This window comes from Salvelinus namaycush, chromosome 30 (assembly GCF_016432855.1).
Source record: "Salvelinus namaycush isolate Seneca chromosome 30, SaNama_1.0, whole genome shotgun sequence".
Lineage (NCBI taxonomy): Eukaryota > Metazoa > Chordata > Actinopteri > Salmoniformes > Salmonidae > Salvelinus > Salvelinus namaycush.
In genome coordinates this window covers 7,796,214-7,913,713 of record NC_052336.1, presented here as the reverse complement: position 1 = coordinate 7,913,713, position 117,500 = coordinate 7,796,214, and the positions used below count along the sequence as shown (strand labels likewise).

Sequence of the window (117,500 nt, the reverse complement as noted above, 5' to 3'; positions counted from 1 at the left end):
GTTTGGCCGGGCTGCCAGCTCTAGGAAGAGTCTTGGTAGTTCCAAACTTCTTCCATTTAAGAATGATAGAGGCCACTGTGTTGTTGGGGACCTTCAATGCTGCAGACATTTTTTGGTACCCTTCCCCAGATCTGTGCCTCGACACAATCCTGTCTCGGAGCTCTGTGGACAATTCCTTCAACCTCATGGCTTGGTTTTTGCTCTGACATGCACTGTCAACTGAGGGACCTTATATAGACAGGTGTGTCCCTTTCCAATTCATGTCCAATCAATTAACTTTATCACAGGTGGACTACAATGAAGTTGTAGAAACTTCTCAAGGAGGATCAGTGGAAACAGGATATAGCTGAGCTAAATTTCGAGTCTCATAGCAAAAGGTCTGAATACTTATGTAAATAAGGTTTTCATTTGTCATTATGAGGTATTGTGTGTAGATTGTTGATGAAAAAAGTGTTGAATACATTTTAGAATAAGGCTGTAAGGTAGCAAAATGTGGAAAAAGTCAAGGGGTCTGAATACTTTCCAAATGCCATGCTGACATATACTGACATATACTGTATACAATCAATTCATATAAGCTGGACAAAACAGTCAAAATAAGTAATAGAGGAGAGAACAGGGACAGTGTTGAGTCAGTGTTGAGAGTCAGTATTGAGTCAGTGTTGGATCAGTGTTGAGAGTCAGTGTTGGATCAGTGTTGAGAGTCAGTGTTGAGTCAGTGTTGAGTCAGTTTTGCGTCAGTGTTGAGTCAGTGTTGAGAGTCAGTGTTGAGAGTCAGCGTTGATAGCCAGTGTTTATAGCCATTATAGAGAGTCAATGTTGAGAGTCAGTGTTGATAGCCAGTGTTGAGAGCCAATGTTGAGAGTCAGTGTTGATAGCCAGTGTTTTATAGCCAGTACTAAGAGTCAGTGTTGATAGCCAATGTTTTATAGCCAGTATTGAGAGTCAGTGTTGATAGCCAGTGTTTTATAGCCAGTATTGAGAGCCAGTATTGAGAGTCAGTGTTGAGAGTCAGTGTTTTATAGCCAGTATTGAGAGTCAGTGCTGAGAGTCAGTGTTTTATAGCCAGTATTGGTTAGTCAGTGTTGAGAGTCAGTGTTGATAGCCAGTGTTGAGAGTCAGTGTTGATAGCCAGTATTTTTTCCCCAAGATGGCGTAGCAGTGCAGACGTGATTTGTCGTCCTCTTGTGTACTTCTGTATTTTTCGTCTTTTTTTGTATATATTTCAATTTATTTTCAATCTCTTTTTCATTTTTAAATGAAATATTCTTTCCGGTAACCCGCCTCATCCAATGTGACACGGATCCGCAATTTTATAGACCTTATAGCCAGAACCTCCATCAGAAGCTAGCCATCAGAAGCTAACCAGCTAATTAGCTACTAGCTATTTAGCCATTGTTAGCCACTGCTAGCGGCCTTTCCTTCTGCACAGACACCAGACGTTTTTTTTACCCTGGATAATACTTGCCAGCATCTGACTGTTTTCTCCACTACAACGTCGGATTCCTGCCGTAAACCCTGGACCATTACTCCTAATCATCACAGCTAGCTAGCTGCCACCGAGTGACCCAGCACCGAAGCTAGCCCTGAGCCAGGCCCACCTCTTGGCCTACTCTGTGATCACCCGGCTACTCGGCCGATGCCTTCCCGGACTCTACCCCAACACGGTTAGAATCCACCACTCCACCGGATCCTTGCCGTAAGCTCTGGAACTGTGCATCGGATCATCGCTGCTACCGAGTGGCTATAGTGGCTAACGCCCCTGCCCCGAAGCTAGCACCAGTTAGCCGCGAGCCAGGCGCATCTCCCGGCTAGCAAACGAAATTACTACAACTACAATTACCTTTTTCGCCATCTGGACCCTTTGTCGACACGGCGCCGCGCCGTACCACCACGACTGGTCCGCCGACTTAACTCCATCCGCTGTGGCCTCAACCGGCCTTTGCCGGATGTCAGAGCAGACGCTTCTACTTACCCCGACCTGCTAACTTTAAACGCTGTGTCTCCCGCGTGCTAGCGTAGTAACGACTTCCCCGCGGCTTCCCTGTTCCATCTATTGCTGTTCACTTGGCTACATAGCTGATGCCTGCTGGACTGTTCATTAATCACGGTACTCCATTTTGTTTACTTTTTGTTTATCTGTCGGCCCCAACTCAGGCCCTGTGTGTAGTTAACCGACCCTCTTTGCCCATTCATCGCCATTTTACCTGTTGTTGTTGTCTTAGCTGATTAGCTGTTGTTGTTTTACCCGGTGTTGCCTTAGCTAGCTCTCCCAATCAACACCTGTGATTGCTTTATGCCTCGCTTTATGTCTCTCTCAAATGTCAATATGCCATGTACACTGTTGTTTAGGATAGTTATTATTGTCTTAGTATACTGCGGAGCCTCAAGTCCCACTCAACATGCCTCAGATACCTCCTTTGTCCCACCTCCCACACATGTGGTGACCTCACCCAGCATAACTAGCCCGTCCAGAGATGCAACCTCTCTTATCATCACTCGGTGCCTGGGTTTACCTCCACTGTACCCGCACCCCACTATACCCCTGTCTGTACAATATGCTCTGAATCTATTCTACTACGCCCAGAAATCTGCTCTTTTTATTCTCTGTCCCCAACGCACTAGACGACCAGTTTTGATAGCCTAACCCTCATCCTACTCCTCCTCTGTTCCTCGGTGATGTGGAGGTTAACCCAGGCCCTGCGTGTCCCCAGGCACTCTCATTTGTTGACTTCTGTAACCGAAAAAGCCTTGGTTTCATACATGTTAACATCAGAAGCCTCCTCCCAAAGTTTGTTTTACTCACTGCTTTAGCACACTCCACCAACCCTGATGTCCTTGCCGTGTCTGAATCCTGGCTAAGGAAGGCCACCAAAAATTCTTAGATTTCCATCCCCAACTACAACATTTTCCGTCAAGATAGAACTTCCAAAGGGGGAGGAGTTGCAATCTACTGCAGAGATAGCCTGCAAAGCTCTGTCATACTTTCCAGGTCTATGCCCAAACAGTTCAAGCTTCTAAATTTAAAAATGTATCTTTCCAGTAATAAGTCTCTCACTGTTGCCGCCTATTATAGAACCCCCTCAGCTCCCAGCTGTGCCCTGGACACCATATGTGAATTGATTGCCCCCCATCTATCTTCAGAGCTCGTTCTGTTAGGTGACCTAAACTGGGATATGCTTAACACCCCGGCAGTCCAACAATCTAAGGTAGATGCCCTCAATCTCACACAATTTATCAAGGAACCCACCAGGTACAACCCTAAATCCATAAACAGGGGCACCCTCATAGATATTATCCTGACAAACTTGCCCTCCAAATATACCTCTGCTGTTTTCAATCAGGATCTCAGCGATTACTGCCTCATTGCCTGCATCCGCTATGGGTCCGCGGTCAAACGACCACCCCTCATCACTGTCAAACGCTCCCTAAAACACTTCTACGAGCAGGCCTTTCTAATCGACCTGTCCCGGGTATCCTGGAAGGATATTGACCTCATCCCATCAGTCGAGGATGCCTGGTCGTTCTTTAAAAGTAATTTCCTCACCATCTTAAATAAGCATGCCCCTTTCAAAAAATGTAGAACTAAGAACAGATATAGCCCTTGGTTCACTCCAGACCTGACTGCCCTCGACCAGCACAAAAACATCCTGTGGCGAACTGCACTAGCATCGAACAGTCCCCGCGATATGCAACTTTTTAAGGAAGTCAGGAACCAATACACACAGTCAGTCAGGAAAGCAAAGGCTAGCTTTTTCAAACAGAAATTTGCATCCTGTAGCTCTAACTCCAAAAGGTTTTGGAACACTGTAAAGTCCATGGAGAATAGGAGCACCTCCTCCCAGCTGCCCACTGCACTGAGGCTAGGTAACACTGTCACCACCAATAAATCCACGATAATCGAGAATTTCAATAAGCATTTCTCTACGGCTGGCCATGCTTTCCTCCTGGCTGCCCCAACCCCGCCAACAGCTCCGCACCCCCCACAGCTACTTGCCCAAGCCTCCCCAGCTTCTCCTTCACCCAAATCCAGATAGCAGATTTTCTGAAAGAGCTGCAAAACCCGTACAAATCAGCTGGGCTAGACCATCTGGACCCTCTCTCTCTAAAATTATCCGCCGCCATTGTTGCAACCCCTATTAACAGTCTGTTCAATCTCTCTTTCGTATCCTCCAAGATCCCTAAAGATTGGAAAGCTGCCGCGGCCATCCCCCTCTTCAAAGGGGGTGACACTCTAGACCCAAACAGTTATAGACCTAAATCCATCCTGCCCTGCCTTTCTAAAGTCTTTGAAAGCCAAGTTAATAAACAGATCACTGACCATTTCGAATCCCACCGTACCTTCTCCACTGTGCAATCCGGTTTCCGAGCTGGTCACGGGTGCACCTCAGCCACGCTCAAGGTACTAAACGATATCATAACCACCATCGATAAAAGACAGTATTGTGCTGCCGTCTTCATCAACCTGGCCAAGACTTTCGATTCTGTCAATCAACGTATTCTTATCGGCAGACTCAACAGCCTTGGTTTCTCAAATGACTGCCTCGCCTGGTTCACCAACTACTTCTCAGACAGAGTTCAGTGTGTCAAATCGGAGGGCCTGTTGTCCGGACCTCTAGCAGTATCTATGGGGGTACCACAGGGTTAATTTCTCGGGTCGACTCTTTTCTCTGTATATATCAACGATGTCGCTCTTGCTGCAGGTGATTCCCTGATCCACCTCTACGCAGACGACAACATTCTGTATACATCTGGCCCTTTTTTGGACACTGTGTTAACTAACCTCCAAACGAGCTTCAATGCCATACAACACTCCTTCCGTGGCCTCCAACTGCTCTTAAACGCTAGTAAAACCAAATGCATGCTTTTCAACCGTTCGCTGCTCGCACCCGCCCGCCCGACTAGCATCACTACTCTGGACGTTCTGACTTAGAATATGTGGACAACTACAAATACCTAGGTGTCTGGCTAGACTGTAAACTCTCCTTCCAGACTCATATTAAATATATCCAATCCAAAATTAAATCTAGAATTGGTTTCCTATTTCGCAACAAAGCATCCTTCACTCACGCCGCCAAACATACCCTCATAAAACGGACTATCCTACCGATCCTCGACTTCGGCGATGTCATTTACAAAATAGTTTCAAATACTCTACTCAGCAAACTGGATGCAGTCTATCACAGTGCCATCCGTTTTGTCACCAAATCCCCTTATACTACCCACCACTGCGACCTGTATGCTCTAATCGGCTGGCCCTCGCTACATATTCGTCGCCAAACCCACTGGCTCCAGGTCATCTATAAGTCTATGCTAGGTAAAGCTCCGCCTTATCTCAGCTCACTGGTCACGAACACCCACCCGTAGTACGCGCTCCAGCAGGTATATCTCACTGGTCGCCCCCAAAGCCAACACCTACTTTGGCTGCCTTTCCTTCCAGTTCTCTGCTGCTAATGACTGGAACGAACTGCAAAAATCGCTGAAGCTGGAGACTCATATCTCCCTCACTAGATTTAAACATCAGCTATCTGAGCAGCTAACCGATCGCTGCAGCTGTACATAGCCCATCTGTAAATAGCCCACCCAATCTACCTACCTCATCCCCATATTGTTTATATTTACTTTTCTGCTCTTTTGCACACCATTATTTCTACTTGCACATCCTCATCTGCTCATCTATCACTCCAGTGTTAATTTGCTAAACTGTAATTACTTCGCTACTATGGCCTATTTATTGCCTTACCACCTCACGCCATTTGCACACACTGTATATAGACTTTCTTTTTTTTCTATTGTGTTATTGACTGTACGCTTGTTTATTCCATGTGTAACTCTGTGTTGTTGTTTGTGTCGCACTGCTTTGCTTTATCTTGGCCAGGTCACAGTTGTAAATGGGAACTTGTTCTCAACTAGCTTACCTGATTAAATAAAGGTGAAATAAATAAATACTTTTTTTTTAGAGAGTCGGTGTTGAGAGTCAGTGTTGATAGCCGGTCTTGGTTAGTCAGTGTTGATAGTCAGTATTGAGAGTCAGTGTTGATAGCCGGTCTTGGTTAGTCAGTGTTGATAGTCAGTATTGAGAGTCAGTGTTGAGAGCCAGTGTTGATAGCAAGTGTTGATACCAGTGATAAAAAGTCGTACTGACAGAGGAGAGGAAAGAGCTGGAGGAGAGAGGAGAAAATGAAAGAATATACTGTAGAAAGGTAGGAAAAAGGATGAGCAGAGAGAGGAGGGACAAAGAGAGGAGGGGAAGAGAGGGGGGGAAGTGAGAGAGGAGGGGAAGAGAGAGAGGGGGGACAGAAGGAGAGGGCATAGAAAGGTAGGAGAGGGGGACAGAGAGGAGGCTAGGAGAGAGGGAGGAGAGTGGAGGCAGGGTCGGTGAGTGTTGAGGGCCTGTAGTTAGCGTCTGTAGTGATTCTGACTCATTTTGAAGCGAAATGTTTTCCTCTCAGAGCCTCTCTCAGCTAAATGCCCCATCTGGTGCCATCTCACCCTCTACAGGACAGAAATCAATAACAATCATTTCCCTAAGACTCCCTCTCTGACACACACAAGCACACACAGAGAGAGAGAGAGACACACAGTTGTACGAACACACGCACGAATGGATGCACGCACAAGCATACACACACACATACATATACACACGTGTTACATAGTAATTGATTGAGGTTATGGGTCTGGTTAAGTTGAAGTATGAATTAATCTACACATTACTTAGTTAGTTCACTAATAGTTAATAGTGTGTGTGTGTGTGTGTGTGTGTGTGTGTGTGTGTGTGTGTGTGTGTGTGTGTGTGTGTGTGTGTGTGTGTGTGTGTGTGTGTGTGTGTGTGTGTGTGTGTGTGTGTATGTGTGTGTGTGTGTGTGTGTGTGTGTGTGTGTGTTTGTTTGTGTGCGTTGGTCAACGGTTGGAGACCTGGATGTTGACCTTCAGCTCAGAGGTCAGGCAGCAGACGGCCGGCCAGCTGGACATTTCCATCTCAAAGATCACCCCTCAGACACACACACACATACCATACGCACACACCACACACAAACTCAACACACACACACTCCACACACACACATCCACACACTCTCACACAAACACAGGCACACACGCCCCTATCTTCAAGTTTCAGTGTAGCCCTGTAATTTGATGTGTGATTTCATTGTGATTTCATCAGTTTGATCTTGGCCTTTCTATTAAACTAGAGCAGGTGGAGTTCGCTGCTGCTCGTCTATGTTTTATCATATCTGTCACTCAATACCCATTACCGCGTTAGCCCACTGAGCTAAAGCCTAGACATTAACAAGGCTTCAGGTCACCAAATACTGGACTGCAGAGAAACTATGCTAGAAAAATGTGGTATTCTTCTCCTCCCCGAGAGGGATGGATGGAGGGACAGAGAGAGCGATCGACTGAAAGAGAGATGTTGGAGGAAGGGATAGAGAGATGGAGGGAGCGAAGGAGAGATGGTTAGAGGGAGGGAGGGAGGGAGGGAGGGAGGGAGGGAGGGAGGGAGGGAGGGAGGGAGGGAGGGAGGGAGGGAGGGAGGGAGGGAGGGAGGGAGGGAGGGAGGGAGGGTTGCACTGTAAAAAAGCCAACTTAGCCAATTGCTTAATCAGTGTAATTCTACGAGTTGACAAGCATTGAAGGTGATTATACTTAAAATATCAAGGCAACCAACTGCAATAGGATTTCTAGTTCAACAAGGTATCACGGTCTGACTTCCGTATTCAACATTTGTCCGCTGGGGGGGTGGGGGGGTTGGATAAACGTAACATTTTGACGGTTAAGTTTCAGCATTCATTTCGACTGGTTAAGCTAAGGGTTAAGGTTTGCAATAAAGTTATTAATTGAGGGAACGTACAAATCAACTTGAGAATGTTTGCTGGTTCAGCAAATATGCTTAATGTTGAGCAAACTAGAAATTACAGTATATTGCAACTGGTTGCCTTCATATTTTAAGTTTGCTGAACATGTTTTTTTTTCTGGACCCCTTTTCCCAAAAGCTAAAGGTCCCGAAGCTTCTTTGCGGGATTCTCTACTTTACGCACGGTCTCTGATCTACTCGTAGAGGACAGGAGACTCTGGCGAATGGTGTTCGTTTAATCAAGTTAGATCGAAGCTGATTCAATGTCCGCAAGATCACATAATGGTAGTATTCTACATAACAGAACCCAATATAATAGCATAGTGTAATGTTACTGTACAACAAAAACACCACCTTCATTTATTTTTTAGGATAATTGTGCGAATGGTGACATTTTTCTCTCATGTGGCCAAAACTCAAGCCCACCCTCACAGTCTCACTGCAAAATAAGACATTTATCTACATTTCTCCAAACTTCAAATTTCGAAGTTGCTCCCAACGTCAAATTTAGAAGGTTAATTGTTAAGGTTTGGGATATGGTTAAAACCCCCCAAGTGTGTCCACCACTTGGAATGTCATGAGATTACGCCCATCCACAACGCCCTAGCAAAATCCAAGCCTACTTTATGGTAATAGCGCTCACTGTTGCCCCTAGTGGCCAGTATATGGATAGACATCCAATTTCAAAGTCACTCTTGAGGGATCTGCCTGAAATATGTGCTTTGATTGAAATTAAACACAGGTAGGCTAAAGGGGAATTTCACCCTGGCTTTCCCACGGCATATAGTATACTATATTAACAACACTACGTTTTTATCATAAACATTGCAATTATCCAAACCCCAAGCTAGAACTAGCACATTTTAATTTCACTGGTAGAATCGGGAAGTGTTGACTCCCTGTGTATTTGTCTGCTCATAGTGAACCACAAAGTCTGATACCGCCTGCTAGGTAGAGGGGGCGTGCCCACAAACTTGAATAATGGCAATGTTTACTTCGAACAACCAACACACAGTGACCTCAGAACTTCTCTAGGCAAGATGTTTTTGAAAACATTACATTTTCAATAACGTTTGTCACCATGTTCATGAGGTGTTCTGTGCTAATTACAAACAAGCGCGAAAATGCTAGCCTAGCTGGGTAAGTTAGCTAGCTAACGTTACAGGCCTGAAAAGCCATCAGCTAAATCATATAGCTACCTTTTGGTATATACACTATCAATCAATTTCACCTATGCCCTGGTAGTCACTGCTAGCTACCTTCAGCAGAGTAAACATGCTTGTTCTGTCTTTGACTGACATTAGCTAACGTAAACTAGCTAATGTTACCAAATAAGAGTCTCAATTTGGTAACCATTTATTCCACCCTTGTCTGGAAAACACTCAGTTACTTAAAATAGAATTGTCGATATAACTAAGTCACTCTCTGTTTGTGTGTTGATAACAATGATGAATGTGTATATATCGTCTATGGTTGGTTGGTTAGTTGGTTCTCAGCCAGTCTCGGCTGGCTAGCAATCTTGCTTCCAATTTAGTGACTCTAGTTAGCTAACAGCAAGTCGAAAATATTGAAATGTCCATGTTAGGTGTGCTTAGCTAGCCAGTCTAATCAACGCTATTAGTGGGGTGGTTAAATAGTGTATTGTTGTGTATTTTGTTGTAGGTGCTACAGAATCTGATTCCAACATGGACTTCCAACCCCTAGCTCTGCACAAGGTGAAGTTAAGTTGGCCAAAATATTTACAAGCTAACAGCTAAGGTAGTTCAATTCACAGTAAGTACTGTATGGTATAAAATTAATTGGGTAGTGTTTATATGGTTTGTGTTATGGGGTTATGGGTGGATAGTATAAGGGCACAGTGTGAGACCCAGATACAAACACGGGAGGCAGATGGTTTGAGTCTCTGATATTTATTATAATCCAAGGGGCAGGCAAGAGAATGGTCGTGGACAGGCAAAAGATCATAAACAAGGTCAGAGTCCAGGAGGTACAGAGTGGCAGGCAGGCTTGAGGTCAGGGCAGGCAGTATGGTCAGGTAGGCGGGATCAGAGTCAAGGCAGGCAAGGGTCAAAACCGGGATGACTAGCAAAAGAGAGATAAGAAAAAGCAGGAGCTGTCACATTAGAGAGCCTTTTTATTCTCTATTTGGTTAAGTCAGGGTGTGACTAAGGTGGGCAATCTATGTTGTATTTTCTATGTTGGCCTGGTATGGTTCTCAATCAGAGGCAGCTGTCTATCGTTGTCTCTAATTGGGGATCATACTTAGGCAGCCTTTTTTCCACCTTAGTTTGTGGGATCTTGTTTTTGTATTGTTGCTGTTGAGCCCTACAAGGCTGTACGTTTCATTGGTTTCTCTTTCTTGTTTTGTTGCTGGTTATCATGAATAAATATGATTAACCTAATTCCACGCTGCATCTTGGTCCGACCATTCTTACAACGACGAGCGTAACAGGGGCACAGAAAAACACGCTGGTTGACTTGACAAGACGAACTGGCAACAGACAAACAGGGAACACCGGAATCAATACCTAGGGACTAATGGGGAAAACAGGTGACACCTGGAGGTGGGTGGAGACAATCACAAAGACAGGTGAAACAGATCAGGACGTGACAGATAGAGGTAGCCTGAGTACCTTCCAGACCATGTCATCAATTTAGTCTACCCCTCTTCTCTTTTTACCTTTTATTTCTGTTGAACTCAGGTTATCTGGAGTCATTCCACGATACCCTGCTGAAAAATACCTCAAAACGGGGGCATTTTGGGTACACAAGCATGAGTGAGGGGACACACCTTGTGGTTATGCAGCACAAGAAGATTGTGGGACAGAAACCAGCAAGGGACAGCGAAATATATAAAAACAAGCCTACAACAGTAATGACACAACCACCTCTGTAGATTCTCAAAACACAATGCAGAGATATGTCTGTAACATTCCCCTGCAAAGGGCTACTATTGACAAGAATGATCTGTCAAAGTCAATGGGCTGGGGAGGTTTACAGAAAATACTTAGAGATGAGGAAGGATTTTTGGTTGTGCAGGGTTGTGTTTAAACAGTAAATGTATTGTTGTTTATGAGAGCGATTGAGGTGCCATTTCTCCTCAATCTCCCATACACAACAATTCATACTGTGTAGGAATTGCCTTCCTAAGACTTTTCACACCTTCTTTAGCCTCCCAGCCCATTCACTTTGTTGACTGATCTTTCGTCTTAAAAGCAGCTCCCAACATCCCCTCATTGTCCCTAAACAATAGGCTAGCCGGTCCCATTCGGTTGATACCTTTACCAACAAAGGTGTTACCCTACGTCCCTTCCACAAAAAGTGTAAAATGCTAAGACCATAACCATGTCTTTCCAGGAGACGCGCAGTACCAGCAAATCTTCTGCAAGAGACCAAACAGTTAGTGGTTAAGAAGCCCTACACCACTTTCAGCAGAGTCTTATCTAGCTGGCCGTTCACTGCAGACAGGACCATCGCCATAAGCACAAAGGGTCTCAGCTTCCCCAGCCCATCATTGTCAGTGTACCGAAGCCGGATAAAGGACTATGTGTCACGTTCCTGACCTTATTTCCTTTGTTTAGTCTTTGTTTAGTTGGTCAGGACGTGAGCTGGGTGGGTGTAGTCTATGTTGTGTTTCTATGTGTAGGTTTGTCAATTGGCCTGATATGGTTCTCAATCAGAGGCAGGTGTTTTGCATTGTCTCTGATTGGGAACCATATTAAGGTAGCCTGTTTGCACTGTTGGTTTGTGGGTGATTGTTCCTGTTCATGTATTTTGTGTTCCCATGTTCAGGACTGTAGCTTCTTTGGTTTTCGTCTGTTTATTGTTTTTGTTCGTGTTGAAAAGTATTCCAATAAATATGGAAACGTACCACGCTGCGCTTTGGTCCTCCTCTCTTTCCAACGACGAGAGCCGTTACACTATGGCTGCGTTTACACAGGCAACCCAATTCAGAATTTTTTTTCACTAATTGGTCTTTTGACTAATCAGATCAGTTCTGAAAAAGATCTGACATGATTAAGACCAATTAGCGGAAAAAATATCAGAATTGGTATGCCTGTGTAAATGCATTCAGTATGGCTCAGCATATCACAGCATTTCCCAAACTCTGTCCTGGGGACCCCAAGGTGTGCACGTTTTGGTTTTTGCCCTAGCACTACACAGATGATTCAAATAAATCAAAGCTTGATGATTAGTTGATTATTTGAATCAGCTGTGTAGTGCTAGGGCAACAAAACTAAACGTGCACCCCTTTGGGTCCCCAGGACAGAGTTTGGGAAACCCTGGCATAAGACTATGTAGAACAGGAGTCTCCAACCATGTTCCTGGAGAGCTACCCTCCTATAGGTTTTTGCTCCAACCCCAGTTGTAACTAACCTGGTTCAGTTTATCAACCAGCTAATTATTAGAATCAGGTGTGCTATCTCTCCAGGAACAGGGTTGGAGAGCTCTGATGTAGAACCACCATAAAATAAATATGGATATTTTATATCAATCTTCAAAATTTGTCAACCCTTATTGATTCACAGAAGATATTTATATAAGCTGTACATGGCTCTGTAGCATCACACAGATGCTAGACATTCAGACATTCAGATAAACCAACATTCTTTGGATATCTAAAATACAGGAGTGTACACTATTTAATACTAACTCAAGAGAACTGGGTATTCAACAACAATTATATATGGTAAAAGTAACATACAATATTTTTTATGAACAGTGTAGTTCAAGTCAGTGTGTCTCAGGTGTGGAGACACAAGTGCAAAGAACTGTAGCTACAGATTGTTACACCAGATAATGTGATTTACCCAAAGATTTTTGCAGACATCTTGTCTATTTCACGTCTTCTTTCATTGATCTAGACAGGTGGGTGTCCACCACAAATGATGTCATAATGACAGAGACCTGTCTCAATCAATGAGTGAGAAGATTTTAAATAGACACGATGGCGGCCCACATTTGTTGGATTGCTTAATGGAGCAAAAATATATATTTTCATAACAGAGCATTTTCTCAATTCAAACGGACCCCCTGTAACTGTACACAGACATTTTTGAGGCTCCTGTTTACACAAATCAAGGATGAAGAAGTCATCGATAATGTTAGTCAAAACAACACTGTAGGCTACTTCGAAACAACACTTTATAACTCAAGAAAATCTGAATGCGTATCCCCATGAAACTGACTGAGATCAAACGGTTGGGATGCAGAGGCTGCATGGGCTATTCTCCAGTAAAACTTGAAGAATTATCATTCATGATTGACAGTGAGAAATGTGAAGGGAGGTTCTCTATGAGTAGAGCAGAGACCACACGTCAAGTAGAGAATCCTGCACATGTGCAGAAGCTTCGGGACCTTTAGCGCTGTCCAGAAAAGTCAGATCAGCAGCCTCTGCCTCCTCTCTTTATCCCTCCCAGTGTGGAGGGAGGGACAAAGGGAGGAGGGACTGAGAGAGAGAGAGAGGGAGAGCTGGTTAGAGGTGGAGGGATAGATGGGATGGAGGGAGGGGTAGGGAGAAAGAGGGTCTGTTTTCTGGGAGTGAGACAGACACTTATCCTCTCCTCTCTGTGATGTGATTACTGTAGCCTCTATTATTCATCCTGACCAATACTCAGTCTCTCTCTCCCTTTCTTCTTCCCCATTTCCTTACCTCCCTCTGTCTCTCTCTCTTTCTCCCTGTCATTCTCTCTCTCTCCATCCCTCTTCATCCCTGCCTCTCCCTCTCTCTCTCTCTCCTTCCCTCTCAATGTCTGTCTGTCCATCCCTCCAGTGGAACATCCCTACACATAACCTGAATTAGATTTACCACTACATACTCAAGAGAGAGTGTGTGTGTGTGTGTGTGTGTGTGTGTGTGTGTGTGTGTGTGTGTGTGTGTGTGTGTGTGTGTGTGTGTGTGTGTGTGTGTGTGTGTGTGTGCGTGCCTGCCTGCCTGCCTGCCTGCCTGCCTGCCTGCCTGCCTACCTGCCTGCCTGCCTGCCTGCCTGCCTGCCTGCCTGCCTGCCTGCGTGCGTGCGTGCGTGCGTGTGCGTGCGTGTGTGTGCGTGTGTGTGTGTGCGTGTGCGCTATGTAAACATGGTTGAACCTCTTCAGAATGCACATACAGATCTGCTTCCTACACCACCCCCTCTACACACACACACATACACACACACACAGCTGTAATTTATGACAGCAATAGCCACAGCGTGGCTGCACATTAAGAGGGTGTTATCTGTTGCAATTACTAATCACTGGCTTTATGGAACCATTCCACGTATTATATTAAATCGACACATACAAACACACATACACACCTGTACATACACACCTGCCACTCCAGGTATTAAGACATTAACATGTGTGTGTGACATTGTGTATGTGTGTGTGATATTGTGTGTGTGTGTGTGTGATATTGTGTGTGTGTGTGTGTGTGTGTGTGTGTGTGTGTGTGTGTGTGTGTGTGTGTGTGTGTGTGTGTGTGTGTGTGTGTGTGTGTGTGTGTGTGTGATATTGTGTATGTGTGTGTGTGTGTGTGTGTGTGTGTGTGTGTGTGTGTGTGTGTGTGTGTGTGTGTGTGTGTGTGTGTGTGTGTGTGTGTGTGTGTGTGTGTGTGTGTGTGTGTGATATTGTGTGTGTGTGTGTGATACTGTGTATGTGTGTGTGATATTGTGTGTGTGTGTGTGTGTGATATTGTGTACGTGTGTGTGATATTGTGTATGTGTGTGTCAGGTAATCCTGTAAAAGCAGATAGGTGTCATGGCACCATTGTAATCCCCTGTTAACAGACACTAGCGGTGTCCTCGCTAAAACCTCTTCCTACTAATCCCTGTTCCCCCTACCTGCACGCACTGACCCCCTGTATCGGCACACACACTCACACACAGCCACACACACACACTTTTATCTACACACACACACTTTTATCTACACACACACACACATCTAAACACGCACAAACACACACCCACACCTGTACATGCACAACACACTCTCTCATATCGAATAATACAAATCAGACGGCCCCATGTTGCAAAACGTGTTCACCTACTGATATCATTACTGGACCAGGAAAACCGCCTGGCTGTTTTGATTGAATATGACCGTTAATATTAGGGGCCCTCCACCAATGGTTTGTCCAGAGGTCTCTAACCCCTGAGCCTGACCTCTAACCCTGACCCCTCACCCTCTCAGCTGGCCAAACCCTAGCCCAGACAGATGGGGTCTGTCCCATGTGTCCCATACACCAGCCCTACGAGTCAACACACACACTCAACTCTTATTCTCTCTCTCTCCTATCCTCCTCTCTTCTCCTCCTTTCCTTTCCTCTACCCTTCTCTTCTATCCTTTCCTCTTCTCTACTTTCATCTGTTCTCCACCATACCCTCACCTACCTCTCCTCTCTTCTCTCCCCCTCTTCTGTCTTATCTGCTTCTCTTCTCTCCTCTTCTCTCCTCCTCTTCTGTCTTCTCCCCTTCTCTTCTCTCCTTCTCTTCTCTCCTTCTCTTCTCTCCTCTTCTCTCCTCCTCTTCTCTCCCCCTCTTCTGTCTTCTCTCCTTCTCTTCTCTCCTTCTCTTCTCTCCTCTCCTCCTCTTCTCTCCCCCTCTTCTGTCTTCTCTCCCCTCTTCTCTCCTCCTCTTCTCTCCCCCTCTTCTGTCTTCTCTCCTTCTCTTTTCTCCTTCTCTTCTCTCCTCTCCTCCTCTTCTCTCCCCCTCTTCTGTCTTCTCTCCCCTCTTCTCTCCCCTCTTCTCTCCTCTCTTCCTCTCTTGTCAATCACATGATCTAATAAAATCTCTATATCTATTTCTCACTTTTAAAACACATTGATATCAACAGCATTACATATATCATGTTCTTCAAGACAGCAAGAATAAAACAAAACGTGTTCATATAAAATATATGATTTATAGGCCCACAGTATATTATAGGCTACTGTATCTATAATTTATTTATCTGTGTTGTTTCTGTACAATTTTTATGTTTCTTCATTTAAAAAAATATGTGAAGGGCTTTGTATTCTCTGATATGTTAGAAATTGCACTATAGATTATAGGCCTTCTACATTTATAAATCCGTTAGAATTGTCTGAGCTCATTTCAGCAAAGGTCAATTGCTTTCTATGACTGGTTATATTTATAAGAAAACCCCTATAGGCCTGGGCCTAAATGCCCATTCATTGTTTGAATGTTAATTATATAAGGAAGATTTGTTGATAGGCTACGAATGTACCATAACCTTATCCTTCACAATAGCATGGATATCGATCGTGACAAGGATCCAGATCAACATACACTAGATCTCTCTTTAAATACCCTTGTGTTGTAAATGTTTGGTTCTCAATCTATTTCTAACGTCACCAATAATAAACTATGTTTTGGTTAAAACTGCGGATCATTCAAATAAAATATTTCAGGGTCCAGCTGAGATGGGGCTCACGTGCTGAGGGCTGACCGACCCCACTTCCACGTGCCCTCCACCACGGATCGAACCTTTCGATTGAAACTGAAGTAATTTGCATACTGCATACTGATTCCCTCTCTGCCCGGGCCGATCCATAACGGGGCTGCTAGTCAAATGCGCGAGGAGCATTAAAAGCACGGGCAGAGACAGACGGGAACCGCACGAGGAGCACACGGGACGGACTGACAGGCAGAGGGAAACGGCAGGTTTTATTCCACCGACCAGGAACCGGAGAGTTTGAGGTTGAAATGGAGGCACGCCCTGGGCTGTTTCTACAGGACGCACGAGGGCAGCTTGACCTGCCTGCACCGGAGCCTGTCGCAACACGGGAGAGAGCGAGACACTCCAACTCTTGTTGAATGACTAGCCATTAAACCGATGTGGAGCTACAGTGTTCATCATACCTGTGTGTCATGATCAGTTGGGCTCAGCGTGGAACGTTCAGCTATAGAAATATACTGTCTAGAATAGACATGCCTTTCTGACATGTAGGAATCATGTCCGCTATTCCTGGCATTCCGTCTGCATTTCTTAGTATGTAGCACCCTTCTGAACTGGACCATGATGGAGAAAGCTGTGTGACTATGTGTGTGTTCTGCTGTGGTGTGTTCAGATGTGGTGTGTTCTGATGGGGTGTGTATCTGGGGTGTGTTCAGATCTGGTGTGTTCAGATGGGGTGTGTTCTGCTGCAACACTGTGGTGTGTTCAAATGTGGTGTGTTCTGATGGGGTGTGTATCTGGGGTGTGTTCAGATGTGGTGTGTATCTGGGGGGTTTGACAGGAAAATGTGTGTAAACTGGGAGGCTCGTAAAAGATGCATGAGGGCATCAGATTCATGTTGTGGTAGGAGATGACAGCCACCAGTGTGTGTGTGTGTGTGTGTGTGTGTGTGTGTGTGTGTGTGTGTGTGTGTGTGTGTGTGTGTGTGTGTGTGTGTGTGTGTGTGTGTGTGTGTGTGTGTGTGTGTGTGTGTGTGTGTGTGTGTCAGACATTGTTTAGTCATAATCTGTTTGGACCTATTTCATTATCATGTTATTACCAGTTTGGATTGGCACTCATCCACCAGTTGATATCTCACGTTCAGGGTTAAAAGAGCTAGGGGCATTAGCCTTCAATGACAACACATTTTAACCAGACATTAATATGAAGGATTGTGTTACAAATGTAAACTAGATTTATATCAATTGATATTTTAACTCTAGTAAGTGTAGTTGTCATCGCAACAGGCGAGCACACATTGCAGATGTTCTGCTCAGTGCCTTTGGCTCTACCCTTAGACACACGCGCACCTTCACTGCTTACCAAAAATTATCCAACTATCTTCTTCATTTTTTGTAATGTAAATGTAGTCTATTGACTGGGGTTTTAGAAGACCATTGCAAAAGCCAACTTTTACACGAAATAATATTTATTTTTAAATACGTTTATTGAAAAAATGTCTGGTGCTGCAACAAGTTATCACAGTCTCAATTCAGAATTAGACGTTCGTCCACATTCTCCAAATGTCAAATTTCGAAGTTGCTCGTCTCCAAACGTCAAATTGTGTGTTTTTGTTGTTCCTGCTGCTTTGTATAGTTCCATTTATCCTGGGTATATTCAGTGCTCCTTGAAAATGACAAAAAATCTAACCCAAAACCCTTTTTCCTAAACTATTTTGCCAGGCATGAATGCAATAACATAGTAGTCTATACCACCTGAATGATTCAAAACAATTTCAGATGGAGAAATACTGGCCACCTACCACCTTATGAAATGTCTCATTCATCTCTCGATGAACATAACATAACCTCTAGGTAAACCACCCTGCTCCTTATTTTTTATTTTCTATCTGGGTGTTTTCTATTTAAATTCAATATAATATATATTACAATGTTATAATTTGGTGTTGCAGAAAAATGTGTTGACAGCGAGACAACGTAATCAGTGTTTTCTCGTGGATCAGATGATGATGGTGATGATAATGATTTCCACCACACCATGACATTGTTAAGACAACCTGTCTGCGATTCTTAACAAAGTTGTTTTGATTGAAGAATATTCACACGTTGAGACAGTTGGATATACGCCTGGCCTGCATGTCACTCTTTATCCATAAACATGTGTTCCCTCCATCAGTCGTTATAGCCTAGGCCTAGCCTGCTTTATCACAATATGCTATGAATATTATAGGACAATTAATTCCGAGGCGAAGACACGAGAATCTCCCATGATGTCGAAAACCAAATGACCCGGAATAATCTAATGCCGTTTCAACAGGGACGAAGATACAAGCAATCAAATCCAAACATTTCAGATAGTGACCCTAGTGCCGTCACTAATCTTCTCTCAATATTTGCAGCTCTCGCTCCTCAAATAAATATGTTTAATGTGCCCGTACGAACATTACAGCAACCATCAGATTACGTATGGTCATTACAACCACTTAGAGACAACTTTTAACAACTTGTGTAAGGCTCTAATGCTTTAAAAGCATATTAATTGATATAAGAATCTAGGACATGGGGAGAATGAAGACTATTACCTTATGATAGGCTACAGGGGAATATGTTTTAGTGTAGGCCTAATTACCAATAGGCTATTGAAAAATAATTTGGACAGTTTATTTTCGTTCGAAGTCAATCACTGCATTTCTTACAATGGAGTCGACTGCAGCATAGCATTACACTACAGATTTATGCCAGTTGGCCAGGGATATAAATTATTACAAACGCTATATATTTAATACCATAAATCCCAAGAATTATAATAAGTGAAAGTTGTGTTAGTTGCCGTGCCGCTCAGACGAATGTCCTGTTGTGTGTAACCTACTGCTCAGAAATAGCATCCTTATAAATGTTTTCGTTTTTTTATCAAACAAATTAGGTGTAACAGTATACAGGTATAGGCATATAGCTCATTTTTCTATAGCCTACAAGCAGTAGGCGTAAAGAAAGGGCTTTTATTAGAATACATGTATTATTTTTAAAGTGTCAGTAAAGTGAAATCGTTCTTGGGAGTTCTAGAAGTTTACTGAAGAATGCCACAGTCCTACTCCATTTAGTTGCTGATTCGAGACCTGTTTGCAGATTGACCATTCAACTATTTGAACTAAATTAAACGAATAGTAAACAGTTTTTTTATTCGAGGAAGTAAGATTACCCTTCATAAAAATATTGAAAAAAACAGTGCCTAAGATTCTCATTTTATTTTCAGTTGCTTTTAGCAATCAATAAAACGTTTGGTATTAGGCTATTAATATCCTATACGAATTTAAAACCTCGGTCTGCAATCAAATATTATTGAATTGGTTAGTATAGTCTATGCACAATATTTAGCAATAAGAATAAGGTAGATATTAATAGTGCCGGCCAACATATAATCATGTGTACAGGCATATAGACCACACTTAATTCAATTCAGGCTACTGTAAGTATGGATTTCGATTATATTAGTCTTGTCTAGAAATATAGCGTCTAGACGGTCGCTTTTGCCTAAATCTGGTTTGGGAATTCTAATAGTGTCGTTATGAGCGTTAATAACCCATCTCTGTAGTGGTATGTCACTATCTGTAGAGCTGAGATTATCGATCCATGTGCCTCTGTCTCCACCATAAACCACAGCATATGAATTAAACGATACTAATGTTATGCTGCCCTTTAGTAACGGCCACCGTAAAACCATGGCATGTTGGAAGCTGTGCCCTGTAGGCTACAACCAAATAGTCACTATTCAGGTTAGGATATGTGTAGTAGGCCTAACCTTTGCTCCATAAACATACTCTGTTACGCATACTCATCAGCATTCACATAGAGAGAGGAGAGGCATAGGCCTACTCTATTAATAATTGTATATGCAACATTGGTTATTGGATTCAACACTATAACCTAATGCCGACTGTAGGATATATATGACTGTGAATATGACCCAGAGTCAACAGAATACAACAGCAGTCTGTGGATAATTAATAATTAATACAGACAGTCTCCACGGTGCAGCCTGACCAACCGACCCAATGGGCGAGGGGGTTACCGCTTTGCTCTAATAATGCTGGTGCTCTGGGTTAACTTACCAGACTGACTTTTACCTTCTGACCAGAGCCATGTTTTTATTGTATCTAAATAAATGCTCTGCTTCTGACTATTCAACTACCTATGAATGACTGGTAACCAAGCCAAAAGCATCGTGATGTTCTATTGAATATTACGATACATGCTATTGTGGAGCTGGCTGCTGCAGATCTGTGGTAGAGGCCTATCGTTTAAAATATGACAATATGTTTTCAACGACGTTGTTGCGGGACAGTCATTTGTAAGCTATATGGCCATAATTAAAACGGCCAGACATGTCATAGCCTGTCTACTGTATGTTGCTGCAGTTACGGGGAGGGATGGAGTTTTCTTTTGAGCTTATCTTGGTTGGTACATTTGAAAGGTTTTGTTATGTCAGTTGACTTCTTAGTTAGTTGACACACGTTTTATGAAAAGCAGTGTTTATGTGAATACGTTATATATATATTTCTCTCTCTCTCTCTTTCTACATTCATCAAATACTTGCTATAACAACCACAGACCATTCTCTACAGGGACACGACACACACACTGCGGCTTTGACGCGTGAATAGGCCTCAACACAATGACACTCAAACACATACACGCGCACACCGCCCTTTTGCACGTTGCTGGAAGGAAAAATATCGATCAGCATGAGAATGTGTGCAGATGTGGCTGCTGAAACGTGAATCTTTCTCTTCTTATTTGGCCTGATATAGGCTATAATATTTTTGTCTGTTTGTCTGATAGGAGCAATCTGTTATTCGTGATGATTGATTATTATTTGCCTCACGAATGTTATGTCAATTAATTTAGCAAATTGATAACATATTTAATTTTAAATGTATTACTTTTTAAATGTTAACACATTTTATTTACTTTGTTGACGTTAACTATTTTGTTATTAGGCCTAGGCTGCACGTTTTGTTTGTACGTTATAAATAGGCCTATGTCGAATCTCTGCCCAGTCCTTTATTATGTCCATACCGTTGGAAAGCATCTCGTTGTTCATTAAGTGTCTTTGTTCCTGGGCAAACGTCAAGTCCCCACACGCCACTGACGTTGACTTCCTATTAGAGACCATTTAACTTTTACGTTTCTCTTCTTTAACTTGTTCAATTGAACGGTGTCCTGTTGTTCTTGACCCTGACAGATGCCGTGGTGTGTGTGTGTGTGTGTGTGTGTGTGTGTGTGTGTGTGTGTGTGTGTGTGTGTGTGTGTGTGTGTGTGTGTGTGTGTGTGTGTGTGTGTGTGTGTGTGTGTGTGTGTGTGTGTGTGTGTTAATCTGCACGAGCAGCTGTTAACATTAGGAGTCTTGAAGCGTCACCTTTGACATGTGGCCCGGGCTGGCCACTGGCCGCAGCAAGCTGTCGCCTGCCTGACCGCGTGAAAAGGACGCCTCGACCCCCCCCTCCTCCCAACACACACAAGTCATTTGAAGTTCATCCATTGTGTAGCCAATTTAGGAAATTGTATTGTAATGAGGTAGGCCTACTCAATGTGTCAAGGAAATAAAATCACGCAATAAAACATAAAACATATTTGTCATTCAATTGTTTCTCAATTAATTACTAACGTTAGTATATATTATTATCATGAGAGATGTAATGTTGATGTAATCATAGGCCTATTCGTGAATTAATACTTTTCTTCACCGTGATCAAGTTCATACACACACACACACACACACACACTCCGCGTATCGATGGGGGCACGCGTGGACACGCTTAGCCTATACACACCCACACACTCCCATGCACGGCCGGCCGGTTCGTTAATCTTAATGGTTTAACAATAGACACATCTGTTCATCTTTTTATTTCTAAAGAGAGAGAAGTACAGCTTCATTTGTTACTTCAAACCGACATATGGAATAGTTTTCATTCGGATTGGAGTTCTACAATAATCCTCTATTAGGGAACTTTGTTGGGATACCATTTTTGCTTTATTATATAACAATAGAGAAACAGCATGATGACATTTGGTTCAAGATAGGTGGTGATTATGAAGGACACGTGTGTGAATATAAGGTTTTGAATACTGCATGCACACTGTCTGGTCTAATCACACACGCACACGCGCGCGCACCTCATTGACGAGTGGGGAATGAACCCGGAAGTTCACTTCATTTGTTCTGCATGACATGTTAAGGAGGCTCCAGAACAATATTGGATCAATAGGTTTTTATTTGTGTTTAAATACAATAGGCTCAATAGGCTCCATTGAACGTGTAAATTATAACCTAGTAAATAATATTAATTAATTTGTGATGTAATTATTTTATTCCAGAGGGTGTGTGAGAGGGGGGTTTATAACCAGCAGGTATCTTAATACCTCTGTTGTAACTTCCTTAATAACTGACGTCAGAGCAGTGTGTGTGTGTGCGTGTGTGTGTGTGTGTGTGTGTGTGTGTGTGTGTGTGTGTGTGTGTGTGTGTGTGTGTGTGTGTGTGTGTGTGTGTGTGTGTGTGTGTTTGTGGTGGGAGGGGATGGAAGGTCGCCCGTGCGCATGTGTGTATGTTCGGGATCGGCAGCCGTGAAACGGAGGTGTGGAGAAACCGAGCAGCACGAGAAAAGCCACGGAGAGAGAGATGGCGCAGGACCCAACCGGAGCGCAAGGACAGGTGGGGGGGCTCGAGACAAACCGAGAGGAAGCAAAAAATATAATGTAGTATCAATAAAACGAGTCTAAAAGGGAAAGAAAATATATAATCGGAGGAAAGAAAATAATCAACAAAGACAAGAGGAAGAAAACACCAGCCATAAAAAGGATACAAAAAACGTCCATCAACCAGGATTCAGGAGACAGAACAAACCACCACAACAAACCAACAGACTGGGAGGGAACTTTCCCGCCGTGAGGACTCTGGACTGTTCTGTGGACATCCATCCCTCTCCCAGGTCACATAGATGGTCGCCAAGCATTATGAACGTGCAACTGTCCATGGAGAGCCTCGGCGACCTGAGCCATGAGTCTGTGGCCGGTCCAGGAGAGCTGCTAGTCGGCCACAGCCCACACCCTCGCCCGGGTGGGGGCCGAGGGCTGGCGCACCGCTCCATGGGCATGACGAGCCTGCTAGACGGGGGAGAATACCACTCCCATCACGGACACAACACTGGACACCCCGGTCATCACCTGCACCCCGCCATGAGTATGTGCGAGGCCCCCCCTGGAATGAGCGCAAGCACCTACACCACCCTCACACCTCTCCAGCCTCCCCTACCCCCCATCTCCACTGTAGCAGACAAGTTCTCTCATCATCACCATCATCATCATCATCCACACCACCATCCTCATCATCCTCATAATCATCATCAGCGACTCCCTGGTAATGTCACCGGCAGCTTTACGTTTATGAGGGACGAGAGGGGGCTGGCGCCGATCAACAACCTCTACTCCCCATACCACCACAAAGACGCCCCTGGGATGGGACAGAGCCTCTCCCCACTGTCTGGCTCTGGCCTGGCCGGCCTACACAGCTCCCAGGCCGGCCTGCCTCCCTATGCCCACCCCGGGGTCTCAGCCTCCATGCCGGGGGAGAAGATGCAGTTGACTCCCGGTGGGTTCGAGGCTCATCACCCCACCATGCTGGCCAGACACGCCGACCAGCACCTCACCTCCTCGGGGAACATGCTCCATATAAACGGCCTCCATCACCACCACCCCCATGCCCACCTCGGAGCCTCGGGGCACGTGCTGGGTCACGGGAACCCCCGGGACAACAACACCCAGAGCCACGCCTCAGGGCCCGGGGTTCAAGTCCAGGGGGTTGGTGGTGGTGGCGGTACCGACGGCAATTCGACGGGTCAAATGGAAGAAGTAAACACCAAAGAAGTAGCGCAGAGGATCACCACAGAGCTGAAGCGTTACTCCATCCCCCAGGCTATCTTCGCCCAGAGGGTGTTGTGTCGGTCCCAGGGGACACTGTCAGACCTGCTCCGGAACCCCAAGCCCTGGTCCAAGCTCAAGTCCGGCCGGGAGACCTTCCGCCGGATGTGGAAGTGGCTGCAGGAGCCTGAGTTCACACGCATGAGCACGCTCAGGCTCGCAGGTGAGCGAACCCTCGGTAATACCCACTTCCTTTTATTTATCTTTCTCTCTCCCTTTACTCTTTATCTATAGGGGGTATTTAAGATTGTTTGGTGCTCGTCATTGGAACAGTAGGTCTATTGTCTGCAGCTGTCTTGAATCTGACAGTGGAGTAGCCAGTGGTATGACAGAACTGAAACCTTCCTCTGGAATTCCCTGCAGTTGAATTCATCATTGTCTTTGTTGTAATCTCTGTCTCTTGGCTTTTTCCATTCTATAAGATAAGGGCCCATGTGTCTATGCGCGCGCGCGCGCGTGTGTGTATGTGTGTGTGTTGGTGATCTGGGACCAGAATGAGCTTATTTTGCCCAACTCATCAGCTTTTTGTTGTTCCCAACAGAGTCCACGCGAGTCCATGTAAACAGAGTCCATGCGCGGGAGGATAAGAATCAAGTTCAAAAATATATTTTTACGTCATGAAAATATTAATTTGCTGCCAGCACATGTAGTAACATCCTCAAGCTGTGCATTTCGGGGCTGAGGGATGGAACATCTGCGGAAAATAGTATAACAGAATAACAATATAATATAATAGAAGATAATACAATATTTTCCAGGATCAATATGACCATTATTTTAAATATTGAGGAAAGCTTATGGAAGCTGTGTTTGGCTGCGTTGATGCACTTATTGTGTTTCAGTGAGTGTGTTTTTGTCTTGGAGCTAAACTCGTTAGGAGGCGTGACGCGGGGCTGACTCTGGGTTTGTGGTAATTAACTGATAGATAGCTCTCTATTAATTTGTCCCCGAGGACCCGAGTCAATCCGCCTGAACCGTTCTAGCGGACACACACGGAGCCACGCAGTCGCCAGCATACAAAGGAATTGCTTTATGTCTAATCAATGACGAGCTGAGGCGGATGGGTTTTTGGCTTGTGAAAAGTGTGAGGCGGTACGCTGCTGAAAGTGTGTTAAATCGCCATTGATTATTTGCAGCGTGTGTGTGTCTGTCTGTTTGTGTGTATCTGTGTCTTTGTGTGTGTCATCAACAGTCTTACATAGCAAACCATATATATACCATATCATTTTACATGTTATTGTTTTTGTGACTTAAATAGACGAATAAACATGTTGCATTGCAAACGCAACTCTTGATCTTTCGATGCAGGTGATTCAAAATCAGGGTATTATGTATTATAAGTCTGTTGACGCACGCCAAACACATTTGTATTGATCCATTAGAATTAGAACAAATAATCCCTTCCATCTCGTGAGCTAAGAGAAAACACTATCACTCAGGACAGAAAAAAATATAAATTTTCCCGGAATTGTTTTCTGTGAATTCATGAATGTTAGGCAGTACGCCTGTGCTGTTCTATTTAGCCATGCCATGCGTTTATAAAAGTAAAAAGTAAAATAACATATTTTTCATTAGGCTTACTGTGTTGACTTTTTGAGTGGGGAGATTATTTTGGCAGTGTCTCTCCCTCTTCATTCTATTTGAGCCTAATTTCACTTCCACAAAACCTCAACCATAATATATATAGCTATTGCATCCATGCGCATATATATTTTATTTCTCCCTAATGAAAGTATATACATATTACTTTATATAACTTCGACCTGAATCATAAAGGCTTCGTTGTGAAATACCTCTCCTAATATTAATAGCGTTTCAGATTCTGGAAATGTAGAATGTCTGTAAACAGGAAAAGGAAGCCCGTACACGAACATATATCGATCGGTTCTCGGGTGAAATGTGTGTGTGATCGGCCTACTAAGAACTAAAATAGAAGATTGATATTGATTATTGAAATTTGGCTTTTTCCATTTCCTCATGTTACATCATGTATGCCTGGCGGTTTTCTCATGTCACCGAGGCCTATGCCTGCCGGTAGACTAGGCCTACTCATATCATTAACCTATTTAATCTTGAATTTATAGATTTTTTTCACGAATTGGAAATGCAACTTATTACATGTGAAGTGGGTTTAAAATAATCGAGGATAATGCAGCAAAAAGGCATTTCCGTTGTGGTCCTCTGCTTTTGGCAAGGATGTTTTTGAGAAGTTGCGTGTATAGTTCCCTAAATAATTTCCTAAAAGCTACTTGTAAATTCTAGACCTATACACTCCCTCTCACACTCATCAATTAACCTATATTAATTTTGCAGCAAATACAAATATTGTTAAAGCAATTGTAAAAGTTAAGGCCTGATATTGCACCTGTCGATAATTTATCTCAAGCATTGATTCTGACATTATCATTTTGTTCGTTAGAAATTCGTTCAACTTTAAGCCTATTATATTCCTGTTTGGGAAGTTTGTGCTTTAACCTATATTTAACTAGGAAAGTCAGTTAAGAACAAATTATTATCTTCAATGCCTAGCAGTGGGTTAACTGCCTTGTTCAGGGGCAGAACGTCAGATTTTCACCTTGTCAGCTCAATCATGCAACCTTTCGGTTAGTAGTCCAACGCTCTAACCACTAGGCTACCTGCCACCCCAAAATAGAATGTTATTGAACATATTTGGAATAGGCCTAATTAAAAAACTTGTCAAACTGAGTGAATCAGCTCTTGCATTCGGAAAAGGGGCTATTCATATATTTTATTTATTTTAAACATACACAACACACACATACCCACACCGCTGCTGCTGGTACACGAGTGTGTGTAGTCACGCCATTGCTAGGCTACCTCAGTGTGGAGTTATCTGCTTAATGATTGTCAGACGGGCATAGCTGTGTGTGTGTGTGCGTGTGTGTGTGTGGGACCAGGGTGATAACGAGCCTGGGAAATCTCCCAACCTGTCCGACTACCTGTCTGTCTGCTCCGCGCGGTGGCTGCTGGGGTGTCACTGTGGCCTTCAGCACGTTGATTTATAGCGCAGCAGATAGGATAGAGCTCCACACACACACACACACACACACACACACACACACACACACACACACACACACACACACACACACACACACACACACACACACACACACACACACACACACACACACACACACACACACAGGATGCCAACTCAACTCCACACGGAGCGGTAGCTCTCTGTTAATGGTTGTCTAGGGCTATCACATAACACACACAGACCTTTCTGTGATTAGTTCATTTCATAGACTCGAATATCCCACATCAACAACACGCACCTGGCATGCAGATCCATCTTGCTTGTTTTGCATACATTTGTAAGATGGTAGTGAAATACCCTAGGTCTAAGAAAAGATGGTCTAAGATCTATATTAAATAATCTATCTGGGACAGTGACTGTCAAGCCGATGTCCTCCAGCTAAGTAGAATGAATCGCTTTCGGTCGAATTCAGTGCTGCTACAGCTGTTTGACAGCTCACTACTGCCCTCTATCGGTAAAGTGTCGATATGCAGGGAGAGGCCTACTTACCGTATGCTTCAGCACCACGGTCAGCGGCAATTGTTTTCCGCTGTGAGCTCCGGTGTAGGTTATTATGAGGCTACCCGTGTGTGTGTGTGTGTTATATTCCACGGTATAGATGATTGTGTGCTGTAGCCTATTGTTGTTATACAGTGTTGTATACTGTGTTAATGTTGTTATGATGTAGTTTGTTATAACATCTCTCTTTCTATCCCCACCCTTAGCGTGTAAGCGCAAGGAGCAGGACCAGGGCCACTGTAAAGTTGGTGGTGACCGTGGCGGCAGCGGTGGCAGCAGCGGCGGAAACCACAGCAGCAGCAGCCACAGCGGTAATGGTGGCCACTCCAAGAAGCCTCGGCTGGTGTTTACCGACGTCCAGAGAAGGACCCTCCACGCCATCTTCAAGGAGAACAAGCGTCCATCCAAGGAGCTCCAGATCACCATCAGCCAGCAGCTGGGCCTGGAGCTGACCACCGTCTCAAATTTCTTCATGAACGCACGCCGACGCAGCCTCGACAAGTGGCTCGACGACAACGGAGGCTCCTCCCACTCCGCTAATTCCTCTGTCTCCACCTGCAGCAAAGCCTGAGGAGGAGGGACTGGAGGAGAGAGCGGGCACAGTTTTGAGTTGATTTAACTTGGAAAAAATAAGTTACCACGCTGACTTACAATTTTGAATTATGTCATCTCAGGTAATCAAGTGTTGAGTTGACTACATTTTATATTAGATATGGTGTTAGAAGTTTTTAGTTAGCGTGGAGACTTATTTTTTTCTAGTTTGAAGCAGTCAAGATGTTTTACTGTGTATGGGGAGACAGACTGACAGACTCAACCTCGGTGGAAAAGCTTTACAATGTAGAAACCAGGAGAAACTAAGGAAAATACCTATAAACAGCGTTTTGACCTTAAAGCCTGTACTATAACACTGCTATTTATAGTGTCCAAAGAAAAAACAAACCAAAGACTTGTTTTGACCTGCTTTAAAAACTCTGTTCTGGCATTCTACCCAATCACTGATCTCACAGCTTTAATACCTCCTGCCCACTGTCCTTATCTTTGATCTGACTGGTCGGGTTGAGGGAGGGCCTCTGGATGGACGTTTAATCAGCCTATCAGCTGTGTGGGTTCTGACCAGTGGACGGAGATCCTGTGGGACGGGTCAATCAGCTTTGAGGAGGAATCTTACAGGTGCCACTGGAATGTTCAGTTGCCGTTTGGATTGGTCAGAGTTTCTGTCCGTCAGGACAAACAGACATTTGATTGGTCACAGTTTTCTGTCCGTCAGTAAACCCCAGACACTCCAGGTAGAAGCTGCCATAAACTGATCTAGATTCAGATTACCTTGCCCCCAATCCTATCAGTAACCATTAGAAGGATGAAATAAATATTGTTTCTGACCCATGATCAGTGATTAGGGGTGACTTCTACCTCCTTCACTGGAAGAGCAGACAGGGGAGGGGGGAAATCGCCCCAGTAGGAGCTGCTAACCATGACCCATAACCCCTGACCCATTCCGTAGTGCTTTCTTCCTGTACTGTTGAAACAGTAAAAATGAAAACCAAAGCTTTCTCCACTCCAGGGCAGGTAGCCTAGACTGTATGCAGTTATAATACCAAATCACTTTGACAGAATCACAGCAAGAAGTACAACCAAAGAATAATGTCTTATATTTTGTAGCTGATGTTGTAAAGAGTATTTTTAAAGACATGAGTGTGACTGTTAACACTCTCCTCTCCTCCATCTCTCCTATCTTCCTCTCTCTCCATCTCTCAGTGGTGGAAAAGTACCCAATTGTCATACTTTAAAAAAGTAAAGATCCCTTAATAGAAAAGGAGTTGAGTAAAAATGAGTCACCCAGTAAAATACTACTTGAGTAAAAGTCTAAAAGTATTTGGTTTTAAATATACCTAAGTATCAAAAGTAAATGTAATTGCTAAAATATGTGAAAGTGAAAGTAGAAATAATTTCAAATTCCTTATATTGAGCAAACCGGACGGCATGATTTCCTTTTATTTTTTATGTATGGATAGCCAGGGGCACGCTGCAACACTCAGACATCATTTACGAAGCATGTGTGTTTTATGAGTCCACTAAATCAGAGGGAGTAGGGATGACCGGGGATATTCTTATTATAAGTGCGTGAATTGAACCATTTTCCTGTCCTGATAAGCATTCAAAATGTAATGAGTACTTGTGGGTGTCAGGGAAGATATATGGAGTAAAAAGTACATTATTTTCTTTAGGAATGTATTGAAGTAAAAGTAAAAGTTGTCAAAAATATAAATAGTAAGGTAAAGTACAGATACCCAAAAAACGACTTTAGTAGTACTTTAAAGTATTTTTACTTAAGCACTTTACACCACTACCATTTCTCCTCCTCTTATCCTCATCCAGTATCTCTCCTCTCCCTCCATTTCTCTACTCTATCATTCCTCCTCTCCTCTCCTCCTCTCCATCCATCTCACCTCAGTGGGTATAGATGGATGCTATGCATGTCAGCACCAGGAAGAAAGCACTACAGTGGCTTGCTTTCCCAAAGTATGAGTCAAATAGTGTGGAGTTTACTGTCTAAGGGCTTGGTTCACTCCTTTGCTCCTCTCCATGTCTGGGGTACCAGTCTCTGGGCTGGGAGTGGGGGTATCTCTGCCTCTGTCTGTGGGTTACTGTAGCTCCTCTCCATGTTAATGAGTATTATATTAAATGAAGCAAAAGCAAGCGAGAGCTGCTTCCTCACGTCGAAAAGAAAACAACAAAGAAGAGGATAAAGAAATGTCTAAATGTGTTAAGACCTACTGATATTTTATAGTGTGAACCAAAGATGCTACCTCACTCAATTTCCATTTGTGATTTCTATCACTTTGATGATACCAAAGATAACCAAAGATTTCGTCATTGCACGGCCGACATGAGTGATGTGGATAGAAGGTTTACTGTATTTCCTTATCCTTACCCCCTCCTCTCCTCTCGTACTCCTCCCCTCCCCCTGCTCTGCTTGGTCTCTCAACATCTCTGCTCTCTACTTATAAAGCTACAGGTAGACATGATACTGAAGCTGTAGACTATGTTACCAAAACAACAAAGATGTTGACAACACTCTAGACATACATATTAACAATGTTCTAGAATGAAATGTTGACAACGTTCGAGAATGATATGTTGACAAAATTCTAGAATGATGTTGACAACGTTTTAGACAGAGGTTGACAACGTTCGAGAATGACATGTTGACAAGGTTCTAGAATGTTGACAACATTGTAGACAGACATGTCGAAAACGTTCTTGAATTATGTTTACAACATTCTAGAATGATATGTTGACAACATTGAACGTTCTAAAATGACATGTTGACAACATTCTATACAGACATGTTGACAACCTCTCTAAAACTCCCAGGACGAGTGCCTTGCTTGAACCAAAGTGTTAAACCACTGTTGACCTCTCTATGACCTTTGACCTTTTACTCTTTGAATACCTCAGCCTGTAGAGACGGGCCACTACTGAAGACTAAAGGAATATCTCTCACTCTCTCCGTCCTTATCGCTCTCTCTCTTTCTCTCGCTCTCTCTCTTTCTCTCGCTCTCTCTCACAAGTGGTGCTTTCGCCAGCTCAACCATGCAATGAAAACATACCAAAGGAATTTCTGATCTCCACTCCTGCTGATATACCAAAGCTCTTCTTCTTCTGTCTCCCCTGCCCCCCTCCCTCCCACTCTCCTCCAATCCTCTCTCCTCCCCTTTGAAGGAAGGCCCAGCACTCTGGCCGTGTTTGTCTCTGAATACCTCATAGTGAGAACTCTGTGGTTCTGTGGAGAGAGATTGTCAAAGTGGATCAGGCAGAACTCAACTAGTTTGGTAACTAATGTTGTTATTGTTACTTCTTTCAAAAAGCTTTATGGTTCTTATTTATTTTGTATGTTTTTTTGGGCAGAAGTGTTCTGTTCAAGGTCGCGGAGGACAAGTTTCAGGGTCTTGAGGTTTGAAACTTGTCTGGATGGAGAGATGAAGTGTACTATTTTGTTATCAGACGTTGGGTACTTATTCCGATATTATAATGATGGTAGACTATTGTTTTTTACAGGGTAAAACCAACAACTGCTGTGATAATGTGTTCATATGTTTTCCTTTTCTCGTCTTCTGTTGTGGTGATTTGATTTGAATGGAATTGTGTTTTTGTATTATTGCTTAACCACTGCTTTAATTTATGCCTTTGTAGAACATCTAGATTTGTATATAGTAGGTTTTTTGAGAGAAAACAAACAAAAAAAACAACAAATGAACATTCAGTTTTGTCTTAGACTTATAACATTCTCCTGCTTAGATCAGATGAAGGAGTGGGTTTGTGTTCTTCTCGTATATCACAGCTCTGTCACTTCAACATGTGTTCTGAACACTGCCAGAGACCACACCATTGCCCTGACAACGGGCCGACACACATCTGACACTACATCCTATTTCCTATGTAGTGCATTACTTCTGACCAGAACCCTATGGCTAATCCAGGATGTGATCAGGACAATATTGAAAATCAGGATTTTGACTAGGGGATATGTTCGTTTCATATCTTTACTAACCCAAACCCTATGGCTCTGTTCAAAACCAGTGCACTATATAAGGTGTCATTTCAGATACAGACATTCTACAGTTGGTACGTACTTCGCTCAACAGCTGTCAAAAAAGCAGCAGTGTGTAATGTGTTTTCTATTCTTTTGACTTTTTAAATTTTTTATTTTATTTTATGGGTATTAATAATAATAATGAGCATCCAAAGATTTCTAAAACAAACCAAAAAGTGGAGAAAAAAAGGAAAAATAAGTGAATTAAAACGTTTGAAAAAGCACTGGCATTTGTGAGTTTAAGAGATGTTGAGTTTTGATTTGCCATTCGCAGCACGGGTATAGATGTTAGTAGAAGGCTGTAGGCCGGGGGCTTCTGTAGTCAAGGTTACTCAGCCGTGTAGGGAATCTCCTGTTTAAATGTACAATCTGAAGTGATGTTTTAAACTAAACCAGGGCTGCAAGTCCTCTCAGTGTTGCTCAACCCAGTCCTCTGGTGCCTGATTCATACTATAGGGCCAAGCCCAGCTGTACTGTGGTGGCCTGGTTACAAATGTGGGAATCAGGTATCGGACCACCAACCATTTCACATATTAGGTCTATTCCAACACTTGCACTCCTCTTTCAACTAAGTCAATTAATCATGAAGCCCGTGACTAGTTGAATCAGGTGAGTTAGAGCTGGAATACATCAGATATATAAAACAGTTGGTCCCTAAGGACTGTTCTGAGTCACTTTGCTGTCTGACACACAGAGTGAGGTGGGTGGAGTTGGGGGGGTTAGCGGTGGGATGGATGGAGTCTGGCGGTGCAGCAGGCCTGCCAGGGGCGGGGTCAGAGAGCTTGTTCTGAACTGCATCTCAAACTAAATCCTATTCCAAATATGTGGTGTAGTGCATTAGGGAGGGAATATGGTGTGATGAAGTGCACTATATAGAGATTAGGGTGTGATTTGAAACACATGCCTCTTGTTCATAATAATGTGTCCCTGCCGCCTAGCTCCACACAGTGTCTGTTGTTTGGTGCAAACTCGTGTAATGACAATGAGCAAAGTCTAATAAACCTACAAAGAAACGTGTGTGTGTATATGGGTGGGACAGCACTTATCTGGTCTCTGTGTGTGTGTGTGTGTGTGTGTGTGTGTGTGTGTGTGTGTGTGTGTGTGTGTGTGTGTGTGTGTGTGTGTGTGTGTGTGTGTGTGTGTGTGTGTGGTCAGTGAACTCAGTTTAGCAGCTTGAAGCTGTTTAGTGCTCATCTCATTTCTCAGTAGTACCATTCTTACAATAGGCCCTGTTACAGTGGATCCTGACACAGTTAAGTGGAGTCTAGATGTTTTAGCTTTCAGCCCTCTGTTACTTTCTCTTCCATTCAATCTCCACAGGCCATACAGTTCAATGGGAATAGCCATGCAGACGACAGTAGTTACATTGTAGAACTAGACAGGCTGTGTGTGTGTGGGTGTGGGTGTGTGTGTATGCTTGTGTGCGTACATTTGTCTGTCTGTGTGTCTCTGTGTGCTACCGTATATGTGTGTTACTGTGTCCCTAATCAGGCTGAGTCTCATCACAGTACTGCAGCGCCTGAGACAATCAGACGTTTGGGCAAATCTGAGGTGGTACCCTATTCCCTGAAGAAGTAGTGTGCTAAAGGTGGTCATTTTGAATGTGAAAACACTAAAACAATAAAGGGGGGTGAGGACCTCACTGGGGGCAGGTTTGCAAAAAATTCCCTGGTTTACCTGAAATCACACGGAATCTGGAGGAAATAAAGCAGAAAATCCAGAATCCTCCAACCAGGACTTCTGGAAAAACAGGGAATTTATTTAAAGTTCCTGGAATTATGCAACCTTACTTGGGGCCTCTTCCAGAGATTATTCATATATTATAAAGAGTTCTGGAAGGTTTTGTTGAACAACAAAAAATACCGAAACCAACTCGTTGACATTTATTTCCAAAGAGAACCCAGTAGTTGTTTCTGCATTTTCCAGTTCACACTGAGTTGTTCTGGTGTAAACCAGCCAGTGACAGGCGTCCATTGTTATTTTTCCCGTCAATCCTTCCTCTGAAGCCGTCTGTCCTTCATATCAATCATCATAGTGTCTAGTTGTGTTTCTGTGTGTGATGGGCTAGAAGGATGTTGGGCTAGGTGTAGAGATGCACAGTTCTTGGCCCATATTCATAAAGTGTCTCAGAGTAGGAGTGCTGATCTAGGGTCATTTGTTCCCTTTGAATCCTAGTAAATAAGTGGGGTCACCTTCTCCTAGATCAGCACTCCTACTCCAAGACACTGTCCTCATGGGCCACGGTATCTCATAGCTTGGTTGGTTGAATCATTTAGGTTCTAATATTCTTGGCTTTGCTACTGCTCGCTCAGTTCTGTGCAACATCATCTGCTGTGTTTGCTAAACAAAACAAAAATTGGAATAAAAATAATAAAGAGAAGCAAGTGATGATGTCATCCAGCCTTTGATTTTCAGTGTTAAAATGTAACATTTTCTGTAGTCACTAAAAAGTAGAAAATAAACAGTTGGAATTCCAGCACCTGAATCCAGACTCGTGTCATTTCCTTCAATACTGATGTTAGACTCAAAAGTGTATTTCATATGTACAGTACCAGTCAAAAGTTTGGACACACTTACTCATTCAAGGGATTTTATAATTTTTATATATTTTCTACATTGTAAAATAATAGTGAAGACATGACAACTATGAAATAACACCTATGGAATCATGTAGTAACTAAAAAAGTGTTAAACAAATCAAAATATATTTTAGATTCTTCAAAGTAGCCAGCCACCCTTTGCCTTGATGACAGCTTTGCACACTCTTGGCATTCTCTCAACCAAATTCATGAGGTACTCACCTGGAATGCATTTAAATTAACAGGTATGCCTTATTAAAAGTTAATTTGTGGAATTTCTTTCCTTCTTAATGCGTTTGAGCCAATCCGTTGTGTTGTGACAAGGTAGGGTTGGTATACAGAAGATAGCCCTATTTGGTAAAATACCATATTATGGCAAGAAAAGCCCAAATAAGCAAAGAGAAATGACAGTCCACCATTACTTTAACATGAAGGTCAGTCAATCTGGAAAATTTCAAGAACTTTTAAAGTTTCTTCAAGTGCAGTCGCAAAAACCATCAAGCATTATGATGAAAGGACAACAATAATAAGAAGAGACTTGCTTGGGCCAAGAAACACAAGTAATGGACATTAGACCAGTGGAAATCTGTCCTTTGGTCTGATGAGTCCAAATTTTAGATTTTTGGTTCCAACCGCCATGTCTTTGTGAAACGCAGAGTAGGTAAACAGATGATGCATGTGTGGTTCCCACCATGAAGCATGGACGAGGAGGTGTGATGGTGTGGGGTGCTTTGCTGGTGACACTGTCAGTGATTTGTTTAGAATTCAAGGCACACTTAACCAGCATGGCTACCACAGCATTCTGCAGCGATATGCAATCCCATCTGATTTGCGCTTAGTGGGACTATAATTTGTTTTTCAACAGGACAATGGCCCAAAACACACTTCCAGGCTGTGTAAGGGCTATTTGACCAAGGAGAGTGATGGAGTGCTGCATCAGATGACCTGGCCTCCACAATCACCCAACCTCAAACCAATTGAGACGGTTTTGGATGAGTTGGACCTCAGAGTGAAGGAAAAGCAGCCAACAAATGCTTAGCATATGTGGGAACTCCTTCAAGACTGTTGGAAAAGCATTCCACGTGACTACCTCATGAAGCTGGTTGAGAGAATGCCAAGAGTGTGCAAAGCTGTCATCAAGGCAAAGGGTGGTTACTTTGAAGAATCTCAAATATAAAATATATTTTGATTTGTTTAAAACTATTTTGGTTACTACATGATTCCATATGTGTTATTTCATAGTTTTGATGTCTTCACTATTATTCTACAATGTAGAAAATAGTACAAATAAAGGAAGACCCTTGAATGAGTGGGTGTATCCAAACTTTTGACTGGTACTGTATGTAGTAGATCAAATGTGTTTTGAACTGCAACTGGCACCTACCCCCCTAGGCACTTCACCTCTGTTATTTTACTGCTGCTCTTTAATTATTTGTTACTTTTAGGTATTTTTCTTAAAACTGCATTGTTGGTTAAGGGCTTGTAAGTAAGCATTTCACTGTAAGATCTACACCTGTTGTATTTGGCGCATCTGACAAATAAAATTTGATTTGATTTGATTGACTATTGACATGTCTCACCTGTTCTTTTAAATGCCCACTGATACACTGCACTTCTATTCTTCCACCACTAGATTGCAACATTACACAGTGTAACTCAGTCACCTGCAGAGGGATTCCTCCAGCTGATACAGTATGCTGTTCTACTGAGGTCTCTGTGTTGTCATCACCACAGATCATACAGGGTTTCCTTTGTCCCAAGCATGTCAAATGAGTCAAATTTTACCCTTTAAAACCTGTTTTATGTTTATTTAATGGAATGTCCCACCCATCCAGACACTGTAGGACAGGTTAAATATAGAGAATGTATCAGGGACCAGAGTGGAGACAGACATGCCATAGTTGCATAACAGGTTATCTGTCAGTAGCATTTTATCTGTCCCTTATTTTGGAATCACACATGCGTGCGCACACACACACGCACAACCATGAATATAGTTTAAATTATGAACTTCAGGAGCAAGCGGCTTATAGGTCAACAAGTTTGAGTGCAGTAATGAAATACATTACATGACCAAAAGTATGTGGACATCTCCTTCCAATATTATGGGTATTAATATGGAGTTGGTCCCCCCTTTTCTGCTATAACAGCCTCCACTCTTCTGGGAAGGCTTTCCACTAGCAGTTGGAACATTGCTGCAGGGACTTGCTTCCATTCAGCCTCAAGACCATTAGTGTGGTCGGGCACTGTCATTGGGCGATTAGGCCTTGCTCGCAGTAGACATTCCAACTCATCCCAAAGGTGTTCGATGGGGTTGAGGTCAGTGGTCTGTGCAGGCCAGTCAAGTTCTTCCACATCGATCTCGACAAACCATTTCTGTATGGACCTCGCTTTGTGCACGGGGGCATTGTCATGCTGAAACCTGAAAGGGCCTTCCCCAAACTGTTGCCACAAAGTTGGAAACACAGAATCATCTAGAATGCCATTGTATGCTGTAGCGTCAAGATTTCCCTTCACTGGAACTAAGGGGCCTAGCCCAAACCATGAAAAACAGCCCCAGACCATTATTCCTCCTCCACCAAACTTTACAGTTGGCACTATGCATTGGGGCAGGTAGCGTTCTCCTGGCATCCGCCAAACCCAGATTAGTCTGTCGGACTGCCAGATGCTCCAGAGTCCAATGGTGGCAAGCGTTACACCACTCCAGCTGACGCTTGGCATTGCACATGGTGACCTTAGGCTTGTATGCGGCTGCTCGGCCATGCAAACCCATTTCGTGAAGGTCCCGACGAACAGTTATTGTGCTGACGTTGCTTCCAGAGGCAGTTTGGAACTCGGTAGTGAGTGTTGCTTCAGCACTCGGCAGTCCTGTTCTGTGAGCTTGTGTGGCCTACCACTTCACGGCTGAGCCGTTGTTGCTCCTAAACATTTCAATTTCACAATAACAGCACTTACAGTTGACCTGGGCAGCTCTAGCAGGGAATAAATTTGAGGACCTGACTTGTTGGAAAGGTGGCATCCTATGACAGTGCCACGTTGAAAGTCACCAAGCTCTTCAGTAAGGCCATGTTTGGTGGGATTTATTGTCGTTCTGAATGTATTGTTGCTCTGAGTGGATCTATGACAATTTTTCCTCTGTGAGCAATACATGGTTAACAATATTACTCAAAATTATCAATAGTGAGCACTGAGTAACGAATACAACATCCCTAATCTTATTATAGGCCTTGTGAGAGCTGGTGGCCTGGATTCGTGTTGTCGTTATTGACCGATTCACTGTATTCACTTTCAAAGACAATCAAAGCGCTGGCTACTATGCACAGTTCAAACAAAGAAAATCTCAAATTTGAATTGTCAAAGTGCAACGATATTAACACTCTTTTAATCTGCCTATGTTGCGTTCTCGTGCAATTAGAGTTGCCAGGAGACCCAACAAATCAGAGTATAAATGGGAAACTCTGAGAAAATTGTTTCCTGAGTTTACGACGTTGAGACGTTTCACCACTGACCTTTTGCCTTGCCAACCAAAAGATGACAACTCCAATATTGGTAATGTTCAACAATTTAAACAAGCCAACTAACTTTATTATAAACAACGTTAGCTAGTTTATCAGGCTAGCTAAAATGTGCTAATCATATAGGTTGAAGAACTGTTCAGACCAAAAAGCACATGAATAAAACGAAGTCGTATTTCACAACTACGAAATATAACACCCAGAGGAGCACATCAACGCAGCACTAATCTGTATCTGAACATGTCAAGCACCGAGAACAAAATGTTCACATACAAAATACACGTGCCACGTGCAGACGTGAACGCGCATCCAATCCACCAATCAAATCAGAGCAGTGGCCGTCCCGCTACAATGTATCAATCATGGCCTGGACAGAGGTACACTTACACAGAGTTATAATGTTAATTTGAACCATGTTTAGTGTATGGTATTTGTTGTCATCTTGACACATTGTTAAACTGTAACCAAAAAGTTTCTAGATCACGGTTGCTATCGCAGCAGGTTCACTCGAGGACTGGTACAGGAAAGTGGTCTAGCTGTTGTTGGGACACGTGACTGAGAAAAGACTGCGCTGATCTGTTTTGACACGGGGACATTGCTAGAGAGAGGGGAAGAGAGCACACCAACGAGTTTATGGATAAGAAAGAGCATACAAAATAATTTTGTTGCCAACGGTATGCGCCCGTACTGTGTTATTGAGTTGGACGAAGTTCGCTAGCTAGCGAACCGTTGTTTTGGAAGAAGGAAAAAAGCTCGCTAGCCACTGCGACAAGTTGGGAAATAAATGGTCAGCTTGTTTTCTGACAAACTTTTGAAATGAGAGAAAGCTAGTCAACAATAACTAGGTAACTGACACGGGACGTGGCTACTTTACCTCACTATGTTTCAAGACGACAAGTGGAACTTATGCTTCTGGACAACACGGCGTTTAGCTAACGTTGGCTGTTTTTCAGAATGATCGGTTGAACGAGGTCTGTCCTTTCCTCGAGCCCATTGTTATCGGAGGTGGATCACTCTACCTGCGCGTGGGGGTTGGGGTGTTTTGTTTGAGAAGGTCGTCATCAGATCAGATGCCTGCGTGTTGTTTGTTTGGTCAGCTAGCTAAAGCCACGTTAGCTAAGCCAAATAGGTGAGGTTACAGTAGCTGAAAGAGAGAGAGAGAGAGAGATGCTTCGTGACGGGACTACTGTCGTGGTTTTGGTGGTGGAATTTGAGACGTTTATTTTTGGGGGGTGGACAGTCAGATTGTCAGCTCAATGCCTTGTTGGCTAGCTAGGTGGTTGATGAAGCAATAACTCGGAGCTAATCTAATGTTTGACGGTCAGATTTAGCTAGCTAGCTCAACTGTTCGTTGGCCAGTTAACAGTGGATCTGACTCGATGGACCTGTACAGTAGCAGTTTGGTAACAAAGCGTTGCTTTGTTGGGTAAATTAGGGGGCGATTGGCAGCATACAGGCTACCCAGCTGGTATTGTTGCTTAATGCAATAAGTCAGCAATCCTTTGGAAGATTTGGATCCACACAGTCAGACACACAGCAGTATATTGCTGTCAGGGCTGTGTGGACGGGAGTCTTCAGACCGAAGACAGACAGACAGAGGCTGCCAGATTCCCAGAGAGATCCAGATGACACTGGCTAACATGAAACCAGAGCGAGGTAAGCTGATCTACATGGATTTATTCCATGCCAACAGAAGCTATACTGTTCATGGTATTCGTCTGTGTGAGCCTTCACTACGGTGCCCATCATTGCAGTACTAATAGGGTCATGAGGATCATATTGACATGATCCATCGTTGGCCTGTGTGTGTTGTGGATCAGCAGAATGTAGCCAGCCAGGCAGTCCCCCGGAAGAGGGAGAGGTATCGGGCAGAGAGGGAGAATCATGTAACAGCTGGTTAACTTGCTTGCCTGCCTGTGTTGATAACAAAGTAAACCTGACCCAGGCAGGCCAGTGAGGCCACGGAAATTAGGACATTCTGACTGCCAAATTACACAATGGATAGGTAAACAAGATGGATACAGATATCTGAGCAATGGTAGAATTATAACAACACAATGTCATCTTGTAATTTCTGTCAAAAAGCTGTTTTTGGGGAACAAAACGCAGCAGGTCACGCTGACACGGCGGAACAACTCACTGCATGATAGAACAGCTCTAGCTTCTTTTGTGTGCCTGAGAGCTCTGCGTTATTCTGTCAGTCTCTGGTATGGGTATGCTGCAATGCTCAAAGCCCTTTGTTCGAACTGAACATCTTCACTGTGACTCTGAATCATCACTATGAACAGAGACTTCGATCTGCTCTCTGCCTTCTGTACTGTCTGTGTGTTTACATGATGTAAGATTAACATGAAGTCTGCAGGGCAGCCAGCTTTCTCTGTTTTCATATCAGGTTTATTCAACCGCAGCAGCAGTGGTCTGTAATGCTAGCTCTATTAGTAATACATGGACTGTATTGTATGCCAGTCTGCCTGCTTGGACATAGTCTAGTAATGTAGTGCTTCAACATGCTTGTCATTAATCCAAGGTTGGTTATGATTCTTGTAGGGGCAACAACATAACAGCAGCTAGTTGGAGCTCCGAGCAGCTAGCTGATACTCTTTGGCCTTAGCACATTACCTTCAATCAGAAGACATTCAGCTTATGTTTGTTTTAGTTACCACCAAACATGGAGTCAATCAATAGGCCTGTCTCTATCTACTGTTCTGAGGCCTGTATTAAGACAATATGGCTGTCTGTATCTACTGTTCTGAGTTCTGTAGTAAGAAAATAGGCCTGTTTCTTCTGTACTAGCTTGGTCTCTGTCTACTGTACTGGGACCTGTTGTCACTAGTCAGACAATAGGCAGGGCCTGCAACTACTGCACAGAGGTTTGATGTGGTCACACAGCAACCACTGTCAGACAAAGGAAGCCCAATCAGAGATTGCTTTTCCTACTACACAACAAACCCCACACCATCATTGTCCTACACCCCCATCCTACTGACACTACTGTAACATGACTCTCTACCCAATGTCAGGGTGTAAACATGTCATCCAACACCAAAAGGCTGAGATTTCACCCCTGCACACTGACTCTGGCTTTACCTTTAAAAAGAACCCAGGGTTCATGGCTCTGACATATGGATGTGGTAAACACACACACTGTACATATAGTAATTAAATCACACATTTACTGTACTACACACTGCAGTTTATATTTTGATTGGTCAGTTGTAAACAACAACACACATTTTTACTGAGCTAAAGAGACAGATCTGGCTTTTCCTGCTGGATCTCAAGTTACTGTAGTTGGACTACATTTACATTTTTGTCATTTAAGCAGACGCTCTTATCCAGAGCGACATACAGTAGTGAGTGCATACATTTTCATATGTTTTTCTACTGGTCCCCCATGGGAATCGAACACACAACCCTGGCGTTGCAAGTGCCATGCTCTACCAACTGAGCCTTTCTTTCCCTTCCCCCTCATATAGATTCTGTGTTCTGCTGTGCTGTTGGCTCCCTGTCGGTCTGTCACGGTGGTTCTATTAATAATGTCTAATTGCAATAGAAGCTGCTCTGGAGCAGTTCCCATATGACAGGCCAGCCGATGGTCCCACTGTTCTATTGTTATTATGGGACATACTGTTCCTCTGGTTGAAAATGCAGACAGACAGACTGCCCTCCCTGTACTCCTCTGACACTATCTCTCTCCTCCGTTTGTCCTGATCCCGTTCTTCTCTCCTTTCCTGTCTTATCCTCTCCTCCTCCTCCCAGACCCCCTCTCACCTCCTCATCTCCCTGGCGAGGAAGGTGTTTACGGAGCATTCTAGCCTCTACGCTGAACTAGTGACAGGAGTTAGTTTCTCTAGGCTTTACCCCAGTGGGCTTACTATGTCTTGATTCACACACCCACAACGTAGCAGAGAGAATGTTTAGAGAACTCGTTCTTGTTTTTTTTAATGATTTTACTTGTTATACAAATTCTGATTCACAAGCGCTTTTTCAACTTTAGATTGCAACCATGTGTGTGAGAAAGGGAAAGGGAGCCATCGCAGTGCAGTGTTTAGCTCAGTGCTAAGTGAAGTCATCTGACTGACTTGTTGTTCATGTAGGCTAGTGCTGTGGATGTGGCCCCTGTGCTGGCTGAGAGAGACAAACACAATCTGATGATTATTTGAATCAGCTGTGTAGTGTTAGGGCAAAAACCAAAACGTGCACCCCTTGGGGTCCAGAGGACCGAGTTTGGGAAACCCTGCCCTAATTCTAATCCTAATTGTAACCCTAAACCTAACCCCTAAGTTTAAAATAGCCTTTGTCCTCCCACGAGGGAGAGTTTTCCCCCCCTTGTTTTACTATCCTTGTGGGGACAACGATAGGAGAACCAACACACATATTGCACACAGACACGTGTGTGTGCACACACAGCTGTAACAGATCTCATAAAGAGCCATGGCAGAACAGTCACAAAAGAGCAAGGAAATGGTCGGATGTCACACACACACTAAGTACATAGGCTACAACACACACATGATCTCACAATGAGTCATGGTTCTGGAGAGGAACGAATAAGGGAGGAGAGACAAGACGGGGTTAAGAAGAATAGATGGGAAGGGGAAGAGAAGAACAAACAGAAATTTCCTGATCACTGAAGGCATATCGAAGCTTTCTTTACATAAATGTCTACTGGAACGTGCCTTTGAATCAGTTTGTTTGGAGGTGTTTCCTGTTGGAGATCTAATAAGGCATCTCGGGGGATGTCCACACCCCTCAGACAGATTACCCCCCCCTTATAAACTGGGTGGTTCGAGCCCTGAATGCTAATTGGCTGAAAGCCGTGGTATATCAGACCGTATACCATGCGTATGACAAGACATTTATTTTTTACTGCTCAAAATGTTATTTGATAATTAATTTGTCACATGCGCTGAATACAACAGGTGTAGTAGATCTTACAGTGAAATGCTTACTTATAAGCCCTTAACCAACAATGCTTTAAGAAGTTAAGAAAAAATAAGTGTTAAGTAAAAAAAAATAATAATAAAAGTAACAAATAATTAAACAGCAGCAGTAAAATAACAATAGCGAGGCTATATTTTTTTATTTTATTTAACCTTTTATTTAACGGGGCAGTTAAGTACAAATTCATATTTACAATGACAACCTGCTGTTCCCCAGTAGGCCAACTGCCTTGATCAGGGGCAGAATGACAGATTTTTACCTTGTCAGCTCAGGGATTCGATCTAGCAACCTTTCTGTTACTGGCTCAATGCTCTACCCACTAGGCTACCTGCCGACCCATATACAGGGAGTACCGGTACAGAGTCAATGTGCGGGGGCACCGGTTAGTCGAGGTAATTGAGGTAATATGAACATGTAGGTAGAGTTAAAGTGACTATGCATAGATAATAAACAGAGAGTAGCAGCAGCGTAAAGAGGGGTGTGGGTAGCCCTTTGATTAGCTGATCAGGAGTCTTATGGCTTGGGGGTAGAAGCTGTTAATACCAATTACGTTGGTAACCAGTTTATAATAGCAATAAGGCACCTCGGGGGTTTGTGATATATGTCCAATATGCAACGGCTATGGGTTGTGTCCTAACACTCCGCGTTGCGGCGCGCATAAGAACAGCCCATAGGAGCAGCCCTATTGTCCATATACCACACCCCCTCTGGCCTTATTGCTTAATTAGCCCATCCCCCAAGGCCCCGAACAGCCAGTAGAGCACAGAGTTGAGGGAACTCTCACCGACAGCCAGGCACGACAGAACAATCAGACAGTCAATCTGACTATTATGCCAACCTTCTTGCAGTGATTCACCTACAACAGGTGTTTTGTTATTCACCATACACACAGGCGGGGTACAAAAGGACAGGCGTAATGTTATTTCACTAACCAGACAGAATGACAGGCAGGTACAGTGACAGGTGTTTTTGTTCTCACAGACAGGGTCAGTCACGTCTGATCACTGGGATGTAGGACTATGTTGTGTTTTGACGTGCTGGATGTGTTACGCTGACTGTCTTTGTAGACCTCTGGGCTCCAAAACATGCCTATTGTTATTCTTTTGTCAGCAATAATAAACCTGTTATTATTAAAGGTGCGGTATGTAACTTGAACATAAAAGTGCTCTGACAGGTTCCTGTGTTAGCCGGTACTGTAGTTCCAGTTCAGCGTGTGATTCGGCTCCAACCAGTCCTCCCAGTAATGCTCTTATGTAACTGTGAGGGTCTTATCTGGCTCACGCTGGCCTGACACACACACACGTGTGTACACACACACAGGCTCACGCTCACACACACAAGCTTAGTGGTTGCTCGGGCTCATGCCTGACACACACACACACACACACACACACACTCAGGCTCAGTGGTTGCTCTTGCTCAGAACCAGCACGGGACGTAAGTGTGTTGACCCGACCGGTTCTGTGTTAGTGACATCATCAGCTCCTGTGTGCCGGTCACCTCCTGTGCCCCTGTGGCTCCTCCCCCATGGTTGCGCTCAGCCAACCGGCAGCCAGCTCAGCAGGAACAGTAGGAACCCTCTGGCCCGCTCAGTTTCCTCCTGGCAGGGGGAAGGATTAGCAGAGCGCACCACTCTCTATGCCTTCCCTGGCCCATATATGATGCTCTGTGATATGGGCTGCATGTCAAAATTCTATATTGGCTTCCTCTCCTCTCCTGTGATATGGGCTGCATGTCAATAGTTTACATTGGCTTCCTCTCATCTTCTGACCTGTGTTCAGAATCAGATCAGTGCAGATCAAGAAGAGGGGACAATATGAGGAAACTACTTTAGAGGAGACGACTAGAGGAAAGTAACAGACTATTGACAATTTCACACACATCCCATAGTTGGAGCTGAGTAGAGTCCCCTTGCTGGGTCAGAATCCTCTTGGCCAACAACAACACACCTCCCTCCAAAAGTCAGCCAACAGCTTTACTGTTCTAAACATGGCCGCCCACCACCATGCATGGTTGCCTTCTCTCACTCACATGCTGTTGCTATATCTGAGATAAACTTCCACATGGTTAGTCAGCTTGCTGCTTGTTCTGTTGCTTTATTTTAGCAACAAGGTCAACATAGTCCTAACCAGATTATTGGTCTGTCTGTGCTGTGCCTGTGCTGTTAAAGGCATCTGGAAAGAGAGCTGTCTATTGACACAATATGTAGGTTTGAATACATTGTGGAGCATAGACGACTATCAGTAGCCTCTGGCCTGTATCTAACGCTGGTCTCTACACGATAACCAGCAACAGAGGAATTGGTTAAAGCACAACTAGTTTGGCAAGTGGCCGCCAGTCTAGATAGATATCAATCAACTGTTTTTATAGAGCCCTTTTTACAACAGCAGTTGTCACAAAGTGCTTATACAGAAACCGAGCCGAATACCCCAGAGAGCAAGCAATGAGGATGTAGTTTTTCCTAGCCACCGGCCTCTATCTAGAAAGGCAGGAACCAGGCTCTGAGGGGTGGCCAGTCCTCTTCTGGCTGTGCCGGGTGGAGATTCTAAGAGTACATGGCCATTAAGGCGAGCTCGTTCTTCAAGATGTTTCCAACGTTCATAGAAGACCAGTAGGGTCAAATAATAATCACAATGGTTATAGAGGGTGCAAGAGGTCAACACCTCGGGAGTTAATGTCAGTTGGCTTTTCATAGCCAGATAGATAGATCAACATGTCAGAGTCGTCAGTCGTCTGACCTCTATCTATTGCAGAGAAGAACCACCCATGACCTGGCTAGATCAGTCAGTCATACAGAGATATATTAGGCCATGGCTGGCCAGCTCCAGTTCAGTTCAGCACTTTAAAAAGTCTGACTGCCACACTTTCCATGGCCTTTGGAGCGTTGTTGACGTTGCTCAATTTGTCCTCTGTGTCAGAAATGTAATCTCCTGAGAGCTGTAGGTCAGAGGGGTGTGTTTGTGGGTTCGCATATGCATTCGCACGTTCAACCAAGGCCAGATAGACCCGGCTCAGCCAGCAGGAGAGACCAGCTGAGTGTGCAAAACACACACCCACAATCAGAATTCTCTAACATGTGGCTGATTGGGGGGGCTGTAAACTCCTCAACCTAGGTTAAAGGGCAGAGCACAGACTATCAGTCTACAGAGTATAGAGTAAAGTGTAGTTGTGCTCAGAGTCCGCTGTTGAGGCCATAGTGGGTACACAGAGGAGAGTACTACCCGGCTGTCCTACCCTGTGCTGTGCCGGGCACTCTGCCAGTTACGTAATCAGTATTAGTGGGACAAAGAGTGGGCTTCTGCAGAGAGAGAGCACTGGCTCTGGAGGCCTTTACACCCAGGCTAGTGAGGGCATGATCAGGGCTAGTCTGATCAGTGTCACCTGTAATGGTAAACATTACAGGTGACAGGCCTTCAGAGCTGAGCCCAGTCCACACAGGACCGTGATTAAAAGCTTTAGCCAGGCTGAATGCTCTCGTTAGACTCGTCCCTAGTGGTAGTGTTTTAAATTAGCAGTTGGGCTCAAGTAAAAGCTTAATCTGGTGTGTGTGGGAAAGCCCTTCTGTTGCAGCAGCTAGTAATGAGGGTTTGATATGTGTGTGTCCGTTGGGCCTGGTGTGTTTGAGAGGTCCAGACAATAGCAGCCGGAGCAGCTGAGTTCACAGTAGCAGAAAGAGAAAACTGTACCCAACCCTCTAAGCCAATCAGAAGGCATCTGTGTGTTGCTATGTGTGCTGTGAATCTGCCCCTTTGTGTAAAGAGAGGGGGGGTAGATAAAGGGAACAAAGAGAGAGCTCTCAGGAAACTGTAAATTGAACATGGCTAAACTTCAAACTCTATTCTCTTTATTGTTCCTACATGTGATTTCAGGGCAGGCCAACATCACATGGAACAGGAAACTGCATCTTTGTATTGACAACACTTTTCTGTTTGCTTGCCGCTACAGTGTAGGCTAGTTAGTGTTTTTGTATCTTAAATCAGAGCTCCTGTAGAGTGAGCTGGACTGCTGTCTGTTTCAGTCACTGAGGCACAGATTAGGCCTCATGGAGAACAAAGAGTCTGTAAGAACACACACACACACACACACACACACACACACACAGTGACAGACACACACGTGTAGATGAGTCACACACACGTGACTCACGTGCCACTGGAAACACACACACAGATTCACACACAGACCCAACTCATTCCAGCACACACAGAATCCCCGTGACGGGACATTAACATGATCTGTGTGTTGCCAGGGCAACCCTTTGTCCCCATGCAAAATAGATGTGCACTATGACCAGAGGAGAGGAACCTCAAGGCTGTATGTGTTCGCTGGTGTGTGTTGAGGTGTGTTAGCTGGTGGTGTGTGTGTTTTCATTGCGTGCCGCCGCTGCTAATCGTTGCCAACCACTCCCAAAAAATATGAATGCTTATTATTTTATGCATTTTTTTATGCTAAAACGTTTTCAGTGAACTTAAAAGACTAAAGATATAACGTTTGTAGAAAATATAATGAAGTTATATATTTTCAAATGAGATCATCTTTGAGAACTATCAACAAAATACAAATTATTTATGTCATGGCATGGGGCTCCCTCATTTTTGAGTCACTCAGATGGCACAAGCCATGGCAAAATTTGTAGAATTGCAGGAAATTACATTTAAAACAGAAGAATTTGGTCTCTTCTGCCGAGAGGAGGGCCTTTAAAGATGTTGGTAGGAGGCTGCACAATTGGCAACGCCCACTACGACGCCCCCATCCCCCCGCTAACTTGAAAACAATCCTAGAGGAAACCTGTAGGTAGTGATATTTGTGTTACGGTGTTCGCATGCTTCCCAGACGAACAGTTCGGAAAAGTTTGTGCATATAATATGACAACATTTTGTGCTGTTTTTGTTCATTTTTGACTTTTTTTCGGTTGTTCGGGCACATTTTTTTCTAGAGGCAAGCTGAAGTTCGGCGCCGAAGTCTACGCCCCTTCGTCAGGGATTGGTCAACAGTAGGGATTCTTCAATAAAGTCTTTGTTGATATTTCAATGAGACTCGTTTTCATTGAGAATACTACACCAAACATTTTAGTTAGATGTAAAATCATCACAATGAATGACAGATTTCTAGAGTTATTTTAGATTCATTCTAACTATTTTGAGGATTTGGGGGTATGGTTAATGCTGGTTGGTGTTAGTGGGGGTATGGTTAGTGCTGGTTGGTGTTAGTGGGGGTATGGTTAATGCTGGTTGGTGTTAGTGGAGGTATGGTTAATGCTGGTTGGTGTTAGTGGAGGTATGGTTAATGCTGGTTGGTGTTAGTGGGGGGTATGGTTAATGCTGGTTGGTGTTAGTGGGGGGTATGGTTAATGCTGGTTGGTGTTAGTGGGGGTATGGTTCATGCTGGTTGGTGTTAGTGGGGGGTATGGTTAATGCTGGTTGGTGTTAGTGGGGGTATGGTTAATGCTGGTTGGTGTTAGTGGGGGTTATGGTTAATGCTGGTTGGTGTTAGTGGGGGTATGGTTAATGCTGGTTGGTGTTAGTGGGGGTTATGGTTAATGCTGGTTGGTGTTAGTGGGGGTATGGTTAATGCTGGTTGGTGTTAGTGGGGGTATGGTTCATGCTGGTTGGTGTTAGTGGGGGTATGGTTAATGCTGGTTGGTGTTAGTGGGGGTATGGTTAATGCTGGTTGGTGTTAGTGGGGGGTATGGTTAGTGTTGGGTAGTTGTAGTGTAGTTATATTTATCCTAGAGGGGCCTGCCCTGCTGTAACAGTAATCAGATTTACCATGGAGAAGCTGTCTAATCTCACACTACTGCCTACCACAACTAATATATCCACTCACTGTGTGTGTTTAATACAGACTCTGTGTTTCATGAATTGAATCTGAAAGTGTGTGTGTGTGTGTGTGTGTGTGTGTGTGTGTGTGTGTGTGGAGATGCAGGGGCTCGAGGGAGGGTGTGAATTGTATGCCCCATCAGACCACAGATGGCACATTACTAGGTAGTAGCCACACACCACCTCTCCTCCAGGTTAGATACTGTCCCTACTAGACTATCCAGGGGTCAACAATGTCAACCAGGTATTGATGACCAGGAGAGGGTTCATAATGATCTGGCCTTGGTTTGGAACAGAGGAAAATTGTATTACAACTGAACTGATAGCAGCCTCGATTAGAGGTCGACCGATTAATCGGAATGGCCGTTTTCAAGTTTTCATAACAATCGGAAATCGGTATTTTCGGTATTTTTTTTTTACACCTTTATTTAATCTTTATTTAACTAGGAAAGTCAGTTAAGAACACATTCTTATTTTCAATGACGGCCTAGGAACGGTGGGTTAACTGCCTTGTTCAGAGGCAGAACGACAGATTTTTACCTTGTCAGCTCTGGGATTCAATCTTGCAACCTTACAGTTAACTAGTCCAACGCTCTAACCACCTGCCTCTCATTGCACTCCACGAGGAGCCTGCCTGTTACGCGAATTCAGTAAGCCAAGGTAAGTTGCTAGCAAGCATTAAACGTATCTTTATAAAAAAACAATCAATCATAATCACTAGTTAACCACACATGGTTGATGATATTAATAGTTTATCTAGCGTGTCCTGCGTTGCATATAATCGATGCGGTGCGTATTCGCGAAAAAGGACTGTCCTTGCTCCAATGTGTACCTAACCATAAACATCAATGCCTTTCTTAAAATCAATACACAGAAGTATATATTTTTAAACCTGCATATTTAGCTAAAAGAAATCCAGGTTAGCAGGCAATATTAACCAGGTGAAATTGTGTCACTTCTCTTGCGTTCATTGCACGCAGAGTCAGGGTATATGCAACAGTTTGTGCCATCTAATTTGCCAGAATTTTACATAATTATGACATAACATTGAAGGTTGTGCAATGTAACAGGAATATTTAGACTTATGGATGCCACCCGTTAGATAAAATACGGAACGGTTCCGTATTTCACTGAAAGAATAAAAGTCTTGTTTTCGAGATGATAGTTTCCGGATTCGACCATATTAATGACCTAAGGCTCGTATTTCTGTGTTATTATGTTATAATTAAGTCTATGATTTGATAGAGCAGTCTGACTGAGCGATGGTAGGCACCAGCAGGCTCGTAAGCATTCATTCAAACAGCACTTTCATGTGTTTTGCCAGGAGCTCTTTGCTGTGCTTCACTATTGTGCTGTTTATGACTTCAAGCCCATCAACTCCCGAGATTAGGCTGGTGTAACCGATGTGAAATGGCTAGCTAGTTAGCGGGGTGCGCGCTAATAGCGTTTCAAACGTCACTCGCTCTGAGACTTGGAGTAGTTATTCCCCTTGCTCTGCATGGGTAACGCTGCTTCGAGGGTGGCTGTTGTTGATGTGTTCCTGGTTCAAGCCCAGGTAGGGGCGAGGAGAGGGACGAAAGCTATACTGTTACACTGGCAAACTAAAGTGCCTATAAGAACATCCAATAGTCAAGGGTATATGAAATACAAATGGTATAGAGAGAAATAGTCCTATAATTCCTATAATAACTACAACCTAAAACTTCTTACCTGGGAATATTGAAGGCTCATGTTAAAAGGAACCACCAGCTTTCATATGTTCTCATGTTCTGAGCAAGGAACTTAAACATTAGCTTTCTTACATGGCACATATTGCACTTTTACTTTCTTCTCCAACACTTTGTTTTTGCATTATTTAAACCAAATTGAACATGTTTCATTATTTATTTGAGGCTAAATTTATTTTATTGATGTTATTATATTAAGTTAAAAATAAGTGTTCATTCAGTATTGTTGTAATTGTCATTATTACAAATACATTTTAAAAATCGGCCGATTAATCGGTATCAGCATTTTTGGTCCTCCAATAATCGGTCGGTATCGGCGTTGAAAAATCATAATCGGTCGACCTCTAGCCTTGATGATACACACATGATCTCCCCTCTCAGTGCTTATGTCTCATCAGTTATACTTGTGACATCTGTTTCTCTGGACTAGTGTGGGAACCTGGAGATTCAGCAAAGAGGGAGAGAAAGTGTGTGTGTCCAGAAGGAGAGAGAAAGTGTGTGTGTCCAGAAGGAGAAAGTGTGTGTTAGCCCATGAGTTAATCAGCTTGTCTTCTAGCTGAGGCCTAAAAAAACAACAGCAGTATTTTTTGTACTATAGCACTATACAGCAGACCTAAACATGACTACATTATCTATTAACTACACACACACCCTCTCCCCTCCCCTGTACGAATCCAGCACCCTGGGGGACGTTTTCCACACCCTGTGACGTGTGTGTGTACTAGGCCAGCTGATCAGTGGGCTCCGTTCCAGCTCCTCTCCAGGACAGCAGCAGTAGTTCTATTAATAAGACCTGCGTGCTGCTCTGCAGTCAGTCCGCTCTTTATAAACCTCTCCTCTTACATAATACACACTCGCTGTACACATGCACACATGATACACACATACTTACACGATACACACATACTTACACGATACACACATACTCACACGATACACACATACTCACACGATACACACATACTTACACGATACACACATACTCACACTAAAAACAGAAAGCTGACACCAGAGCCGCCATGTCCCATATTTCTCTGGCCGATCCCACTGGAACGGAGGATCTCTCTCTTTCCCTCCTTATTCTCCCTCCTTTGTTTCCCTCTCTCTTTCCCTCCTGCCAGAGCTTTACATTTAGCCTACTCCACTGGGAGGGGGCAGAGGGTTAGCAGAGCAGATCACTGTATAGGAAGTCCTAAAGGCTGCTCCTCTCCCTTCCCCCTCTCACTCTCACCTGTCCTATAGCCATTAGCCAGTCAGAGCTGGGTTTCTCTCCCCGAACCCCTCTCCAACTCCCTAAGTCTCAGCCTACAGCTGGCTGCAGCCCCCTCCCCTGATCCATGTTCTCTGTGCTGTTTTTGTCTCGCTCCCACTCTGTGTCTGTGTTGACTCTCTCCATGTGCAGAGAGCAGCTCTGAGCACGTGGGAGGAGTTCCCTGGAAGAATGTGTGTAACTGCCTGACACACACACAAACAAATAGACACACACACACACACACACACACACACACACACGGAGACAAACTAGACACACAGCGACCCCCAGAGCCAGCTGAGAGGCTCTTTGTTAGAGCTGGGTTGTAGGGAGGACAGAGCTCTGTTTGAACATAACCTCTCTGACTGTCAAGCTTGTGTTTCTGTTGCTCCACCCTAACCCAACCCTGACCGGACAGACACTACAGCAGAACACACTGTTCTTTTTCTGTCTGAGTGTTATTCTGTGACACAGCGCCTGTGCTCAGCTGACGTGGAGATTCTAAAATGATCCCCAGAACAGGAATAGTGTTGTCCTTCCTCCCTTCCTGTCTGTGTTTAGTGGTTAGTCTGGGCCAGGGTGTTGTAGCATGTTGTCTCCTACTCTACAAGAGAACAGGAGCCTGCTGCCATTTGATTTGTCTTGAGTTCCATGCCTTATCCCATTCTACACTGTCAATGATCTCTGAATGCGTGTTCTTGCTTGAATTGCGTAAATGTAAATGTTTCCCCGTCAGAATGTAACTGACCAGTGTTTTTCTTTTCCCCTTCTTCCAGACGTGGTGGTGGAGGAGTTCTTTGAGTACGATGCTGAGGACTTCCTGGTGTTCCTGACCCTGTTGATCACTGAGGGACGGACCCCAGAATGTTCTGTGAAGGGTCGCACAGAGGGGCTGCACTGCCCCCCTGCAAAGTCCGCCCTGCCGCCCCTACACAGGCACGAGTGCAGCGACAAACTGCCACAGGTAACGTCCACAAACATACACACACAGATGACACACACTTCCCCAGGGAACACACACACACACACACCCACACACACACTGCCCCACCCAAGTAACACACTGCCTCAGCTAACACACACACACACACTTACCCTCCCCTGTCTGTGTGTGTTCAAGTGTGTGCAGGCGCGGCGTGTGCGCTCGGAGGTGTGTGTGTTGTGGAGGAACAGTATTCCCATCATGGTGGAGGTGATGCTGCTGCCAGACTGTTGCTATGGAGACGAGAGTCCCCCTAGTGACCCCATCAGTGACCCAGCGATCAAACAAGACGCTCTGCTACTGGAGCGATGGACTCTGCAGCCTGTACCACGACAGTATGTACACACACACATACACACCCTGCAGCCTGTACCATGACAGTATGTAAACACACACTGCAGCCTGTACCACGACAGTATGTACACACACACACACTCTGCAGCCTGTACCACGACAGTATGTACACACACACACTCTGCAGCCTGTACCACGACAGTATGTACACACACACACCCTGCAGCCTGTACCACGACAGTATGTACACACACACACCCTGCAGCCTGTACCACGACAGTATGTACACACACACCCTGCAGCCTGTACCACGACAGTATGTACACACACACACCCTGCTGCCTGTACCACGACAGTATGTACACACACACCCTGCAGCCTGTACCACGACAGTATGTACACACACACTCTGCAGCCTGTACCACGACAGTATGTACACACACACACCCTGCAGCCTGTACCACGACAGTATGTACACACACACACCCTGCTGCCTGTACCACGACAGTATGTACACACACACACCCTGCTGCCTGTACCACGACAGTATGTACACACACACTCTGCAGCCTGTACCACGACAGTATGTACACACACACACCCTGCTGCCTGTACCACGACAGTATGTACACACACACACCCTGCTGCCTGTACCACGACAGTATGTACACACACACCCTGCAGCCTGTACCACGACAGTATGTACACACACACACCCTGCTGCCTGTACCACGACAGTATGTACACACACACCCTGCTGCCTGTACCACGACAGTATGTACACACACACCCTGCTGCCTGTACCACGACAGTATGTACACACACACCCTGCTGCCTGTACCACGACAGTATGTACACACACACCCTGCTGCCTGTACCACGACAGTATGTACACACACACCCTGCTGCCTGTACCACGACAGTATGTACACACACACCCTGCTGCCTGTACCACGACAGTATGTACACACACACCCTGCTGCCTGTACCACGACAGTATGTACACACACACACACACACACACACACACACACACACACACACACTGCAGCCTGTACCACAACAATATGTACACACACACACACACACACACACACACACACACACACACACACACACACACACACACACACACACACACACACACTGCAGCCTGTACCACGACAGCATGTACACACACACACACTGCAGCCTGTACCACAACAGAATGTACACACACCCTGCAGCCTCTACCACGACAGTATGTACACACACACTGTAGTACTGTACACACACACTGTACTATTGTACACACACACACATACACACTGCAGCCTGTACCACGACAGTATGTACACACACAATGCAGCCTGTACCACGACAGTATGTACACACACACACACACACACACACACACACACACACACACACACTGCAGCCTGTACCACAACAGAATGTACACACACCCTGCAGCCTCTACCACGACAGTATGTACACACACACTGTAGTATGTACACACACACACATACACACTGCAGCCTGTACCACGACAGTATGTACACACACAATGCAGCCTGTACCACGACAGTATGTACACACACACACACACACACACACACACACACACACACACACACACACACACACACACACACACACACACCCTGCAGCCTGTACCACGACAGTATGTACACACACACACACACACACACACACACACACACACACACACACACACACACACACCCTGCAGCCTGTACCACAACAGTATGTACACACACACACACACCCTGCAGCCTGTACCACGACAGTATGTACACACACACACACACCCTGCAGCCTGTACCACGACAGTATGTACACACACACACACACACCCTGCAGCCTGTACCACGACAGTATGTACACACACCCTGCAGCCTGTACCACGACAGTATGTACACACACACACACACTGCAGTATGTACACACACACACACACATACACACTGCAGCCTGTACCACGACAGTATGTACACACACACACACACTGCAGTATGTACACACACACACACACATACACACTGCAGCCTGTACCACGACAGTATGTACACACACACACACACTGCAGTATGTACACACACACACACACATACACACTGCAGCCTGTACCACGACAGTATGTACACACACACACACACACACACTGCAGTATGTACACACACACACACACATACACCCTGCAGCCTGTACCACGACAGTATGTACACGCGACACACACTTTCTGTCAGGACTAGGTTGAGCTAGTGGCACATGCAAAAACTGGAATATTCCACTTTGCCGCCGTATCAAACAGAAAACATGTATATACACTACCGTTCAAAAGTTTGGGGTCACTTAGAAATGTCCTTGTTTTTGAAAGAAAAGCACTTTTTTTGTGCATTAAAATAACACCAAATTGATCAGAAATACAGTGTAGACATTGTTAATGTTGTAAATGACTATTGTAACTGGAAACAACAGATTTTTTAATGGAATATCTACATAGGCGTACAGAGGCCCATTATCAGCAACCATCACTCCTGTGTTCCAATGGCACGTTGTGTTAGCTAATCCAAGTTTATCATTTTAAAAGGCTAATTGATCATTAGAAAACCCTTTTGCAATTATGTTAGCACAGCTGAAAACTGTGCTGATTTAAAGAAGCAATAAAACTGGCCTTCTTAAGACTAGTTGAGTATCTGGAGCATCAGCATTTGTGGGTTCGATTACAGGCTCAAAATGTCCAGAAATAAGATGTTTCTACTGAAACTCGGCAGTCTATTCTTATTTTTGGGGGGGTTTTACCCCCTTTATCTCCCCAATTTCGTGGTATCCAATTGTTAGTATCTTGTCTCATCGCTACAACTCCCGTACGGGCTCGGGAGAGACGAAGGCCGAAAGCCATGCGTCCTCCGAAACACAACCCAACCAAGCCGCACTGCTTCTTAACACAGCGCGCATCCAACCCGGAAGCCAGCCGTACCAATGTGTCGGAGGAAACACCGTGCACCTGGCGACCTTGGTTAGCGCGCACTGCGCCCGGCCCGCCACAGGAGTCGCTAGTGCGTGATGAGACAAGGATATCCCTACCGGCCAAACCCTCCCTAACCCGGACGACGCTAGGCCAATTGTGCGTCGCCCCACGGACCTCCCGGTCGCGGCCGGCTGCAACAGAGCCTGGCATTGGCATCGTTGCTAATGCTAGTTCCCTTAGCCATTGCTAGCTAAAGCAAAGGTCTGATTCTCTCTCCTCCCCCCTGTCTCTCTCTAGGAGCGGTGATAGGTTTATAGAGGAGAAGACTCTGCTGTTGGCTGTTCGTTCCTACGTCTTCTTCTCCCAGCTCAGTGCCTGGCTCAGTGCTTCTCACGGCATTGTACCCCGAAACATCCTGTATAGGTAATACACACACACACACACCTTCCTCTACAGGTAACACACACAAGAATACACTAAGAACCTCTTAACGACTTCCCCATTATTTTTCTATATCGCTACTGAATGTTGATCATAAAATACTTTCCAAAATGAACTAAATAATTTGATGTGATCACAAGTTATAAGCCTGTGTGTTTCTGTCCCACAGGATCAGTGCAGCAGATGAGGAGTGTGTCTGTCAGTTCTCCCAGCCCCCAGCGGAGCACCTGTTCCCTGTCCCTAACGTGTCCCAGAGTGTTGCCCTGAGGCTCAGGGTCCAGTCACTCCCCCGTCAGCCCACCTACCCCACCCTGGCCTGTAGCATACACACCGTCTTGACCCTGGCCCCACTCTACAGCAAGACCCCCAGCCTTAAGCCCAACCTCAGCCCTAACCTCTACAGCAAGACACCTAGCCTTAACCCAGGCCTGAACCCTAACCTCTACAGCAAGACACCTAGCCTTAACCCAGGCCTGAACCCTAACCCGCCTCTGTACGAGAGGAGCCACAACTCTAAAGAGAGCCACAACAGAGCGTCTCTGCCTTTCTCTGGCCTCCCCTTCCCCAGTCCTCCCAGTCTCGTTCTGCCCAGTAAGAGAGGCCCGGACCCCACAGACAGCCATAGTCATTCTAGCCAGAATGGATCAGACCTCCTCCGGGTCAATAAGGGGCAGACATCATCCCCCTACCACCTCCCCCTCTCCCCCCGGCCCTCCCCCCGCCCCCACAGGAAGCTGTCCTCCACCCTGCCCCTCCCCCCCGGGGGAAAGACTGTCAGGTGGCTCTATGCCCTCACCTCAGACCCCTCCGATGACATCACACACACCACCGAGGATTATGGGAAGGCCGTCAACGGGGCCGAGAGCACCAAGGGACGTGGCTCCGAAGCCCTCCGGGCCTTTAAGACTTATTCTTTGGCAGAGCCCCCGCGGTGCCCCTCCCCCAGACCCTCCTCTGAGACCAATCCTCTGATTGGCTCGCTGCTCCAGGAGAGACAGGAAGTCATCGCCCGCATCGCTCAGCGCCTCAACTTCTGTGACCCGACCGCCCCCCATCTCCCCCCTGCCCTCTTCACCCCCGACACCCACACCAAGACCCCTGTCCGGGGCAGTTACCTTGACAACACCACGCTCAGCAAGACCAAAGAGCCAGAGGGAGCTCCGCCTACTGAGGACACCCCGCCCTCCCCTTTCGACACGCCTATTGGCGACGCAGCGGCTATTATCAGGGAGACGCTGTCTCCGAAGCCTGTTGCCTGCCGCAGACTGAGACTCCCAGAGGACAGAGATGGAGAGACACGGAGAGACAGAGACAGAGTCAGGGAGACACTGAGAGACCTGGAGACACAAAGAGGCAGAGAGGCATTGAGAGACCGACAGCGAGAGAGAGACAGTAGTCTCTTGTCCCATGCTGTTCAGGACATTACCAGACTGATTCAGGACAGACTGTCTGTCCCCTCTCTGTCCCCAACACACAGCCGCAGCAGCAGCCCGCTACACAAACCACATACACACAGCACACACACGCTGTGCACCGACACACACACCACACACAGAGGCGGCTACAGTCATAGCAGTGGCCACTGCAACGGCTACACACCCAGCCATGACACACACACTCTCTCACACACACCTGCTAGCACAGACAGAGCTGGTGTTCCTCCAGAGACAGACGGTCCAATCAGAGCCCAGAACGGCTGTTCATCACTTGAAGACCCTCAGGTCAGCCCCCGACTCCAAATCCTGTCCCGGTCTTCTCCTCTAGTCATCCCACGGCCTCTACCCCAGCCCCAGTCCTCTCCACTACTCAGCCCCAAGAGTCCCAGGGCCAAGACCTCAAAGAGTTTACACCCCACCCGCCCCCAAGAGGAGCCCAGACCCTCCTCACCTAAAGACAACATTCTGAGGACCATCCAGACCCTAACAGTGACCCAGACCACCACCCTGACCCAGACCACTGCACAGACCTTGACCACCAAGCTCACCCACACCCAGACCACTGCTCTCATCCAGAACCACATGAAACCTCTGACTCAGTCTCACAACCAGACCCAGACAGAGTCTCGAACTCCGCCCTCACGGACTCAGGGCAGCCCTCGAACCCAGCCCTCTAGTCTCCAGGATGAGAACCAGGCCCCCCCAGGTTCCAAGTCCTCCAGCCCCCCCAGTCCTGCTACCTCACCCCCTGGCACAGAGCCCAACACTGTCCTGGTGAGTGTCCCTATAGATGAGCACACCTGATTAGAAAATCACCACACACTGCAGTAAACGTTGAATATCATCCGTGTGGCTTGTTTTGTCCAACACAAAGACACTTCAATTAAATAGCCGGCCTATGTGAAAGAGGATATTACCGCTTTTGGAAAATGTTGATTAACAGTACAAAGAGATTTTGAGAAAGGATCTTTGACATAGTGTATTTGGCATTTGTCTAAAATGGTTGTTGAAAATTGCTGTATTAAAGCCAGTGTGTGTTTTTTTTCCGTAGCGTTCTCCCTCGCCCCTGAGACCGTGTAACAGTTGGAGGAAACACAACCGTCACTCTCTGGACTCCACCCTCACCAAGGCCTTCCACCCCTGTACCGGCCTGCCCCTGCTCTCCAGCCCTGTAAGACACACACACACACACACACACACACACACACACACACACACACACACACACACACACACACACACACACACACACACACACACACACACACACACACACTGTCAGTCAGGGTGTGGAGCCACATGACTCATCTTCTCCTCAATAGTATGAATACTCTGACTAAACTCCTGTTGATGCTGACTAGGTTGTTCATAACAATGGAATCATTTTAAAGTTGTTTGTGTTTTTCATGTGGTGCTTGTTGTTGTTATTATTATTATATAATTGTGTGTGCTGTCATGCTATAGTGTTTAAATTGGGTGTTTTGTGTTATGTTGTCAATAAAGTTTTGTGTACAGTTGTGTGTGTTATGTTGTATTATTAAATGTGTGTGTTGTCTCTCTCAGGTTCCTCAGAGGAGAACTCAGACTGGTTACTTTGACCTGGACTCTTCTCTGACCAGCTGTAAAGGACTGCCTTGGACCGCAGGGAAGAGGTACTGATCTCTAACTCACACACACACACACACACACACACACACACACACACACACACACACACACACACATACATCATACACACATTTAGACTGGGATATGTTCTGGGTAGCCTCAAACAATAACATTGACGTACGTATACGCTGACTCGGTGAGCGAGTTTATTAGCAAGTGCATCAGTGATGTTGTACCCACTGTGACTATTAAAACCTTCCCTAACCAGAAACCGTGGATTGATGGCAGCATTCGCGCAAAACTGAAAGCGCTAACCACCGCTTTTAATCAGGGCAAGGCGACTGGAAATATGACCGAATACAAACAGTGTAGCTATTCCCTCCGCAAGGCAATCAAACAAACAAGCAAAGTGTCAGTATAGAGACAAAGTGGAGTCGCAATTCAACGGCTCAAACACAAGACGTATGTGGCAGGGTCGACAGTCAATCACGGATTTCAAAAAGAAAACCAGCCCCGTCGCGGACATCAACGTCTTGCGCCCAGACAAATTAAACAACTTGTTTTCTCGCTTTGAGGACAATGCAGTGCCACTGACACGGCCCGCTACCAAAGTCTGTGGGCTCTCCTTCACCGTGGCCAATGTGAGTAAAACATTTAAACGTGTTAACCCTCGCAAGGCTGCCGGCCCAGACGGCATCCCTAGCCGCGTCCACCGAGCATGCACAGACCAGCTGGCTGGGGTGTTTACGGACATATTCAATCAATCCCTATCCCAGTCTGCTGTCCCCACATGCTTCAAGATGGCCACCATTGTTCCTGTTCCCAAGAAAGCCAAGGTACCTGAATTAAATGACCATCGCCCCGTAGCACTCACTTCTGTCATCATGAAGCGCTTTGAGAGACTAGTCAAGGATCACCCTACCTGATACCCTAGACCCACTCCAATTTGCTTACCGCCCCAATAGGTCCTCAGACGACGCAATCGCCATCACACTGCACAATGCCCTATCCCATCTGGACAAGAAGAATACCTATGTAAGAATGCTGTTCATTGACTATAGCTCAGCATTCAACACCATAGTACCCTCCAAACTCGTCATTAAGCTCGAGACCTTTGGTCTCGACCCCGCCCTGTGCAACTGGGTCCTGGACTTTCTGACGGGCAGCCCCCAGGGGTGAGGGTAGGAAACAACATCTCCACCCCGCTGATCCTCAACACTGGGGCCCCACGAGGGTGCGTTCTCATCCCTCTCCTGTACTCCCTGTTCACCCATGACTGCGTGGCAATGCACATCTCCAACTCAATCATCAAGTTTGCAGACGACACTACAGTGGTAGGCTTGATTACCAACAACAACGAGACGGCCTACAGGGAGGAGGTGAGTGAGACAATAACCTCTCACTCAACGTCAACAAAACAAAAGAGATTATCGTGGACTTCAGGAAAGAGCAGAGGGAGCACCCCCCTATCCATACATCGACGGGACAGCAGTGGAGAAGGTGGAAAGTTTCAAGTTCCTCGGCGTACACATCACGGACAAACTGAAATGGTTCAGCCACACAAGACAGCGTGGTGAAGAAGGTTCAACAACGCCTCTTCAACCTCAGGAGGTTGAAGAAATTTGGCTTGTCACCTAAAACATTCATAAACTTTTACAGATGCACAATCTGCATCAATCTGCACAATCTGTATCACCGCCTGGTATGGCAATTGCAGAGGGTAGTGCGGTCTGCACAACGCAGCACCGGGAGCAAACTACCTGCCCTCCAGGACACCTACAGCACCTGATGTCACAGGAAGGCCAAAAAGATCATCAAGGACATAAACCACCCGAGCCACTGCCTGTTCACCCCGCTATCATCCACAAGTCAGTACAGGTGCATTAAAGTTGGAACCGAGAGACTGAAAAACAGATTCTATCTCAAGGCCATCAGACTGTTAAACAGCCGTCACTAACATAGAGGCTGCTGTCAACATAGACTCAAATCTCTGGCCACTTTAATAAATGGATTTAATAAAGGTATCACTAGTTACTTTAAATAACGCCATTTTAATAATGTTTACATATCCTACATTACTCATCTCATATGTATATACTGTATTTTATACCATCTATTGCATTTTGCCTATGCCGCATGGCAATCGCTCATCCATATATTTATATGTACATATTCTTATTCATCCCTTTACATTTGTGTGTATAAGGTAGTCATTGTGAGTTTGTTAGATTACTTGTTAGATATTACTGCACTGTCTAGACTAGAAGCACAAGCATTTCACTACACTCGCATTAACATCTGCTAACCATGTGTATGTGACCAATAAAATCTGATTTGATTTAGACTTATCATGTACACACCATAGATCCATGGTCAGATTTAGGTCCTTAATAACCTTGTCCTCAAACTCAATTGCTACCACTTAGAGGTTCAATAGAGAGCGAGCCGACTGGTAGGTGAGATGATGTTCTTACTAGACATCAGTGTTCAGTCAGTCCAGGCCTGTATTGTACTGTAGCCCTGTCCTGTCCTCTCACACTGCCACCTGCTGTTCTGGTGGCTGTATTGCGAGTACTGTTGCTACTGGCCTGACACTGAGGCTCAACTTAAAATGGCAGCTGTACACAGCTCCTACAGTCAGAGGCCCTGCTCTGCTCTGATCTGGCCGCTGGGTTACTGTGTGGATTAGGGATTAGAGGTCAGTTTGAGCTGGGGATGATGCTTCTACATACATAGCTGATTAAGGTTTGATAGTGTTTGAATATACAGTATTAGTCATGTTGAATCATAAATTCAGATTTAGACCGCATGACAGCAATCCATGCTTTGGTTTAGCTTCCCTGACACTGTTTCCAAATAGTAATATTTTAGCATTTGTGGCACAAATCCCATTCAATTCATGGGAATGATATTAGCATATTTCGTGCATGTCCAAATCATCCGAGGGTTGCAGGGTCTGCAAGCCATCTCTAATTCTCATGATTCAACAAATGAATCAATCGACCAGTGTGTGTGTGTGTGTGAACCCGTTTTTAACCCTCTACTGTGTGTTCTGTTGTGAAGAGTGTGTGTGAAGAGAGTGGAGGAGTCAGAGGAACCTCAGCCGCTGTTCAGTGCCAGCGCTCCACCTGCCAGCCTCAGTCTACTGGGCAACTTTGAGGTACCACACTCTCTCACACACACACACACACACACACACACACACACACACACACACACACGCCACATCAGTGTACATGCATTGTATGACCTAAAGCATGTGTGTGTTACAGGAGTGTGTGTTGAACTACCGCCTGGAGCCGTTGGGGTCGGTGGAGGGTTTCACGGCCGAGGTGGGTGCTTCCGGAACCTTCTGCCCCAGTCACATGACCTTCCCCGTCGACGTCTCCTTCTACAGCGTCTCTGACGACAACGCACCCTCGCCATACATGGTGAGACACACCTACAGTACATACACAGACATATTATATATGTCCCCCCACACACTTTATATACACTGAACAAAAATCTAAATGCAACAATTTCAAAGATTTTACTGAGTTACTGAGTTCATATAAGGTAATCAGTCAATTGAAATAAATGAATTAGGCCCTACACTATGGATTTCACATGACTGAAAGAGCAGTCAGTATCTGGTGTGACCACCATTTGCATCATGCAGCGCGGCACATCTCCTTCACATCGAGTTGATCAGGCTGTTGATTGTGGCCTGTGGAATGTTGTCCCACTCCTCTTCATTGGCTGTGCAAAGTTGCTGGATATTGGCAGGAACTGGAATACGCTTTTGTACACGTCGATCCAGAGCCTCCCAAACATGCTCAATGGGTGACATGTCTGGTGAGTATGCAGGCCATGGAAGAACTGTGACATTTTCAGCTTCCAGGAGTTGTGTACAGATCCTTGCGACACGGGGCCGTGCATTATCATGCTGAAACATGAAGTGATGGCTGCAGATGAATGGCACAACAATAGGTCTCAGGATCTCGTCATGATATCTCTGTGCATTCAAATTTGCTATCGATAAAATGCAATTGTGTTCGTTGTCGGTCGTTTATGCCTGTCCATACCATAAGCCCACCACCACCATGGGGCACTCTGTTCACAACGTTGACAGCAGCAAACCGCTCGCCTACACAACGCCATCCATACACATAGTCTGTGGTTTGTGAGGCCGGTTGGACTTACTGCCAAATTGTCTAAAATGACGTTGGAGGAGGCTTATGGTAGAGAAATTAATGTTTAATTCTCTGGCAGCAGCTCTGGTGGACATTCCTGCAGTCAGACATCTGTGGCATTGTGTTGTGTGACAAAACTGCACATTTTAGAGTGGCCTTTTATTGTCCCCAGCACAAGGTGCACCTGTGTAATAATCATGCTTTTTAATCAGCTTCTTGATATGCCACACATGTCAGGTAAATGGATTATCGTGGAAAAGGAGAAATGCTCACTAACAGGGATGTACACAAATTTGAGAGAAATTAGCTTTTTGTGTCAGGAAAATTTCGGAATTATTTTATTTCAGCTCATGAAACATGGGGTAAAACACTTTACATGTTGCGTTTTATATTTCTGTTATATATATATATATATATATATATATATACGCATACACACACACACACACACACTTACTGCTCACAGTGCAGATCAATATTAATAGTGTGTGTGTTGTTTTTGTTACAGGGAGTCATCAACCTGGAGACTCTGGGTAAACGGGGCTACCGCGTCCCTCCATCAGGAACCATTCAAGTGGTGAGGACAGATTTACACTCTGTGGATTATACACATTGAAGACTTTTATTTAAATGTGTGTGCATGTGTGTCACTGTTGCTGACATAATAACTCCAGACAGAGAGAACAAAGGAAAGATGGGCCAGCTCCCGTTCCAGCAGAGAGTTAGGAGAGGGAGACCTTAAGTGGGGACAGAGAGAAATACATTACTGTAGTGTGTTACCCCCTTCTCTTTTCCTCTCTCCCGCCCACTTTCTCTCTCTCTCTCCTGCCCTCTCTCTCTCTCCTGCCCTCGCTCTCTCTCTCTCTCCTGCCCTCTCTCTCTCTCTCTCTCTCCTGCCCTCTCTCTCTCCCTCCTTCTCTCCCAGACCTTATTTAACCCCAATAAGACGGTGGTGAAGATGTTTGTGGTGGTGTATGACCTGAGAGCCATGCCTGCCGGCCACCAGACCTTCCTCCGTCAGAGGACCTTTTCTGTCCCCGTTCGACGGGACAGCACACACTTACACTCACACAAACACGGCAGCCCAGACAACACACACACACACGGCAGCAGCAGGAAAGCCCTCTCCCTCGGCCAGGAACGCATCCTGCGCTACCTCATTCACCTGAGGTAAGAAAGACGCCTGGCTCAGCTGACCTGTCAATCACATCTCACCTGTCAATCAAATAAATGACCTGTTAGTCAAGACTGGACAGAAGACCAAACTGAACAGGAAAACATTGTACTGGCACTAATCTAGCTCTTTCTTCATTCCCCCCCCTCATCCAGGTTCCAGACCTCTAGGTCAGGTAAAGTGTACCTCCACAGGGATATCAGACTGCTGTTCAGTAGGAAGTCTATGGAGGTAGACAGTGGAGCGGCCTACGAACTCAAGTCCTACACAGAGTCCCCAGCTGACCCAGCCTTCTCCCCGCGCTGCTGACACACACACACACACACACCTCTATCTGCTCTGACACACACAAACACACACACACACACACACACACACACCTCTATCTGCACTGACACACACACACACACACCTCTATCTGCACTGACACACACACACACACACCTCTATCTGCACTGACACACACCTCTATCTGCACTGACACACACACTCTATCTGCACTGACGCACACACTCCTCTAACTGCATCTACGCATACACACACACCCACAGAGCTGTCAGAGAGCTGGGCTCAGAGCGTTCTCGTGTGGAACAGTCCAGACAGGCTCGGTCCCAGATACCTAAGGCCTGGAGATTTTGCAGACCATGAACAACTCCTGGCCCTACAGAACCCTGCTGTTTTCTGTGATGCTCAAACACATCTTTATAAATGTATTAAAGACATGCTAAAACACACATCAAATACACGTTAGCGACCATGGACCACTGACTGACCAGAACAAGCAATCAAGCGACTGAGAAAATTACAAGACGACATTGAAAAAGCGCACTGTGTATTTCCACGACTGGAAATCAAAAGGAGTAATATTCTAATATTTTTTTGTACTGTTACAAAAACAAATCTCTGAAGTGTTGCAATAGAGAGTAACATGTAGCTTTAGTGTTTACATAATTTTCTTTGTTTATCGTCAGTTATTTAATATTTAAATTAATATTTCAGTTACTGCTTATGTGACATCTATCATCCTCAGCATTATGATCTAGTGCAAAACTCTGTAAATCATAATGTGTATTTTTGACATTAACTCAGATCTGAAAATATATCTATATCTTAAAGCAATCTTGAAAGCTGCATTGTCTGCGTGTCTTATTTTGAGTGTCTTGGACAACTGAGGTCCATGTCATGTCGACTGATGTAAAACATATAATGTTCTTATACATATGATAAAGATGATATGAAAATTAGTCAGTATTTCTACAGTGGTATAAAATTACTGTTTAAGTCCTCATTGGTCATAGCAGGTTGGTCCTCGGGTCAGATGTACATGACAAGTGGCCTGTGGAGAAGACAAAGAATACACACTGGGGAGCTACATTCAAATCCTTGTCAATTAAATAACACTTTTCTTCTGTCTGTAAACCACTAATATATGTAACCTGACCCTTCTTTCTTAGTGTAGGCCTACTGCTGCAGGCTTCAACTGCCAAGAGGTCATGGCACAGGTGGTGGCCACACTCCATAACCACAGAGTCACTGGCTCAGCTCTGGCAGTTCCCCCACAATCCCTGGCCTTCAATATAACATATGGATCATGGTCCATTAAAGGAAGAATGTGTATAATTTAGCTTATTTCGTGACATTGGACTTGATGACCAAAGCCTTCTGATGCAGTCCATTATCATTACAGCAAAAAACGACATTTACCATCATGCAATATACTGGGAAACACCACTTCAAATTTGATGTCAAAAACGTTTGTAGTGAATGTCGGTTGCATGAATTAAGTCGAGTAAAGTTGATGCTCAATAAAAGGCTCTACGTTTGTCTTGCTCAAATATCAAGCGACAGTTTTTAGAGGAAGATGGATGAGCGCGCCTCTGCTAAAGAATGACGTCAGATCGGGCAGACATATTTGTGCGGGCTAATAGTTAACGGTCGTACGAATTCGTATGGGGAGAGGAAGCCAGGGCAAGGATTTAGTTCAGATTGTGTTTACTTCTCGACTTTGCCAGGGATCGCGGTTGCACAGAAATGTCGGAGGAAATTGAGGGGACAAAGACGACGGAGGAGACGGTGGTGAATGACCAGAATGTACGTTTATTTATCTTAAACACAACCACTTGCTAACCAACGACAGTCAAGCTGCACTGCAATGCACACTATCATATGATATGGCAGGTTTTTAGCTAACGTTAGCTACTGTAACGTCGTTAGCGTTAATCCTTTCTAACTAGTTGTCGTGATTATCAACAACAATATCAGTTTGCTTAATAAATGCCAGATGGTATCTAATCAAGCTGTTTTACATAACTATTTGCAGTCGTAGCTAGCAGGGCTTTTCGATATTAAGCTAACGTTAACTAAGGTCGGATTTCATCTAGCTAACGCGGTAGCTAGCTTCGACAGTTAACGTTAGCTGCCCACAATGCTAACGTTAACTAATCAAGTCGTGATTATTTGTTAAGTAGAAGCAGAACAAATACCCCAATTATTGATTTTCCTGAAGTAATAACCAACGTTAGTTAATTGACTTGCTTGTTGGATAATGACCTAACAAGTTAACGTTAAATATGTCGGTTTGTGTCTATTTTAGCCAGCTTGCTAACAAACCACTATCATTGGCACATTAGCCAGCTAGTTCTAACCACATTAACCAACAAGTGATCTAACTAGCTACCTATCACCAGCAAAGCCATCTAACGTTAGCGAAGTGATGTTGCGTTCAGTGGCTTGACTACTGTTGTCGACTCTAAAGGCAGTCTGGCTGTCTGTCAAGTGACTCGCCCCTCGCAGTACTGAAGGCCAGTATTTGTTGTGTCCTTAGCTAGGTAGCTAGCTAAACTCAGCAAAAAAAGGAACGTCCTCTCACTGTCAACTGCGTTTATTTTCAGCAAACTTAACATGTGTAAATATTTGTATTAACATAAGATTCAACAACTGAGACATAAACGGAACAAGTTCCACAGACATGTGACTAACATAAATGGAATAATGTGTCCCTGAACAAAGGGGGAGTCAAAATCAAAAGTAACACTCAGTATCTGGTGTGGCCACCAGCTGCATTAAGTACTGCAGTGCATCTCCTCCTCATGGACTGCACCAGATTTGCCAGTTCTTGCTGTGAGATGTTACCCCACTCTTCCACCAAGGCACCTGCAAGTTCCCGGACATTTCTGGGGGGGAATGGCCCTCGCCCTCACCCTCCGATCCAACAGGTCCCAGACTTGCTCAATGGGATTGAGATCTGGGCTCTTCGCTGGCCATGGTAGAACACTGACATTCATGTCTTGAAGGAAACCATGCACAGAACAAGCAGTATGGCTGGTGGCATTGTCATGCTGGAGGGTCAAGTCAGGATGAGCCTGCAGGAAGGGTACCACATGAGGGAGGAGGATGTCTTCCCTGTAACGCACAGCGTTGAGATTGCCTGCAATGACAACAAGCTCAGTCCGATGATGCTGTGACACACCGCCCCAGACCATGACGGACCCTCCACCTCCAAATCGCTCCAGAGTACAGGCCTCAGTGTAACGCTCATTCCTTCGATGATAAACCCAAATCCGACCATCACCCTTGCTGAGACAAAACCGCGACTCGTCAGTGAAGAGCACTTTTTGCCAGTCCTGTCTGGTCCAGCGACGGTGGGTTTGTGCCCATAAGCGATGTTGTTGACAGTGATGTCTGGTGAGGACCTGCTATACAACAGGCCTACAAGCCCTCAGTCCAGCCTCTCTCAGCCTATTGCGGACAGTCTGAACACTGATGGAGGGATTGTGCGTTCCTGGTGTAACTCAGGCAGTTGTTGTTGCCATCCTATACCTGTCCCGCAGGTGTGGTGATCGGATGTACCGATCCTGTGCAGGTGGTGTTACACGTGGTCTGCCACTGTGAGGACGATCAGCTGTCCGTCCTGTCTCCCAGTAGCGCTGTCTTAGGCGTCTCATAGTATGGACATTGCAATTTATTGCCCTGGCCACATCTGCAGTCCTCATGCCTCCTTGCAGCATGCCTAAGGTACATTCACGCAGATGAGCAGGGACCCTGGGCATCTTTCTTTTGGTGTTTTTCATGGTCAGTAAAAAGGCCTCTTTTTAGTCTCCTAAGTTTTCATAACTGTGACCTTAATTGCCTGTAAGCTGTTAGTGTCTTAACCACCGTTCCACAGCTCCATGTTCATTAATTGTTTATGGTTCATTGAACAAGCATGGGAACCGTGTTTAAACCCTTTATAATGAAGATCTGTGAAGTTATTTGGATTTTTACGAATTATCTTTGAAAGACAGGGTCCTGAAAAAGGGACGTTTCTTTTTTTGCGGAGTTTGTTGATTAGATGACAACCTGCCGTCTCTGTGACAATATATGTGAGAGAACATTAGGAACACCTTACAAATATTGAGTCGCACCCCCTTTTGCCCTCAGAACAGGCTCAATTCGCCAGGGTATGGACTACAAGGTGTCGAAAGCATTCCACAGGGATGCTGGCCCATGTTCACTCCAATGCTTCCCTCCCACAGTTGTCAAGTTGGCTGGATGTCCTTTGGGTGGTGGACCATTCTTAATACACATGGGCAAACTGTTGAGCGTGAAAAACCAGCAGCGTTGCAGTTCTTAGCACAATTTAACCAGGCGCTCTAGACTAGACCGTCCATAGGGTCTGTGCAGCAGGCTGAAAGCTTGACTTCCCTACCAGTAGTAACAGTCCTGCTCCCTCCGCATGTGGGTGGTCCATGAGTTTGCATGTGTTGTCCATGTGGGTGGTCCATGAGTTTGCATGTGTTGTCCATGTGGGTGGCATATGTGTTGTGCAGGTGTTTTCAGGAGCTGATGTGACAGACCACAGTGTGCTTGCTTAGCATAGCTTTGGGTACGCTGTCCGTACAACGGCTCAAACCCTGGGCACAATGCCTCGCAAACACGTGACCGCCCGCTTGACAATGCCTTTAAGCCAGCTAGGCCACAGAAGAGCATTCAATTGTTGTTTGTGTTTCAGGAGATGGACGACAAGGTGATCAGTCCAGAGAAGGTTGAGGAGGCCAAGTTGAAGGCTCGCTACCCAAACCTGGGGCACAAACCTGGAGGCTCCGACCTGCTACGCAAACGCCTGACCAAGGGGGTGAGTCCACAGCCCTACCTACTGCCCTACCTACTGCCCTACCTACTGCCCTACCTACTGCCCTACCTACAGCCCTACCTACAGCCCTACCTACAGCCCTACCTACAGCCCTACCTACAGCCCTACCTACTGCCCTACCTACTGCCCTACCTTCTCTCCTAACCTATCCCCACAAGCCCACAGTTGTCTCTCTCTCTCAGCATCAATTAGACTGTCTTTTTTTTTTTTTAGGTTGCAGCTTGTTTTAAGTTTAACATTCTCTCTCTGCAGCAAAAGTATTTTGACTCTGGGGACTACAACATGGCCAAGGCCAAGGTGAAGAACAAGCAGCTTCCTGCAGCCACGTCAGAGAAGAGCGGAGGAGGAGAGATCACAGGAGACCATATCCCTACACCTCAGGACCTGCCGCAGAGGAAACCTTCCCTGGTGGCCAGCAAACTGGCCGGCTGATACACACACTGTCCTGTCTCTAACCCTGTCAATACTCCTAACAATCACCCTACTACACCTGTTCCTGTCTCACTACCTCCCCCCATCTACTTCTGCCCCAGAGAGACCCTTCCCTGGTGGCCAGCAAACTGGCACACACCCCTAACTGCCTGTCCCTGGTTCTGTCCCTCATCCTCTTCACCCAGTCCTCTCTGCTTCCCCTCACCTTCCACTCTGTTATGGCTCCTTCTTCTTCCTGCTCTTCCTCTCCTCTCTGTTCTTGTTTATTTTCTATTCTCATGTAAAAATACACTGAAAGCAAGGATGAGGATGTGTAGAAGGGAGAGAGAGGGAGGACTGAGATGACTCCACTACAGGAGGAGACTTTAAAGATGACCAGAACTCTGTGTCCCAGATGACACCCTATCCTATAGATGACACCCTATATAGCCCTGTGGGCCCTGGTCAAAAGTACAGTGTACAAAACATTAGGAACACCATTCCTAATATTGAGTTGCACCCCCTTTTGCCCTCAGAACAGCCTCAATTCGTTGGGGCATGGACTCTACAAGGTGTCGAAAGCATTCCACAGGGATGCTGGCTCATGTTGACTCCAATGCTTCTCACAGTTGTCAAGTGGGCTGGATATCTTTTGGGTGGTGGACCATTATTGCGACACACAGGAAACTGTTGAACGTGACAAATCCAGCAGTGTTGCAGTTCTTGACGCACTCAAACTGGCACCTACTACCATATCCCGATCAAAGGCACCTAAATATGTCACCCTCTGAATGGCACACATACACAATCTGTCTCAAGGCTTCACAATCCTTCTATAACCTGTCTCCTCCCCTTCATCTACACTGATTGAATTGGATTTAACAAGTGACATCAATAAGGGATCATAGCTTTCACCTGATCAGGCTATCATGGAAAGAGCAGGTGTTCATAATGTTTTGTACACTCAGTGTATTTAGGGAATAGAGTGCCATTTTGGATGTACACCTGGAGAGTCTGTAACATAGAAGGGAGGAGGGCCCAGACTGGAGCCACAGAGATTCTGAAATGGCACACTATTCCCTATGCAGTACACTACTATCAACCAGAGCCCTATGTGGCTGCCCTATGAGCATCTGGCCCAAAACGGTTACACTACATAGGGCATAGTGATCCATTTGGGACAGGCAGACGGTCTCTGGTCTAGAGGGTTGAATGTCGTCTCCAGTCCTGTTAGCTGATTGTGTAAATATTTCTAGTTGTGTTGGAGAGGAGTGAGGCTGAAATCAGCCTTTTAGAATGTTTTAACGTAGAATATTATGATTTACCAAACACGTTGTTGGTGTTATGTTGTCGTCTAAATGATGCTGTAATGTGCTTGAGTGATTGAATATAACCTTGATAATGACTGACCAGAACCTCTCACTGCTGTTGTTCTGTTTAAAGGCAAAATGTATGTCCCAAATGACAACCTATTCATTACATAGTGCACCACTTTTGAACAGGGTCCAAGGGGCTCTGGTGGTGAGAAGTAGTGCATTATATAGGGAATCTCCAATCATACCCTTCTTTCTGTGTAGTGCACTACATTACTGCCACATAGGGCTCTAGTCAAAAGTAGTGCACTATTGGGGAGTTTCCAATGAGGATTTACCTCAGTGTTTTACAAAAATACTCAGACTTTTCTGTTTCCGTCTACCCGTGTCGGCACTCGTGTCTCACTGGGCCATGGCACCAGTGGACCTGTTCTGACTTGGAGCCAAGCCCAGGCCCTGGGTACTTATCAACCTCATTTTCATAATAATGGCTAACTATGAACTTGAACACCTTCTCACAAAGCTACTGTCTTGAATGATGTAGAGGTTGTTGATTCTGCCTGCCCCAAGTCTTTATCATCAACCTCCTGATAACACTAGAGCTTACATTAAAACACTGAAGACCCACTAGTGTGAGTAAGTCTCAATGGAAAAGCACCAACATGTATGTCCCCATAAAACCTCCTGACCAGGAAAAACTCTGGACCCTATTTGTAACCTCTGGTTTCAGACCAAAGGGAGGGGTGAATGTCACAGGTTGTTGGTGGACCCTTTAATTGGGGAGGATGTGCTCGTGGTAAGGGCTGGAGTGGAATGGTATCAAACACATGGTTTTCATGTGTTTGATGCCATTCCATCTACTCTGTTCCATCCATTATGAGCCGTCCTCCCCTTAGCAGCCTCCACTGGTGAATGTAGATGTAACAGCTGGATGATGTGACGGGGGTTCTAAAGACATCTTCATTTAGCTCCAAATTCTTTGGCCTCACACACCCTCATTCATCTCTCACACACAGACACACTCCTCTACACCCCAACTCTCTCACATACACACACTCACTCCCACTCTCCTTCTTTCTCTCTCACACACACACTCTCCCTCATACACACCTACCCTCTTTGGCCAGCATATCTTTACAGATCTCAATCACACCCTATTCCCTATATAGTGCTCTACTGTATATATGCACAGGCCAGTCCACTAGTGGGTGTGGTCATCAAGGGTCTGAAGCTGAAGGACTGAATAGTTAAGGTGTGTGTGTATATGACTGCCCCCATCCACAACCCCCCCCCCCCCTGTCACTTTGTGCCATTTTGTTTTGTAAATAAAATAGTTTTGCACAAATGGCTGTTGGGTGTTTGATGACTGACTCCATGCATTGACAGATCATACAATCATCTATGAAGGATTGTATACAAAGGAATTATGTATGCAAATGTGGAGGCCAGTTAGTATTAGATGAGGGATAACACCAGCAGAGCCGAAGCACCACCAAGATAAATCTTGATCAAAATGTATATAAATAATCTGGATTTATCTCCCACTTAAGACACACAAGCTCTGGCCAAAGACTGACAGACCCTAGTGGAATAGGATTGTTGCATCTTTATGTCCCATCTGGGATAAAGAGGGCTAAATTATCAGGCCTATGGCACATGGCAACCAGGGCTGTATTCATTAGTCGTATTCTGTTGCAAAACGTTTAGTCTGTTGCAATCCAAACGGAAAACGTTTGGCATCGAACATGAGTTTCTGTTGTACAAATTCAGGTAGATTCCTCCCCGTTTCGTTCTGTTTGCTTCCGTTTGGCTCCTATAGTAAACAGACTAAACGTTTTGCAACGGAATCTGACTAATATCTGACTAGCAGGCTTCTAAACCATGGTTCTAACCAGCAGAACTAAAGCGATGTCGCCTCTTGGCCACAGCGGAGCGCTGTTTAGCCATGTTTCCGAGCCCATGGCAACAACCGCGTTTCACTGAATCATTTTATCCATCATCAATTCCCATAATGCTCCGAGAGATGCCAAAATATTGAGGTTTTCTAGGTATGATGGCGCTAGGTGTTGTACACTAAAAAGAGAGTAACCTAAAACCTGGAGGGACTTTTATTAACTGCGAGGAAAAAACGGAGCGGCGAACTACTGATGTTCAAATCTAGCTGCTGAGATTCATGGAAAAAGGACACGACAGCTCCACCAGTATGGCAGCGTCAGAGCTGTACACAAAGGTAATATAACCAACGTAATCGGTATTTGCCTTGTGCGTTTATAGCGTTTCTGCAGCGCTTTCTTCAATGAGAACAAAGCAAAGAGCTTGTTTATAATCATTCATTCGTTGATGGCGGGAATGAATGAGAAGGAAGTCTTTAAACCAAACATCGAGATTGACAGGTCACAAAGCCTCGAACAACGCACCGGAGGTGGTTATCAAACCAGTGCGTGGTTTTTGGAACGTATGAAAAGCGTTTAAAGCAGCGTCCTACAGCCTGGGGCAATACACAGTACATATAGGTTGACATGCAGTAGCCTATGACTGAGTGAAGGCGTCTTCTATATTTAGCTCTCTGCTGTGTTAAAATGGGTGCAGCAGAAGCAGCTCAGCTGACAAAGCGCCGAGGCTATGGGTTCTGCGATTCGGCCTCTGTCTCTGCCCTTCATAGCCCCCCGCTCAGAATGACCGTCAATTTAAATATTTTATTATTCGGCTTAATGTCAGGTCTGGGTTGATGCACTTTTAAAAATACGATTTTTATTTTGGTATACATTTAGTATCGCACTGGCTAAGATGGAGAATGGTGTTTTTTGACCTACATAAATCATGTTATTTTGTCAACCGGCAGTCGCACAGTGATGTTTGTTATTGTGTTTTATAAAGGCCGTTTATTTGATCTCGAGGCTGGGATTCGGTTTGGTTACGGAGGAGAGAGGAATGATGCTGATACCAGTGGTGACGTCACGGGCCCCGCTTACGTCACCGCGATTTGTTTAGAGATTTTTGTCCCCCTTTTTGACCATGACCATGTTCAGTATGCAAAGGTAGATAAAAATATCACAAATAGAGCTGACGTTATTCCGTATTCTACAAGTCAGCCATGCATGTTTGTTTTACATCGGATATTCCTAGCTGAACGTTCCAAACTTTGCATCCAGCTGAACGAAGGTTACTTATGTACATTTATATGGATCACTCCAATATATTGGTATCACGCCGCGGCGGAGGGATACATTTGAGGTGAGGATTTACAGATTTACTCCTGTGTACACCTGTGTCACGGCTGGGGTCCGCCCCTATATATAGACCCCATGGCACACGTTCTCTACATCATTTTTGAGGCGCCTCTAGCACCGTAGAGGATTGGAGTGATCCATGTAGCTCACATAACCGTGGTTACATACGTAACCTTCGTTATGTTTCACTATATTGGATCACTCCAATATATTGGTATACCCGTACCAGATTAGACGGTGCTAGAGGGACCTGGTCAGCCAGCGGCAAAGTCCCAGCGCGGGACTGAAACACAGGGGCCGTCAATATGGAAGGGGGTCCCGGCACAGTCCCAGAACGGGGAGGCGACGCCCAGGTCCGCTGAACCAACCGCAGAGGGAGGTGCCACATTTAACCGATAGTACCTAACAACGGTGCAAGAGGAAGCCCAGCTGGCCGCAGCACAGATATCAGCGAGGGGCACTCCTGTCAGTAGAGCCAAGGACGCAGCCACACCTCGTGTTGAATGTGCCACCACAGATCCCAGCACTGGCCTGCCAGCCAGGCGGTATGCTGTCGTAATCGTGAGACAAAGAGCTGGTCTGTTGTTCTCACTGACTGTGTCCGCTCCACATAGGTAGCCAGTGTCCTCACAGTGCACAGCATGCCGGAGGGAGGTCCAGACCCGCCACTGCCGGGAGGGTTGTAAGGAGACAGGATAAAAAGGGATGTTCACATGCCTGTCTGACAGAACCTTCGGGAGGAATGCAGAACTGGGGTGGAGAGATATACTGGGTCCAGGGTCCATCCGGTAGCACTCAGAACTTACCGAAAGAGCATGGAGCTCACCCACCCTCTTCATGGAAGTAATCGGTACAAAAAAAAACACCTTCATATAGAGCTGTTTCAGGGAGGCAGACTCCAACTGTTCGGAAGGTGGCTTTGCCAAAGCTGCCAAGACCACATCCAGATCCCAGCTTGCTGTTGAGCGGGTCCTAGCTGGACGCAGGCAACGAACCCCCTACATAAACCTGGAGACCAAGGGATGGCGCCCCACCCCGCATGGCAGGCAGATATAGCGGCCAAAGACCCTCTCAGTGTAGAGGCCGCCAAGCCCTCATCCAAGCGAGACTGCAGGTATTGGAGGACATACTGCACCCCGCATGACTCGGGCACAACCTCAATACCAGTGCACCAAGAGCAGGACAACCGCCAGCGCAACTGGTATGCCGCGGTTGTAACCAGCGCCCTTGTGCTCTGTATGGTGTTCATTACACCCTCCTGTAGTCCTAACATAGTCCATTGGTGCCGTTCAGTGGCCAAGCCCACAGACTGAGGCGGTGCGGCCTCGTATGCCACAGAGTTCCCCCAACCTCAAACAGCAGGTCCGGTCTCAGGGGAAGTTGCCAAGGTGTCCCAGACAACAGGGACAGGAGAAGGCTGAACTAGGGTCGTCTGGGCCAGTATGGGGCCACCAGAAGCAGACGATGCTCTGCCATCCTGGTCCTGTCCAGCACAGCCTGGATCAGGGGAAAAGGGGGGAATGCATAAGCTCAAGGCCTGGCCAATCGTGAGCCAGAGCTTTCAAGCCCAGAGGCCCTGGTGGCTCCGACATGGAGTACCACAGGGGGCAGTGTGCATTGTCCAGAGAGGCTAACAGGTCCACCTGCACCCTCCCGAACTTGTCCCACAGGTGCTGCACCACCTGGGGATGTAGGCTCCAGTCCCAAGGTGGCGGGCCCTCCTTCGAGAGGATCACTGACACATTTAGGATGCCAGGTACGTGTGCTACGCGTAGAGACACTAGACGTCCCTGAGCCCAGAGAAGGAGATTCCGTGTCATAATATGGAGGCGGTGGGACCTTAGTCCACCCTGATGGTTGATGGAAGCCACCACTGTGGTGTTGTCCATTCTCAACAGGACATGTCTTCCATTCAGATGTGGAAGGAAAGACTGCTGGACCAGCAGTACAGCTCGGAGCTGTAGTGTATTGATGTGCCCGCCGCTCCAAGGGGTAGCCAACAGCCGCTGGCCAACCTGCCCTTGATCACCCCCCCCCCCACAGCCAATCTGGGAGGCGTCTGTGCTGACCAGCTCCCGGCGGCACATCCTTAGCATCTCCACCCCATCTGAGAGAAAGGAGTGACAGCGCCACCTCAACAATACCCTGAGGCACTGTGCGGTCACCCGCAGCTGGCGGTGACGGTGACGCTTTGGGTGCAGCTGGTGGGAGTTGAACCACTGTTGAAGAGGCCGGAGATGGAGCAGGCCCAGGGGAATCAACAACAAGGCCGCCGTCAGCAAGCCCAACAGGCGTTGGCAGGTTAGGGCGGATACCACCCGCCCCTGCCGAAAGTAATCAAGGCAAGTTAAGATCGCCTGAACCCTTCTGGTGGGCAGGCTTGCTCTCATGAGGACTGAGTCCAGTTCCATACCAATGAAGGCCATCCTCTGGGTGGGCATCGGACGACTCTTGTTGTTTACAGTAATGCCCAGCCCACCGATGTGGGTCAAGAGCACGTCTCTGTCTGGCAGGACCTGGGTCCTGGTCGGGGCACAATCAGCCAATCGTCCAGGTAATTAAGGATTAACAATCTTCGGTACGTGAGAAGTTGTGAAAGTGTGGGGTGCCAAGGAGAGGCCAAAGGGGAGAACCATGAATTCGTAAGCCCTCCCTTCGAAAGCGAATCGGAGGTACTTCCAATGAGCTGGGTAAACAGGAACATGGAAGTACGCATCCATCAGGTCCAGCGTCACAAACCACTGGTCCCTGGACACGGCCTGCAACATGCAGGCTGGGGACCTCATGTGGAATCTCAGTACCTTCAAGTACCCATTGAGGTTGCAGAGGTCCAGAATCGGTCAAAACCCTCCATCTCTTTTTGGGACCACAAAATAGTGGTGTAGAACCCGCCTAGCCATTCTGATGTCTCAATCCTGCGGACAACACCCTTGTCCAGGAGTGAGGAAATCTCCAGCCGCAGGGTTTTCTTTAGAGGGTCGGCCACCGCGGTGACACGAAGGCCCCTAAAGAATGGAGGCCGGCACCGGGATTGGAGTCAGTACCCCTCGAGCATTGAGGACAACCCCCATGGGGACTCCAAACACTCCTCCCACTTTGCCCTTTGAGACCGGGAGAAGCGGCCGAGGCCGGGTAAGTGTATGTCTCGTCCAAGTGCCGATGCGTTTGTGGCATGATGTGAACAGTACAAATTTGTGTCACTACCAAAGTCTAATGGTTTTAAATGACTGTTTTGTATTGTCTGGAAACTCACTTGTAGAATTCGCTTGCAGTAGGTCTCTTAAAAAAGAGAAGCCGTGCAAGGTTATTAAACAGAGGTGCTTAGTTATTCTTCTGTTGTTGATATCAGGTAACGTGCAACCTAACCCTGGCCCTGATATGCAATGTCTCCAAACCCCCTCTGATTTTAAATCAAGATCTGGTTTTGGTATTTTTCATTTAAATGTACGCAGCCTGTTGTCAAAAATTGATGGGGTTAGGATTTGGGCTAAATCAACTGATGCTGATGTAATTGTGTTTTCTGAAACCTGGCTCAGCAAGTCTATTTTTGATAAGGATATTTGTATAAGTGGTTACAATGTTTATCGCACAGATCGGGTTAAGAAAGGTGGGGGTGTGGCTATATATGTAAAATCTAAATTCCATTTAAGTGTGGCAAAGTCTGAAACTATTTGTAAACAGTTGGAATTTCTTGCTTTGAATATTGAGGTTTCAAAGGGCCTCTCTATAACTGTGATTGGCTGTTATAGACCCCCCTCTGCTCTTGGTGATGCATTTTCTTCTTTGACGCACCTTATGTCTAAACTTCTTTACAGTGAAATGATCTTGATTGGTGATCTCAACTGGTGTTGGTTAAAGCCGGTGTCTGATGATTTAAAAATGTTTTGTAATTCTATGAATCTTACCCAGTTGATTAATTCACCCACTCACCCAAATCTTAAATGCCCAGATAAATCTACCCTGATTGATTTGATATTGACAAATGTTCCACATAAATATTCTGCGGTTGGTGTTTTTTGTAATGATTTAAGTGACCATTGTGCTGTTGTTGCTGTTAGAAATACTAAGGTTCCAAAGACAAATCCACGTTTTATTCGTAAGAGAAATTTGAAGTGTTTTAATGAGCAGGCTTTCTTTCATGATTTGTTTTATTTTGACTGGAGCAAGATTGAGCTTATCCCTGATGTGGAAACTGCCTGGAAATTCTTTCATGATGGGTTTTTTCCAAATAGTAAACAAACATGCACCATTCCGCAGGTTCAGGGTTAAAGGGCGGGATAATCCATGGTTTTCTTCTGAGCTGTCTTGTATTATTCACGACCGTAATCTAGCCTGGGCTAAAGCAAGGAAATCTTGTTCTGATGCTGATTGGCTTATTTTTAGGCAGTTAAGAAACAAGTGTTCTTTTCTTCTCAGGAAGGCCAAGTCTGAATATTTTATGTCTGTTACCACTGATAACCTGAATGACCCTAGAAAGTTTTGGAATGCTATTAAGTCTATGTCTGGTAACAGTAATGTTAATGAATTACCATCATGTGTTTTGAAGGACTCTGTTGCTATATATGACAAAACTGAAATGCTGAATTGTTTCAATGAGCACTTTGTATCATCTGGTAGGCTGTTTGATTCAGTGCCCTCTGTCTCTGTACAACCCTGTGTGGATGAACCAGTGTCCTCTGTCTCTGTACAACCCTGTGTGGATGAACCAGTGAGAGCTGGTCAAACTTTTAGCTTTCTGCCATTCTCAGTGCAGGTGGTACATAAAGCCCTGAAATCCTTAGATCAAAGAAAGCCTGCAGGTCCTGATGTTTTGGATCCCTGCTTTTTAAATCTGGCAGCTGATTTCATAGCTGAACCACTTACATATCTGTTCAATCTAACCCTGGAATGTAATGAAATTCCAAAGATCTGGAAATCAGCATTTGTCCTACCACTTTTAAAAGGGGGAGATCCAACTCTTTTAAATAATTATAGGCCAATCTCAAAGCTGTCACCCCTGGTGAAAATACTTGAAACCCTTGTAAGTGAACAGCTAAAAGAGTTTTTATTTACTAACTCTATTTTATCAATGTACCAATCGGGCTTCAGGAAGAAGCATAGCACAATTACAGCAGCCATGAAGGTTTTAAATGATATCACTGAAGCCCTTGACAAAAAACAGCACTGTGTCTCACTTTTTATTGATCTCTCTAAGGCTTTTGATACAGTTGATCATGCTATACTGAGGCAGAGATTGTTGAGTGTAGGTCTTTCGGAGCATGCAGTTGCATGGTTTGCTAACTATCTGTCTGATAGAACTCAGTGCACTCAATTTGATGGGCTTATGTCTGTTAAATTGTCTGTCCTGAATGGTGTGCCCCAGGGCTCTGTACTTGGTCCTCTCTTATTCACTATTTATATAAATGATTTAGACAGAAATGTCCAAAATGCACAACTTCATTTTTATGCTGATGATACTGTTATTTACTGTTGTGCCTCATCTCTTACAAAAGCTTTCCAGAACTTGCAAACTGCTTTTTATACTGTTCAACATACCTTGTGTCAATTGAAGCTTATCCTCAATACTGACAAAACTAAACTAATGGTGTTTTCTAATGCAAGAAATAGACCTCTGAACCTTTCACCTGTTACTACCTGTCAGGGCAAGGAGATTGAGGTTGTAACCTCATACAAATATCTTGGAATTCTAATTGATGACGGCCTCTCTTTTAAATTGCATATTCAACAACTTACAAAAAAATTGAAGCTGAAATTGGGATTTTATTTTAGGAATAAGGCCTGTTTTTCTTTTGAAGCCAGAAGGAGGCTAGTATCAGCTACATTTATGCCTTTACTAGACTATGGGGATATTTTATATATGAATGCTTCCGCTCAGTGTTTGAGATCAATTGACACTCTTTACCATGGCACTTTGAGATTTATTTTAAACTGCAAAACCCTTACGCACCACTGCACTTTGTATACCAGGGTTGGCTGGCCTTCTCTAGTTACTCGTAGGCTCAGTCACTGGTATACTTTTATTTACAAAGCCATTTTGGGTTTACTACCTTTTTATTTGGGCATTTTTATTGTTCAGAAATGTGGTGGGTACTCTCTTCGTTCACTGGACTTTATCCTGCTAACTGTTCCAAATGTCCGAACTGAATTTGGTAAAAGGTCTTTTATGTACTCTGCGCCATCGTCTTGGAACACCTTACAAAATCATTTTAAACTGGAAGAACTTGTCCCGATTGGTGTTTTTAAATCACTGATGAAGGATTTTGAGGCTGATTCCCTGACCTGTCAATGTTTTTAATTTGCTGTTTTTGATATTGTTATACTCTTGTGAATTCATGAATGGTTTTTACTAGATTACTTGTAGTTTTTCATGTTGTCTGTCTGTAATTTTTTGTAATGACTTGGTGCTGCCTATCTTGGCCAGGACGCTCTTGAAAAAGAGATTTTAAATCTCAATGAGCCCTTCCTGGTTAAATAAAGGTTAAATAAAAAATAAATAAATAAATGTCAGGGGACCTGCCAGGGCCCGCCTCTCCTCTTTTTTTAAATGTATTTTAATTTGATTTCACTTTTTATTTAACCAGGTAGGCCAGTTGAGAACAAGTTCTCATTTACAACTGCGACCTGGCCAAGATAAAGCAAAGCAGTGCGACATAACCACAGTTACACATGGAATAAACAAACGTACAGTCAATAACACAATAGAAAAGTCTATATACAGTGTGTGCAAATGAAGTAAGATTAGGGAGGTAAGGCAGTAAATAGGCCATAGTGGCGAAATAATTACAATTTAGCAATTAAACACTGGAGTGATAGATGTGCAGAAGATGAATGTGCAAGTAGAGATACTGGGGTGCAAAGGAGCAAAAATAATAATCATATGGGGATGAGGTAGTTGGGTGGGCTATTTACAGATGGGTTATGTACAGGTGCAATGATCTGTAAGCTGTTCTGACAGCTGATGCTTGAAGTTAATGAGGGAGATATGAGTCTCATGCTTCAGTGGTTTTTGCAATTTGTTCCAGTCATTGGCAGCAGAGAACTGTAAGGAAAGGTGGCCAAAGTAGGAATTGGCTTTGGGGGTGTCCAGTGAAATATACCTGCTGGAGCGTGTGCTACGGGTGGGTGCTGCTATGGTGACCAGTGAGCTGAGATAAGGCGGGGCTTTACCTAGCAAAGACTTATAGATGACCTGGAGCCAGTAGGTTTGGCGACGAATATGAAGCGAGGGCCAGCCAACGAGAGCATACAGGTCACAGTGGTGGGTAGTATATGGGGTTTTGGTGACAAAACGGATGGCACTGTGATAGACTGCATCCAGTTTGCTGAGTAGAGTGTTGGAGGCTATTTTGTAAATGACATCGCCGAAGTCAAGGATCGGTAGGATAGTCAGTTTTACAAGGGTATGTTGCAAAATAGGAAGCAGATTCTAGATTTAATTTTGGATTGCAGATGCTTAATGTGAGTCTGGAAGGAGAGTTTACAGTCTAACCAGACACCAAGGTATTTGTAGTTGTCCACATATTCTAAGTCCGAACCATCCAGAGTAGTGATGCTAGACGGGCGGGCAGGTGCGGGTTGCGATCGGTTGAAGAGCATGCATTATGTTTTACTTGCATTTAAGAGCAGTTGGAGGCCACGGAAGGAGAGTTGTATGGCATTGAAGCTCGTCTGGAGGTTAGTTAACACAGTGTCCAAAGAAGGGCCTCGAGCGCATGGGTCCCCCAGGCACGTCCCTATGGTGGTGACGGTTGACACCATCACACCTGTCACAAAGGGAAGCCATAAGCTCAGCCAAGCAAACAAGGCCACGGAGCAGGGGTCCAAAGCCCTGGGAGAGCTTATGTTGTGACCCGCTTAGAGGAATAGGATAAATTACCCAGTACCTCTGCAAAAACCGAGGAAGACTCATGTGGGAAAACAGGCTGTTGCTTCACCTCACGCTGTGCCCCTCCCCGCTGTCGTCCCTTAGCACGAGGCAATGCGTCAGGAGAAGGACCCCACCGTCGTTCGGGTGCAGGTGGGTGGGGACGGCCTTGGACCCGGGGCGTGAGGAGGCGGCATGAACCGTCTCAGGGTGTCCCGGTCCCTACGAACCTTATCGGTCTGCTCTAGAATGTCATCAACCCTTGGGCCAACATCAGCCCTGGGGTGATGGGGTGAGTGGCAAATGTGCTCTGGAGAGCAGCTGGCAGACTGGATTGGGCCAGCCTAGACATGGTTCCAGGAGGTAACCACCTGCACCATGGCCCGTCCGTTGGCACGGGCCACATCCCTCTGGAGCAGGGAAAGCAGACGAGACACCTCCCATCACTTTCCGGAGGAGCTCCAACGTCCTACGTGTCCTGCTGCTGCAGGTAGGCCTGCAGGTAGGCCTGCAGCAGCATGGCCGCATTGTACCTCTGGGGGGGAGGAGTCCCGCCTTCAGTCGCGAGTTCCACCCTGGCAGAGGCCCAGCTCTCCTGCAAGGCCTCGCGGAACTCAGCAGAGGTAGGGACAGATGGAGAGTCCTCACTGTTCACCAGTTGATGTCCAGTGCAGTGGCTACCCAAGTGAGTAGGCCTCTCGAGCCGCTGGGGGTGATGAAGCCCCGCTGGCGGCTTGTGATGGCCTGTCAGCCTGGTAGCCCCGCTCACGTGGTGAACAGTGCCAGCATCGTCCCCCAGGAACAGCCTATCACTGGCCAACAGGGAACAGCTGTCATTGCCATCGAAGCTATCAACCTCCTGACGCAGGGCATGCGCCCTCCGTTCAAGGTGGTCCCAGCGGTCTGGCTCATGCCCCATTCCAGGACTGGCAGGAGATGGGCTCTGCCTGCGGTGGCCCTGGCCACGCTTCTTTGGAGGGGTACTGGGCCCAGTAGAGGGGACTAACAGCTCGCTGCCGCACCACTCCTGAGGGAGGGAGCTCATCCCCAGCCTAAGCCCCAGCCTGACCGACCCACTTGCGCATGGCCTCCAATCGCGCCAGGTGCAGGCGTCCAAACACCACACAAAACAGGCATCCAGTATGGCTCAAACTCAGGCAGTGCATGCACAAGGTATGCGGATCCCCAGGGGGGATGGCACCATCACACCTGTCACAAAGGGAAGCCATAAGCTCAGCCAAGCCAACAAGGCCACGGAGCAGGCGTCCGACTCCCTGGGAGAGCCATGTCGTGACCAGCTTGGAGGAACAGGAACCCGGTGAGGGATAAATTACCCAGTACCTCTGCAAACACAGGGGAAGACCCCTGTGGGAAAAACAGGCAGACAAAAAAACAGCAACCAGGTAATGGATTTGATTTATGTGTTTTTTTGTTTTTGTGTTTTGCCAACTGCGATTTTTACCTAGATGGTTTAATATCCAAGCAGAAAACAAAAAATGATGGACTAACTCCGTTAAGGAACTCCAAAGTTAATCTCTCAACGTAGTGGCAGCCCACCACCATACTCTTACATTCTGCAGGAGAAAGAACAAGAAAACCGTGTAGGGTAATTAGCAGAGAACCCGTGTAGGGTAGTTAGCAGAGAACCTGCGCCTATAGCGCGGGGACAGCATGTTAAAGCAATTCACAACACACACAAAACAAGCCAGTCGGCAAGTTGTGTAAGGTAAATACAGTTTGTGGCAGCAAGAGCCACCAATATATTAATGGATGCACACAGAGTCGTAGTGTAGAGCTAACAAAACACAAGCACGACAAACCACGGGCGGAAGATACAGATCAACCGCACGCAGCGGGTGGAGCACTCTAGGGGCTGGCCATGTGGCCAGCTGCTCCAGGCTGCAAACAGCCAGTGAGTATACTTCCACGCAAGATATTACACTTACCAAGCGAACTTCAGAAAGTTTGTACCTCAAACCATACGGACGTCTGCCGAGAAAATGAAAGAGAACGTGTGTCGCGGCCATGGGGTCTATATATAGGGGCAGACCCCAGCCGTGACACAGGTGTAAACGGGGAGTAAATCTGTAAATCCTCACCTCGGATGTATCCCTCCGCCGCGGAGTGATACCAATGTATTGGAATGATCCAATATAGTGAAACAACGCAGCCCAAGCTCGAGACAGCTAGGCCAGGGGAATGGTGAGAGCTGAGAGATAAAGACGTATCACTGCCTGATCAAAACAGCCCAAATAGAGGGATGCAATTTGAGTTTAGCATAATTATAATAAAGAAATGAATGACAACAGCCTAGAATAACAAGACCCTACCCAACAAAGAAAATAATACTAATTTGTTGTTGATGTTATTGTATTTGACCAACAATGTGAGGAGGATAATTCAGATGAGGGCAGAGAGTCTGGGTGTGTGAGAAAGAGAGATGAGTTGCCCATCCCCCCACTAGGCCAGCTGCTGTATTCAGAATGAACAGAGAGTGGTGTGTGTCGGTGTGGTGTGAATGACTGATACCCTGAAGTGTCCGAGTCCTCAGGGTTACTACTATCACATCCATCCACACACCAGAAGAAGGAGTGTGTGGATATATTAGAAACATATAGAAAGATTGTGTTAGACATACCGGCAGTGTATTTCCATCTGTCTGCAGACATGACTATCCATACTTAGGATGCATTCACCGCTGCACAAATTAAGTCTTTCCATAAAAACTGAAATGTCTGTGTGCATTGCTAATGCCTTTTAGTCTTAAGTGTCAAAGGGTGTGTCAAATCAGAGGTTTTCCCTGAGGGTGTGTGTGCTTTATTTATGTGTACAGAGGTCTAGGGAACACTCTTCTTTTTGTGTCTCTAACCAATAAACGGTTAGTTCAGAAGGTCCTCCGCTGCATAAGCAACACACACACACCAGTGTTTCCCACAAGTACATAGATTAGCCAGCCAAATAGAAAAGGTAGCCAGCCAGGCGCCCCTGGTTCGGGGGTGCTTACATTTTTTATTTTTTTTTGCCTAATGAGCTCTATTCTGGTGGCCTCTCGTACATTCTAATACCATGAATCCATCTGAAATGCACAGCGAAATTATGAAATACTTTATCGAGTTTACCTCCTAGATTGGAAACATTTGTTGTGATATTGTGTAGAGAGAAATGTAGATTTTTGGGTGTAGTTACCCTTTAATTTAAGTGCACACCTAGGAAGAGGCTGTTGTTTAGCTGTACATGTAATGGGAGTTTGCGAAACAAATACCCACTGGATTGATGCAAATAATCATGTCATCATTCTGCCAGGTAGGCATAGGCTACTTTGTAGTTAACATTTAATTGAGAAGGTTTTTGGAAAAGCCTTTCCATCTACCAGAAGACTGTTCTCATTAACAGCATCACTAAAGGCTATGCAAAGTTGCAGATGCACACTCACAGACCGGAGCATTCTCTTTCCCTCTTCAGAAAGTTGCAGGAAATAGGAATCACTGATGCCTTCTGTTCATGTCTTAAGATAAACTTGGGCATATTATGAATTTAATATTTATTTAGTTGATTCCCTACTAAGGTCAATAAATTTTTTAATATTGTTGAATTCTGTTTTAATGCCTGGATTCCATGAGGGCCCTAATTATCATATGTGGATCAGAATGAGGCTCACCACTACCTGTTGTTCCTGCAGTGATTCACCATCTTCATTGAATGTTTTCATCATTTATCTGAAGATAATCAAACAGCTTAGGCCTACTGTAGCCTATACAGTGTCTTCAGAAAGTATTCATACCCCTAGACTTATTCCACAATAGTTTGTGTTACAGCCTGAATTCAAAATGGATTAAACAGATTTTTTTCTCTCACGCATCTACACATAATACCCCATAATGACAAAGTGAAAACAGATTATTTTTTTGTTGACATTTTTGCTAATTTATTGAAAATGAAATATAGAAATATCTCATTTACATAAGTATTCACACCCCTGCGTCAATACTTTGTTGAAGCAGCTTTGGCAGCGATTGCATCTGAGTCTTTCTGGGTAAATCTCTAAGAGCTTTCCACACCTGGATTGTGAAACATTTGCACAATATTCTTTCCAAAATTCTTCAAGCTCTGTGAAATTGGTTGTTGATCAACCATTTTCAGGTCTTGCCATAGATTTTCAAGTAGCTTTATGTCAAAACTGTAACTCGACCACTCAGGAACATTCACTGTCTTCTAAGCAACTCCAGTGTATATTTGGCCTTGTGTTTTAGGTTATTGTCCTGCTGAAGGGTGAATTCACCCCCCAGTGTCTAGTGGAAAGCAGACTGAATCAGGTTTTCCTTTAGGATTTTTCCTGTGCTTAGCTCCATTTACGTTTATTTTTTATTCTGAAAAAGTTCCCAGTCGTTAACAATTACATGTATACCCATAACATGATGCAGCCAAGACTGTGCAAGAAAATATGGAGAATGGTACTCGGTAATGTGTTGTAATGTTTGGGGCAAATCCAATACACTTTGTATTCAGGACAAAAAGTGAATAGCTTTATTTTCAGTATTACTTTAGTGCCTTGTTACAAACAGGATGCATGTTTTGAAATATGTTTTATTCTGTACAGGCTTCCTTTTTTCACTCTGTCAATTAGGTTAGTATTGTGGAGTAACTACAATGTTGTTGATCCATCCTAATTTTTCTGCTATCACAGCCATTAAACTCTGTATCTGCTTTAAAGTCACCATTGGCCTCATTGTGAAATCCCTGAGCGGTTTCCTTCCTCTCCGACAACTGAGTTAGGAAGGACGTCTGTATCTTTTTAGTGAGTGGGTGTATTGATACACCATCCAAAGTGTAATTATTAACTTCACCATGCTCAAAGGGATATTCAATGTCTGCTTTTTTAAACTTTTACCCATCTACAGTTGAAGTCGGAAGTTTGCATACACTTAGGTTGGAGTCATTAAAGCTCGTTTTTCAACCACTCCACAAATTTCTTGTTAACAAACTATAGTTTTGGCAAGTCGGTTAGGACATCTACTTTGTGCATGACACAAGTAATTTTTCCAACAATTGTTTACAGACGGATTATTTCACTTATAATTCACTGTATCACAATTCCAGTGGGTCAAAAGTTTACATACACTAAGTTGACTGTGCCTTTAAACAGCTTGGAAAATTCCAGAGAATGATGTCATGGCTTTAAAAGCTTCTGATAGGCTAATTGACATCATTTGAGTCAATTGAGGTGTACCTGTGGATGTATTTCAAGGCCTACCTTCAAACTCAGTGCATCTTTGCTTGACATCATGGGAAAATCAAAAGAAATCAGCCAAGACCTCAGAAAAGCAATTGTAGACCTCCACAAGTCTGGTTCATCCTTGGGAGCAATTTCCAAACGCCTGAATGTAACATTGTAGCTTCTGTCCCTCTCCTCGCCCTTACCTGGACTTGAACCAGGGACCCTCTGCACACATCGACAACAGCCACCCTCGAAGCATCGTTACCCATTGCAGAGCAAGGGAAACAACTACTTCAAGGTCTCAGAGCGAGTGACGTCACCGATTGAACCGCTATTAGCGCACACCCTGCTAACGAGCTAGCCATTTCACACCGGTTACATTCACCCCCCTTTTGACCTCCTTTTCCGCAGTAACCAGTAATCCGGGTCAACAGCATCAATGTAACAGTATAGCTTCCGTCCCTCTCCTCGCCCCTACCTGGGCTCGAACCAGGGACCCTCTGCACACATCGACAACAGCCACCCTCGAAGCATCGTTACCCATCGCTCCACAAAAGCCGCGGCCCTTGCAGAGCAAGGGAAACAACTACTTCAAGGTCTCAGAGCAAGTGACGTCACCAATTGAAACGCTATTAGCACGCACCCCGCTAACTAGCTAGCCATTTCACACCGGTTACATGAAGGTACCACGTTCATCTGTACAAACAATAGTACGCAAGTATAAACACCATGGGACCACGCAGCCGTCATACCGCTCAGGAAGGAGACGCGTTCTGTCTCCTAGAGATGAACGTACTTTGGTGCGATAAGTGAAAATCAATACCAGAACAACAGCAAAGGACTTTGAAGATTCTGGAGGAAATCGGTACAAAATATCTACATCCACAGTAAAACGAGTCCTATATCGACACAACCTGAAAGGCCGCTCAGCAAGGAAGAAGCCACTGCTCCAAAACCGCCATAAAAAAGCCAGACTACGGTTTGCAACTGCACATGGGGACAAAGATCATACTTTTTGGAGAAATGTCCTCTGGTCAAACAAAAATAGAACTGTTTGGCCATAATAACCATCGTTATGTTTGGAGGAAAAAGGGGGCGGCTTGCAAGCCGAAGAACACCATCCCAACCGTGAAGCACGGGGATGGCAGCATCATGCTGTGGGGGTGCTTTGCTGCAGGAGAGACTGGCGCACTTCCAAAATAGATAGCATCATGGGGAAAGGAAAATTTTGTGGATATATTTAAGCAACATCTCAAGACATTAGTCAGGAAGTTAAAGCTTGGTTGCAAATGGATCTTCCAAATGGACAATGACCCCAAGCATACTTCCAAAGTTGTGGCAAAATGGCTTAAGGACAACAAAGTCAAGGTATTGGAGTGGCCATCACAAAGCCCTGACCTCAATCCCATTGAAGATTTGTGGGCAGAACTGAAAAAGTGTGTGTGAGCAAGGAGGCCTACAAACCTGACTCAGTTACACCAGCTCTGTCAGGAGGAATGGGCCAAAATTCACCCAACTTATTGTGGGAAGCTTGTGGAAGGCTACCCAAAACGTTTGACCCAAGTTAAACAATTTAAAGGCAATGCTACCAAATACTAATTGAGTGTATGTAAACTTCTGACCCACTGGGAATGTGATAAAAGAAATAAAAGCTGAAATAAATCATTCTCTCTACTATTATTCTGACATTTCACATTCTTAAATTAAAGTGGTGATCCTAACTGACCTAAAACAGGTAATCATTACTAGGATTAAATGTCAGGAATTGTGAAAAACTGAGTTTAAATGTATTTGGCTAAGGTGTATGTAAACTTCTGACTTCAACTGTATCAATAGGTGCCCTTCTAGGTGAGGCATTGGAAAACCTCCCTGGTCTTTGTGGTTGAATCTGTGTTTTGAAATTCACTGCTCAACTGAGGGACCTTACAGATAATTGTGTATGTGGGGTACAGATATGAGGTAGTCATTCAAAAATCATGTTAAACACTTATTGCACAGAGTGAGTCCATGCAACTTATTATGTGACAAGTTAAGCACTTTTTTTTTTGTCCTGAACTTTTATATAGGCTAGCCATAACAAAGTGGTTGAATACTTATTGACAGCTGTTTCATTTTTAATTCATTAGTAAAAATCTCCCCCAAAAATACTCCACTTTGACATTATGGGGCATTGTGTGTAGGCCAGTGGAAAACATCTAAACTTAATCCATTTTAAATTGAGGCTGTAACACAAAAATATGTGGGAAAAGTCCAGGGGTGTGAATACTTTCCCGAAGGCACTGTACAAGTTAGGGAGCCAAATGAACGGCTCTCTCACCGATGCGATTCGGTATACTACACTGACTGATGAGAGTCACTCTCTTTAGCGTCACTGTCTGGTATCGTTACCATTTACATTACATGGGACGTGCGAATTCACTAGCGTCATGCTTTCTCCCTCCTCCATATAAAGAAATCTGACTGCAACCAACCACAGCACTCATACACTGTACCGGCAGGCGGGACAGACAGCAGACTGCGTTTCCTTGTCATCATTCGCTTTGAGACTGACAGGCACATCAGGCTAGCAAATGGAAACTTTTAAATGAAAAGTAGCCTAGTTAATATGAAGTGCAAAAAGTAGCCGGCAGAAAATGAGTCTGTAATCGGCTGATTAGCCGACTGCTGGCGCGAATGGAAAACACTGCGCGCACACACACAGAGGGTGGTATTGTAAACTAGGTTTGTCTCCTGTCTGCTCCGGCCGTGTGAGGGTCAGAGGACCCAATATTCTAGAGAGGAGAAAGAAGGCAGGTAAAGGTACAATGAAGAAACGCATAGCTCAGTAATTGGGACATGTAGGGATCAAATCCACAACCCAGCTGTTGCCAGTACCAATAACTATAATTCTGCTGTTGCCAGCACCAATAACTATAATTCTGCTGTTGCCAGTACCAATAACTATAATTCTGCTGTTGCCAGTACCAATAACTATAATTCTGCTGTTGCCAGTACCAATAACTATAATTCTGCTGTTGCCAGTACCAATAACTATAATTCTGCTGTTGCCAGCACCAATAACTATAATTCTGCTGTTGCCAGTACCAATAACTATAATTCTGCTGTTGCCAGCACCAATAACTATAATTCTGCTGTTGCCAGTACCAATAACTATAATTCTGCTGTTGCCAGCACCAATAACTATAATTCTGCTGTTGCCAGCACCAATAACTATAATTCTGCTGTTGCCAGTACCAATAACTATAATTCTGCTGTTGCCAGCACCAATAACTATAATTCTGCTGTTGCCAGTACCAATAACTATAATTCTGCTGTTGCCAGTACCAATAACTATAATTCTGCTGTTGCCAGTACCAATAACTATAATTCTGCTGTTGCCAGTACCAATAACTATAATTCTGCTGTTGCCAGCACCAATAACTATAATTCTGCTGTTGCCAGTACCAATAACTATAATTCTGCTGTTGCCAGTACCAATAACTATAATTCTGCTGTTGCCAGCACCAATAACTATAATTCTGCTGTTGCCAGTACCAATAACTATAATTCTGCTGTTGCCAGTACCAATAACTATAATTCTGCTGTTGCCAGCACCAATAACTATAATTCTGCTGTTGCCAGTACCAATAACTATAATTCTGCTGTTGCCAGCACCAATAACTATAATTCTGCTGTTGCCAGTACCAATAACTATAATTCTGCTGTTGCCAGCACCAATAACTATAATTCTGCTGTTGCCAGTACCAAACCCACAACTCAAAGGGTTAAGTTTAGGTCTAGCATACAGCGTGACGTTACTCTGTTGGAATGAATGTCAGCTCATTCTTTCTCACTATAGAAAAATGTCTTGTCATTTTAATGCTGTCAAAATGACGTCTCTGCTGTCACAGGTTAGTGAACAGAGTGTATCTAATCAGTCAGGTCTAGCCTAAAGGGCATTAGGGAGAGCACAGTCATTTAGTAGCTCAGAGAAGAATACAGCATCTCTCGGCTCAAAGCTAAACACACTTTCCTCATGCTACTGATCAGGTCAGCTAGTAAGACAAACTGCTGGACCATTTCATAATTGTGTGTCTGTGTTTTGCTCAGACACTGATACGGGACATGTGCATTAGATTACCACGGTAACTCTGTTATGGTAATTGAGCGGAGAAGTCGTGTCCACAGTGCTATCTACATGACATCCTGCTGCTCCACACACACACATATACATACACACACACACACACACACACACACACACACACACACACACACACACACACACACACACACACACACCCACACACACACTCAAATACACACAGACACAGACAGGTAAACACGCCTTGTTCTGTAGTGTGTGTGTGTAACTTTCTGGGCACAGTGTTTGGAGCAGTAGTAAGGGGCCAAAGGCTTAGTAAGGGGCCAAAGACTTAGTAAGGAGCCAAAGGCTTAGGTAGTTTTGTGGTTGAGGAGACTCTTATAGCTTTAGTTAGCTTGAGTGTGTTTGCTCCTGTGTGTGTGTGAGAGAGAGAGGGAGTGTGTGTGTGTGTAGAGCTGGGCTTTATGGACCAAAATCCATATCATGATAAATTGACTAAATTATCAACAGAACGATAAGTTTATAACATTATGTGCACCACAGTTATTTAAAAAAATATTTCCCTTAACTACTATTAGCAAATTTATTTAATTTCAAACTTCACACTTCTCTAGTAGGGTGCTATAGGTTATTTATCATAATGAACAATATCAGCCAAATGTCCACGATAAGTGGTTGGTTTGGTCGGTGTGGATAATTTTTGGTTCTTCGTCCCAGCTCGTGTGTGTGTTTGAGCGAGTTTTTGTCTGCCTCCGTTCTCATGTGACTGAGGGGTGGTAGTCTGGGCTGGAAGGGCGGGAGCTGGGCTGTTTGACTGAAATCTGGGTCGTGCAATGATAGGGTTGGACCAGAGAATAGTAGAAGCCGGTGGGAGAGAGACAGAGTCCTGATCGCTGTCAGACACAATGGGAATATTTCATCTGTCCGCAACACTATAACCATCACTCTAATCGATTCACCTCCCTCCGCTGGCCAGGAGTGTGTGTGTGGGGCCGGGAGGTGAAGAGGAGGGGGCAAAGTTTAAGATAAGGCTCTGGGATCTGCTGAGGCGTGAAGATGAACGAGAATCAGGAGTTGGATTATATGTTTGTCAAAGTAAGTTCACTTCCTTTCACTTGGCTTGGCTTTGGTTGTTTTATTTCTCTATTGTGTTGTAGTAGAACGTTTCAGGCCTGTGTGTGAGAGCGTGGCCTGTCCAGTAGCTGTGTGAGTTGGAGACAACATGGAGGTCAGACACACCCTGGTCTGCACTGATCTGGTGTCCTAACTAGTGTCCTAACTCCCCTGTCTCTCCTGTATCAGGAAGGGTTGTTTGTCTGTTGAAGGCTGCATCCTAAATGGAACCCTGTATGGCACCCAAAGGGCTCTGGTCAAAAGTAGTGTACTTTATAAGGAATAGGGTGCCATTTGGGATGCTCCCACCGTGAGTGTTCCAGTAGGCCTTGGTACTTCAGCCAACACAGGAACAACAGAGGGCTGCCCAACAAGACTGTTTCACACAGTTAGGAGCACTATCTAGATTATCATACCTACATACCTTCCTTCTGTCATACCCCGTTATACGCTATTATACAATGGGAATTCTCTACTGTACTGTCGTAGTCAGGGCTACTGTACTGTTGTAGTCAGGGCTACTGTGCTGTTGTAGTCAGGGCTACTGTGCTGTTGTAGTCAGGGCTACTGTGCTGTTGTAGTCAGGGCTACTGTGCTGTTGTAGTCAGGGCTACTGTGCTGTTGTAGTCAGGGCTACTGTGCTGTTGTAGTCAGGGCTACTGTGCTGTTGTAGTCAGGGCTACTGTGCTGTTGTAGTCAGGGCTACTGTACTGTTGTAGTCAGGGCTACTGTACTGTTGTAGTCAGGGCTACTGTGCTGTTGTAGTCAGGGCTACTGTGCTGTTGTAGTCAGGGCTACTGTGCTGTTGTAGTCAGGGCTACTGTGCTGTTGTAGTCAGGGCTACTGTACTGTTGTAGTCAGGGCTACTGTGCTGTCGTAGTCAGGGCTACTGTGCTGTCGTAGTCAGGGCTACTGTGCTGTCGTAGTCAGGGCTACTGTACTGTCGTAGTCAGGGCTACTGTGCTGTCGTAGTCAGGGCTACTGTGCTGTCGTAGTCAGGGCTACTGTGCTGTCGTAGTCAGGGCTACTGTGCTGTCGTAGTCAGGGCTACTGTGCTGTCGTAGTCAGGGCTACTGTGCTGTCGTAGTCAGGGCTACTGTGCTGTCGTAGTCAGGGCTACTGTGCTGTCGTAGTCAGGGCTACTGTACTGTCGTAGTCAGGGCTACTGTGCTGTTGTAGTCAGGGCTACTGTGCTGTTGTAGTCAGGGCTACTGTGCTGTTGTAGTCAGGGCTACTGTACTGTTGTAGTCAGGGCTACTGTGCTGTTGTAGTCAGGGCTACTGTGCTGTTGTAGTCAGGGCTACTGTGCTGTTGTAGTCAGGGCTACTGTACTGTCGTAGTCAGGGCTACTGTACTGTCGTAGTCAGGGCTACTGTGCTGTTGTAGTCAGGGCTACTGTACTGTCGTAGTCAGGGCTACTGTGCTGTCGTAGTCAGGGCTACTGTGCTGTCGTAGTCAGGGCTACTGTGCTGTTGTAGTCAGGGCTACTGTGCTGTTGTAGTCAGGGCTACTGTGCTGTTGTAGTCAGGGCTACTGTGCTGTCGTAGTCAGGGCTACTGTGCTGTTGTAGTCAGGGCTACTGTACTGTTGTAGTCAGGGCTACTGTGCTGTTGTAGTCAGGGCTACTGTGCTGTTGTAGTCAGGGCTACTGTGCTGTCGTAGTCAGGGCTACTGTACTATCATACTGTACTCCTGTTTGCTAAATGTCTGCATGGTAACTAATGGGATTAGACAGAAGTTACTGTAAGACACTCTGATATGGGTTGACACTGTTGGTATGGAGAGGAGAGAGGCCGGGGGGATGGAGAGAGGCCGGGGGGATGGAGAGAGGAAGGGGGGATGGAGAGGCCGGGGGGATGGAGAGAGCGAGGGAGGGGGTAATGAGATGGGGAGGGAAAGAGGGCGAACGAGCGCTCAAGGTAGTGTTTCCCAGGAAGTCAAGGATTTTCATCAACATCGGTTTTCCCCAAGTTTCCTACATCTGCCCCTCTCCTCCTCTTCCTCCTGTATCTCTGATGAGGTGTGTACTGGGGAGCGTTAAACCAAAGATTTTTTAGCAACTCTGTGGTTAAACAGAAAAGCAGCAGTTTCTCACATGAGGCTCTGTCATGTGATGCACCGGGTCATGTGATGAGGGGGCCGCAGTTACCGCGAGATTAGTTCTACTGCTCACACAGTGTTGACTAGACTACACACACACACACACACACACACACACACAGAGAGAGGGCAGGGCTCTATTCAGGATGAAGAAATTATAGTTTAATTGAGCAGAAACTGTTTCTGTGGAAGAATGAAGAGATTGAAGAACATTATGAACTGGGTGGTTTGAGCCCTGAATTCTGATTGGCTGACAACTGTGGTATATCAGACCCTATTCCATGTGTATGACAAAACCATTTATTTTTACTGCTCTAATTACGTTGGTAACCAGTTTATAATGTCAATAAGGCACCTCGGGGGTTTGTGGTATATGGCCAATATACCACGGCTAAGGGCTGTGTCCTGGCACTCTGCGTTGTGTCTTGCTTAAAAACAGTCCTGAGCCGTGGTATATTGGCCATATACCACAACTCCTCGGGCCTTATAGCTTAATTATAATTGGGTTGGCTCAAAGCGCCATTGATGCTCTCCATTTTAGCAGAGAGAGGCCTGGCCAGGGGGTGTAGGCTGTATTTACTGCTGCTCTACAGCCCTTCAGTGTTTCATCCTCCCCCTCAGCAGCAGTGAAGACACCAGGCCTGCAGGGTGAGGGCCGGCTGCAGTTCAACTCTCCTCATCCTCTCCTCCATCTGCAGTCACAGTCAGTGATCTGTAATGCTGAGTTGTGAAAGCTACATGGTGGATGTCTGGCCTGTCCTGCTTTGTCAGTTCAGGAGAAATGAAGGATAGAGGAAGAGTGAACAAGAGGGGAGAAGGAGAGGAGGTGAAAGAGAGGGAGAGATCTGACTGATGAAGTGAAAGTTCAGACTTTAACAGAATCTGCTTCTAATAATCCTGTTGGCTGTGAACAAATGTATTAACACTTCTGCTGTTACTTTCCCCCCTCCTGTCCTCCCCCCCCCCCCCCAGTCCTCTTTCCCCCCCTCCTGTCCTCTCTTTTCCCCCCTCCTGTCCTCTTTCCCCCCTCCTGTCCTCTCTTTACCCCCTCCTGTTCTCTCTTTACCCCCTCCTGTTCTCTCTTTACCCCCTCCTGTTCTCTCTTTACCCCCTCCTGTTCTCTCTTTACCCCCTCCTGTTCTCTCTTTACCCCCTCCTGTCCTCTCTTTACCCCCTCCTGTCCTCTCTTTACCCCCTCCTGTCCTCTCTTTACCCCCTCCTGTCCTCTCTTTACCCCCTCCTGTTCTCTCTTTACCCCCTCCTGTTCTCTCTTTACCCCCTCCTGTCCTCTCTTTACCCCCTCCTGTTCTCTCTTTACCCCCTCCTGTTCTCTCTTTACCCCCTCCTGTTCTCTCTTTACCCCCTCCTGTTCTCTCTTTACCCCCTCCTGTCCTCTCTTTACCCCCTCCTGTCCTCTCTTTACCCCCTCCTGTCCTCTCTTTACCCCCTCCTGTTCTCTCTTTACCCCCTCCTGTTCTCTCTTTACCCCCTCCTGTCCTCTCTTTACCCCCTCCTGTTCTCTCTTTACCCCCTCCTGTTCTCTCTTTACCCCCTCCTGTTCTCTCTTTACCCCCTCCTGTCCTCTCTTTACCCCCTCCTGTCCTCTCTTTACCCCCTCCTGTTCTCTCTTTACCCCCTCCTGTTCTCTCTTTACCCCCTCCTGTCCTCTCTTTACCCCCTCCTGTCCTCTCTTTACCCCCTCCTGTTCTCTCTTTACCCCCTCCTGTTCTCTCTTTACCCCCTCCTGTCCTCTCTTTACCCCCTCTTGTCCTCTTCCCCCCCCCCCTCCTGTCCTCTCCCCCCCCGTCCTCTCTTCCCCCTCCTCTTCTCTTCCCCCCTCCTCTCTTCCCCCCTCCTGTCCCCCCCCCCCCCCCCGTCCTCTCCTCTTCCCCCCTCCTGTCCTCTCTTCTCTCCCCCTCTTCTGTCCTCCCACTCATCACTGCTTCTTTCTAAACCCACTGACATGACCTCTTGCAACTGAGTTGAAACTTTCACTATCTCGCCTGAGGCCTTACCTCCTAACTCCTAGCCTTTTGTTCCTATATAATATCCTAGTTCCTCCCCTAAATCTCTTCCCCTAATTTCTGGGTCTGCCTCACTAGCTCCTAGCCCCTAGTACACTGTACCAGTAGCATCTCTCAGAGCCTTTCAGTATTCACTGCTGTGTGTGTGTGTGTGTGTGTGTGTGTGTGTGTGTGTGTGTGTGTGTGTGTGTGTGTGTGTGTGTGTGTGTGTGTGTGTGTGTGTGTGTGTGTGTGTGTGTGTGAGAGAGAGAGAGTGGAGGTGTAGTTCTCTGTGTAAGGATTAGATTAGAGGTAAATCCAGAGTTAATCCAGTGTTGATCTTTAGTCTCTTAGTCAGTCCTGGATTAATGGGCCGACCTGAGTCGCTACTGGCCTTTCCCTGCTACCAAACACGTATACACTACTCTAATAGAACTAACCACTGCGGTGGGAGTTAGCCTATAGGTTAGACCTATAGGTTCAACTCCCAGCTCAGAAGGTTGCTGGTTGCTCTGGGCCCCTGAGGAAAGCACTGAAGTACTAAACCTCTCCAGGAGTAGGCCTGCAGTGTGGAACGGTTTGTCAGGTTCATATAGAACGCTTGCCTCAGGGATATGTTAGCTCTACAGTAGCCCACTGAGCTAAAGCCTCAAGCAAAGTTACATCACACTCTGCTGCTTGCTGCGGACCCCTCTGTCCTCTCACTTACATCTCTGCAGCTCCTCCTCTCCCACTCTGATCAGCTGCTCCAGGTCATAAGCCAGGCAAGCAGAGGGTGTGTGACGAGAAACGCCTTCACTCTGAGTCATGAGGGCTGATGTCACAAGGGGGATAATCTCCCCTTCTCTTCCTGCATCTTGCTCCTTATCCCTCTCCTCCCCTGTATAGTTGACCAGTCTAGCTGACCCCCACTAGCACCATGTGGCAGACAGGGTCCCTCTGACTCCTCTCTGTCTGTGTCTGTGTGTGTGTGTGTGCTTGGGGTAGAGTTGTACCCTTCATCTGTCCTTTACTGTAACCCTGGGGATCTGTCTATAAATATGACTCAACCCCCCCCCCCCCCCCCCCCTCTCCTCACAATGTGGACTAGGAAATGGTTTACACGCTTCATTGCTGCAGAAAGTGTGTGTGTGATTAGGAGGATCAGGAAGTGTGCTCAGCGGTCTATGGTGGTGTCACAGTGGGCGTGATGCTACTCAGTGAGGTGTGTGTGTGTGAGGCTATTTTTACCTCCACCCTCCCATCTCTTTCTCACTCTCTCCATCTCTCTCACTCATTCTCTCACTCCCTCACTCCTCCTTTCCATTGCTAGGAGCTGGGCTGTGAACCGCTCTCCTCCAGGGAGGAACATGAGAGAGACAGAATAGCCTCAGTAACCCTGCTATAGGATGACTGGTTCTGTGTTCTGTCGAGTCAGCACTTTTCTCTGCTGACCTCTATACACACACACACACACACACACACACACACACACACACACTCTGCTCTGACCTTTCAGTGTTAAACACTGGTGTGAAAGATTCATTTAAATTGGTTGTGGAGCATCACAAGAATACCTTATCCATTACATAGTGATGAACCATGATGACATGACGACGACGTAGGTCTGAATATGTAACAAACCTACTAGGATGGTGATTATTGTCTGTCTGTGTGAGTCTGTGGCTATGAGCTAGATCATTAGACTTTTCCACAGAATGTTCCTGGAAGGTTGGCTGAGGGTTGCTGGAAGGTTAGGGTGAGTCATGAGGATATGAGAGTATCCGATTCGAGTGCCAACAGTCTTAGTGCCAACACACTCGCACACACACACACACACACACACACACAACACACACTGAAGCTTGGTTTCAGTCTTCATGTAAATCCTTCCTACCAATGAGATTGTGTGTGCCTCTGAAAGGTCTGTGTATACAGGTCTGCTGGTGGTAATAATGGACCAGGATAAACCAGGATAAGCTTCGTGTAGCGCTGATCATCATTGAGCTGCTTAGTGAGATGTAAAGATTACTGATTGGCCATCTGATAGGCCATCTGTTTGACCTTTCTAATGGCAGCTGTTAAAGCTGGGATCTACCAGTCAGCTCCCCTCTGGTGACTGGAATGTGTCTCCACCAATGTCGTGTGTGTTACGGATGTGGTTCTGTGAACTTCACTCTTGTGAGCCTGAGGCCTGAAGACTTCTGTTAGCTGCCCATGCTATAACCTGACGACTTAGCTTCCTGAGCTAATGCCATGGCTTTAGCTCAGCGGACTAGCTTAGTCTAGTGGAAGGCTGAAGACCCGGGATCAAACCCAGTCAGTAACACAGTGTGTCTGTGTCTTTGATGTCTTTAATCAGCTGACAGGCTCTTTCCACAGGGCAGGGCTGGGATCTGAAAGCAGTCCTGTCATGTTGTGATTGGTCACAGAATCATGTGGACTGGGTTTGGGACGTTATGAATGTGCAGCAGTATTGATCATGTTAGATGGTGAAATGATATCCAACCAACCATGGAGATACAACTGTACTGTACTGATCTGATACACCAGCAGGTTCTCTCTGCAGTAGACATTGAGCCTGGGGACAGTACTGTACTGATCTGATACACCAGCAGGTTCTCTCTGCAGTAGACATTGAGCCTGGGGACAGTACTGATCTGATACACCAGCAGGTTCTCTCTGCAGTAGACATTGAGCCTGGGGACAGTACTGTACTGATCGGATACACCAGCAGGTTCTCTCTGCAGTAGACATTGAGCCTGGGGACAGTACTGATCTGATACACCAGCAGGTTCTCTCTGCAGTAGACATTGAGCCTGGGGACAGTACTGATCTGATACACCAGCAGGTTCTCTCTGCAGTAGACATTGAGCCTGGGGACTGTACTGATCTGATACACCAGCAGGTTCTCCCTGCAGTAGACATTGAGCCTGGGGACAGTACTGATCTGATACACCAGCAGGTTCTCTCTGCAGTAGACATTGAGCCTGGGGACAGTACTCAATCAATCAATCAATTTTATTTTATATAGCCCTTCGTACATCAGTTAATATCTCGAAGTGCTGTACAGAAACCCAGCCTAAAACCCCAAACAGCTAGTAATGCAGGTGTAGAAGCACGGTGGCTAGGAAAAACTCCCTAGAAAGGCCAAAACCTAGGAAGAAACCTAGAGAGGAACCAGGCTATGAGGGGTGGCCAGTCCTCTTCTGGCTGTGCCGGGTGGAGATTATAACAGAACTATGCCAAGATGTTCAAAAATGTTCATAAGTGACAAGCATGGTCAAATAATAATCATGAATAATTTTCAGTTGGCTTTTCATAGCTGATCATTAAGAGTTGAAAAACAACAGGTCTGGGACAGGTGGCGGTTCCATAACCGCAGGCAGAACAGCTGAAACTGGAATAGCAGCAAGGCCAGGCGGACTGGGGACAGCAAGGAGTCACCACGGGCGGCAGTCCCGACGCATGGTCCCAGGGCCCAGGTCCTCCGAGAGAAAGAAAGAGAGAAGGAGAAAATTAGAGAGAGCCAAGATTTTCAAAATGTTCATAAATGACAAGCATGGTCAAATAATAATCAGGAATAAATCTCAGTTGGCTTTTCATAGCCGATCATTAAGAGTTGAAAACAGCAGGTCTGGGACAGGTAGGGGTTCCATAACCGCAGGCAGAACAGTTGAAACTGGAATAGCAGCAAGGCCAGGCGGACTGGGGACAGCAAGGAGTCACCACGGCCGGTAGTCCCGACGTATGGTCCTAGGGCTCAGGTCCTCAGAGAGAAAGAAAGAGAGAAGGAGAAAATTAGAGAGAGCCAAGATTTTCAAAATGTTCATAAATGACAAGCATGGTCAAATAATAATCAGGCATAAATCTCAGTTGGCTTTTCATAGCCGATCATTAAGAGTTGAAAACAGCAGGTCTGGGACAGGTAGGGGTTTCGTAACCGCAGGCAGAACAGTTGAAACTGGAATAGCAGCAAGGCCAGGCGGACTGGGGACAGCAAGGTGTCAGCATGCCCGGTAGTCCTGACGTATGGTCCTAGGGCTCAGGTTCTCAGAGAGAAAGAGAGAACGAGAGAATTAGAGAGAGCATACTTAAATTCACACAGGACACTGGATAAGACAGGAGAAGTACTCCAGGTATAACCAACTGACCCTAGCCCCCCGACACATAAACTACTGCAGCATAAATACTGGAGGCTGAGACAGGAGCGGTCAGGAGACACTGTGGCCCCATCCGAAGAAACCCCCGGACAGGGCCAAACAGGAAGGATATAACCCCACCCACTTTGCCAAAGCACAGCCCCCGCACCACTAGAGGGAAATCCCCAACCACCAACTTACAATCCTGAGACAAGGCCGAGTATAGCCCACAAAGGTCTCCACCACAGCACAAACCAAGGGGGGGGCGCCAACCCAGACAGGAAGATCACGTCAGTAACTCAACCCACTCAAGTGACGCACCCCTCCCAGGGACGGCATGAAAGAGCACCAGCAAGCCAGTGACTCAGTACTGATCTGATACACCAGCAGGTTCTCTCTGCAGTAGACATTGAGCCTGAGGACAGTACTGTACTGATCTGATACACCAGCAGGTTCTCTCTGCAGTAGACATTGAGCCTGAGGACAGTACTGTACTGTACTGATCTGATACACCAGCAGGTTCTCTCTGCAGTAGACATTGAGCCTGGGGACAGTACTGATCTGATACACCAGCAGGTTCTCTCTGCAGTAGACATTGAGCCTGGGGACAGTACTGTACTGATCTGATACACCAGCAGGTTCTCTCTGCAGTAGACATTGAGCCTGGGGACAGTACTGTACTGATCTGATACACCAGCAGGTTCTCTCTGCAGTAGACATTGAGCCTGGGGACAGTACTGATCTGATACACCAGCAGGTTCTCTCTGCAGTAGACATTGAGCCTGGGGACAGTACTGATCTGATACACCAACAGGTTCTCTCTGCAGTAGACATTGAGCCTGGGGACAGTACTGATCTGATACACCAGCAGGTTCTCTCTGCAGTAGACATTGAGCCTGGGGACAGTACTGATCTGATACACCAGCAGGTTCTCTCTGCAGTAGACATTGAGCCTGAGGACAGTACTGTACTGATCTGATACACCAACAGGTTCTCTCTGCAGTAGACATTGAGCCTGGGGACAGTACTGATCAGATACACCAGCAGGTTCTCTCTGCAGTAGACATTGAGCCTGGGGACAGTACTGATCTGATACACCAACAGGTTCTCTCTGCAGTAGACATTGAGCCTGGGGACAGTACTGATCTGATACACCAGCAGGTTCTCTCTGCAGTAGACATTGAGCCTGGGGACAGTACTGATCTGATACACCAACAGGTTCTCTCTGCAGTAGACATTGAGCCTGGGGACAGTACTGATCTGATACACCAGCAGGTTCTCTCTGCAGTAGGCATTGAGCCTGAGGACAGTACTGTACTGATCTGATACACCAGCAGGTTCTCTCTGCAGTAGACATTGAGCCTGGGGACAGTACTGATCAGATACACCAGCAGGTTCTCTCTGCAGTAGACATTGAGCCTGGGGACAGTACTGATCTGATACACCAGCAGGTTCTCTCTGCAGTAGACATTGAGCCTGGGGACAGTACTGTACTGATCTGATACACCAGCAGGTTCTCTCTGCAGTAGACATTGAGCCTGAGGACAGTAATGTACTGATCTGATACACCAGCAGGTTCTCTCTGCAGTAGACATTGAGCCTGAGGACAGTACTGTACTGATCTGATACACCAGCAGGTTCTCTCTGCAGTAGACATTGAGCCTGGGGACAGTACTGTACTGATCTGATACACCAGCAGGTTCTCTCTGCAGTAGACATTGAGCCTGGGGACAGGACTGTACTGATGTAGGCCTGATGTAGCTTTCTGACTTGGAGAATACATTCTGTAGTATGTATGTATGTCATGTATAACCTTTCTCTCCCTTCTCACTCTCCTTCTTTCTCCTCTCCTCTCTCTCAGTTTGCTCGGGTGTGGATCCCTGATGCAGATGAGGTGTGGAAGTCAGCAGAGCTCACTAAGAACTACAAACATGGAGATTCCACCCTACACCTCACACTGGAGGATGGAATGGTGAGTACTGGAGGAGAGGAGGAGTAGGGGGGTGTAAGGGTTGGGTGGTTGCATAACATCCTCTCATTTGTCATGAGATGCACAGTACACACACACACACACAGCGAATCTATCTCATTATTGGTTATTGGAGTAGTTGTAAAGGGCTGTTGTCTTCACACTGCAATATATCACCATACATATCATAAAAACATGTCCAAATGTCTATGTAAACTAAGTCAACCAAGGCCAATAAACCTTTCAGAAACCTGCCCCATTTGGTGGCATATTTTGATACATGCGTGAGGCTTATGTTCACCAACTGTCTGTTTTTTATGTCACTGAGTTACATAAAACCAGGTCCCTACTCAGCACACACACCACAGGAGGCTGGTGAGGGGGGGACGAATTACAATAATGGCTGGAATGGACTAAATGAAATGGTATAAAACACAATGAAACCATGTTTGATACCGTTCCATTTATTCTGTTCCAGCCATTACTATGAGCCCGTACTCCCCAATTAAGGTGCCACCAGCCGCCTGTGATACACACATACAGTGGGGCAAAAAAGTATTTAGTCAGCCACCAATTGTGCAAGTTCTCCCACTTAAAAAGATGAGAGAGGCCTGTAATTTTCATCATAGGTACACTTCAACTATGACAGACAAAATGAGGGAAAAAATCCAGAAAATCACATTGTAGGATTTTTTATGAATTTATTTGCAAATTATGGTGGAAAAATAAGTATTTGGTCAATAACAAAAGTTTATCTCAATACTTTGTTATATACCCTTTGTTGGCAATGACAGAGGTCAAACGTTTTCTGTAAGTCTTCACAAGGTTTTCACACACTGTTGCTGGTATTTTGGCCCATTCCTCCATGCAGATCTCCTCTAGAGCAGTGATGTTTTGGGGCTGTTGCTGGGCAACACGGACTTTCAACTCCCTCCAAAGATTTTCTATGGGGTTGAGATCTGGAGACTGGCTAGGCCACTCCTTGACCTTGAAATGCTTCTTACGAAGCCACTCCTTCGTTGCCCGGGCGGTGTGTTTGGGATCATTGTCATGCTGAAAGACCCAGCCACGTTTCATCTTCAATGCCCTTGCTGATGGAAGGAGGTTTTCACTCAAAATCTCACGATACATGGCCCCATTCATTCTTTCCTTTACACGGATCAGTCGTCCTGGTCCCTTTGCAGAAAAACAGCCCCAAAGCATGATGTTTCCACCCCCATGCTTCACAGTAGGTATGGTGTTCTTTGGATGCAACTCAGCATTCTTTGTCCTCCCAAACACGACGAGTTGAGTTTTTACCAAAAAGTTCTATTTTGGTTTCATCTGACCATATGACATTCTCCCAATCTTCTTCTGGATCATCCAAATGCTCTCTAGCAAACTTCAGACTGGCCTGGACATGTACTGGCTTAAGCAGGGGGACACGTCTGGCACTGCAGGATTTGAGTCCCTGGCGGCGTAGTGTGTTACTGATGGTAGGCTTTGTTACTTTGGTCCCAGCTCTCTGCAGGTCATTCACTAGGTCCCCCCGTGTGGTTCTGGGATTTTTGCTCACCGTTCTTGTGATCATTTTGACCCCACGGGGTGAGATCTTGCGTGGAGCTCCAGATCGAGGGAGATTATCAGTGGTCTTGTATGTCTTCCATTTCCTAATAATTGCTCCCACAGTTGATTTCTTCAAACCAAGCTGCTTACCTATTGCAGATTTAGTCTTCCCAGCCTGGTGCAGGTCTACAATTTTGTTTCTGGTGTCCTTTGACAGCTCTTTGGTCTTGGCCATAGTGGAGTTTGGAGTGTGACTGTTTGAGGTTGTGGACAGGTGTCTTTTATACTGATAACAAGTTCAAACAGGTGTCATTAATACAGGTAACGAGTGGAGGACAGAGGAGCCTCTTAAAGAAGGTCTGTGAGAGCCAGAAATCTTGCTTGTTTGTAGGTGACCAAATACTTATTTTCCACCATAATTTGCAAATAAATTCATTAAACATCCTACAATGTGATTTTCTGGATTTTTTTTTCTCATTTTGTCTGTCATAGTTGAAGTGTACATATGATGAAAATTACAGGCCTCTCTCATCTTTTTAAGTGGGAGAACTTGCACAATTGGTGGCTGACTAAATACTTTTTTGCCCCACTGTATATTGTGTGTGATAACTTCTCTGTTTAATCTGTGTTGTCCAGGACATTGAGCACAAGCTGGATGATAAGACAAAGAACCTTCCTCACCTGCGGAACCCTGACATCCTGGTGGGGGAGAATGACCTCACAGCTCTTAGCTACCTGCACGAGCCGGCCGTCCTGCACAACCTTAAAGTCCGCTTCACCGACTCCAAACTCATCTACACATACTGTGGTATGCCCACACAGACACACAAGTGTCACACAGACACACAAGTGTCTCACACACACACACACACACACACACACACACACACACACACACACACACACACACACACACACACACACACACACACACACACACACACACACACACACACACACACACCAACTCCTCTCCTCTCTTCCTGTAGGTATTGTGCTGGTGGCCATTAATCCCTATGAGAACCTTCCCATCTACGGTAGTGACATCATCAATGCGTACAGCGGCCAGAACATGGGAGACATGGACCCTCACATCTTCGCTGTGGCTGAGGAGGCTTACAAACAGATGGCCAGGTGGGTGGGTGTGTGTGTGTGCGTGCGAGTGTTACCTGCTCAAGGTAGTGTATACACAGATTTCCCATGTTTCAAACGATGTCAGACGGACAGTTTGAGACCTTCTAATGGAAGCATAGAACAGTGTGTGTATTTACTGTCTTGTTATTTATTTAACCTTTATTTAACTTGACAAGTCAGTTAAGAACAAATTCTTATTTACAATGATGGCCTACCAAAAGGCAAAAGGCCTCCTGCGGGGACGGGGGCTGGGATTAAAAAATCAAAATCAAATATATATAGAAATATAGGACAAAACCAACATCATGATGAGACAACACTACATAAAGAGAGACCTAAGACGACAACATAGTGTTAGGTTCTAATTATCAGAGGAAGAACATGACGGACACTGAAAGCTTAAACCAAGTTCTTTTGCCCATTGGGTCAATACAGCTGCATCAGACAAAGACATGGTTCCACCAGTGGTGATATATATTACAATTTGGGGTGGAATCTCCTCCTTCTCTCTAACCATTACGTCTCTGTTGCTAGGCAGAAAATTAAGTGACGTGGGCAATAAACTGTTTCTTCTCCCTTAACGTGACCTGACCTGACCTCGACCCCTTCCTCACTAAGCCACAGCTCTCCAACCTTATCAGTGCCTGCCACGTGATAGTCTTCCCTGCCCTCAGTACATTCCAACCTTATCAGTGCCTGCCACATGTGATAGTCTTCCCTGCCCTCAGTACATTCCAACCTTATCAGTGCCTGCCACATGTGATAGTCTTCCCTGCCCCCAGTACATTCCAACCTTATCAGTGCCTGCCATGTGATAGTCTTCCCTGCCCTCAGTACATTCCAACCTTATCAGTGCCTGCCACATGTGATAGTCTTCCCTGCCCTCAGTACATTCCAACCTTATCAGTGCCTGCCACATGTGATAGTCTTCCCTGCCCTCAGTACATTCCAACCTTATCAGTGCCTGCCATGTGATAGTCTTCCCTGCCCTCAGTACATTCCAACCTTATCAGTGCCTGCCACATGTGATAGTCTTCCCTGCCCTCAGTACATTCCAACCTTATCAGTGCCTGCCACATGTGATAGTCTTCCCTGCCCTCAGTACATTCCAACCTTATCAGTGCCTGCCATGTGATAGTCTTCCCTGCCCTCAGTACATTCCAACCTTATCAGTGCCTGCCACATGTGATAGTCTTCCCTGCCCCCAGTACATTCCAACCTTATCAGTGCCTGCCATGTGATAGTCTTCCCTGCCCTCAGTACATTCCAACCTTATCAGTGCCTGCCACATGTGATAGTCTTCCCTGCCCTCAGTACATTCCAACCTTATCAGTGCCTGCCACATGTGATAGTCTTCCCTGCCCTCAGTACATTCCAAGCTTAATTGCATCCACCATATACATTATACATTCCCCTCTGTCCCTCAGTTCATCAATAAGTATATTTCATGATTTCATAAGTCAAGAAATCAGAACCCAACAATAGCAAGGCAGCAACACATGACAACACAGCATGTTAGCAACACAACATGGTAGTAGCACAAAACATGGTACAAACATTATTGGCCACAGACAACAGCACAAAGGGCAAGAAGGTAGAGACAACAATACATCACGTAAAGCAGCCACAACTGTCAGTAAGAGTGTCCATGACTCAGTCTTTGAATGAAGAAATTGAGATAAAACTGTCCAGTTTGAGTGTTTGTTGCAGCTCGTTCCAGTCGCTAGCAGCAGTGAACTGAAAAGAGGAGTGACCCACGGATGTTTGCATTTTGGGGACCTTTAACAGAATGTGACTGGCAGAACGGGTGTTGTATGTGGAGGAGGAGGGCTGCAGTAGATATCTCAGATAGGGGGGAGTGAGGCCTAAGAGGGTTTTATAAATCAGCATCAACCAGTGGGTCTTGCGACGGGTATACAGAGATCAAATCAAATCAACGTTTATTTGTCACATGCGCCGAATACAACAGGTGTAGACCTTCCAGCGAAATGCTTACTTACCAATAGTGCAAAAAAGGTATTAGGTAAACAATAGGTAAGTAAAGAAATAAAACAACAGTAAAAAGACAGGCTATATACAGTAGCGAAGCTATAAAAGTAGCGAGGCTACATACAGACACCAGTTAGTCAGGCTGATTGAGGTAGTATGTACATATGATGGACAGAGAGTAGCAGTAGCGTAAAAGAGGGGTTGGTGGGTGGTGCGTGGCAGGACACAATGCAGATCGCCCGGTTAGCCAATATGCGGGAGCACTGGTTGGTCAGGCCAATTGAGGTAGTATGTACATGAATGTATAGTTAAAGTGACTATGCATATCTGATAAGCAGAGAGTAGCAGCAGCGTAAAAAGAGGGGTTGGGGGGGGCACACAATGCAAATAGTCCGGGTAGCCATTTGATTACCTGTTAAGGAGTCTTATGGCTTGGGGGTAAAAACTGCTGAGAAGTCTTTTTGTCCTTGTTACGAGAATTTTGTTCTCAATGTTCATAAACTGAACTTCAATTAACTACTCAGTCTGTAACCCAGAATTTGTAAGATACTAGTTGAATGAAACAGACGGAGGAGGCCCCAGCTGTGATAGTCAAAATGTTTATTCACGGGCGCGCTAGTTAGTTGTACAAAACCATTCATTTTATACTAGCTCCTTACACACATACTCTTGCACACAAACAGTAGGTATCCTACGCACATAATTTCACACACAAACATTAGGTATCCTACGCACACACTGTCCCACTACCCAGCCGACAAAGATTATGGACCGTGAGAAGCACTCCCTGTCCTTTCCCCAGTCTCTCTGTGGCCCCTAGCCAAGGTCGGCACCGAATCTTGCTCAGACAGTCTGTGTTTAAGATTCTTTAGAGACATATTTTACAGATACAGTGATCCCTCGCCACTTCGCGGTTCACTTATCGCGGATTCGCTATTTCGCGGATTTTCATAATGCATTTTTTTTTTTTTTTTGGTGCATTGTGCTCTGCATTCTGATTCGCTAAAAACTCACTCCCGCTTCTTGTATCAAAACATGCTACGAATTGTGCTATCATTTTGTCGTCTCGTGCAGTTATGTGTACGTACATAAAACAGCTTGGCAAATTTACATTAAGTTGGCCAAATTATCTTGTAATTTCGAACATCTCCTAAACCCATAATGTCGACGAAACGGCCTGGACCGACAAAAGCACCTGCGGATGGGCCCAAACGGCGGAAGATGCTACCTATCTGCTGGAAAAAACTGCTGGAAAAAACTATGGCCAGAGGCAGTGCAAAACGCAACCGGAGGCTCGCTTGACGAGGTCCACCACTCTGCCGTAGAAACAGCTGTGAATCTGGCTAAACAGATTGGAGGAGACGGCTTTAATGACATGAGTCCGGATGACATAAACGCCCTGATTGATGGAGACGCACAGCCGCTGACCGATGCAGAGCTGGCAGAAATGACAAAGCCACAAAGCGACGATGAAAGAGAAGAGGGAGAAGAGGACACGAGAGATGAGGAGGAAGGACTAACGCTTGGTCGCTTAGCAACCATGGTGCGAATGGCCACTGAACTTAAGCGAGTAGCTGAGGAATGGGACCCTTTGATGAGCCGTTCATTACAGTTCTCCAACGTAATCGATGGTGGCATGTCGGTGTACAAGGATCTTTTTGCAAAGAAGAAAAAAGAGCGACAACAGCTGCCTATCACTATGTTCTTCTCCCGAACAAACACACCTGCACCGCGGGCTTCAGAAGAAGAGAACACTGCAGAGCGCAGTCAGGATGCAGCGGCCCAGTCTGAAGAGCAGTGAAACGGCCTACACGTGAGTCACTGTATTTGTATACATGTAATAGTTGCTAATTGTAAAAAAAAAAAAAAAGTTTTCTATTTCGCGGATTTCACTTATCGCGGGTCATTTTCGGAACGTAACCCCCGCGATAAACGAGGGATTACTGTATATTGTTTTACCCTAATTCTGACTAAAACTACACACATCATTTATTATCATTTTACTGACTGACTACACACATCATTAATAATAATTTGATGATTCTAATGTATTTCACTGATTCTAATCAATTACATACAATTATATAGTTTCGGGTGGAATATTCTAATCATTCATTTAAACATATAAATTCCATCCACAGTCCTAGACTTGGCACTCCGGTACCGCTTGCCATGCGGTAGTAGAGAGAATAGTCTATGACTGGGGTGGCTTTGACAATTCTTAGGGCCTTCCTCTGACACCGCCTGATATAGAGGTCCTGGATGGTAGGCAGCTTAGCCCCAGTGATGTACTGGGCCGTACGCACTACCCTCTGTAGTGCCTTGCGGTCAGAGGCCGAGCAATTGCCCTCCCAGGCAGTGATGCAACCAGTCAGGATGCTCTCGATGTTGCAGCTGTAGAACCTTTTGAGGATCTCAGGACCCATGGCAAATCTTTTTAGTTTCCTGAGGGGTAATAGGCTTTGTCGTGCCCTCTTCACGACCGTCTTGGTGTGTTTGGACCATTCTAGTTTGTTGGTGATGTGGACACCAAGGAACTTGAAGCTCTCAACCTGCTCCACTACAGCCCCGTCGATGAGAATGGGGGCGTGCTCGTTCCTGTAGTCCACAATCATCTCCTTAGCCTTGGTTACGTTGAGGGATAGGTTGTTATTCTGGCACCACCCGGCCAGGTCTCTGACCTCCTCCCTATAGGCTGTCTCGTCGTTGACAGTGATCAGGCCTACCACTGTTGTGTCGTCTGCAAACTTAATGATGGTGTTGGAGTCGTGCCTGGCAATGCAGTCGTGGGTGAACAGGGAGTACAGGAGGGGACTGAGCACGCACCACTGGGGGGCTCCAGTATTGAGGATCAGCGTGGCAGATGTGTTGCTACCTTCCCTCACCACCTGGGGGCAGCCTGTCAGGAAGTCCAGGATCCAGTTGCAGAGGGAGGTGTTTAGTCCCAGGATCCTTAGCTTAGTGATGAGCTTTGAGGGTACTATGGTGTTGAACGCTGAGCTGTGGTCAATGAATAGCATTCTCACATAAGTGTTCCTTTTGTCCACGTGGGAAAGGGCAGTGTGGAGTGCAATAGAGATTGCATCATCTGTGGATCTGTTTGGGCGGTATGCAAATTGGAGTGGGTCTAGGGTTTCTGCGATAATGGTGTTGATGTGAGCCATTACCAACCTTTCAAAGCACTTCATGGCTACGGATGTGAGTGCTACGGGCCTGTAGTCATTTAGGCAGGTTGCCTTTGTGTTCTTGGTCGCAGGGACTATGGTGGTCTGCTTGAAGCATGTTGGTATTACAGACTCAATCAGGGACATGTTGAAAATGTCAGTGAAGACACCTGCCAGTTGGTCAGCACATGCCCGGAGCACACGTCCTGGTAATCCGTCTGGCCCCGCAGCCTTGTGTATGTTGACCTGTTTAAAGGTCTTACTCATGTCGGCTACAGGGAGCGTGATCACACCGTCATCCGGAACAGCTGATGCTCTCATACATGCCTCAGTGTTGCTTGCCTCGAAGCAAGCATAGAAGTGATTTAGCTCGCCTGGTAGACTCGTGTCACTAGGCAGCTCGCGGCTGTGCTTCCCTTTGTAGTCTCTAATAGTTTGCAAGCCCTGCCACATTAGATGAGCGTCGGAGCCGGTGTAGTATGATTCAATCTTAGCCCTGTATTGACACTTTGCCTGTTTGATGGTTCGTCGCAGGGCATAGCAGGATTTCTTGTAAGCTTCCGGGTTAGAATCCCGCACCTTGAAAGCGGCAGCTCTACCCTTTAGCTCAGTGCGAATGTTGCCTGTAATCCATGGCTTCTGGTTGGGGTATGTACGTACAGTCACTGTGGGGACGACGTCCTCGATGCACTTATTGATAAAGCCTGATGTGGTGTATTCCTCAATGCCATCGGAAGAATCCCGGAACATGTTCCAGTCTGTGATAGCAAAACAGTCCTGTAGTTTAGCATCTGCTTCATCTGACCACTTTTTTATAGACCGAGTCACTGGTGGTTCCTGCTTTAATTTTTGCTTGTAAGCAGAAATCAGGAGGATAGAGTTGTGGTCGGATTTACCAAATGGAGGGCGAGGGAGAGCTTTGTACTCGTCTCTGTGTGTGGAGAACAGGTGATCTAGATTTTTTTTATCCCTCTGGTTGTACATTTAACATGTTGATAGAAATTTGGTAGAATTGATTTTAGTTTCCCTGCATTAAAGTCTCCGGCCACTAGGAGCGCCACCTCTGGGTGAGTGGTTTCCTGTTTGCTTATTTCCTTATACAGCTGACTGAGTGTGGTCTTAGTGCCAGCATCTGTCTGTGGTGGTAAATAAACAGCCACGAAAAGTATAGCTGAAAACTCTCTAGGCAAGTAGTGTGGCCTGCAATTTATCACAATATGCTCTACTTCAGGCGAGCAAAATCTAGAGACTTCCTTAGATTTCGTGCACCAGCTGTTGTTTACAAATATGCACAGACCGCCCCCCTCGTCTTACCGGAGTAAGTTCTATCTTGCTGGTGCAGTGCTAGCTGAATATCCATGTCGTCATTCAGCCACGATTCCGTGAAACATAGGATATTACAGTTTTTGATGTCCCATTGGTAGGATATTCGTGATCGTACCTCGTCTAATTTATTGCCTAATAATTGCGCGTTGGCGAGTAATATTGACGGTAACGGCAGCTTTCCCACTCACCTCCTGCGGGTCCTCACGAGGTTCCCTGCTCTGTCCTCTATACCTGCGGGTCCTCACGAGGTTCCCTGCTCTGTCCTCTATACCTGCGGGTCCTCACGAGGTTCCCTGCTCTGTCCTCTATACCTGCGGGTCCTCACGAGGCTCCCTGCTCTGTCCTCTATACCTGCGGGTCCTCACGAGGTTCCCTGCTCTGTCCTCTATACCTGCGGGTCCTCACGAGGTTCCCTGCTCTGTCCTCTATACCTGCGGGTCCTCACGAGGTTCCCTGCTCTGTCCTCTATACCTGCGGGTCCTCACGAGGTTCCCTGCTCTGTCCTCTATACCTGCGGGTCCTCACGAGGTTCCCTGCTCTGTCCTCTATACCTGCGGGTCCTCACGAGGTTCCCTGCTCTGTCCTCTATACCTGCGGGTCCTCACGAGGTTCCCTGCTCTGTCCTCTATACCTGCGTCTCCTCCTCTTGCAAATAACGGGGATGTCAGCCCTGTGGGGTGTTTGGAGAATGTCCTGTGCTTCCTGCTTGTTGAAGAAAAGATCTTAGTCTAATCCGAGGTGAGTGATCGCTGTCCTGATATCCAGAAGCTCTTTTTTGCCGTAAGATACGGTTGCAGAAACATTATGTACAAAATAAGTTACAAATAACGCGACAACCCCCAAATAATAGCACAATCGGTTGGGCGCCCGTAAAACTGCTGCCATTTCCTCCGGTGCCATTTTACTCAGTTTACAGATGACCAGTTTACAGAGGAGTATAGAGTGCAGTGATGTGTCCTGTAAGGAGCATTGGTGGCAAATCTGATGGCCGAATGGTAAAGAACATCTAGCCGCTCGAGAGCACCCTTACCTGCCGATCTATAAATTACGTCTCCGTAATCTAGCATGGTAGGATGGTCATCTGAATCAGGGTTAGTTTGGCAGCTGGGGTGAAAGAGGAGCAATTACGATAGAGGAAACCAAGTCTAGATTTAACCTTAACCTGCAGCTTTCATATGTGCTCAGAGAAGGACAGTGTACCGTCTAGTCATACTCCCAAGTACTTGTATGAGGTGACTACCTCAAGCTCGAAACCCTCAGAGGTTTGTGTCTGTGTTACCTGTGTTTCAAGTGTCCCTCTGCTCCTGGCCCCTCCCTCTGCTCCTGGCCCCTCCCTCTGCTCCTGGCCACTCCCTCTGCTCATTCTATATCTTTCTCTCTCTCTTTCTCTCTGTGTCTCTCTCTCTCTCTCTTTGTCTCTCTCTTCTCTCTACTCCAGGGGTGTTAAACTTATTTTAAACTTGTTGAAGGGATTTTTAAAATCTCTTCATCTCTCGCTCTCGCTCTCTCCTGCTCTGTTGGTCTCTAGATTCAAACTCGGTGTGCTTTCTCTCTGCAGGACCCAAGGAGTCAATGTCACATACACACACACACACACCTGAACACTTAGTATGGCGTGGCATTGATCTTTCCTTTTGACGGAATGAGCACACAGAGCACTCTCTCACATACATACACACGCAAAACACACCTATTTTATACACAGAGCACTCTCTCACATACATACACACGCAAAACACACCTATTTTATACACAGAGCACTCTCTCACATACATACACACGCAAAACACACCTATTTTATACACAGAGCACTCTCTCACATACATACACACGCAAAACACACCTATTTTATACACAGAGCACTCTCTCACATACATACACACGCAAAACACACCTATTTTATACACAGAGCACTCTCTCACATACATACACACGCAAAACACACCTATTTTATACACAGAGCACTCTCTCACATACATACACACGCAAAACACACCTATTTTATACACAGAGCACTCTCTCACATACATACACACGCAAAACACACCTATTTTATACACAGAGCACTCTCACATACATACACATGCAAAACACACCTATTTTATACACAGAGCTTTTTCACACACACTTAGTGAACACACATTCACTCTCCTCCCTTCCATCTCCTCTATTTCTCTCCTCCCTTCCCTCTCCCCATCTCCTCTATTTCTCTCCTCCCTTCCCTCTCCCCATCTCCTCTATTTCTCTCCTCCCCTCCCTCTCCCCATCTCCTCTATTTCTCTCCTCCCTTCCTTCTCCCCATCTCCTCTATTTCTCTCCTCCCTTCCCTCTCCCCATCTCCTCTATTTCTCTCCTCCCTTCCCTCTCCTCTATTTCTCTCCTCCCTTCCCTCTCCCCATCTCCTCTATTTCTCTCCTCCCTTCCTTCTCCCCATCTCCTCTATTTCTCTCCTCCCTTCCCTCTCCCCATCTCCTCTATTTCTCTCCTCCCTTCCTTCTCCCCATCTCCTCTATTTCTCTCCTCCCTTCCCTCTCCCCATCTCCTCTATTTCTCTCCTCTCCTCCCTTCCCTTTCTCTCTCTCTCTCCTCTCTCTCTCTCTCTCTGTCTCTCTGTCTCTGTGTGTGTGTAGCATAGTGACCTTTGGTCCCAGTTGTCATCTATACTGTACAGCATGTTGTCTGCTACAGTGACCTCACACACCGTTTTGAGAACCATAATGGAACTAAGTAATGACTTTCTGTTTTTTTCCTCTATGATTTTTTTAATGTGTGTATTGTTGTATTGGCATGACTGAGCCAAATAAGCTGCCACATGGCAGACTTGCTTCCCTCACCGTCTCCGTCTTTCCTTCTCTCCTGTATTAGAGATGAGAGGAACCAGTCTATAATCGTAAGCGGTGAGTCAGGAGCAGGGAAGACTGTGTCAGCTAAATATGCCATGCGCTACTTTGCTACGGTCAGTGGAGCAGCCACAGAGGCCAACGTAGAGGAGAAGGTCCTCGCATCCAACCCCATCATGGAGGTATGACTCCTCTCCCTTCCCCTCGCCTCTCTTCTCCCTCTCCTCGCTCCAGTCCTCTGCAAAGCCTGCTTCATGGTGTGTTCATGTGGAGTCTGGGAGGGTTATTTATCTCCCCTGTGTCCATATGGCCTCTCCCCATCTCCTCTATTTCTCTCCTCCCTTCCCTCTCCCCATCTCCTCTATTTCTCTCCTCCCTTCCCTCTCCCCCATCTCGTCTATTTCTCTCCTCCCTTCCTTCTCCCCCATCTCCTCTATTTCTCTCCTCTCCTCCCTCCCTCTCCCCCATCTCGTCTATTTCTCTCCTCTCCTCCCTCCCTCTCCCCCATCTCGTCTATTTCTCTCCTCCCTTCCCTCTCCCCCATCTCCTATATTTCTCTCCTCTCCTCCCTCCCTCTCCCCCATCTCGTCTATTTCTCTCCTCCCTTCCTTCTCCCCCATCTCCTCTATTTCTCTCCTCCCTTCCCTCTCCCCCATCTCCTATATTTCTCTCCTCTCCTCCCTCCCTCTCCCCATCTCCTCTATTTCTCTCCTCCCTTCCTTCTCCCCATCTCCTCTATTTCTCTCCTCCCTTCCCTCTCCCCCATCTCCTATATTTCTCTCCTCTCCTCCCTTCCCTCTCCCCCATCTCCTATATTTCTCTCCTCCCTCCCTCTCCCCCATCTCGTCTATTTCTCTCCTCCCTTCCTTCTCCCCCATCTCCTCTATTTCTCTCCTCCCTTCCCTCTCCCCCATCTCCTATATTTCTCTCCTCTCCTCCCTCCCTCTCCCCATCTCCTCTATTTCTCTCCTCCCTTCCCTCTCCCCCATCTCCTCTATTTCTCTCCTCCCTTCCCTCTCCCCATCTCCTCTATTTCTCTCCTCCCTTCCCTCTCCCCATCTCCTCTATTTCTCTCCTCCCTTCCCTCTCCCCATCTCCTCTATTTCTCTCCTCCCTTCCCTCTCCCCCATCTCCTCTATTTCTCTCCTCCCTTCCCTCTCCCCATCTCCTCTATTTCTCTCCTCCCTTCCCTCTCCCCATCTCCTCTATTTCTCTCCTCCCTTCCCTCTCCCCATCTCCTCTATTTCTCTCCTCCCTTCCCTCTCCCCCATCTCCTCTATTTCTCTCCTCCCTTCCCTCTCCCCATCTCCTCTATTTCTCTCCTCCCTTCCCTCTCCCCATGTCCTCTATTTCTCTCCTCCCTTCCCTCTCCCCATCTCCTCTATTTCTCTCCTCCCTCCCTTTCCCCATCTCCTCTATTTCTCTCCTCCCTTCCCTCTCCCCCATCTCCTCTATTTCTCTCCTCCCTTCCCTCTCCCAATCTCCTCTATTTCTCTCCTCCCTTCCCTCTCCCAATCTCCTCTATTTCTCTCCTCCCTTCCCTCTCCCCATCTCCTCTATTTCTCTCCTCCCTTCCCTCTCCCCCATCTCCTCTATTTCTCTCCTCCCTTCCCTCTCCCCCATCTCCTCTATTTCTCTCCTCCCTTCCCTCTCCCC

General features: G+C 45.7%; 4 protein-coding genes across 5 annotated transcripts in view; all 4 read left to right on the top strand.

The window, feature by feature from the left end:
* The first annotated feature begins 22,840 nt into the window (after positions 1-22,840).
* On the top strand, positions 22,841-29,914 carry LOC120024883 (hepatocyte nuclear factor 6-like). 2 transcript variants are annotated; one of them, XM_038969225.1, is made up of 2 exons: positions 22,841-24,379; positions 27,985-29,914. In XM_038969225.1, exons 1-2 carry the CDS (start codon positions 23,254-23,256, stop codon positions 28,347-28,349), a joined length of 1,491 nt encoding a protein of 496 aa, XP_038825153.1. In that variant the 5' UTR covers positions 22,841-23,253; the 3' UTR covers positions 28,350-29,914. The 2 variants fall into 2 exon arrangements, with proteins under 2 accessions (XP_038825153.1, XP_038825152.1); XM_038969224.1 differs by having other exon boundaries at positions 22,841-24,394.
* An 8,914-nt stretch (positions 29,915-38,828) lies between these two features.
* fam214a (family with sequence similarity 214 member A) lies at positions 38,829-66,423 on the top strand. Its single transcript, XM_038969557.1, has 12 exons — positions 38,829-40,122; positions 52,985-53,172; positions 53,329-53,525; positions 56,756-56,881; positions 57,069-59,109; positions 59,387-59,506; positions 59,899-59,987; positions 63,007-63,103; positions 63,216-63,374; positions 64,627-64,695; positions 65,044-65,288; positions 65,448-66,423. Exons 1-12 carry the CDS (start codon positions 40,092-40,094, stop codon positions 65,599-65,601), a joined length of 3,516 nt encoding a protein of 1,171 aa, XP_038825485.1. The 5' UTR covers positions 38,829-40,091; the 3' UTR covers positions 65,602-66,423.
* Positions 66,424-67,181: 758 nt separating this feature from the next.
* On the top strand, positions 67,182-71,386 carry LOC120025121 (cAMP-regulated phosphoprotein 19-A-like). The gene is made up of 3 exons (XM_038969558.1): positions 67,182-67,383; positions 70,283-70,405; positions 70,676-71,386. Exons 1-3 carry the CDS (start codon positions 67,324-67,326, stop codon positions 70,853-70,855), a joined length of 363 nt encoding a protein of 120 aa, XP_038825486.1. The 5' UTR covers positions 67,182-67,323; the 3' UTR covers positions 70,856-71,386.
* Positions 71,387-93,889: 22,503 nt separating this feature from the next.
* Positions 93,890-117,500, top strand: part of myo5aa (myosin VAa) — a 79,431-nt gene continuing 55,820 nt past the window's right edge. The window contains exons 1-5 of the mRNA XM_038969556.1: positions 93,890-93,916; positions 103,739-103,849; positions 106,028-106,199; positions 106,381-106,525; positions 115,870-116,026. Of these exons, the coding sequence (XP_038825484.1) occupies positions 93,890-93,916; positions 103,739-103,849; positions 106,028-106,199; positions 106,381-106,525; positions 115,870-116,026 (612 nt within the window). The remainder of the gene's footprint in view (positions 93,917-103,738; positions 103,850-106,027; positions 106,200-106,380; positions 106,526-115,869; positions 116,027-117,500) is intronic.

Coding starts and splice junctions, on each gene's coding strand:
- LOC120024883 (XM_038969224.1), top strand. CDS start 23,254: ATGAACGTGCAACTGTCCATGGAGAGCCTCGGCGACCTGAGCCATGAG. Junction 24,395..27,984: donor CGCAGGTGAGCGAACCCTCG/GTAATACCCACT, acceptor CCCCACCCTTAG/CGTGTAAGCGCAAGGAGCAG.
- fam214a (XM_038969557.1), top strand. CDS start 40,092: ATGACACTGGCTAACATGAAACCAGAGCGAG. Junction 53,526..56,755: donor CTGCAGCCTGTACCACGACA/GTATGTACACAC, acceptor GTCTCTCTCTAG/GAGCGGTGATAGGTTTATAG. Junction 56,882..57,068: donor CCCCGAAACATCCTGTATAG/GTAATACACACA, acceptor TCTGTCCCACAG/GATCAGTGCAGCAGATGAGG.
- LOC120025121 (XM_038969558.1), top strand. CDS start 67,324: ATGTCGGAGGAAATTGAGGGGACAAAGACGACGGAGGAGACGGTGGTG. Junction 67,384..70,282: donor CGGTGGTGAATGACCAGAAT/GTACGTTTATTT, acceptor TTTGTGTTTCAG/GAGATGGACGACAAGGTGAT. Junction 70,406..70,675: donor GCAAACGCCTGACCAAGGGG/GTGAGTCCACAG, acceptor CTCTCTCTGCAG/CAAAAGTATTTTGACTCTGG.